We start from the raw sequence: 144,179 nt of genomic DNA, 5'->3' as shown, positions 1-144,179 counted from the left end.
CTTCAGCTAATGTAATTTTTATTCTGTTTTGAACTTAAACTGTCATTGTTTTGAACTTTCTATGTTATATTTTGAACCTTTTAATTTTGTAGTTGTTTGAAGGTGAATCATCCAACAATTTTGCAAGACCTAATTCTTCTCAGCCATCCTCATCAAAAGCTTCAAATACAACTAATGTTCAGCCTTCCTCTGGAAATATTTCAAGAGCTACTCATCCATCTTTTTCAAATGTAATTTTTTTTGTTGAATTTTTTTAATTTTTTCTTGAATTTTTGTTTTATTATTCTAAATTAACTTGAATTTTTTGTAGGTTTTTGGTCAACAAGGTTCAACTAATTCTTTTCAGCCATCCTCATCAAAAGCTTCAAATTCTTTCCCAACAACTAAGCCACCTTTAACAAATGTAATGTTTTTTTTCTGAACTTTTTGACATTATTTTTGAACTTTTGTTTTCAGTTTCTGAACTATTTTTAATTTCTTGTAGGTTTTTGGTCAACAAGGTTCAACTAATTCTTCTCAGCCATCCTCATCAAAAGCTTCAAATTCTTTCCCAACAACTAAGCCACCTTTATCAAATGTAATATTTTTTGCTGAACTTTTTCACATTATTTTTGAACTTTTGTTTTCAGATTCTGAACTATTTTTAATTTCCTGTAGGTTTTTGGTCATCAAGCTTCAACTAATTCTACTCAGCCATCCTCATCTAAAGCTTCAAATTCTTTTCCAACAACTAAGCCACCTTTATCAAATGTAATTTTTTTTGTTGAACTTTTCGAGATTATTTTTGAACTTTTGTTTTTAGATTCTGAACTATATTTTGAACTGACAAATGTTTTTTTTGAACTATTAACTTTAAGTTCTGAACTAACCTTATTTTTCTTTAGGTTCATGGTCATCATGTTTCAACTAATTTTCCTGCAACTGGTTCTCAGTCTTCTGCAAGAAATGTAACTTTTTTGTTCTGAACTTTCTTTCATTTAATTTGAACTTAAGGCATTATAATCTGAACTATATATTTTTTTTTAGGTTTCAAGTGGTTCTCAGGCTAAAAAAGGAAGGTATCTGAAGTGAATCATAACAAAAGTTTTCGATATGAAACTAGTAAATGGGCTTAAGTAAGTGTGAACATTTTTATTTTGTATTATTGTTTTTTTGTATAAATTTTTTTTTATTTATTATTGTTCTTTTAATTTTTGTGTTTTTAGTATTTTGATGCCGGTCGCAATGCAAGGAATGAAGGGTCTCATGCTTCTGGATCTTCGAATGTTTCAAGTTATGATGCAATGTTATCAATTTTTGACAAGACAAGTAATTCATAATTTTTCAATATATGTAATAATATTCAAATTCTTATATATTTTCAATATATTTGAAAATTTTTGCATGATAAAGTTTTTGTTATTATTTTTTAATCAAATTTTATATTGACAAACATGTTTTATAAAATGAACTACTAAGGATTAATTTTTGAACACAATGTTAATGTCAACATTTACTACAAATTTTACATATTTATGTCAATTTCAATCCAAATTAAAAATTCAAACAACATTTGTCTTCATCAAACATCAAATTCAAACAAATTACATAAAATCACTGTCTTTTGAAATGTCAATAAATCTAAATTTTAATTCTCCTCCATTCTTCTTCTTGCTGCCATTTTCACTCTGTATCCTTCTTTGTTATTTCTGAACAATATTGAACTCTAAGCTTCCTTATTTGATCAACCTGAACATTAAACCCGAAATTATATAGTTTTGAACAATATATGAAATTCTTTGAACATAACAAGAAAACATTTGAACAGTATTTTTGATACTCACATTATTTGCTTTCAAATCACAATTCCATTCTACCAAAGGCTCTGTTGTGTATGTTTCCATATGTTTCATCAAGTGAACACCACAATTTTTAGAATCCAAATTGCTTCTCCATTTCATCTTGATTAAATCAGTCTTGAAACTTAAGACTCTAGCAACATCGCTTCCTGTATAATCCTTTGTTCGCATAAAATATGCAAAAGCTTCTAGCTGTAAAACATAAAAATATACTTTTTGAACATCTCAACTGAATATACTGAACACAGTCTAAGAAGAAATTGAACAAAAAATAATTTAGTACTTTACCATTTTTTGGGGATTATCTTCATATTTGGTAGATGCTTTGATATTCATTGGAAGCTTCCTGTTATCAATCAAATCAACTGTGCTATTGTAAATGTTGATACATAGCAAGTAGAAGTGACCAAATGCAGCCACGGGAAAGAAGAATTCCCTATATTTTTTTGTGTTGGAGATACCACTGTTTGCCATTTCATAATTCAGTCTTTCAACAAACTTCTCATGTCTTACTTCTTTTGTGGTGTTCACACTTTCACCCTTGTTTGTGCAGACAATCATCTGCAATTAACCATTAAAATAATGAACAGTTATTATAAATATAATGAACACTTGTCAAAATATACTGAACAGTTTGTAGAAAAATATTAAATAAGGTTCATTTAAGAATATTGAATATATTTTTTCTTACGTATGGCATTGTGGAGAAGTAAATGCTATGTTTTTTGTCTTTGGTGTTCAGAATATGAGCCCAAGCATCGATAACTGCAGTGTCCACCTCTTCATCTGTTCCAAGTGTCCTCATTTCTTCCCTATTGACACTATTTTCTCCATCATGGTACAGTACTTCACTGCCAATACAAGAAAAAAAAAACAAATTAAGTTAAGCTTCAATTTATTATTTGAATTATATAAATAAATATTTGAACAAAGTAAATTAATTTTTGAACAACGAAATTATTTTAGAAAACTTACTCTTTAGGACCTTCACTGAATGCATAATCAGATAAAGTTGCTTGCATTGCACTAACATTTTTGAACAAATCCACATATTTAATCATGAATGGGGATTTTAGGCAAGCTGGCAATTTTGTAACTTCTCTTCGTGGTCTTTTGTTTGCATCCACAACCTGTTTTGTTTTTGGTCTATTGTAACAATATAAAAGTATTGTTAGTTTTTTTGAACTATACGTTTATATAACTGAACTGTATGTGAATTGCTAATGAACTTCTATTGAATATATATGCTCTTATACAGTTACCCCTTTGATTTTTCAGAAACTTGTTTTTCTTTTCCTGCTTCTTCTTTAGATCTGTAGATTTGAACATACAACAAAGACATATGAGCATCTAATACAATTATTTGAACACAGAAAAATAATATAGTAAATATATCATTCAATAATTCATAAATACATATGTATTTGTACTTGTTCTGATTTCATCCAAAATATTTATGCTGACTTTTTCAGCTTCTATCCTAGTTGTCCAAAAAATTACAGATTCGTTACATTACTTCCAAAATATTTACATATGTTTTTCTTTTTCTTTACTACCCTACTGCCCAAAAAATTACACTTAGATGTTCAGATAGAATTACATTACCCTTGATAGTGAAAGTCCTTTGAAAGTGGGTTCCTCAAAATATCATCAAGTGTTGCATCATTGGTTTCAAATATATTGGTAAAGTCAGTGGGATCATCAAATATGTCTTCAAAAGGCACATCTGTTGACTTTCCAGGTGCATCAGCTGCTGCCATTTCAAAAGGCACCTCCTTTGCCTTTCCCTTTCCACCAATATCAGGCACTTTTTTCTCATGACCTTTCTCTCCTCTGCCTATGGTAAGTGTTAGGTCAAGAGTACTTTTCCCAACAACAGTACTCTCTTCCCCTTGATCTGCACTTTCCATAGAAAAAGGAGCAGTTGGTGTTGGAGGAGTTTGAAGTTCCAAATTAAAAGCACTTTCCATGTTATAATCCTCCCCCATCTTCTCTTTTGCTCTTTCTCTTCTTTTCTCCTTTTCTGTTTTTTTCTCAGCTTCTCTTCTTTCTGTTTCTTTTTTCTCAGCTTCCTTCTTCTCCAAATACTCTCTTTCAATCTGATCAATAGCCTTCAAGAAAGCCTCAGTTCCAAAGAAAGCCTCATCTTCACTCAAATTGGAAGCATCACTCATTCTTTTCCCAATAAGACCTTCAACACTTTTGATTATCATGTTGTTAGGGAACAGATTTTTCCCTAGCTTCAGCTTCTCAGACATTTTTGAAACACAAGTTCCCAAAGTCTTGACAATCTCCATCAAATCATCCATAAATTCCTCCTGTTTTCAATATAAAATCATTCACTTAAGTTTACAGTATTTTGAACATGCATTATAAGTTGATGAACATCAGAAATATAAAGAATGAATATGTAACTGATCTGATTATCAAGTATTAAAGCGTCCTTTATTATTTGAACTTTATACTAAATCATTTGAACATTTATCATAACAATCTGAACAATTATAAATAAAATTTGAACAGAAAAGTAAATGGACTTAATTTAAAGTATTCTTTAATGATGTTATGACTGATTTTATAATTCATTATAAGCTGACGAAAGCATTTGAACATGTTTCATAACAATCTGAACTACTGGAAAAGAATTTTGAACAGAAAATAAAATGAACCTTGGTTGGCAAATTCTCATATGATTCAGCACTTTCTTGTTGTTGAACTTTTGGTTGTTGCTGTCCAGGTATTTGTATTCTTTCTAGCACACTTCCCAATCCAAATGTAGACTTTCCCTCTAATTTCATTCTCTCTTGAATCATATCTCTATTCCAAGTTGAAATTATTGGGTATGTCCTTGGTTGCTCAATACCTCTTTTTTGCACTCGATCACAATACAACAACTGTGCCATGACAAAAGCATACCAAAACATTATTTCCATTACGAATTTTTAAAAAAATGAAACCAAGATATGCATTAACATCTTGAACAAACATAATTAAAAACCTTGAATTTGTAACATATTAATATATTGCATTAAAATTTTGAACACTCATAAGAAAAAACCTTTAAACAAACACAGGAAAATAAGAAATTAAATTTTGAACAGTCATACAAAAACTTTTGAACATAAGAATAAAAGTTATAATTTAAATTCTTTAATAAGGCAAACACATTTTGATCATATGCGTTTTTTAATTTTGAACTAATAGGTATAACTTTTGAACATTATGCAATACAATATGAACAAAAAATTTTAAATAACAAAAGTCAGAAGCATACCAACAGGAAAGGCAGTGGTCCCTTGAAAAAACCCTTGGTGTTTTGTTTCCACTCAGGCACTGTGGAAATCAGACTTTGTAGAACATATTTGCACCAATTCAATTCCTTTATTTCATCACAATCTTGAATTGAGTGTAGGAATTTGTAGTGGCAGTGAAGGTTTTGGCTTGTTTTCATCATTGAGTTCACAGCAAGCACAAGGAAATCTATTTTGAACATTTCAGTTGCTTCCCCTGTGTTCTTCTCTTTTGACTCTATGTCTGTCGCGACATATTTCCTCCTGTGCAAAGCTTGCTGATCCCTCTTGTTCTTCTTTTCTTCCTCACTTTCATACTTCTCAAATATCCACTGTGTTCTAGGGCTTCCAGTTTTGCACCCCCACATTTCCCTCCACCTCATCAATGGTGTCACTAACTCCAAATCTTCATCTTCTTCTTCTGTCTTCTTTGGCTCTTTTTCTGTAACAACTTTGTTACCTCTAGGTACTCCATATACAATCTGAACATCTTGTTCAGTGATCTCCACTGTTTTGTTAAGTGGCAAGTAAAGAGTGCTGCTGTTTTCTTCAAAATGTTTTAACAGCCAAGCACAAAATACTGCATCATTTTGAGGCAAATTCACAGAAAGAAATGCCCCAAATCCCATATCCTCAACTGCTTGTTTTTGTAGTGGGGTTAAGTTACTTACAAACTTCATAAACTTAACATGACCCACTCTAACAGTTAGCTTATCATCTTCAACCTCCTCATCATCACTCAAGTTCACTACATTATCATCAATCAGCTCATCTTCATCAACTTTTCTCTTTCTCTTTTTCTCAATCTTCTCAACTTGTTTTCCTTTGTCCTTTTTTTGAACTTCTTCAGCCTTTTTCTGAACTTCTTTTCCCTTCTTCTGAACTCCCTTTTTAACAACCTTTCCTGAAGGTTGTCCTCCTTCCTTTCCACCAGTTTTTTCTCTGATTTGAACCCCCTTCTGTGTTTTTTGAACCCCCTTTCTAATGTTTTGAACTCTATTAAACTCTGATTCTGGAATAACCTCTGCTTCAACAGGACTTTTTGGCCCTTCTGGGGTACTTTGGCTGCGCAACACTCTTGTTGTTGTAGGTGTTGTAGGTGTTGTGTTCTTCCTTTTTTTTGTAGCTACGTGCTTCCTTCTCCTATTTAAATTATTTATATAAGTTAAAAAAATATTTACATTTATGTATTTAAATGAACATTACAATATAATAAAATGATCAAAAACATATTAATAATTTACCTAGGCTTTGGCTGACTATTATTGTCACCATTGCTTCCATCTGGTTCAGAATTTCCTGTAGGTTGGTCACTATTGGGCAGACCATTATTGTCACCATTGCTTTCTTCTGGTTCAGGATTTCCTATAGGTTGTTCAATATGTCCTGTAGGTTCTTCAGGAATTCCTGGTTCTTCAGTTGGGACCATAGAACTTGTTTGAGGTTGAACAGGATTTCCTTGTTCTTCATTTGGGACCACAGCACTTGTTTGAGGTTGAACATGATTTCCTTGTTCTTCATTTGGGACCACATCACCTGTTTGAGGTTGAACAGGATTTTCAGAATTTGGTTGAGGTTTTTCAGAAATTTCAGGTTGGAGTTCAGAAGTTCCTTTTTGTAGTTCAGAAATTGTTGATGAGGGTACAGAAGTTTCTGGTTGATTTTCTGATGGGATTTCAGTCATTTGTGGAGGTAAATCAGAAGATTTTTTTGGTTCTTGGTGTTCAGTGGGTTGGTATGGTAGTTCAGATGCTTTAGGATGTTGTTCAGATGCTTCAGGATGCTGTTCAGTGGGTTCTCCAGCATTTGGACTGTTAATAAAGTAAAATTACAACAAAATCAACATATTATATGAATATAAACTAAATTTTATATGAATATAAACCAAATTTACATATTATTTCTGATTAATATTTTGCTATAAACTAAATTTGTAGGTGTTCAGTTATTATTTTTAAGTAAATCAAACTAAATTTGTAGGTGTTCAGTTATTATTTTTTGTCATTCAAATGTATTTCATGGGTTGTTCAAAAAAATATCCAAAATTATCATAATTCATCAATATACAATCAAATATAGTTATAATATTGTGGTTTGTTCAGTGCTTTTTTTTTTTTATTGTTCAAAATTTTTTAAAGGGTTTTCATCTGAAAACTTAATAATTAATTATTATCTATAATTCCATTACAAAGTTAAATGAAATATGTTCAGTGGCTATTCATTGTTGTTCAAAAGATTTTTCTGGGTTGTTCAAAAATATATCAATACATAATTAAAATTGATAAACCTGCATGCATATATACAAACATAAATGCAAAATTCTGGGTTGTTCAGTGTTTGTTTTTTATTGTTCAAAATTTTTTTAAGGGTATTCATCTGAAAACTTAATAATTAATTATTATCTATAATTCCATTACAAAGTGAAATGAAATATGTTCAGTGGCTATTTATTGTTGTTCAAAAGATTTTTGTGGGTTGTTCAAAAATATATCAATACATAATTAAAATTGATAAACATGCATGCATATATACAAACATAAATGCAAAATTCTGGGTTTTTCAGTTGAGTATTTATAATTCTTCTTCAAAAAAATAACATATATTCACATTGAACAGGAATCATATGAATTAAAAGTTCAAAATATACCTGTTTGATGGACTTTCTGAAATTACTTTGTTTAATTCTTGCAAAATTTTGTGATCAACAATTGGACTTGCTTTTATATCTTCCAATTTCTTCGTTTTTGGTGTTTTCGTTTTGAACATCTTAATTAATGTCCTGTTCAACAAAATTTTGTACCAAATTATTTTTCAATTTCAAAAATTAGGGTTTAAATTGCTCGTTTTGTCAGTAATTAGAACAAAATATTACTTACATATTATCGTCTTCATCATCAGACGAACTTTGTTGCGATTTTCTACAAAAAGAAAAAAAAAAACAAAATTATATCTATTATTTAACATTTCAAAAAATTAAACAATAAAAACTTAACAAATTGATCAAAATCGAGTAAAAATCAAAGTTATTGGAGAGATGTTCACCTTTTTGAAGGTGTTTTCGGTGAATCTTCTTCGTTCGCCATGGAATTGCAGTAGTTTTTAGAGAGAGAAATTTAGAGTTGAGTGAGAAAAATGAAATGAGGAGAGAGAATTGCAAATGAATTTATTAGATGAAGCTTTATAATTTATGAGAAGAGAGAGAATGATTTAAAATGATTAAAAAAATAAAGTGGCGGTTATTTTTTAAAAAAAAAACTGAAAAACGGAACTCCGTTTTTTTTTCTGGGTTGGGCGTGTTTTTTGTTTGGGCTGTGTTTATTGGGCCGCGTGTGGGCTGGAGCATGTAGTTTACTGTGCACCATGGTGCATAGAATACCAATTGCTCCTTACATGGCTTGTCATATCCTCATGAGGCTCATTAATGGGCCTCTTACCTGTTTAACCCAATACCCCTATTGTGTGAACTCATAGGATCCATTCTATTGGACTTTGGACTATTTAACCAACCCAAATATCATTTGTCATATCTAGCACCAAACAATGACGACCCAAAAGAATGAACTTATTATCTTCATAATAGTGATCTTTGATATATCTAGTAATTGCACTTATCGAAAACATAATTCCTTCATTTCTTCATTTGGATTAGTAGAAATTAAAAATGCAATTGTCTTTTTCTTTATAAGCTTTACATTCACCATTTTTATCTAAAACTGAAGAAGAAGAAAAAAAAACTACTCAAATATGGTTTTAGAAAAACGCAAAAATTGAGATAATAAATCTGAAGTTGTAAATCAAGATGATATTGCAAATGGAAGAAATAGATTGCTTGAATCACTAAAGAAAATGGAAGAAAAAAGTACACATCAATGGAGAGGAGAGAGGAAAGATTTAGGAGAAAGAGTTTTTGAAAGTGGGGTATAATTTGATTTGGCAGGGGATGAGAGAAAAAGAAAGGAGAGAGAAAAGGAAATTGTTTCCATAAGCTAATGTTAATAAAAGATGAGTTACTCACACGTGAATCAGCCAAAACTCACACACCCACACTTGCTTAATATGGGCTGATTTACAACGAGTTTATTGTAAATCGGCTTTTTTTTTAAAAGTTTAATAGAGAAAGATAGATTTAAGGGATTCCTTTTCATGAATAAACCAAACAAATGGAAAGGTAAGATTAAAATGATTCCTTTTCTCTCACTTAAAACGCCCCCTTAGTGCACAAGAACCTGGAGATGTATATGACAAAATTTAAAAAAAAAATAGAAAAAAAGTTAGTTATTATATTCCCTCATCACTATAATTAAATGACAAAATAAAGTTAGATTTCATACGAGTAGCTAGCTCATTACTCTGCTATTGGAAGAGATAGTAGCTTCAACTATCTCCATTTTCCGCCACTTAAATGACAAAAAAAATGTTAGATCAAATTAAAAGAACCACTAATGGTATTTGCGTTTTTAATGTATAGAAATACTATTACCGTTAATGGTTCTTTGTTAAACTAGAAAACGAAGCTTCCCCCAATCCTACATGGACAATATGGTGGAAATTTTTTTTTATACCAACACAAATAGGGAATTAATTTATATTTAAGTAGTTTTAAGGAAATCGTTCTTTTAATCTCTTCCTTAAATTATGTGTTAAAGGGTTATAAGTCAAGTAAATAAAAACGGAGTTAGTACTACAATTATTATAGATCTAATCAAAGTTGGACTGGTCTAATAAACTGTCGCGTTTGTGCAATTTTTTTGGATCGGATTTTGAACCTGATTGAATTTTGAAACCAACCCGATTCTTAAAAAACCCACTGAATTTTGGACAACCCAAAATAGGCTTGATCTGATAATAGCGGGTTTGGGCACATTTTTTGCCTTTTTGGGCCACTATTGGACCTGGCCTGACACAAGCATTGGCCCAAAGCATTGCTTGTGAATTTGTGGTCACATCTATTACGAATATACGAGTAATGGAGTGAGTATATCGAGAGATAACATTAAACATCTTTAATGTACAATATAAAACTATAGAAATGGTAACACCCATATCATCACAAACATAAATGTCGGTTCTTCGAGTTTCTAAATGAGTTAAATACACCTTAACAATTACTCAACCCAATATAGATAATTGGACCCAAATATTGACTAAAACGTAAGTTCAGACGTTCAATTCCGGTATGGTAGCAATAACACACGGTTTAAAGTTTAAACTTAAAACTTGCAACAAATTTAAAAACGCCATATTCACAACCGTTGACGGTGACAATTATTTGTTTGAATCAAAATCAGAAGGGAAGTGCGGTGGGGTGAGGGTCGCATGGGCTGTGGGTCCCTCTACTGGATCTGCATCTGCCTTCTTTTCCCATGTTCATGTGATCCGGTTGGAACTAATTTATCAATAATTTTTATTTTAAAATTTAAAAATAAAATACAGTGGAGTACTACAATACTACATTCATTATCTGTATTTAATACGGAGTACTTTCTGTATTTTATTTTACTTACCATGTATAACAATTTGACTTTTGTAATGCGTTTTCTTAAGAATAATCATATTGTGTTACCGTTTATTTAAAAAAAAAATAAAATGACTTTAATAACACATTCTGATTAGCTCAATTATTCTGATATAGTAACCCTTATTACATGTATCTTAACACTAATCGAGTTTCCTATAATGACTGGCCACGCATATAAAATTTTAAGTTTATATGAGTATTTCTATATAGTCATTTTAGTGATTGATATATACGTTAAAATACGAGTTACACTATAGCAAGTAGGGCTGGCAAACAGGTCGGGTCGGGTTCAGGTTGACCTGTTTACGTAAACGGGTTGGGACCCTCCAACCTGAACCCGACCTGTTTACTTAAACAGGTCAGAAAATTCAACCTGAACCCGACCTGATTTTAAACGGGTTGACCTGAACCCGACCTGTTTTGACCTTTTTTTTTTTTTTTTTTTTAATTAAAAAACTTGTAATTTGTTTAACCTGTTACATAAACCTTTTAAAAAAAAAAGAATATTTAAGCTTAATCAACATTAAACAACATAAATTGCAAATTCAAAACAACCATATTGCCAATTTGCCATTGCCACTTCAAAATCAAAGCAAAAGCAAGATCTGCCATAAAGCAATTAAAGTTTAAGCTAGGAAAAACTCATAAATATGTCCAAAATACTTCATAAAAGTTTCAACATCAACTAATTTAGAAAAACAAACTAAAAATTAAGTCTGATAGCTGATGAACTTTGAGGTACTCTCTGGTGGAATTGGTGTATTGGCACTTGGCAGCTTCGACATTCACCTTCATTCAAAGAACATTATATAAATTACGAGATGCCAACATAAAATCACGACATTCCAAAGTTCCAACAGAAATTGACGAAAAAAACTCATAAACATGAATTGAAGAAAAAAAACGAACAAATAGCAATGAATTGTAGAAATACTGAAATAATAGAGCAACATAAACCCTAAGGCCTAAACAGATCAAAACATTAAGTAAAAAAGAACGAAATTTACAAGTAAATTACCTTGAGATTGTTGAGATGAAGATTTACAAGCTTCGATCCGCAACTTTGATGGAGAAATGTTGAAAACGGTGAAAATGAGAGTGGAGACTGGAGAGAGATGAGAGAGAGAATGAGTGAGAATGAGAAACAAAAAGCGGCGTGAGGTGAGTGAGAATGAGTTTTAGGTTTATTACTTTTACTCATTCATTTCAGTAGACTTACCTAGTTTATTAATTTGGGCTTGGCCCATATTTAAAATTTAGGCTTAAAGTTTAAGTTATGCGGGTTGGGTTCGGGTTGACCCGACCTGAAACCAACCCAATTACTTAAGCGGGTTTAGGCGGGTTGGTTGCGGGTTGGGATTTCCAACCTGAACCCGACCTGTTTAACTTCAGGTCGGGTTCGGGTTGACCCAATTATACAAACGGGTTGAAAATCTGATGTAAAACCCATTTATTTCAGGTTGGGTTCAGGTCGGGTTGTCGGGTTGGGTCAGCTTTTGCCAGCCCTAATAGCAAGCGTGAAAGTCAAACTGCAGTTGGTAGAGTATAACACATATTCCTCAATTTCAACCGTCAATTAAAGGTTTGTTTGACATTGTTTTTGTTTTCTGTTTTCTCAAAACAAAAACCAAAAACCAAAAGAAAGAAAGAAGAAAAAGGTGTTTTCACCTTTTTATTGTCAGTTTTTAAAATTATCATGATTTTAATAAATTTGTCTGTTTTTTGATTCATTATATGACATGGACCATATGATTTTGAAATATAAAAAAACCAAAAAACAGAAAACTACAACGATGTCAAACGAATCCTAAGTTTTTTGTTGAGATGATCCTTTAACATCAGCAAATTAAACGTAACGGGAAAGTATAATAATACGGAGTAATAATAAAATAAAAATAATAAAAGAGACTTCAACATCAAGACAACTTAGAAGAGAGGTGAAGGCAAATTGGTACTACGAGCAGTCCGTAATAAAAATACAGCTAGCAATTATATCAACTCACTCGTATTTTGAGTAGAAAGGAAGGAACACACCTACCTTCCCTTTTCCCCACTGCACTACCTTACTTCCCTTTCTTTTTATTTTCTTTCATCTATTTTACTTCAACTCCGTACTTTTTCTTTGCAATCCTCATTCTTTCTTTTCTCTCTCTTCTCTAAACTATACACTACTACTACTACTCTCTCATTACTTCAACTCCACAACTTCATAAGGTCAGTTATTTTAATTTCATTTTTTTTCAAATTCATATTTTTGAGTTTTCAGTTTAGAATTTTGTTATTTACATTTGTATACTGTCGGTGTGTTTAAATTGACACTCATTGTTTTCTATCTTCAATTTTCTCAAAATAAATGTCGAAAATTTCCAAATTTATTTCTCAAAATTGGGGTATTATCCAATTTCTAAGACCATTTTACATTACTTTTAATTTTAATTGCTTATATTAAAATGTTAATTATTCTCTTATTTTTGCAGGAATTTGATTCAATTAGTGACGTACTTCAGCTGCAATTTTGCTAGGAAGACAAAAAAAACTCATATAGGTTCGCTTAATTTTTCTTTTCATTTTAATTTTTGGAATAATAAAATGCTACGAGTAGTGATTAATTTTTTTGAAAAAAAAACTGTTGAATTTCTGAATTTTGAAAAAGAATTTTGAAAATAGGGGTTGGAATATTAGGAGACAGCGAAAAAGGAAATGTAGTCCGTAAAAGATGTTAACGCTCGGGATAAAATCAGGGGACCAGCTCGCTCTTAGCGTGCATTTTCTCTCCTTTGTCTCACATTATATGTACTCTTCTTTTAAATTGTCGGTTTTTATTTTTCGATAACCAATTGATTAAATTTACTTGAATTAGATACTCCCTCAGTCTTTAATTTGTTGTGTAGTTGTTTTTAAGACTGAAAATTCATTAATTTTGTTAATTAAGCAAAAAACACTGCATTTGAGTTTTGTATAATGGTTTCACTTTATTTTTAAGAATGTATTATCGAATAAATTAGCAAGCAATTAAGAACGAAGGAGTCACATGTGAGAGTATGTGACGGGTTTAGGAGTGAACATGTCTAGACGAGTAAACATGTCTTAACGGGGATTTTTTTTTGTCTTTGTTTTTCTCTGTCAATCTAATTTTATATATATATAAGATGAGTAAACAAATTTTAGCTAATAAATACAAAAAAAAAAAAAAAAATCAAACAAACCGTGCATCGCACGGGCTTCATCTAGTTTAAAAGTAAAAAGAAATAAAAAATCCAAAATACTAACGTGCGCCACTTAGTGGTGCCACGCTGGACGAAATGATTAATCTCATTGGCTACTTATACGTCACTAACGCCAATCTCATTGGTTCAGTAAACGCATTAGAATTTGCTTTATTTATGTTTTTTCGTAAACTTTAATTAAAAAAAAACTGCTATTAACATTATTAATGTCATTCAATTTTTGACATTTATTTTGAATTTTACAGAAGATAGCAAGAAAAAAAAAAACGAAGGAGAAAAAAAAAATAAAAAAAATAAAAAGGAAATGAGCGGAATTACAATGATGGAGGAGATAGACAGTGGAAATTTCTTCGACCAAATTGATGACCTTCTTGAGTTTCCAAACGACGACGTTGAGAAAGGTTTGGGAGATAATGGTGTTGCAATTAACCAGTACAATAATTTTCCACCGGTTTTTTGGTCGGACAATTCACCGGGTTTTTCCGCCTCCCACAGTAACACCGCGTCTGACCTCTCCGCTGAACTCTCTGTTCCTGTGAGTGTTTTTTCTCTCACAAATGTTTTATTTTTTTTAATTTTTCAGAAATTAACCTAATTTAATTATTATTATTTCGTTATACTCCGTAGTCCGTACTATTAAAAAAATATTGTACATGTCGAGAGTTTTCGTGGAATATTCATGGAGTTGTACTCTGTATTATTTTGGAATAATTTACTTTATAAAACTGTTTTTTAATTTTATGAGATATTACAATACATATGAAAATTATTTGTGCATTATATGTACTTTAACTTATTATTTACAAAATAATACGTAATTTATAAAATTTAACTTAAATTATTTTATCTACAAAATTACAAACATCATATCATCTAAATTACAAACATCATATCATCTAAATTACTCTGGTAAATGTAAATAAGGAACAAAAATATTTTTAATATATATTCTTTATGTAATTTTATATGAATTACTCGTACATTATTTTTATAAATATAAAAATTAATTATTTGATTTTAATTACAATTTATATAAAATTCGGAGTATAAATAAAGTGACAATGGTTAGAGTATTTAGTATAATCACGTGGTAGGAGGATATTTTGAAATATAATATTGTACATATCATGTGAGGGTGCTATTCCACCGACAGCATTATTTTCAATTTAGCTGTCATCTAGTGGTGTTTTGTTCTTGTTTACTACAGTATTTCACATCAAAGGGTTATGATGCCAGCTGGCAATTTGTATTTTTTTTATTCTTATTAAAATTTTAAATAATTATATTGTCAACTTTGCCACAACTTTGCCGCCACGAAATTACTGAAAGACGTGGGAATGTAACATGGTAACATGAACCCATTTATCACTTAAACTCATCATTGAATTAGTGAATAAAGAAAAAAGAAAGGTTGTGTTCGTGACAGTAGAAAATATATATATCGACAATTATTAAGTTAGTTGTGATCATGACTAGTTAATAGTAGTCCACAAGTAAGTGCATTAAGTAAAGGTTACTGCTTTCATGTTTGAATTTGACTATGTATATATAAATGGAGTGCAAAAATCACAATAAATTTATATTGTATTGTACTCAATATACCACTATTGTATGGGATATCTTTTGGTTCCCTTCTTACTTTCAAAAGATCGAAGGGAACACAAAATTGCTAATTGATCAATGGACAAGGAAAAGAAATGTTTTGTTTTTAAGAAAGATATGCCATTTGTACTGTTCTTACTAGTTTGATGGTGGTTTTTTTCACCAAGAAGTCCAAAACAACATTTAGATATGGAAGGATTAGTTGATAAAGGTTGTTCTCAAATGAGAATAACATAAATAGATTTATATAAGGCATTGGTAGGAAGTATTGGAACAAGGTTTGCTCCTAACTATTGCCATTTGGTACAAAGTCGTATGTATAGTATATCATTTCATCGATAGAGTAGATATTTGTTTTAAATTTTTAACATTTTTCTTATAGGGCTAACTAAGAAAATTATTGGGTTGTGAGGTTGTGTCGTGGGGGGCCTGGTCTCCACCAGCTCCCATGTGGATTCACCTTAGGAAATCCAGCTAATTGTCTAAAAGGTTACACAACCAATCTTTCAATTAAAGTTAACTCATTAGTTTCATCATTTTAACATAATTAATTAGATAACTAATTGATGTAGCACTTCAGAAACTTATTTGCTTGATTACTACTTTCAGAGTTCTATTTTGTATTTTGGTAAAGTTGTAATTCACTGTTTGATATCTACAATATTATTTAAGAAATCATTGGCTTTGCGTTTCTGCTGACTCACTTGTTTAAGTTTGTCATATGTTTTTTTGCTGATGCATCCTGGCCTCATGGGTTTAATTTGCAATTGCAGTTCTAGTCAATCTTTATAGTGTTATCTCTTATTGTAAAACTAATGGTTCCTTTACTTATGATGCAGTATGAGGACATTGTTCAGCTCGAGTGGCTGTCGAACTTTGTTGAAGATTCCTTTGCTGGTTCAGGCCTGACTGTCGAGAAAAGTCAGTCTTCTTCCTGTACTAAGGACTCCTCCCGTAATCAGTTCCAAACTTCCAGTCCAATCTCAGTCCTTGAGAGCAGCAGCACTTGCTCTAGAGGGAAAACACTCCCTGTCAGTCATGAAAAACGTGCTCGCAGCAAACGCCCTCGCCCTGCTACTTTCAACCCTCGTGCTCACCTCATTTCACCGACACCCTCCATTTCCAAAACACCTCGGCTATTGTTTGCCCCCAGTGCTTCGTTGTCCAAGTTAGAGAATTTTGCTGACTCTCGTCCCCTAAAGAAGAAGAAGAAGATCAAGATTCTACCTCCCTCAGGTAGAATAAGTCACAATCAAAATGATAATCCAAATGCCAACACCACATCACAGGCATTAAGGAAGTGCATGCATTGCGAGATTACAAAAACACCACAATGGAGAGCAGGCCCAAAGGGGCCAAAAACCCTTTGCAATGCATGTGGTGTCCGGTACAAGTCAGGTCGTCTCTACCCTGAGTATCGCCCTGCAGCAAGCCCAACTTTCGTCCCATCCTTGCACTCCAATTCTCACAAGAAAGTCCTTGAGATGAGGACCAAGACCCCTGATGAAAATCCTGCAAGAACTTCCCAGGAGCATGAGCTTATACCAAAAAGCGGTCTACCCCCAGCATATATCTAATCAAGGAGGTAGAGATCACAGCGTTATTTGCTTGCTGGAATGGTTGCGTTCTCCTGCCAGCGTCGCATTTGAGTGTCATTTGTTATTGTTTCTCAATTATTATTGCTACATATATCTTGGTTCATTGGTTTTTTTGTGCAGAGGGGGCGGTGTTATAAAAAATAGCAGCGATAGATGTTTAGGTGTAGCTAATTTTTAGCTTAAAATTAGTCGAGATTAAGATAAGGGGGGAAAGAGAAGCTGAGAGATCAGCAAATACAGAGTTTGTAGACCTAAGATGTTTAGATGTAGCTAATTTTTATTTAGTTTACAAGGTCATTAGGTAATACTTAGTATGAGTCCTGTTTTACTTTCCCATTGTATTGATCATCTTTTTTACTTTCAAATTCTTTTTACAGTTAGTTTGTCAGGCATGAAATTTCTGAAATGAAGTTCTTTTTACATATGAAGTTATTCTGATTAATTATTCTTTATTGCTGCATTCCTTCAAAGACAATTCACAACCTCTACCATTCTTACATTATATCGCCCTTCCAATGTGGAATGTCGCGGTAGCTAAGACATTTTAATTGTCTAATGCACGTCATTTTCGATCATTTGATAGGTGATTCACCAGGACTATTCTGTCATGATGACTGAGTAATGATTTTCATCCTCTTTAGAAGTTACATTCCTTTAGAGGCAATTCACAATCTACACTATTGATAATGAGCAAGCATAATCATGATTAAGAAGGGTGGCTTGATAGATGCTAATACTTCACCATATAATAAAATTAGGAGAATTGTATAAATCATAATGAAGGGAAAATGAAAATTTGTCAGTGTCAGATAACCGACGGTGTTGAAAAGTCTTTATCACTCAACAATTATCAGAATTAATAGCACTGTCGGTGATACATGGGATAGTTTTGACTCACTTTAAATAGTAGTTGTTGTTGTTGCTTTGTACCAGAAGAGATCATTCATCTTTCCAATGACCACAATTTGAGTACTATGGCCCATTTTTTTTTTTAATATGCCTTTTTTTGAAGGGCAACGAATGGTCTGAAGTGAAGGGGGGGGGGGGGGGGGGGTATATATGCTTAGCACTTAATTTCATGGGAGACTGTTGTTGCTGATCAATGGATGTATGTGGCCACGGGCGCATGGGAAACTATACATATCATGTCTCGTTTAATAAGCTTGAAACATAATGTGCATGACATTTGTCGGTTTGTTAGTAATGTCTTGATTTAACTTGAAATAGAGCGTGCATGACATTCGTCGGCTAGTTAAGGATGAATTATTGGGGTCAAGAAGTGATCGGAGGGGTGACATGACATGACAAGTTCAGGCGAATCCAAATGCGTGGATGGTAGCTAAGTTGTCACTAAGTTTTCCGTATTATTTAAATTTAGTTCACCTTAAATTATTTATTTTTGAAAAATATTGTACTACCTATGTTTTTTTATTACATGTAACAATGGGGTATTATTTGTAGTACAAAAAACTCCTTTGTTGCAAATACTGTGATAAGAATTGAAGGTAGTATCAAGATAATTTCTATAAGAGTAGATTCAATAATCAACTCCATATAACAAGTGAAAATCATTTATCTTAGTTTATTTGGGCTTGCTTGATTGAATGATTGCTCTACATAACATATTTGATATGGAGTACATTGTATAATAAGGGGCAACATAGTAAAATCATGCCAATACTTTTTTCAAAATAATACTTCCTCCGTTTCTATTTAGTTGACGCATTTGATTTAGGCACATATATTAAGGAGAGGAGAGAGAGTGAGAGAGAATGAAAAAGCAAGTGGGGTAGCTTGTAAATACAAAGTAAAAAATTTACCCAAAAAGGAAACGTGTCAACTAAAATAAACTTCCTAAAAAGGAATACGTGTCAAATAAAAAGAAACGGAGGTAGTAGTAATAATAAAAAAAAGGAAATTTTTAATTTTAACACAACAATAAAACTCAAACCAGCTGTAACCTTTGAAACCAAGTGCCTCCAAACAGTACCTACAGGCTACAACAATAGGTTGAATACCACCACCATTATTATTATTATTATTATTATTATTATTATTATTATTATTATTATTATTATTATTGTTGTTGTTAACAAAAACCTGCAGACAATGTCATACAACCTACAAAAAAGTTAGTGGGAAGCCGAGATACAATTTGGGCCCCACTCCCCAAGCTATAGCAAATCCTATCCTATTGAAGATATGAGCAGCATCACGTGCCCTAATGTCTTGAGTCTTCGAGAACTTCTCGATCCGCTATAGCAATGCAAACGCCTCCTTTTTCTAATTCCCCAAGTGAAGAGAAAGAGAAAAGAAGGAAGCCATATCCAATTGCCCAACAACTGGATTCGTACTTAACCCGCTTCCGATGAGTCGCATCAGCCACAACCCGTCCTAGAAAGTCAGATATCTCACACTGTGTCAAAGGAGAAGACCCTGTCAAGTCAACATAGACATCATGACCACGATCCTAGGAATAAAGTAACACATTTGCAGATTTGAGGGGCCCGTCGTTCCCTCCAGACAACCTAATGTCAACTTCCTTTCTAGTTGAAATCCCAGATCGATAACAAACGTCAACAAGAGTATCCCGAACAACATTATGCCGATTTGTTTAAAAAGAGTAAGAGCATCACCGAAGGCCGATCCCGGACCCACAATACCAGTATTGCGAATAAGCGTAGCCTGAAAACTGCAAATGCGATGCAAGGAAAGCATGGTGCCGAACATCACCCGCTGATTAAACACCCACACCACCGTAAGCAAAAGATAAGATGGCAAGTCTCCATTGCCAATCACCAAAACTAGGCCCCGAAGTAGTAACAATGCATTCCAAAGAAGTCCGAAGGGCCACATTAAAAGAAATTTGGGCCGCTTCAAAATGACGAGGATGAGAAGTGTGCATAGCAAAGTAGTGTTTTAAAACCCTAATACACGCACAAAGTAGTAACAACTCACATGGGGGATCATCAAGCTTAGCAACAAAATCCATTAGCACAATAGTCTTTGGCACTTGTGCAAAACAAACTCACCACAGAATGAGGAATCCGCACTGACAGGACCACCAAGCAACTTAACACCATGTACAGGCAAACAATATCTGGAGGAAAGACACCGACGAGATGGATACGTAGGTCCTATGTGGGCCAGAAAACTTCCGTTTTCTCAACGTCAATATGGAGGGCGAGACGAGGTCCCTCCACCAAAATCAACTTTATAACATTTTCTACCACCAAGGTGTCACCAATAATAGTATCGTCATCCAAATACCAAGCCAACAAACATAAGTCAAAAGAATCCCTGATTCGGCTCACAAATGGATGGAGAACCAAAGCAAAAAGCAAAGGGCCAAGAGGATCACCCTATTGTACTCCTTGACATGACCATAAGTTATGCTCCCCATAAAACAGCGTGGTTGGAGAAGAGTAACAAAATTCAACCCAATGCGAGAGAGCTGGACAACGGAGACAGACCTCACGCAATAAATAAAGTCATACGGTCAACCAAATTAAAGGCATTCTGGAAATTCACCAGCAAAATAGAGAGCCAACATCACCACCACGAGCCTCAACCAAATGGCAAGTATTTTTTTTAATAAATGATACCAAATGTTACTACAAAAATCTTGCTAAACGTATTACCATATTTAAGCTATTGCACTATGCAAGAAAAACATCCATTAACCAGTTTAAATTCCTTTTATAACCCTGAGAGAGAAGGTCTCCATAATGTTTTTAACATCATAGGTAGATCTCAATACAAAGTAATTGGAGCATCCAACCATACTAACAAGATAAAAACATGAAGGAAACTCCTCAAACCCCCCCCCCCGGCCCTCCAACCCAAAAAAGTGAAAAACACCCAACAAATCCACACAAAAATAATAAAGGGCAAGTAACATGCATACAATGTTTGGCGTAATTTTTTTATTTTAAAAAAAGAAAAAAAAAACCCGGCTCTCTTGTTTCATGAGATAAGATATTTTGGTTTGCCTCGTGTTGTAAGGCGGAAAATATTGGTTCTCCTTGTACCATCAGACAGACTTTATATATTGGTTCTCCTTGTACAGTGAGACAAAGTTTTAAAATTGGTTCTCCTTGGGTCGTGAGACAAGAGTTATAACAAAATACTGTTTTATTAGAGCTCAGTTATGCTCAAGAATAACCAATGTTTGCAAATTCTTGGTTGCATTTTAGTGCAGCCAAGCTAGCTGCAACAGCATTAAATGTGAACATATAGTACGTTAAAATGAACATACTTTTTTTTTTCTTCCTTATATCTTAATTCTCTTTCTTCTTCTTCCTTAGCTCTATTGTTTTTCTCTCTCTTCAGTTTTTTTCTTGATTTAAAATTTTCTCTCTCTTCTTTACCTCACTTTCCTTCAATCTTTAAAGTTTTCTTCTTCTTTATATAAATTTTTGAGTTAGTAATTCGTGTTTTGATGGGGATTCTCCTTTCTTTCTAAATCTATGAGTTTCAGATTCAATCATTTGGCTTTATCAATGAGGAAAGAAAAAAATGGAGGAGGGAGAAAGTTGAAGTCAAAGAAAACAATGAAGGTTAGATTTTATCAATTTGTAATTGTATTTTGTATGATTTCGTTGATCATGCATGATGATTTATTGTTTGATTATTTGAAATTATTATGAGTTTGTGATGAATATCAATTAAATTACTTAATTGTTAATGAATATCAATTGTATTGCTTAATTTTTAGTTATTCTCTCTCTCTCTCTCTCTCTCTCTCTCTCTCTCTCTCTCTTTTTCTTTTGATTTTTTTTTTCTTTTGATTTCTAATCATGTTACAAATCAATAATTATTTTCTCTATGATGAATCAAGATTAGATTTAAGGTGTATATTCAATTTTTTAGAGCTTCAATAATTACAACCGATCTTGAATATAATTTCTGTAAAAAAAAATGAACACGTAGGAATTTAAAAATGAACATCTTTTACAAAATGAGCATTTAGTACACGGAAAATGAATATTAAATACATAAAAAATGAACATATTTCAACAATTTATTTTATCTTTATTTTTCATTAATAATTATGTACAATGAATCTGAACCTTTATGAAAATCATGTTCATTTTAATATCCTAAATGTTCATAACTTTTTGTTACAAGTTCATTTTATAAGTGTTCATTTTTTAATACTAAATGTTCATTCTTATTAGGTTGAAAGTAAAATATAATACGGGCCTGTTCACATTTACTGAACTGAACTGAACTGATTGGAGCTGAACTGAACTGAACTAAGCTGAAATGGATATTTTATGAGAGAGGGAAATTAGAAGCTGAACTGAACTGATTGGAGCTGAACTGAACTGATTAGAGCTGAACTGAACTGAAATTAATTAAGTAAATGTGAACAGGTCCTACGTTGAAAGTTAAATTATCTGAACATTTATTGTTGAAAATCTGAACAATTTATTATGAATATATATGTTTCGTTATTCTTTATGAACATATATGTTATTGATTATGAACACATATGACATATAGAGTGATTATTATTTATATTTTTAAGTATTGTATTGATGATTATATATTATGAACATTCTAAATAATTATTATGAACATATTTTGTGATGATTATGAAAATACTGATTATTTGTTATATTTTAGTGAGTACAGAGTAATTGTATTTGTAGAAGACAAAGACTCTGAATTAGTGAAGAAACAATTAAGAAGTGATGAAAAAGTATATGATATGTACAATGAATTTACCTTAAGTTGGAGAATTCCCGATGTATATGATCCCAATTTTATGGTTGTATGATAAAGGTTCATTTCTATTCATTTCTTTTTTTTGACATGTTCACTTTTTATTACTGAATGTTCATTTTTTTACATGTTCATTTTTATCACTGAATATTCTTTTCTTTTTTTTTTTTTTTTTTTTATGCGTTCATTTTTCTAACTAAATATTCATTTTTAAGGTCATGGTCTAGCAAATTTATGATTATATGATAATCATATTCATTTTTAATAAATGATCATTTCCTTATAACATGTTCACTTTTTAGTATTAAAATGTTCATTTTTTTGTTTAAATATTCATTTTTTTCATGTTCATATTTTTTAACTAAGTGTTCATTTTTTTATTTGGCCCAAGACCAATTGACCAATGTCTGCTTAAGAATAATGGTTAAGCCATCCGAGTTCATTTAAGGCCCAAAAATAACATTTAAAAATTTTCAGCCATTCGAGTTCGTTTAAGGCCCGAAAATAGCGTTAAAACCTTTTTTGACTTTTAATTTTTGCTTTATTTTCGTATTAGGGCTTTTTAGAATATTTAAACGTGTAAGCCGTCATTAGTATTCAGTTTTGACATTTTAATTATATTCTTAAGAGTTTTACTCTTTTTTGTGGATTCCGGAGTTTTTACATATTTATGGCTTGTAAATCTGTTTGTTCATATTAGGAACTGCGCTTCTTTTCCACCATTAATTCCGACTGCGTCATTGTGTGTTTAGAGCGATCAAAGCCTCACGGTAAGCTTTTGATTTTAAGTCCCGGTCTTTTGTCCATGTCACCACTTTTAACACTCCTTTTTTTTAAAAAAAAAATATAGTGTGAACGGCTATATTGATTAAAAATATATTTTCTGTACAAAAAACATACTACCTCTGAGTTTTTTTTTAGTTGCAAGTTTACAACTTTGAGGTATTATTTGAGGAATATAAAATATTCCAAAGTTGCAACTAAAAAAAGTCGGAGGTAGTACATCTTTCCATGATGGTAAATTGGTAATGTGAATGTCACACTTATTAATAATGCCTTATTAATTTCCATGATTGTTACGTGCTTTTTTATGTTTGTAAAATCATAAATAGCTATATAAGTGGAGAATGAGATAGAAAGATGGAGAGAGAGAGAATAATGAGATAGAAAGATGAGGAGAGTACATCATATCATGAGATAGAGATAGATACGTTTTCTCATACTCGTGAAACCATATGAAAGTAGAATTCTGTAAACATGTAGAAGACGAGTGAGTATTCATTGAAAGTAGGAGCATTGCTTTGCATTCCAGGCCATGTACTCTTAGAATAACATATTAGCTTACCAACAAGGTTAGAATTCAACTCTGTCTACTGATAAGGCCCTTAAAGCTCATCTATAAAATAATCCAATAATAGCAATTTATGATTTTATGTTAACAAAAGCGTTTTTATTAAATAAATTTGCAGTGCAACTGTGCGCACAACTAGTACTTGGTATAGTCAATTGTATATCTTGTCTTCCTTATTTAGCCATGCAAATCTTGTAGATTTAATAAGGCAATATCAAATCATAAATATCATGGCTTATTATACAGCTTTGATATGAACATGATAATCGCCTAATGATTTGTCTTAAACTCCTAATATAGGCATGTACCTATGTACATAAACGTGGATAATGAATGAATGAATGAACAAAGGCAACCATTCAAACCATCTTACACAATTAATCAATTTTAAATCTCACCATGGTGTCATTACGATGTGTAGTAATGCTTATTTTCATGTTGCTAGTCGTTGTTAATATTTCAGGTAAACAGTTATATATTCCCTAACACTAATTGTAATAAGCTTTTCATTTAAATTTTCGAGGAAAAAGTAATTGCACATTTTTTCTGTAGTTACATTTAAACTTATTCATAGGACAGTAGGGGAATTATGGGTGTACACATTATCACATTGTTTGGATTGATAGAATTGGAGGGAAAGGAAGAGAAGAAAACAAGGGAATCATCCTCCCTTCTTTGGTTACCTTTGGTCTGGGAGGAGGGAAGGAAAGGAAAATGGAAGGATGATGCATTTTCTTCCTCTCTTTAATAAACCAAATTCTTCCAATATTGGAAAGATTTGGATGGAAAATATAACCTTACCTTCTCCCTCCCCCTTCCTTCTTCATCCCCCCTTTCCCTTTCTCCCCCACATTGTTATTCAAACAAACTGTAATACATACTTTTACCATCAGTAAAACCAAATGAACATACATAGATATTGAGATGGTTCACTGTTACATTGGTTGTTCAGCCATCATTTAATTAATAACAGCCGAACGCATTCGTTCAATGATAAATTATACTAATTTAGTGTTTATTCGTGTTTGAAACAGGTATTACAACAATGGCCGCTGTAGTTGGTTGTGTCGGGAGTTCTGGATGTAACAATTGTGCTAGTCTTTGTAATAAAGCTTTTCCCAGGGAGAGTAGGACACCCGTATGTAAGGGAGGTCCCGCTGGTCAAACTTGTTGTTGTCAGAAACCTTGAAAAAAAAAAAACTTTCATGTATAATAAATCAATAACATAATACTAAAACAGGCACGAGGAATGACATGTGTCATTTCCCAGTGCTGTTTTTTTTCCTTTCAAACTTCCCCTCCCAATATGATTCTAAATTTTATATATTATATTTACAAAAAGTATAAAATTTTATTTCATGTTCTTAATTCTTCCATACACATTTACCTAATATAATATTCTAACTCTTTTTTAATTACAACACGTGTCACAACCTGTACTGTTTTACCCTCCAAAACTCCCCTTCCATTTGATGAGTCTATTCAATATATATTTTTATTTCCCGTCCCATGGTCATATTTGTGCTTATTTGAGTTATGTGGAGCTATTTTTATTACTAATATACGTTTTCTAGTATTTTTGTAGAGTTAGTATTATGTCGTAGGAATTTGCAATTTATGATAATTCCCGAGCTTATCGAGCCACTACAAAGATATTGGAGTCGGATCGTATTTTATGACTGTATATTTAAAGCTCAAGACCGAGTTAAATAAATTTAGTTCGGTGAATAAGACCTTGATTGGTGAAGAAGTCCAAGTTTTACAGGCTAGTATTACGGACCAAGTAATGAGGCCATGAATCATAAAACAACAAAGATTAAGTTATAGGCCTAAGTGCAAAACAAAGCCCACAATCGGATCTGCTGGATGTAAAAGAGCGGGCATCCCAATGACCGATCATTACCCTTGATTCCGCTAATTTGATGTCGGTTGATGGGAATTATAAATACCCAATTAGTGGATTGTTACCGCCTTACCAGGGAGCTTAATAGTTTTGTTTAGTTTTTTTTTTTGAAAAAATAGTTTTGTTTAGTTTTAGTTTTATAATCAACTTTCTTGATTCTTGCGTAGAATAGTAGTAGGTAAAGATGGGCACGGGCCGTGCCGGCACGCGGGCGACACGGGCCCGGCACGATTCCGGCACGGCACGGCACGGCAGCCCACCTGTGGGCCGTGCCGTGAACAAAAATCAGGGAATCGGCACGGACACAGCACGAGGCATGGTGGGCGGCACGGTGACTAGCCCGTGGGTCGGCATGCCAGCACGGCCCGGCACGTTACTTTTATTTTTTTTATTACATTTATTTTTGTTTTTTGCTAAATTAATAAAATTATTTATATAAACTTAAACATAATTAGATAAATCATTTATATAACCTTAATTAAGATAAAGTTGTTCAAAACAAAATATATTAACATTAACAAATAAATTAATAACATTATTTATATAAAATTAAGTTGTACTAATATATATATATATATATATATATATATATATATATATATATATATATATATATATATATATATATATATATATATATATCATTTTTATTTACATTTATTATTAAAAAAATAAGTAAAAGTGGCACGGTTTGGCCCGCGGCCCGGCCCGCCAGGCACGTGGGCCGTGCCGTGCCGTGGGCTAGGGTGTGCCAAATTTAGGCACGGCACGGCCCACCGCGGAGTCGGCACGGCACGACACGCCCACCATCGCGGCACGGCCAAGCACGGCCCGCGGCGGCACGGTCCGTTGCCCATCTTTAGTAGTAGGAAATAGGGATGTCAACGGGACGGGACGGAGCGGATTTTGGCTTTTCCATCCCCATCCCCGCCTAATATTCTCATCCCCTTCTCCGCTTGTATATCCACCCCCACCTAATCCCCACCCACGACCGGCTTAATCCCCGCCTCCCAAATACAACAACACTACATAATTTAAATTGTAACAAAAAAAAATGTTTATATTTGTAGACACCTAAAAATATCTCCCAAAACCAAACCCGATGATGAACAACCTTTCACCGCCATTATTGGTCAGGTTGAGTATTTAATCTTTGGAGTGCTTTAATCCATATCCAATCCAATACATTTCATAAACCAACCCAATTCCTAGCCCATTTCACCAAACCATAACTTATTTTTCCTCTTTTCATGCCTTTAAACCCAAAATAATTCATTTCGTGTCCATTAAAATCATTCATTTCGTGTCCTTTTTATAAAACGTTTAGACTAGTTTATTTTGGTCCACAATATGGGTCCAATTATTAAATATTTGGATGGGGCTTGAAAAGATCTTTCCAACGATATATTATAAGCCCAAATCCGAGTTATAACGAATAATTTATGGCTAAAATAGTAAACTGAGTCCAAACCGAACCTAAGCCCACCTTACCTACGACCTAATGATCATGTGGAGGGTCCAAATTATTTAATGACATTCTTTTACCAATTATGATTAATTGGGAGCTTCTATAAGTTTCTAAAAAATCTTAATTATCCTTTTTTAAAAGATATGATTAAAGAGTTTAAAATTGAATAAAAGCTATGAGCGAATTGAAAGTCCTAATTCTATTCAAATTGAAAGACTTTTAAAGATAGTCAGATTTGATTTTAGTACCTCATAGTTTTATCTAATTTTTATATGGTTTGATAGCCCTTGAAATTATCTTTCCAATGATATATTATAATATTAATTCTGAGCTATAACGAAAAAGATATGAGCGAAATATGAAACTATATCCAAAACTGACACCGTCCCACTATTTCGGTCATATATTTTATTTTACAAAATATTTTAATCTGATTCTAATTGTATTAGAAATTACACTTCAAGATCTTTCCAACGATATCTTATTTATCTTATTCCAATTTATATATCAAAAGATATGATAAAAACAAAAGCCGCAAAAACTGTTGTCTATCGCAAGAGTTTTAATCCGATTCGAACTCGATCTTTTCTTGATTCTTCGACCCTCTTATTTCCCTATAAATAGAGGTCATATCACTCCTTTTTCAATCATCAACAAACTTGATCACCAAATCATTATCTCTTCCTCTCTTTTACACCAAAAATCATTCTCTTCCCTCTCTCTCTCATATTCTAAACCTTAAACCTATATTCTTAATCACATCATTCTTCCCTTAAGCACTCCAAGGAGTCCATATTTAACCCGAGGTTCCGTCCTTAAACTAAGGCGTGGAAGGTATAAATAACTGAGAGTTTGGACCAAATCAACTCTACTTTTATTTAATTTAATTTCAATTTGATTATATTTTTATTGAAGTTACGAACAATTTATTCATGATGTAGCAATTCAAGGAAACGCGGAATATGAGTAACTAATTAATTTAATTACTTATTTTATTTTATATTGCTAGTATCTTGATTATTATTATTATTTGATTTGACTAACACCTATTATTGTTGAATTGCTTCCAATATTAATGTATATTCTATTATATTATTTATGATCACCATATTGCATGTTAAAGGGAATATGTAATTGAATATAACGCCTAATAAGATAATTTGGACAACCGGTTTAGATTCCTTTGATCTTGTTATTTAATCAAGTGATCACCTATATTTTAGAATATATGTTGCATTAATATTTAACCAATTTAGCATAATAATATTTTGGAGTAAATTGAATATCTTTGTTTGCACGCCTTTGAGATCGCAGGAATTATTTTTCACAATAAGAATCGAGTAAAGGCCAATACGGGCGAATGTGACTCCATGACTCACTTCGTACCATCATCCCCGATCCTCCTTTCGTGGTTCCAAACCATATGGAGTTAGTAATCTCATGGATTATGAATGGGGTGTAACCTTCACGGGTCAATCGTTGTTGCCTATCGTTTCCCTTTTCGTGGTTGCCTTATAATGATCCGTGAACGGTTTACAAGTTCCTTAAAAACATGTTGGCGGCTCCCTACTTTCCTTATCCCTAATCGTTGTCCCTAATCGTATATGTCTATTCCCACTTCCTATGAGTGCCAAGCATATTCACACATGCTTAACGTAGGCGCACTTCAAATGACGCCTACAATTTGGCGACTCCACTAGGGAGGATTCTTGGTTATTTATCGATTTGAGTGATCGGTATTTAATTGAGATGAGTGGATGAGACTTGAAAGATTCTTGAATTGTATTCCTGCGATTTAATTGGCATTGTCACATATGCATATGCAATTTAGGTTACCTATTTTTCCACAATAGTACGTGTTCTACGTACGTGGCTAGCCCGGGGGATTTAAGCTCTATCAACCCAAAAACGCTCATGGCAATAAGGGTTCATCCGAGTTTCTAAATCCACCCAAACCATGAAGTCGAGTTCGATTTTATCACGAACTCGCGAAGCCGCCCGTTGGCATACACCCTCAAGGGAGGCTTCCTTGCTAACGCGTTCAAACTCTTAACCATGGTACCCTTTGACACCCAAATAAGCTTGACCATAGTGGAACATATATCTTGACTTTAGGTTGCAAAATTCATTGCATCATTCGTGACAATGTGCTTATGTGTGCATATTTTTTTTTTCTTTTTTTTTTCTTATCTAACCCTCCTTTTTTATTAGAGTCGAGTCATAATTGTTTTTTTTTTTTTTATAATTTTAAGTCAACTCGGATTTTTATTCCCGTATCCTGCAAAAGAGTCAACTTGTTTTGGTCATAACCGGAGTTCTAGAAAGAGTTACGTGTCGTACCACCTATGGATCTGTAGCCCCGAGTTTTATCTTTCATTTGGAGTTGGTTTCGCCCCAATCAAAGTCAGAGATCAAAATTTATAACCGATATACTACAGCTTGTCTAGTTTAGGTGTCTTTTTAGCGTCAACTTTCTTTTTTTTATTTCTTTTCGTGTCAAGCTGGTGTTAGCCAAGTCCTTTAATTTGTGTCAACTCATATAACATAGTATTATAGATTTTCATTTATTTATTTATTTATACCCATGAGTTCTAACTCTTCTAGAATTCCACTCGTCTTCCTAGTTCTTGTGATTATTGTGCTAACCTTTGTCTTTTGTTATGGTTGATCTTATTTACGACTACCGATTGTCAATGGACCATTTTCACCTAGTAAATAGCATAAACATTAAAATTTGACAAAATTAATCAAGTTAGTTTGTCTTTTAATCTTTCGTGCTATTTGGTCCTTTGTTTTTCACAACGTCGTCATGTCTAGCCATGTGATCATACCACGAGTCATAATAAACTCACCTAATCACAAATGTTGAGTCGTTGCACACACTTTGTCTTCGAGCAATGTACTATATTGTTTATGATCGTATACTAGGACCATGCATGCGTCGTTTTCCGTCATAATAGGAATGAGTGGAGTATTTCACATTGGTTTTGAAAATTCTTTCATACACTCTTCCTTTCCAATCAGATTTATTGAGTCAATGCATTAAGTGAGCTCATTTTGTTCCATAGTACTCGAGTTCAAGATTCACTAGGCAAGAGTTGGAAGAGTAAGGGGAACATCATTCCTTCCTTCTTTTCTTCCAATCAAAGCATCAGCAATAACAAATTTCTTGTCCCTCTTGGCGGTAACAAGTAATTCATAAGCATCCATGAAGACGACGCACAAGACAAGTTTCCATACAAGATTTCATGCTTTTTTTTCATCTTTTGTTCCGACCCTTTTCCCCTAATAAGTCTAGCATAGGTTCTCCTTATCCTTATGTCTCTATGCCATGTTCCATCAATAAGCATTTCTTACCTTTGCATTCGATCATGTCATTCGCAAAAAAAAAAAAAAAAAAAAAAAAAAAATCAATTGCCGAACTAAACACAAGGTACACCAATGATTTGAGGCACCTTTGCAACCCTGTCATTCTCCTTAAACCATTTTCAATCACATATCCATTTCTTCATCAACCACTTTGAGCCTCGTCTAACGTTTGGCCTCATTTATTCAACCCACATTCACCTAACCCTGGGATGGGACAATGCAATTTGTGTAACATACAGAAAGCAAGTTCAACAAAAAAAAAAAAAAAAAAAAAGTCTAAAGGTAAGTGTTCCAATGTCTTTGATATGAACACGTTTCGATTTGCGTCTCTCATCGAGTGTTTGGTACTGTGCCTGAGAAACATGAATGCTAAGTGAGTGATGGACCGCATGATCCGATATTGCCTACATTGATTCAAAATAAAAAAAAATAAAATAAAAAAAATTCAAAGCAAAAAAAAAAAAAAATGTGAAAAAAAAAAATTGCGAATTCAAAATTTTCAAATACACAATTACACATCTCGGAGGGTTTCTCTCGGGTCTTGAGCCTTTTACCGCTTTCTTCCTTAAACCGTCAGCTTAACTACATTACAACCCTTGAAAGACCTCTTTGAGGTGTACATACACTTGTGCAAAGTTTGGTTAGAGCTACGTTCGGCCTGATTCCTGACGGATACGTAGGCAACCTCCCATCGAGGTGCGACCACATTCATATTCATATCCATGCATGATCGAGTCAAAGAATATCCAATGCTTACCCCTACGCATTTAGAGCTAGACTTGGGGGCTTGAACCCACATCACTTAGCTAACCCAGCCTAACGAGAGTCATCATCTTTGACTCTTCTAACATCTATTTCCCTCACCAAAGCCTTTGCGGCCTCACCTTAGTATCACTTTCACACTTCTTTCACACATACATAGTGATATGTTCATTTTATATAGAGTTTTACCCCCGTCCCTTGGTCGTAATTAGTAGTGTTTTTGGCTCTTTCGAGCCACTTTTATTACTAATTGGTGTTTTCCGGTGTTTTCGTAGTTTTGCTTGAGTTTTGTTGGAAATTGCATGTTTGGAGCATTTTCCCGGATTTTCGAGGAGCGACTACAAGCATTGGAGAGCACGACCACTCAGGATAGCCCGAGACCGGTTGGAAGAAGCAAATCGGTGACTAAGGGCTCGGTTTTGGAGATACGAGGCATTTGGGCCAAGTTCAAAGGCCCAAGGAAGAAGCCTCGAGGCCCAAGAAGCTTCGCCCGGACCACCATCGGTCCGCCCGGCCGGGCGGGGCAAAGCACTACTCCAGCAGGCACTCGGCCCGGAGCACGCGCCCGGCCGGGCTCGAGAAGGAAGAGCAGCAGCAATTTAGGCGGGCCCGGTCGGGCGGCCTCTTGCCCGACCAGGCGCGTGTATTTGAGGAAGCTAATTAAGTTCCGATTAATTTTGTTTAGCGTAGACTTCCTTGCTTAGTATTAATGTATTTTTATTAGGCAAGTTTAGACACTTCTCTACACTTGATTATTTTCCTTCTCTCTCTACTTAGACTTTCTCTCTCTAGACTTTTATTTTCTCTTGTTCCAAAACTCCATTGTAATTCCGTCGATTCGGTACGATTTCTCTTTTATTAATCTCAGTATTTTTATTCCTTCAATTCCTTATGCTTTGTTTAATTACTTTGTTTTGTATAGCTTTAATCATGTCTGAGTAGTTCTTTTTCTAGTGTTTATGGGGATCTAATAAATAATATGAAGGGGTAATTTATGATTGTTAATTGTTAATGCTTAATTGATTTCCTATTGATTGTTTAAATGCTATGCAATTAGATTTGGCCAGATTTAATTGTATGAGTTTAGCAATATTAAATTGAGATTTGAGAGATGAGAATTGATGTTTAGGCTTAGTTTCAATAGGCGGATTAATTTATAAATGGTTAGGTCGAGATTCGAGAGATGAGATTTAATACCGGTAAATTAACTCTGTGATTGTAATACGTAGCGAAAGCCCTTTATGATCTGATTAATTAATGCATTGATGATTGATTATTATGTTTTACCCTGGAATATTGTTTATTAGTAAACCTATGCCCTAGGCTTTATTATTATTGATTTCTTCCCTATTTATTCTCCTTACTCATATTCTTCGTAGCATAGATTTTAATCATAAAAATATCGGTTACTTTGATAATTTAGATTATAACAATTAATTAGGAGTAGAAAGACTTGTTTCCCTGTGGATTCGACCCTACTTCCCTATCTGCATAAGCTAGTGGACTTAGGTAATTATTTTTTATTAGTTGATACGACTTTAGCCTGTCACATAGCCATATCATCTTTCCCTTACGAACCCTTTATCATGAAATCTTGTTCCCCTACCGTGCATGCTTCATCATCTTTCAAGACAACATTCAAACTTTGTATACTTGCTTAGCTTCCTGACCTGAGCAATATTCATTGTTTCACGCATCGCATGTTGTGCTTAGCTTCCTAACCTAAGCAAAAGTTTTCAATGATTTTTAATCAAAGAAAGCATATCGTGCTTAGCTCCTTGACCTAAGCAACGTTCATTATGCAATCATCACTTCATCTATATACGTGCTTAGCTTCTAGACCTAAGTGACGTTCAAGATCTCTTCTTTATACCACATATATGATGCTTAGCTCCATGACCTAAGTTAGATCATAATAATTTATTAGAAATAAAAGAACATTGTTTCCTTGAGGATTCGACCCTACTTCTCTATGTATTTTAGTTAGTGGTTTTAGGAATTACTTTTGATTAGGTGATACGACTTTAGCCTGTCACTCTTGCATTGATTACCACGACAATATATATATACACAATACAAAAATAAAACCTAACAAGTCTAAAACCCTAACAGGATGAACTTAACATAAATACTATATTAACATATTTAACCAACCAACTTCTAATACTCCCCCTCAAGTTGGAGCATGCAAATCAAGAATGCCCAACTTGTGTAAAAGAAAACCAAATTGTTGTCGTCCAAGAGCCTTCGTAAGAAAATCTGCCAACTGATGACCAGTCAAAACATATGAAGTAGAAATATTACCCTTTACCAACTCATCACGAACAAAATGACAATCTACCTCAATATGTTTCGTACGTTCATGAAACACCAAATTCTTGGCTATATGCAGGGTCGATTGACTATCACAAAACAACTCATAGGTTTTGATTGATAACACCAAGAACAAAAAACAACTGCTTCATCCATTTCAACTCACGAGTAGGGAAAGCCATAGACCGGTATTCGGCTTAAGCCGAGGATGTGGATACGATAGGCTGTTTCTTAGTCTTCCAAGAAACAGAGGAACGACCTAAGAAAACAAAATAACCTGATAAGGAACGCCGAGTCAATGGACACGCCGCCCAATCACTATCACAAAACAGCGTCAAGTGTAAATCCTCCATAGGTAGTAACAAGATGCCTTGTTCCGGACTACCCTTAAGGTAGCGAAAGACATGAATGGCCGCATCCCAATGAGAAACATGCAGTTCACTCAAAAGCTATGCCAAAACATGCACTGAATAGCTCAACTCTGGTCGAGTGACCGACAAATATACCTATTGTCCAACTAACCGACAACACTGTTCCGGTTGAGCGAACGGCTCACCAGAAGCATGGGCAAGACGATGATTCTGCTCCATCTGAGTGTCAATGGGTTTGCAACCCAACATACCTACTTCAGTCAAAATATCCAAAGCATACTTTCGTTGAATCAGAAAGATACCCTCCGAGCTCCGAGCAACCTCAATACCTAAGAAATACTTAAGCAGACCTAAATCTTTCATATAGAAGAATTTGCACAAACAGGCCTTAAACCGAATAATCAAGTCTTCGACATAGACAAGTACATGTAAAGAAACACTACCCTGTACGTAGCTGAATAGATAGTAATCAGCATATGAGTTTTTAAACCCAAAACCTCGCAGAGTACTAGACAACTTTGAGAACCACTGTCTCGAGGCTTGTTTCAAGCCATATAAAGACTTCTGCAACTTGCAAACTTTATCAGGTATTGGAGTACCGTACCTTGGAGAAAACTGCACATACACCTCTTCATCCAAATCACCATGAATAAATGCATTACGAACATCCATCTGATGTAACTCCCCATTCAAAGAAACAACAATAGCTAATAAAAGGCGTATTGTACCCATCTTTGCAATAGGAGCAAACGTCTCAGTATAATCAACACCTTCAACCTATCAGTTTCCATAAACAACCAAACGAGCCTTGAGACGTTCTACCTTTTATTTATCGGTATACTTGATTTTGTACACTCAACCATTACCAATCGCCGTCTTGCCATGATGAAGATCCTCAATGGTCCATGTGCCATTACGCTTTAGAGCGTCAATCTCATCTTGCATCGCCTTACGCCATCCAACGTCTTTTAAGCGCCTCTTTGAATGAAGACGGTTCCTTTTTCTTAGTGATCGTTGCCAAAAAAACACATGTATCTCATAGAAAAACGATTATATTCAACATGACAAGCTATAGGGAAAGATTTACCTGAGGAATGTGATTGAGGAGAGTCGATAATTAATGTCGAGGGGTCTATATTTTCAGTGATGATTGTATGAGTAACATAATTCCGATGCCACAAAGGAGGCTGTTTTTCACGATGACCACGACCCAAATTATCCAACGAACTCCCCCTCAAATATTCCGATGAAATCACAATATTCTCACCGACTATTTCTTGCTTTGGAACATTACTAGACCAAACTCGAGAGCTTCTCGTATGAGGCACACAACTCGAGTCTTGAACACAATCCAAGTCATTAGGCGAAGAAGAAGAAGAAAAAATTGGCGAAGAAGAAGAGGGGGGCAGCAGCCTCCACGGCCTGCCCGTGGCTGGAGGGCTCCTGCCGCAGCCTACCCGCGGCCTGCTGCTGCGGGGCTGCTATTTTTTCAGGCTGCTCCGCGGCCAGGTTGCGGCTGGGGGCTGGATGCCGCAGCCTGCCTACGGGCAGGTCTGCCGGGGGGAGCCAAGTTGAGCAGGCTACTCCACAGCCTGGTTGCGGCTGGGCAACTGCTCCCACAACCCGGTTGCGGGGTGGGATGTTTCGGACGCTTCTCCCCCTCCTTGTACACCGATTTGCGTCCTTAAAAATTCATCATCATCATCCGACACAGGGGGATATGCAAAGTATCGTTCCCGCAAAATTCTCCGCTGATCCGGAAGTGACTCAAGATATGGGAATTTATCCTCAAAGAACTGAGCCGACTAACAAAAAATTCTTTCGTCTCTAAATCACAAAGACGCTAACCCTTCTTTCCGTGAGGATAACCAACAAAAATACATTTTCGGGAATAAGAATTAAATTTATTTTTAATCCGGGGATAATTCGCAGCATAAGCAAAGCAACCAAAGACTCGCAAACTATCATATGAAGGTGATTGACCAAATAAACATTCATGCGGGGTTTTACCTTTCAAAACTAGAGTTGGTGTGCGATTAATGAGATGCACCGCAGTCATAACACACTCATCCCAAAAAAAACTTGGGCAACTTCGCCTAAAATTGAAGAGCTCGTGCCACATTTAAAATGTGAAGATGTTTACGCTCAACTCTACCATTCGGTTGAGCCGTGTCAACACATGACGTTTGATGCAAAATGCCCTTCTTTGCAAAGAACGACACCCGAACTTAGAAACTCTTGACCAGTATCACTACGAACCACCTTCACTTTCCAGCCAAATTGAGTCTTAGTCATAGTACAGAACTCATAAAACAAATGAGAAGCCTGATATTTACCAACCATCAATAGCACGAGAAAAATCATCAACAATGGTTAGGAAATAACGAGCATCACAACTAGAAACAATCTTATTTGGACCCCAAATATCACAATGAATTAAATTAAAAATATCAGATGCTTTATTCATACTTAACGAAAATGAGTTTCGGGGTTTCTTCCCCATAAAATAAATGTCACCCATAAAACAAATGTTACAATCAAAAGAACAACCAGAGTTACTACTTTGAGTACTACTACTACTAGAAACCCCCGGAAGAGAGCTCACAACTTGTATTGATGGATGCCCGAGACGCTTATGCCATTACAAACTTGCATATGAAACAACTACTTTGTTCGTCTGCAGATTCCCAGCACGAACTGGACAAAAATTATAGACCCCATTGTATTGTACCCCCGCTCCAATCAGGTTCCTCAAACTGCGATCTTGAATAATGCATATCTTGTCAGTGAACATAATAAAATATTATTGTTTTATTAACAATTGAGACACAGATAACAAGTTGCATTTAAGAGCAGGTACATATAAAACATTATCAAGAGTTAAATTATTAGACAAAATAACTCTTCCTTCCTTTGTAGCCGTCGTGCCCTTTCCATTGGCAAACCAACAGGCGAAAAGATGTCATGTAAATCAGTGAAAAGTTCAATATTTCCAGAAATATGATTTGAAGCTCCAGTGTCAATGAGACAATCAATGGAATTATACGTACCAAGTTTATTACCATCTAATGAAGAACTATACTTGGCACCCTTCACAGCAACATGAGTTCCTTCCATTAGCATTAGAAATTGTAGGAACACTCCCACAATCAGAATCAGAATCCGGCTCATTATTGCTACGAGAGCCACTAATAGCATAAGCAAATTCACCCTTGCCTCTACCAGACGACTGACCACCCCGACCTCTACAATCCCCTCCCGGAAGGCCATAAAGCTCATAACAATAGTTCTTATCATGACCGAACTTCTTACAATAAATACACTTCTTCCGTTCGGAAGTTCGATCGGAAGCCGTACATGTTGCATTAAAACCAACAGTCGCAGAAGAGGAAGAGGCCTCATGTGCCTCAGACACAGATTGCTTATGCTCATCAGCAACAACTTTAGCATAAGCAACATTCACAGTAGGCAAAGGATCACTCATCACCAAAGTAGACACAACAGAACCAATGCAAACTTCTTAGGATCTAAACCAAGACAAAACTGATGCAACAACTCATTCTCATGCAACTTAGCATATTCTTTCGCAGCGGAACAAGTACAAGCAGGCAATTTGACATAACTAGACAACAAACTACAATTTATTCAATTCACCATAATAAACTGCAACAAAACGGCCTCTTTGCTTACAATCAGCAATATCATGTTTCAATTCAAAAATACGAGGACAGTTACCAAGAGAGTAACGATCACGCAAATCATCCCATAAAGTTTTAGCATCATCAGGAATAATAACAGTAGAATGAATACTAACATCAAGAGTATTATTAATCCAAGCAACAATAATAGAATTAATAATACCCCACTGACGATAATCCACATACTTATAATCGGGCTTGACAATAGAACCATCCACAAACCTGAGCTTGCTCTTGTACCGAAGATTGTTGCGAATTGACCTCGACCACTCTTCAGAGTTGTCAATGGTAAGCAAAACAAGACAAATCACCAATTGAGAACCCTCACTTAGGGGTGTCTATTCGGTTTTCGGTTTGGATTTAGCCCAAATCCAATCTGATCCGAAATAAATTTCGGTTTTTAATTTTTAAATCCAATCCGATCCGAATTATTTACCTAATCCAATCCGAATTATAATTCGGTTATTTGGATCCGATCCGAAAATCCAAATTAAATATGTTGCTAGTTTTTTTTTGTTTCTAATGCGATTATAAAAATAAAATTGCAATAATAAAATTTCAATTCTTGAAAGTATAGTAGTACATGATTTATACAAGTATTGAAAACATAGGTTTACATGATTAATATTATTATAATCATAAACATAGTTTAACATGATTAATATTAACAATATTTTTTCGTAAAATAACGCTTTCATAATTCGGTTATTTCAGTTTTTTGGATCCGAACAAGGTTAATCCGATCCGATCCAAAAACCGAATTTTCAAAAAAAATTTAATCTGACCCAATCCGATTTAAGGTATGGATTCGATCCAAATTGATAATTTGGTTTAGATTGGATTGGATTGGATTTCGGTTTTTATCTGAATAATGGACACCCCTACCCTAACTAGGCTGAAGATAATAATCAGTGAATGGCTCGTACTTTGGAGAAGAAGTGTTATCGTCGCCAGCCATCGCACCAAATCACGAGCACACAACCACAAACACCACACACGTCCCGCAACAACAAGGCACACACAATATACGCACCAACCAAATCTAACTCGCAACTCACCAGAATTAATTTGCAGCACTAGACTAAGCACCGCACAACCCTACAACAATCGCAACACGCACACATGAACTGCACCACACCACACTCCAAGACCACCACACGTACAACAACCTCACGAACCAAACACACACAGCGCAACACACACTCTTAGCGCGCACCACACCGCAGCAAACACCACACCTCGCAGCACTGCAATCGCACAACACCACGCGACACTGAGCACCACACAGATGCATCACCCACAACCCGAGCAACCAAAAAATAAAACGAGAATTAGGGCTCAATAAACCCTAACTTCGGAAAAAAAATCAAAAACAAGAAATTAATTTTCATTGTGAAAGAATATCAGAAAATTATAAATAATTGAAGCCGTAATCTCACACAATGTGGAAATTAATGTATTTGGATGAACAAACCAAGATCGAAAAAAATTCTCTAGAAATTAGAGAGATTGTGATACAATATTAAACTCAAGAAATATTGGAGAAAACGGCAGCTTAGCTCTTGCATTGATTACCACGACAATATATATACACAATACAAAAAAGGAAACCTAACAAACCTAAAACTCCTAACAAGATAAACTTAATATAAATACAATATTAACATATTTAACCAACCGACTTCTAATAAAAGATACTACTCCGTATTAATATCATTTGTGCCTTTATATATTCATGTATGTTATTTATAATATTTCTAACTATTAATATCTTTTTTGTTAACTAACAACAAAACCATTGGTCCATTTTCTAGTGAATATACATAATAAGGAATTAGATTAAAGTATACTCACTCTGTCCCTAATTATTTGCCCCAAATCATATCACTTTATTAAGACTTTGGTCAAAAAATAGTACACATGGGTTGACACAAATATCACTGAGAAAAAAAATAGAAAGAGTGCAAGTGGAAAAAATATGCCAAAAATAGTATGGGGCAATTTTTTGGTGACACCTAAAAAAGGCAAGTGGTGTAAACAATTGGAGACAGCGGGATGAGAGTAGCAAATAGCCAGAGTACGCGCACTCACTAAGTTCAATAAAAGTAATACTAAGTAAAAATAAAAATAGAGAAGCTCGAAGGACTACACCGAGCTGTACGATGACAAATGCAATCTAATATTGAATTACTTTTGAGAGATAGCAAAGAGATATGTACTAAACATACAAATGCAATCTCATACTCCATTGTTTTTCCTTTATAGAATTACTTTGCAAATACTGTAGTTTTAATTTTATAAATTAGAGTTGAACATCACCTAGTGCACTAATCTACAAATGTTGAAACAATATTAGCATCATAAGGTAACTTTGGCAAAGCTCAGAGCCTTCTTTATTGCTATAGAGGCTGAATGAATCGTCGTCTTCTCAAACATCCTAGCTAGGATTATCTTAGCTAAACCTTCAGGCATTCAATCTTACTAGTATCAAGCTGTCATACTGCAAGGAGTGAAAGAATTAGCAAGGCTAAGCAGCATGGTAACAGTAGCTACAACTTTCAAGCATAATATCTTCTTTCTCTAACCCATTGGAGATGAATATCTATCACCCAAATCTTAGAATATATCATAATGTATCTAAGAATCTACAATCTTATCTTATGAATCTGCCAATATCATTGAACGAAAGCAAGCTTGCAATAGATTCTAAGTTTAATCACATTCTAGAAGCAGTGTATACTGCTCTACATTTAGACCGTCTTTATCTCTTCCACTAATGGATCAAACTTAGCCCTTTGTGAGTGTACCTTGATCATGACAAGGTCTCATAACACAGGAATAAGTGGGTTGGTCACTATTGCAGCTACTCTAAGTGACATCTTTAGTCCAATCTTCAAGTATACTAAAGTGCATATGATGAACAGAAGATATACAAAAAATAAAAAATGGATCTGTAGAATGAGGTCTTTTAATGAGTCGAGCCTCTGCTTTCTAATAAGAAGCTTGTCGTGAACTTGTGAGGCTTTATTTCTGAGCAAAAATGTTGCTTTGAATGGTGGAAGTTTGATACATTATAAATGTATCCTAATCTTTTTTTACTGACAGACATCAGAGGTATGTACAAGACATTATTTCCCAAATCCATTCAAGTGTGATAGCCGAAAACCAATTGACATGGATAAGAATGATACACCTTTTAAGCAGGAAGCAGGGAGCCTAACTTATAATGCTTTTATGTACTAGTTGGCACGACGTCTATATATATCAGGTATAAAGCTTGATATCAACTTTCTCTCCATCACTTGTTACAAAGTAGCTTATATACTCTCTTAAGGTAAGATGTAAGAATACTTTCTATAAGAAGCACAAAAGTTGAGGGAATTTTTTTAGCACAATGAGCAGAGATTTTAGGGGTGAATGTAGGTTAGGGAAATCATCAGTGTTCCAAAATTATCAGTTCTCTCATTTGTTTCGACCTCTAGAGAGATAAGAAGCTATATCAAAACAAGCTATGTACAGGTTGCATGCATGCTAAATGACTATATTACTTGGGTTATATCATAATACTAATCAAGAAATTCATATGAAAATATGAAAGATGCTTACCAGATCTTGCTTCTTCTTTAGTCGGTTGTAAGAAGTACCTACCACATCGCCTGGTTACATTGCTGCACATGTCTACCTGCAACGAACATTCATAACTTAAAAACTTTAAGCTGTTAGCAAAGAAATTTCCTGCAGGAGATACAGTCATTAGCCAAAAACTTAATGAAGAACCATCAAATATGTATCAGCAAACAGATGGGGATAATACCCACATCCATTGTGGATAATGAAATAAGTTTAAAGAAAGAAATTTGGAGAAATTGAAGCTAAAATCAATCAAACAAATTTATAGATAAAATGATGGAATCACTCGTTCAATCAATTATGTACTAATCTAAACCTAAAAACACTATAGGGCTGCACTCGCATTGAGCTAACAAGTGCAACCTATGAATTAGTCCTAGGAATATCATCTTTCGACTCGAAACCTTGATTCTCAGGGTGGCCAGGAGAAGAATCATCATCCAGCCAATTTTCAATTCCTGTACCTCCTGCCTGAAGAGAGCCTAAATCAAAGACATCTGAAAACTCGCCTGGACAAGAAGTTCCTACATCCGGAATATCATAACTGGCAACGTTGCCCCAAAATGCAGGACTAGAGCTTGAAACATCTGTGCTGAGATCAAACCCCATACTCCAGACCTCCTCCTGCTTGATATTACCAATTGCAGGAGAGGAGAATTCAGGAAACGTTTTCTGTCGGACCAATTCCTCAGGAAATGAAACAAAGTAGTCACTTGCAGCTTCTGATTGAGGAGCAGCCACCTGTTTTCCTCTTGAAAAGGGATCTCCTAACTCAGCACTCGAAAGGCCAGCTCCAACTGAGCTAGGGATATCCATAATATCCTGTGCTGTTGCAGATTCATCCAAAGGAACAGCTTCACTTTGAAAAGGCACACTCAGTGCTCCACTACTTGGCATCCCCATCAAATCTTGCAAGAGATAATCTTGGGCACTTGTCATTGGAATATCAGAAGACGGAAACTCCCTCAATTCTTCAAACTCGGGTTTATATTTGACAATTTGTCCCTCCAGAGATGTACCAGAACTACCTGCTTCTTGATGTGCTTGCTTCAGAAAATTCCTTCTTGTTCTTGGAGAAACAATAGACCTTTGCTCTTTCATTTGCTTCAAACGGTCTACAAATACCGGGTTTTGAAGCACTTTAGCTAAGAATGAAACCATTTGTTTTTGTCTCTGCTCTGAAGCCTGAATCTTATCTTTCACCCTTTCTACATGCTCTGCAGTTCCGCGCTGCTGTTCCTGCAGCTCAACAACCTCTTGCATTAATGCACTCTTCTCTTTCTTTAGTTTCTCAATCTCACTTCCAATTCCAGACTCAGAAGATGATGACCCTCCATAGGAAGTAAGCTGCTGAGATTGAGTGGATTTTCGCCTGTGTATATTCTTCAACAAATGTCTGCTTCCACGCAAAAACCCCACATTCGCAAACTCCCACTTATCAGGATCAACCTTACGAAAACCCTGAAGTAACCAAAAATGTCCACAATTAATACTAAATCATGAGAGGTATTACAACTAGTCCAAATACAAACATCTATTCATGACAAGGTACAGGAATTTCAGTCATACACTGCATCAGTACACTCGACAGTTCAGTCATACACTGCATCAGTACTAGGGGTGAGCGTAGCAGGGTACCCTGTAAAAATATCGGTACCCGGAACCGGAACCTGTTGCAACAGGTTCCTAAAAATAGGAACCGGAACCGGAACCTGTTGCAACAGGTTCCTAAGAATTGGGAACCGGAACCGGAACCTGCAGGTTCCGGTTCCTAAACAGGGTACCCTATTTTTCAAAGTAAGGTTAATAGTTACTTGATAATTGTGACAATTCTATATTTTTAAAAATGGATGTTCACAATAATTAAAGCTTACAACTTTAGTAAACTGCTTCAAATATAACAAACCAACACTAATTATCTAGAATATTCAATACCATATAGGTTTCGGTTTCATGTATCTTATAGGGAACATGTACTAACAGGGTACCCTACAGGTTCTAGGTCCAAAATTTTATTACCCGGAACCGGAACCTGTTGCAACAGGTTCCTAATTTTATTACCCGGAACCGGAACCTGTTCAACAGGTTCCGGGTTTGGAACCTGCGGTTCCGAACAGGTTCCGGTTCCAGATCAGGGTACCCTAAATTTTTGCTCACCCCTAATCAGTACACTGAAACACTCGAAATTTCAGCCATACAATGCATTTCACTCAAAATTTCAGTCATACAATTACTTAATACAACAGGAATACAATAGAACTTCGAATGAAAGAAACAAGTAGAGCAGAACCTGATTCAGTGATTAGCAACAGCAGGCTGACATTCACAATAACCTGACATTCTAATATATCCTGAAATCCTACAGTTATAACATAGAACCCAAGCAACAAGTGTAACACTAACAACATAAAACATACTATATCATTATGCATAAAGCTGAATTAAAGTAATGTAGCAGTAATAACAACTAAAATTTTATTAAAGCCCGGATTCTACCTTGTAATATGGTGAAACTCCAAACTCGAGCAAACAATCAAACCAGTAAATTCATTGTTATATCTGGAAATGCGAAGAACACCACGATCAAGATTCAAGTATGTATGATCCATTTCCAATCATCGCAGAAGCATTTCCTCTTCATTACACATATAGTGATATAGACCAACAAAATATACAACCAAGAACACAATCCACTACAAAAAACATTTATACATTTATCTCAAAATATGTACAACTCTACAACAACCAACCCCACAACATTGCAGCAAAATCAATCCCTTTTACAACCAAAATTACAACTTTTTGAAACTTGATACAAAGTGATGATACATAAAAATTGAACATAACTAAAATAATTAAAAAAGCAGTAGAATAAATAGAAAATATAGGGGGAAATACCCACATAAGTATTGAGCTGACGAACAAAACTGGAAAAGTTATTGTGCTTGAAATTCCGAGGAAGAACAAGTCTAGCAAAATCCACAGGATCCCAAATCACAAAGCTTTCGCCTCGCGAACCCCAAGATATAATCATGTCCAAATTGGGATCTTCAACAAGATCATAAGTCTTGGATAAAAATGGTGGAATTGGAGTACCCTGTAAACACTCTAATGGCTGAGGTTTCTGCTCAATTTCCGACTCCGAAACAAAAACAGGAATCGAAGGAAGAGTAGGAGGAGGTGGAGAAGAAAAACCCTGAAAATTCATATTGATGACATTAGATGATGTCATGGAATCAAACCCAGTTGAGTAAAATGGTTCAGAAAAAACAGAGGACGGGTCGAAAGACGAAGTCGAAGTCGACCCAGATGAAATTGGAGCAGAAGAAGAAATGGGTATTTCTGGGAAAAACATTTTATCATCAGAATCCATGAATTAAGGAGTTGGAAAATGAAAATTATAAAAAAGAAAAAAACAGAGTAAAGAAAATAAATGGAGGAGAGTGAATTTATAGGTAAACATGGAGACTTGCCGACTAAGTAAAAGAGGGGAAAATATCTGAGCAAAGTAAGGCGGTGTGTATGTATGAAGGGGCCACCGCCCTTAAAATTTAGTGGGAATGTTCCTGGAAATGAATGAATGGGATACTGTACTCTGTTTTCTGGGTTTACTGGGAATTTTATTTTTTTCTGGGTTTTAGATGAAGGAAAGGAAAGGTGGGAGATGAAATTGGGACCCAATTTTTTATTTTTTATTTTTATTTTTTGGCAAATTGGCAAATTGGGTGAAAAAGAGTAGATATTTTTTGTGGGGTCAATGTTTAAGGAGAAAAGGGTGAGATGGAGGAGCCAATGGTGGAGTTACACGAGTGATGATGTTGGGAGATTTGCCAATGATGTTCATCTATTGAACGAGTGAGTGTTACTTTGATGTTTTATAAAAAAAAATAAAATAAAATTTGATGGGTTGAAAGGAGGACAAAAGAAAAAACACGGCTCGTCTTAAACCGACATACTACTAGTATCACTGTATCAGTGAAACAGTGTTCACTGTACAGTGTTATGTTACCTAACAATGGAGTAGTCGTTAAAGTAAAAGAATTATCTAGATTTCAAATTTTCAAGTAATCGGACATGTTAATTGGTTCGTTAAGGCCTAGCCGCCTGGATGCCTGGTTTAGATCGGATAAGGTTTTATTATACTCCATATAAATTGATATTTACATTAAAAAAATTTCTCTCCTTTCTCCACCTTCCTCCCTTCAAAACCCTATCCTCCATTATTGAATTTGAGAGGATTCCATCGGTTAATTGGTGAAAAGTCGAAAATCCTTATTTTTTTTTAAAGTATTGTAGGTTTAAAATAATGTTTCCTCCTTTTGGGAGAAACTTTTCCCCCTCGAAATAAAAAGTTTCCGATTTCCTTCGAAAAACAAGAGTTTTTCGACTTCCTTCGAAATGCAAGTATCTTCTCTTTTCGGGGAAAAAATTTCTTAGTTTTGAATCCATGATATTGGATCTAATTGATTGTCGTGAAATTATTTTATTGGTGAAAATGTTATCAAATTTTCAAATACAAACAGATGAATCAGAAGGATGACATCCTTACGGAGTCATGGCTATAAAAGGATCGTTAGATTTGAAAATTTTATTTGATTTAATATTTTATGTATTTGTTAACGTCGAAGAGGGTATATTTGTTATTTTAGCTAATAAGATGGGTCAAAATTGTAAAATTGTCTAGAATATCATTGTATTCAAGCAAAATCAGAACACCAACAATGGAGGAACGAAAATCAGAACCGCATCAATGGAGGATCGAAGAGCTTCAAATGGTGAAATGGAACTCAAAAATCGGCTTCAATGGAGGAAATTAACACTCATACCCTTTGGGTTAACCATTCCCTTAATTTCTTTGTTTTTTTAGGGTTTTCGTTTAATTTGGCGGCAAAACTGCCGGAATTATAACGGTAAACTTTGGTGGTTTACGAAATGAAGCAAGATAATCGGGAAGGAGTAAAAAGCGATGAAAATGGAGCATAGTGTCTGTTGAAGAAGAGGACCCAACCCAGAAAAATCCTTACCCTATAAAAGCACCAACACTCAAAAAAATGGGTTTCCTTATGAACAGTGTGCTGTCCAATTTGCCCCTATATTTGTACTACCATTTCCTTATCTACAGTGCTGTGACTGATTTGCCCTCGAAAAAATGCATGTGCAAGCACCTGCCAACTCACTGGCCACGTGTAGGGGTGGGTATAACGTGTCTGGGTGTGTATGACAAGGTGGGTGATTAAAGGTTTCATCTTTGCTTGATTCTGGACAGTTACCGTTGCTAATCATTGATTCAATTTGAGCTTTGCTTGATTTTTGGACACTTACCGTTGCTAATCAATGATTCAGTTCGAGCTTACTTGCGATTTGCATGAATCTAAGGCTCAATTAGAGCTTTAGTTTGATTTCTGGACACTTACCGTTGTTGATCAGTGATTCAATTAGAACTTGCTTGCGATTTGCATGAATTGTAAGGTTAATTCCTCGATTTTATTTATTTGTTTGCTTAGCTGATTACTTTTTGCCTATGGTTATTTCTTCGTTTAACTATTGATTAATGTACTTTTGTGGGATTTACAGCAGTTCAGCTATTGTGAAAATGGATTTGGGAGGACTTAATTGTTTGATCCTTTTTATGGTGAGCTTCTTAGTTATCCATTGATCTATTGCTTTGCATGATGTGTGAGAGGGTTTAAGAGAGATTAGGCTATTGTTTGGTTTGCTCAAGTGTTGGGAAGTACGGTTAATGTTTTAGTTTTGAGAGGATTTGTTTGATCCTTTTTATGGTGAGCTTCTTAGTTATCCATTGATCTATTGCTTTGCATGATGTGTGAGAGGGTTTAAGAGAGATTAGGCTATTGTTTGGTTTGCTCAAGTGTTGGGAAGTACGGTTAATGTTTTAGTTTTGAGAGGATTAATTTGCTGTTTGGCTTTTCAAATCAAAATTAAATCATTTTTATTTGTGGTTGCAGCTGTTGTTCAAGTGTTGGGAGGTGGGATTAAGGTATGTAAAAAAAATACCTTGCTATTTTTTGAAAAAAGCAAATTGTTCATTTTTCCTTATTGTGAACTACATTATTTTGTATATTTAGTTTGGGGTGTCATGATTACTTTATTTGATTTTTGCTTAGGCCTTTCACACAATTTTTGCTTTTACAGCTGTTTCTTTTATGCTGGCTGCAGCTCAGGCTTTTACCCAGTGGTTTTAAGATGGTGAACTTTATTAGCCATCGGTCTAACAGTTTCATACCAATGGGTAAATGCTTTCCTCTTCTAAGCCAATACTGATACAAGGCTCATCTAATTACCTGCTATGTATGACTTAGTTTGTTTGCATTTGTTTGTCTTCTACTGCTTTGTGTTAGCATAAATTAAGGATAGAAGCCAGTTCATCTGGTCTCCCTCATCTTCATTTTGCAGCAAACACAAAAAAAAAAAAAAAAAAAAAAAAAAAAAAAAAAAAACCCTACACACACCATAGCATATTCCCATGGAGGAGGTTACATTAGAGGTAATCATGGAATTGGATAGAGGCTTCTTTGCTGTAGTAATGACATTACATCTCTGGAAAACTAATCTTTGATATCACTGACCATGAACACAGAACATATATGAACTTGCTTGAAGGATTTCTTCAGAATCATGACATTTTTAGTCACTGACCATGAACACAAAACATATATGAACTTGCTTGAAGGATTTCTTCAGAATCATGACATTTTTAAACTTGACAAATTGATTACATTGTTTGGATTTACTTGGCATGGTTAAATTGGTAGCCATTATTAAAATTAATTGGCTTCTGTGCACACAATATTTCACCAGCTTGGTTGCTTAACAAACTTCGTGTGATTTATTGAACAGCAGTTAGTTTAAGTATAGTCTATATATTAGTGATGAAGTAAAGATTTAGTGCATTTGTGTTGGTAAAGGATGGCTAATTAGCCTGGCATTTTTGTGTGTGGGCTGTCTTTTTTATTCTTCTTTCGTTTAAAGTAAGTGTGGAATCTGGAATTTGTAACATGGGCTACCTTAGGCTATGGTTTACATGTTTTTATTGTTGATGATAAATCATGCAATTGTGATTGTAAAAGGGATCAGTTTTTTGGTGAAGATATTGGATATTAATTTTGCTTTTTGCTATTTCTGTTGCAGAGTTATGAGCTTGCAATGGGTGGAGGTGCAGGTTCTCCTGTAAGTACTCCATTATTTACAGTTATGTTGATTTGCTTTGTTTTTTTTGGAAAGGGAGTTTGGAGAATTGTATTGCATTGCTGTTTTTGTTCAAGTGTTGGTTTGGATGGTTTTAGTTAGTATGTGATGACTTTGTTGTGTTATCTATATCATGTGTTACATGCTTTGGTGGGTTTGTTTGTTTTTGTTTTTGTTGCCTTATCAAAGGGCCAGCTATATTGATTTGCTGTTTTGTGTATTATGTGTGGCTTGGCTTGGTAAGTTGCTTGTATTAGTTAGTATGTGGAGAGTCCTTTGTTGTTTTAAATGGGGTATGTTTTGCATGCTTTAGTAACCATCTGTGTTGTTCTTTTGTGATATAATCGCATTAGCTATTTAGATGGTTTTGTTGTGTGTGCTTGATTTATATTAGCCTCTGTCTGTGTCTTCCATTTTGTGATGTAACCAGCCTTGTTCAGGGTAATGTGTTACATGCTTTGGTAATCAGCTTTGTTGTTCTTCTGTGATGTAATTGCAAGAACTATTTAGCTTGTTTTTATGTTTACCATGCATTTAGCCTTGCCTCTGTCTGTGTCTTCCAACAACACATGTTTCACTACCTTATACCTGTAGCTCAAGTGATAAGATGTCCCTGCACCAGTGTTAGCTGCAACAACATGTTTCTTATGTTATGGTATGCACACAGGTGGGTGGTCCTGCCACTCGAAAAGTGTCTATTTCTTTTTCCTGCCTGCTCCAGCAAGTTGTGGAGTATCTGAAAATTCCTCAGCCAGCTTACTACTTGGTTGATGCAAGGAAGAATGCTGTGAAGCTTGTCGTGGAGACTGACCCAGGCTTGGGTTTCTATGTTTACGAGGGTGGCCCAGCTAAAACATTAGGAGAATCGCGTGAAATAGCTGCTGAAAAAGGCGTTCGTTCACTTCGGATGGAGTACAGCATTCAGGTTGAGGATTTGACTTCTAAGAAAATTAAGAAGCTCCAACGCTGTGAATTTCTCTACCAGATGAAACGCATTGAGCTCGAGTCAATGGAAAGGGGGGCAGGGAAGGTGCCAGTCAAGTGGCCAGATGTGCCAAACCACAAGCGTTGCAAGAAATATGTGTGCATTGATTACATGGATGTTCTGCGCACTCTAACTGTGGAGACTAAAGCACGTGTTTCGGCTGTGAACACTTTCAAGCTAGGACCAGAAAAGTTTATTTCATGGCTTACGATTTATGCTCCTACAATTGCTACTGGAATGGAGTGTGTTTTTAGTGCTGCTCGTGCTGACTACAAGGCTACCAAACAAGAGGCTGCTAGGAGGGCTGTAGATTTCCTGCGCACTGCATTCAATCTTGACATAGTTGATTTGAACTATGGCAATGGGGTTTATGCTGGTATTAAGTGTTCCTTGGCTAGGGAAAGTTACTTAGCGGCTAAAGAACGTGTATTGGGGATTCAAGGTGCTCTGCACTTAGCTCCTTTTTTAGGTGAAGATGGCTGCATAACACCTAAGTCTGCTGTGCACAGGATTCCAACACCTGCTCTTCCTCCACCTCCACCTCGCAAGCCAAAAGCTAGGCCATCTTTTGGGGGCCGCTTCACTCATGAGCCATTTGCAGTGCCTCCTGAGTTGGACACCTTGTTTAAGCGGAGGAAGTTTGATTAGGCATCAGACTGAAGCTACATAAGACCTTGTTTTGCTGGCTTACATGTTTTGTTTGTGTGTTCCTGTAGGGCCTTAGATATGGCATATTAGCTTAGTGTGCTTCTTGTATTCCAGCTTATTTTGTACTGCTTTATGTGTTAGTTTTATTGGCAAGACATGGTGGATGTTTCCCCAAAATTTAATGTACTTCAGCCTTTTGAGCTTTGATTAATGAAGTCTAATTTTCTTGCCGTTGATCGTATTTTATGAAAATTCTTATTCTATTGTTAAGTATGCACAGCATGGTTAAGCATTAGATTTTTGCAATTTGATCAGAGTTCAAATTTCCCTTTATAGGTTATATAGCTGCAGATGCATTGTAACACTGTTCCATTTTTCGAAAGCCTCTGCAACGCCTATTTGCAACTTCTTGCTGTCACTAGCTCAGTTTATATTCTCACTATGCGTACATCCGAGTTCCTTTGCATGTTTCATTTGTCTTTCATGCTATTAGAAGCAGCTTATAGATTATCTATTACTATTAGGCTGCAATCATTGTGTTTTGTTTTTTTAAAATAAGTATGTTTTCTTGGTATCCAGATCGTGCTTTGGTTAAAAAAAAACCCTTACAAAAAACTCGGGTTAGCAAACGTTTACAGATGATACAAGCTATGTCTCAGACCCCTGCTCCTATGAGGTGTTAGCTTGTTTTCCTTATCGCATGCTAAATAGATATTTTTGTTGCTCTGAATTTTTAGGTCTTTGCTTGTTTTTAGCAAGATTTTCCGATTGTTCAATGTAGGGAGTTGGATGAAACAAGTTCTGCCACACATCAGTAGCAAGAGGCTGGACAGATTGAGCCTGAAGTTGCTTATGTAGGGCATTCTACCAACATAGTGGCTGGAAATTCAGCTGCCCAGTTTAACAGTAAGCAAAGTTGTTTATGTTTGCTATTTGCAATATTTGGCAGAATTAACTGAGTGAGGTTAGAGACTGAGCTAGGTAAAACAACTACGCAGGCTGCCTGTGTTTAGATAGCATTAAGGTAAGGTTCATTGTAGCTAAGATTATTTAGCTCTGCATTTGAATAGCAAATTTTTCGTTTACAGGCCCACAGCTTTTGGCTGCTGATTCAACTGTAGCTAACATAGCACAGGCTGTGAGGACAGATATTAGCAGCGCTCCCTCAGACCGGTTCATGTTGTATAGGCAACTTCCTGAGAATTCAAGGTCTAGCAAATGTAAGCGAGCACTAGCAGCTACGGAACAAGAACCTGTGTCAGTGAGGTGCTGTACTTTTGCTTACCACAAGAACACATGACTTGCTATATTTATGTGTTTCTACTGATGTTGGTGTTATGCTGTTTTTTGTTTGCTATACAGAGAAATAGGTGAAACAAGTGCCCAGGGCAGCAAAAAAACCCAGGGAACAAAACAAACACATGCAAAAAACAACAGTAAGGCTTCCTTAAATCAAACTTTGTTTTTTAAAGCTTCTTTGCCCATTTGAAAGCAGGTTAAAGGCCAGGTATATTTGTTACTAAAATAGTCAGCTCATTGCATAGAGAAAACTTACTCAGTTATATGAGACAGATTAAGTGAATATTATATGATGCCTAATTACATTAGACCAACTTAACCACTAAATGTTTAGTGTTTCTGTAACTTAACATGTCATTTTCATATCACAGAGAAAAATACTGCAGCTTCTCAAAAAAAAGGAGTCAAGCAAGCCACGGTTAAAAAGCCCAGTACGTTTTCCTATGCATATTTTTACTGAGTTATTTGCTTATTTTCTGCAATGTACTATGCTGATGGATTGGCTTGACATGCTTGGTTGAATATCAGAACCTCCAGCAGCTGTTGTTGGCTTGAAATTGCCTGCAGCACCTTTGAAACTGAAATCCCCTTCCATTTGCCCACATTGCAGTGCAAAAAAATTTGAACATGAATCACTTCATTTCTGCTGTGGAAATGGATCTGTTAAACTAGCCACTAATGAATACCCCCCTGCACTGTATAGACTTTTAACATCTGATGAGGAAGATGCATCACACTTCAGACAATACATTCGATTATATAACAACTTATTTGCATTTAGCTCATTAGGTGGTAGATATGATGGCAGCATACACAAAGGAATATATGTTTTTAAATTGCATCGACAAATTTATCATAACTTGCCTGATTTAATCCCTGATGAACTAGGCCCTAGATATTTACAGCTCTATTTTTATGATGGCCAATTTGAGTCAGCTGCTAGAGTAGATTGCTTTAAACAAGTAAGACAAGATATTATAGACATACTTATGGAAGTATCTGCTCAAAATCCTTACGCTCGCTTTTTCAGATCATTAAAAGACCTTGACATTCAAGAAGATACACAAATTACTATCAATAAAAACACCGTTTTAGACCAGCGGGTTTATAATGCACCCACAACAGATGAAGTGGCTGCGATTTGGCCTGAAAACAGTTCATCAAGCGAGTCCAATGGCCCATACATCACAGTCAGAGGAAAGTCAACAAATTCTCATCGCATATACCATAATTATGGATGTTATGATCCCTTGCAGTATCCACTCCTATTCCCGCTTGGTGATTGTGGCTGGGGTCAGGGTCTTGCCAAAGACAGCGGTTTAGGAGAGCAGCAAACAGACCCCATTACATCTTCAGCAGTGCATACAGAGGAAGATGCCCTTGCACAGGAAGCCAACCGTGAGTTTCATCTGCCTGAAGTTTTATTGCAGAGTGTCTTTTTCATTTTATGTTGCTGTTCACACACATCATGCTTCTTTAAATGCAGGTTTAGCGGATGCAGGTGGTGCTTCAACTCGGCATATTTCTGCCCGTGAGTACTATGCTTACAAATTGCAATGCCGCCCAAACAATATGCTCCTGCGTGCAGGCCGATGTTTGCAGCAATATATAGTTGACATGTATGTGAAGATTGAGAATACACGCTTAGACTACTTTCGCCACAATCAGCAAACAATCAGAGCTGATTTGTATCAGGGGATTTTGGATTCCATTGAAAGTGGTGAAACAAATCCCATAAATGTCGGACGGCGAGTTATTCTGCCCCCAACCTTTATTGGTGGTCCACGAGACATGAAGCGGCGATACCTGAATGCCATGGCTTTGGTTCAACGCTTTGGCAAGCCTGATTTGTTTCTCACCATCACTTGTAACGCAAACTGGCCAGAGATCAAAGCAGAACTAGCTCCTGAAGAAGCAACTCAGAACCGTCCAGAACTTGTTGCCCGTATATTTCGATCAAAATTAATCTGTTTAAAAAAACAAATCATGAAGAAAGAAATTTTCGGGAAAGTGGCTGCTATGATATATGTCATTGAATTTCAAAAAAGAGGTCTTCCACATGCACATTTCCTTATTATCCTGAAACCTGATTACAAATTGAAAACACCTTCTGATTTTGATCGATTTGTATCTGCTGAGCTACCACCCCACAGCTCCCCAGATCTTCGGAAAATATTAGTGCGCCATATGATGCATGGCCCCTGTGGAGAAGCAAACCCTAAATGTGCATGTATGGTTGCGAAAGATGATAACTCTGCCTCATGCAAATATGGCTACCCAAAACAATTCTTAGAAGAAACAACAAACCATAATGATGGATATCCAGTGTACAAGAGACAGGATACAGGAGAAAGTGTACGAATTCGAGGTTCAAACCTTGATAATCGCTGGGTTATTCCATACAACCCATACCTTTCCGCGTTGTTTGACTGTCACCTCAATGTAGAAGTTTGCTCATCTATTCAGGCTGTTAAGTACTTATACAAATATGTTTACAAAGGGCATGACAGAGTATCTTTTAATGTTGTTGGTGAAGAAACTCAAGCCGTAGATGAAATTCAACGATTTCAGTCTGGACGATGGGTTTCGCCATGTGAGGCAGCTTGGAGGATTTTTGGCTTTGACTTATTTGAGATGCACCCCCCTGTACAGCACCTTGCAGTGCATTTGGAAAACATGCAAACAGTTCAGTTAAGAAGTCATGAGCAGCTTGATTCTGTGGTGTTGAATGAACGAAGATCGAGAACTCAACTAACAGAATTCTTCAAAGCAAATGCAGCCTCACCTCGAGGTACAGGATATCTCTATAGTGAATTCATTGAACATTACAGGTGGGATGCCACTGCAAAGGCATGGTTTCACAGACAAAACAAGAAACTGGTCATAGGTCGGCTGGCATGTGTTACACCTGCAGAAGGAGAGCGTTTCTTTTTGCGGCTGCTTCTTGGCAATATACGCAGCCCTAAATCGTTTTCTGACCTCCGGACTGTGAATGGAGTGCTATGTGCCACTTTCCATGAAGCAGCTATTAAAAGAGGGCTCTTTGAAGAAGACAATGTTGTTTATTCTTGTTTGTCTGAAGCTGCAGAAATTCATATGCCAGGAGCCTTACGTCGGCTATTTGCAGCTGTGTTGGTCTTCTGCGCTCCGAGCAACCCACGTACACTATGGCAGCACTTCTATAATGATTTATCTGATGACTTTAGGTATACCTTTCCACAGAATGAAAAGCAAGTTTTGCTGCTGACAGTACAGTCAGTTGAGAAACACTTAGAGTCAATGGGCAAGTCATTGGCTCATTTTCAGCTTGAACATCTACAAGAAGAAATGCCAGAAGAACTACAGAGGACAAAGGATATTATTGATGCTTTGGATGCACCTATTCCTCAAGAATCAATTGATTGTAGAGATCAGCTAAATTCAGCTCAACAAATTGCCTTTGACAAAATTATTTCTCATGTTCAAGTAGAAAAGCCTGGTTGTTTCTTTGTTGATGGCCCTGGAGGGACTGGAAAGACCTTTCTGTACAATGCTCTGTATGCAGAAGTGCGCTTGGCAGGGAAAATTGTGCTTCCGACGGCAACATCAGGAATAGCTGCAGCAAATATACCTTCTGGCAGGACAGCACACTCACGATTTAAAATTCCACTTGATTCAGAAACATCGCTCGCTTGTGATGTTCCTAAACAAGGCAGCTTAGCTGCTTTGATTAAAGAGACAGCATTGATTATCTGGGATGAAGCTTCAATGGCAAGAAAAGAGAACATTGAATCTGTTGAGCTCCTGCTCCGCGATCTCTGTGATCCAGATCAGCCATTTGGTGGAAAAGTTGTAGTCTTTGGTGGAGATTTCAGGCAGGTTTTACCAGTTGTTCCTCACAAGACTCAAAGAGAAGCTATTGTAACAAGCCTGGTTACTTCACATATTTGGCCCTGGTTACAAAAGCTACATCTGACTGAAAACATTAGAGCCAAAGCAGATCCCCCATATGCATCTTTTTTGCTGGGTTTGGGAAATGGCGAGCTTCAGGCAACTGAGAATGCTTTTGTGAAGGTTCCTCCTCACATTGTCAATTATTATCAAAAAACCGAGGAACCTATTGATCATCTAGCTGCTGCTGCTTTCCCTGAATTGCAACATCCTGCCTTTACACCAAATATTTTCACAGAAAGGGCAATCCTAACCCCATTAAATGATGCAGTAGACTCAATCAACAATTTCCTGATTGACAAGTTCCCAGGAGAAGCAGTTGTTTATAAAAGTTTTGATAGCATTCTAGATGATAATTGTGCTATCTACCCAACAGAGTTCTTGAACCAGCTTGCCCCAGGTGGTATGACACCACACGAGTTGGTCCTAAAAGTTAACAGTCCAGTAATCTTGCTGAGGAATATTGATCCGGCTGATGGCCTGTGCAATGGCACACGTCTCATATGCAAGTATTTCAGAAGAAATGTTATTGTTTGTTTAATAGCAATTGGTCATCGTAAAGGAGAGCTTGTATTCATCCATCGTGTCAACCTCCGGCCTCCATCATCAGCAAAATATCCGATTCAGTTTGAGCGTATACAATTTCCTCTGAAGCTCAGTTTTGCAATGACTATCAACAAATCTCAAGGGCAAACACTAAGCCAAGTTATGATTTATCTCCCACAGCCATGTTTCTCACATGGTCAATTGTATGTTGCATTGTCAAGGGCTAAGAAATCGGAGAAAGTGATTGTGATCACACCCCAGCCTGCTGAAATTCACAACACACCAGTTCTGAAAAACATCGTGGCTTATGATGTCTTGCGACTATCTGGCATAACATGATATAATATGATGCAGGTATTCTAGGATTGCTTCTATACTTATTCATAAAAACAAACAGCTTTTTCTTTTTACTAATTTAATTTTGCTATCCTATTATGCAGGTTTGATGTTGTAGATCTTTGGAGTATCATTTTGGTATATAAAGCTTTTTTTTGTAATATTTATTTTACAATCATTATTGATATATAAATATGCAATATTGAAATGCCTTGCAGTGTGTTAGAAACACTATTGTTCTGTTAGTTTACATGCTTCTATTCAAATTGCAGCAGCACTATTGGACAGGGTTACTTCACATGTACATTTCTGTTTTCTGTTGCAATTATTGTTTCACAAACATGCTTTGACTAAGCAAAAAAATGATATTCAATGCACATCTATTGTATAATGCCCATTAGGTGCAAAAAAAAACATACTACCAAGAATTAAAAAATAATTTGGATATAGGTGTTACTAAACTAGATGTTGAACTGATGTAGTAAATAATGAGCTAAAATTTTCTATGAAATTACAAATACTAGGGAAAAAAACAGCAGGATCAAATACTGTCTTATTTCAATTTTTTTTACAGTAGGCCTAGGATAGCTACTACAATCTCATTTGTTGAAAAACCCTTTTTTTTCCCCTTATTACATTGTTATATATAGTGCCCCTTCATTCTATCACCCTCAAGACAGTAAAGAAACATACTTTCAACTTAACAGAATAACCTTATTAACTGCTGGGCAATACATTGATTCAAGTCATGAATACTTTTAGTGCAGCCCTTTCTTAGTCTTTCAAACAGGTCACACTCAAGCTTTAAAAAAAGGCTTTTTCCCTAGATAACTATAATTATAACAACACTTCTTTTTCTGCTGCACCCATCAAGCATCACAATAACAACAGATAATACTTAAATCCTAGGTTTATATGTGGCCCACAATGATGATTTCCAAAAAGAAACTTCTCCTATTTTAAATTCACATAACATCTTTTTTTTTATAGCTAAATTAGATCAGTGACTGATTACTCTATTATCTACTTGCACATGTAACCTTAGTTTATTTCACTACAAACAACCTATTAACCACTAGACACAACTATGTTTCAGTGCCTATGCTTTTATTACTTATAATATCACTTTAGATTTTACTTGTATAATTATTACTCTGCAGATTTCCTTGGGAGAGATTACTCACTACATCTTTTTATTCGATGGACAATAAGCTGTATCAGGACATTCTAATAACCACTAAATTATAAAGGCCATTCAGCTTTAACTTGTCAATAAGCTATTTACTATTTAAGATTCTTATACTTCAAGAGAGCATTTACTCTCCTTCTATTCTCTGCTGCTTTGCTCTGCTGTTCCCGTGTACCACCAAATTCTGCCTGCCATTCCAGTTGAAGAAGGTAAGCACTTTAATGATGCTTTGCTGAACTTAACATCTACCTGTGCATTAACTTCTTTTCTTCTCATTTATTTACTTGCATGCAATTAAACTATCTGAATTGCTTTTCATGTGGCCTTCTGTTAATCTGAATTACATATGCACACATGTTTTAATTAGCTATTTATTTGTGCTTGCTTTGCATTCAGACAACCTATGTAGCTATTCTACATGCAGTTCTTTACATAGAAAAATCTCATCCTTTAAAATTTACTATCATCTTGCCAGTAGTTAAGCCACATGTACACACTTATTTTGTATTATGCCTTATATTGTTTCCTATATAGAAAATTCTTATCTTTTTAAGTTTATTATCATCTTACCAGTTACTAGGCCACATGTACAGCAGTTATTTTGACTTATGCCCTTATATTTGTTACCCATGAGTTGAAAGGACCATGTTCAGTATAATATATGACAAAAAACCATGTCTTTAAAAAAGTTGGTACATGGATATAAAATTATAAAGGGACTTTGGTAGAATCTGTGGTTGGCCTACTGTTATTGACTATATTAGTAAGAAATACATCTAAAATTTTTAAAAAACCTTACTCTTGACTAAGGGCTGCTGAGAAAGTTGTTTAAAGAAATAACATCAGCTAATTATATGACAAGTTGTATATTATGATATAAATCAGCTCAAACTACCTATACTATGAACAAAAAGTAACCATATTAAAGAAATTCAAGCTTTCATTTAAACCACACAAGGCTACTTAGAACATTCCACAACCATACACTGAGCACAACTTACTAATTAACAACATAGTACACATAACTAGAAGAAAAATATTGTTTATTACTAGAGCAACAACATAAGCCTCTGACTACTTAGAAACACAACTAGATTTAGACTGCAAATGCCTTGCAGTGACTTCATATACCCTTTAAAAACAACCACCATAGGAAGCATCACTTTCAGGAGAATATGAAGGGCTGGAGTGGTGATGGAGGTCTTCCAACTTAAGCATAGGCTGGGGATTGTAGTTACTGGTCCCCTCTTTTGGTGTCTGGTTTTTTGGGCTAGGTTGCTTATCTTCAGGCTCAAAACAGAGAGCAGATACCACAGCCTCTAAATCTTCCACCTTTTTCTCTAAGGCAGTGAGGCGCGCCTCCATTACTTCATAGTTAGTCTGTTTAGGAAGCTCATATCCACTGCTAGGATTCACCTTATCTTTACCCTTGCTTGCCATTACTCTCACCTTAAACTGAAAAAAAAGACTAGAGAAATGTGAATGTGGAATACATAAATGGTTTGTGAAAATATTGAAGCCTGACCATCCTTTTATATATGCCTGGGTAACACTCCTTTGTCTAAGGGATATAACCATGCAATAATTATACTTCTTTAAAAGTCATACAAAACTTGCTATGTGATTAGCATTGTATAGCACTGAACTTAATTTGTAATTACAAGTCACTTCATTGAAGATTCCTTTTTATATTTTATTATATTGAATTATAAATGCATGTACACCATATAATACTATAGTTATGCATAGACTCATGCCAAGGTTGCTTATAATATCATAAAATAATAATATTATGCTTTTCTGTTTATATAATATTATAATATTATACAGGTCAGTTACATGCATAGACTTATGCCAAATTTGTTGTAATCAAGTTTAAGCACAAATGACTAAACTAATTGTCTTTGTATACTATAGATGAAACCCGACTACACGCCTTTGAACAAGCTGTCGTCTGTAAGCAAAGCATACAAAGTACGTGTGACAGTGAAAGAAAAGTCTCCTATCCGAACTCCTCCAAACAAGAAAAAATTTCAGAAGCTGGTTTTTGAAGATGAAGAGGTGCAGCCTTACCACTCTTAATCATTTCATAGTTATTAAATGCTTACAAATCCTATACATGACTTTTACATTTACATGATACAGGGTAACAACATGAAAGCTACTTTGTTCGGAGCTAAATGCGACCACTTTCAGAAAGTCTTTGAACACAAGAAGAAGTATGAGATAGCTAATGCTCCAGTGCGAACAATCAACCCGAAATTTAGTTCATTCCCAGGAGAATGTGAACTTACTTTCGGCGGAATGACTAAAATTCAACCTATTGATCGAACAGAGGGACCTGTTTTACCTGAATACATCTCCATAGCTGATGTACCAAAGACAAGTGGACCATCAGACCGGTTTGGTATCATCTAAACCTTATCTAATCTACACATAATAATTAAAAACACATCTGCCTCTTGACAATAATGTGCCTATCCATCACTTAATTGACAGATTTGCTTGGAGTAGTAGTCCACATGGAAGACCCCCGACAAGTGGAATACAAGTCAGGTAGAGTAGCTGATGTACGTGATATCAGCATAGTCGATGAAAGGTTGCTACTACCCTTTTAAGGCTCCCAAATGCTGCCTGCATTATTATCAAAACCTGCATTCACTGACTTACATTTTGTTTTGCAGCACTAGTTCTCGCCCAATGATCATCTCTGCATGGGGACAATTGGCCCTTTCTGACTGTGAGAAGCTCAAAGACTGGGCAACCACTTTCTTAGTTGTTAGCTTAACTTCACTGAAGCCTGCTACCCACAGAGGTATAATTTGCTCACCCTTGATCATTGTTTACATCATGTGAAAATCAAGTATCCTTATGCAACTTTTCACAGGTTTCTCATTGCAATCAAGCATGTCCACAACAATTGACCCAGCCCCCAGTGGTGAAAAAGCTGACGTTTTACGAGCTTGGTAATCCAACAACTTTTAGTAGCTAAAGACCATTTACACCAATACACATTCACACTTTATTGTACCTAATTCAAGCTTAGTCTAAACTCCTATGCTTAATCAGCTATGTCTTCCTTTGTGTATATTGCTAGGGCTCATGCACATCCAGACATAATTAGTGATTACATGTCAAGGCAACTCAAATTCATGACTATTGGTGCTGAACCGGTTCCAACCACACTTGACAACATCAATGGCAAAACTGTGAGTGCACACACACACAAATCCTTTTACTAGCTATCTGGTTTTGTATACTAACACAGCTTCATTCAGGTTGACAATACTGTCCGGGAAGAAATATACACACTAACAGTCACAATTCCAGATGCACAGCTAGACAATATTATTGCTTATATTGGCTGCGATAATTGTGGAAAGCGTTGTGGTGTTGCTGCAAATGTGGCCTTCTTTTGCCCACATTGCCCTGACAAAAAATGCACCTCCATTGAGAGGTTCGTTCTGCATTCTTATGTTGCACAGCCAACTAAACAAGTCGTAATGTCACTTACCATGATTTCATACCACAAATGCAGGGTCAACTTTAGCTTTGATGCTGAAGATGACACTGGAACATGTCGCCTCACTGCCTTTGGCAAAGTATGCGAGCAGATATTCAAGCTCACAACACTTGAAATTTTTGAAAGAAAGATAAAGGTTCTCACCCACACTTATCATAACCCTACATAAAATTATGCCATGCAGCTAGCTATCCTGGGTATAACAACACTGGTTTTTGATTTCAGGATGACTGGAAAGATTTTGATCGTGTTGCTGCAGCTCTGAATTCCACACCAATGCACATAATCCTCCACCCATCCCAAGCACTGAACAGGGCAGGGGTGCTGCGGTGGGTGGTCCAATCAGTTTCTCATTCTTCTTGAACACTTGTTCTGCCAATCTGCAGCTTCAAATCAGAACACATCATCCACGATAGCTCTGGCTTATCATTTTGGATGTGTTCTTATTTGAGGCATCCTTGATTATCCTTGCTCATATTTGCTACTCAAGAAATTTAACAAGCATTGTCTCTTTAACTCTGAAGTTATATCTTCTTTTGATAATGTTGGTCACATAGAGCAGCTTAAATCTGCTTAGAATTAGGCTTACAAACAATGCCTTTTTTGCTTGCTCAATCCATTGAATGGATTAAACAATTGCCTGTAGTTCAAACTTAATGCCTCTTTCATGGAACACTTTGTTCTTTAGATTATTGCAGGAATGCAATATCTACTTATGGTTCAGCCTTGCTTATTGTGTGAATTTTGCTGGTTTCTTTATCACAAAAATGATTATTATGATTATTATTTAAATTGCTTTATTTGTGCATATATTAGACACCTATGCTCAATTAGTCAGCCATTTAGATTATTAAGTCACTAAATGCATCAATATCCTGTCTATGACTGTCACTAAATGCATATTAGGAACAAGGTAACAACAACTGCTTCCAGAATCTATGTATCTCATACCCTGTAAACAAAATCACTACAATCTGAAAATACAGTAGCCAACAATTCAAAGCAATACATTTATTTAATATTAAGCAACATGCATCATCACAAAATATCCTTCCACCATTCATGATTACTACTTATTTACAGAAAAAAAAAAAAAGAAAAAAAAAAGGCATGTCAGTTGCCTACAATTGCTTAATACATCAGTCAATAAAACCTCTAATAGAGCAATCAGATCTTAGCAAAGTTGGTCACGGTTTGTTGATTACCAGCTTCTTGCCCCTCATTCTGCACCCCAACCCCAGCATTCCCTTCCTCTGTATTCTCTTCTTCACCTCCACCTTGATTCACCTCCTCCATCTCTGCATCACCACCAGCAAGTCTTCCTCCAACCCCACCAACATCCCTTTCATTACCACCTCCAACATTCCCACCCACACCGCTGGCCCTGTCTTCTTCAACATCAGCAGGTTCTACATACCCAACATAACGCCCAATTCCTCCCATCCTTGCATAGAACCTTCTACGCCCTTCACTTAACCTCCAAAAAAACCCAGACATTCGTTGAACACGAACCCTCTGAACCTCATCAGACAGAATTCTTGCTTCTTCAAGCTTACTTCTATACGCTGCCCTTAAACTTGCCAATTCTTCTCTCTTGACCCTTTCCTGTTCTGCAATTGCCTCCATTTCTGCGTACAGCACATCAAGGTGCGCTTCAGCGTCCCGCAACTCCATCCCGTCTGCCATTGTTGCTTAGACAAAGTTTGATAATAAAAAGTATGCGTTTTTTTAGATTGCAATTGTAACTGAAATTGTAATAGATAGAAAATTAATTTGCTAATCCCCTACACCCAGTGATTGAGATTTCAGAGAGAAAGAAGAATAAAAAAGAACGGGGAGATGAAAAAACTGATGCAAAAACCAAATGAGTTTAAAACCAATATTTTTAAAAAAACATATCACAAAAAATACCATTTACTTTTAAAAATAGCTTTAAGAATTTCCTCAAAAAAAAAAAAAAATATAGTACCTTTAAGAAAAAAGGTGCATGCCCTTTTGATTTCCAATTTTTATCATAATTTTACAATACCTTTTAGAGAAGCATATTATTATATATTCAACATTTTCACACTAATAACTAATAATTATCAATTCTTGTCAAAAAAACTAATAATTATCAATAAATAATATTGTTTAGTTTTTTTAAAAAACAATTTTAAAAAACCAATTCCAATAATGCTTATATTTAAGTTCAATGTACTTTGCAATGTTGATTAACTTAAATTTTGCCCACAAAATGAAAACTGATAAATCTCTTAAATTGTAGTTAACAAAAAAAACAAAAAACCTATTTACCTTTTACTTCTTACTCAACCAAATTAAAACCCATGTTTTTTTAAAACATACTTCTTAACCAAACAAAACAAAAACAACCCAACTTATCGACTTACCGCAATCATATTGTAAGTCAATGAAAAGCCCAAATTACAGCTATAACCCAATTTGTATGAAATATGTTACAAAACTACAAATTTTTACAAATAATAAAACACGCGGTAGAATGGTTGACTGATTACAAACAACTTTACAAAGCTAATTAGGACAATTTGCCTATCAAGATGACAACCCTATCAAGATTCACTTTTTAAAAAACTTGTTTTCTTCCCATAGTGAAAATGAACACACTTTACGACTTCTTATGTTCTTTTTCACCCAACGCGTTGTGACTTTTGCATTATTTATCCCTCCTCCTTTGACAATCTTTGAAAATAATATTTTAGACAAAATATATCCATGTACGCCTTTTTAAAAATATCTCACTAAGCAATTTCGAAGTATGTTACTTTTACAAGTTTAACTTATAAAGAATTTTAGCTTAAATGTAAGTTTTTAATAAACAATTATTATGGATTAAATGAATAATAGCGAAAAATTACATCGTATTTTAACATCATTTGTTTTACAATAAAAGGTTTTACCAATGTTTACTTACACTGACCGTTACTAAGACCGAGCCATTTGTCAAATAAAAAAGCACTTTTACAGTTTTTGGTGAGACGGGTCTTAAATTTGATAAAATTACACAATTATTTTACCTTTAGAACTTTCCTATATTCCTAAATCACACATGACATAGTAAAAATGAACGCACTTTACGACTTCTTATGTTCTTTTTCACTTAACGCGTTGTGACTTTCGCATTATTCATTCCACCTCCTTTGACAATCTTTTAAAATAATATTTTTGACAAAATACATCCATGTACACTTTTTAAGAAATATCTCATTAGGAGAGTGAGGGATAGCTCAAGTGGTTAGAGCTTCCCTCCCGATTCCAAGAGATCTTAGGATCGATTCTCACCCCCGCCCTTGTGGCTCTCTAAACACCCAAAAAAAAAAAATATCTCATTAGCCAATTTTGTAGTATGTTACTTTTACAAGTTTTAATTTATAGAGAATTTTAGCTTAACTATAGGTTTTAAAACAAGCACTTATTATGGATTAAATGAATATTAGTAAAAAATTACATCATATTTTAACAACGTCTGTTTTACGATAAAAGGTTTTACCGATGTTTATTTACACTCACCGTTACTAATTTCTAACCATTTGTCAAATAAAAATGCAATTTTTCAATTTATGTTAGACGGTTGTTAAAATTAATAGCTCAGCATACTTATACAATTCAAATCCCGATTTACACGTGTTAATAAATGTTGTGCGTATAAGGAAATTTATAAAACGACTATTTTCAACTTTAAGATAGTTTTAGAGCAAGTACACTAAAGTTGTACTATGTAAATCTATATTCTTTTACATGTTGGAATAATTGTAGAAACTGCTATTTGATTGGTCAATTGAAACGTTTGGGCTGCGTGGTCCATATATTTTGCTCTGCTTCTCTTGTCTGCTTACATCTTCTTCTCCTCTTCCCTTTTTCTGCAACAACCCTCTTTCTATATCTCTGCAACAATGGCCAGCACTGACAGCACAGCTACTTCTGGGAAGGTCTTTGCACCGCCGATATGGAGACCTAATGAGTCAAGATCAAAAACAGAGAATGTGGCAAGCTTTCGTGCATATGTGTCGGAGATGACGGAGAAGATGAACAGCCATCTACAATTTCTACAACAAGGAATTCCAAAAGTAGGGCAAAACAATAACGAAAAAGGTGAATCAAGCAAGAAAAGGAAAAGAGAAATTGAGAAAAATGGTTGTGGAGATTGGCCTGTCATAATTGTTGAATCAAAAAGTAATGACATTGAAAGGCATCCAAATGAGGGAGGTGAAGCACAAGGGCATGAGGAGGATGCTCAAGAGAAAAAAGGCACCGAAGAAGATGGAAGGGTAAAAAAAAGCGAGTCAGAAGAGGAAGCTGAAGATACTGAGGAAGAAGAGAAGACCGAGGAAAGTGAGACTGGTACAAATTCTGCAAGTGATGTGAATTCTGAGTCTGAAACTCATAGTGAAGAAAATGCTGCTATAGAATCTGATGATCCCTTGGAGTCAGAGAGCAACCAATATGATACTGATGATGATGATGATACTGGAGCAGATTATGGGAATTATCAGCAAGCAGATCAAGAAACAAGTGAAGACTCTTCAGTGTTTGCTATGAAAATTCCTGATTAAAAATTGTCTCAGAGAATTAGACACCATTGTTGTTTTTTGTTTGTTAATGGTGTGGTGTTTTTTGGACAAATTTTAGAAGTGGTAGCAGATTTAAACTTTGTTAGGAGCTTTTTATGTGGGTGATAGTTTATGATTGTTCTATCAATGGTTAGTGTTTGTAAATATGCTAAGTATGTATCTAGGATCCTGACAAATGTGTAAGCAAAATTATCTAATCAATATGAAAGCATGGTATATTTGCAAAATTTCAGAGTGCCATAATAGAATATAATATACAAATCGTAGATGGAATACACAATCAAGAGTTACCAGTCAATGGAATTCAGCAGTGTAATGCAAAGTCAATGGAGAAAGCATACTTGATCATATCTAACCAAACTATCAACAAGTAGAAAGGCATATTTGATCCCATTAGGAAACACACAAACTTTATTACCTTGAAATTGAAAATACTCTATTACCTTGGAACTGAAAATGGAATATATTTTTAGGGACATCATAACATAGTGATAGAGAACTCTCTATTGGGAAGTAGGTGGTTATGTACTTAAGCATATAATCTTCCTATTTATACATACCGTGTCATGCAGCTCAGAATTTTCTCCTCTCAAAACTGGATCTTGCAGAAAGTCATTGATAAGCTTCTCAGTTCAATTCCCCAAGGGTAATTTAAAGGCACGTCTTCTGATCCAAACCTTTCAATCCCTACATTCAATTTTCCATCTCCTGCAGGATCTTGGTTATTCATGTCTGATATCTTCTTTCCAATTTGTACAATGCTTCCCATAGAATCTCAAGCTGAGCCTTGAATGGCAGTCATACTGCTTTGCAACAGATGCAGGGAGTAGACCTTGCCCAATTGATAAACCAGGAGCTACTTCATATTTCATCATCATTTTGCTCACTACCTGACTGTGCTTCTTACCAACAAGATCTCAGTAGCTTGATGTGTTTAGGCAACCCTTGTGAAGCTGAAATATGCCTAAAGGAAGAATTTACTATTCTGGTGCATAAATGCTCTCTTTCCGACTAGACTGGCTTAGTGTTAGGCCATGATTGTTTTCATGAAAACCTAATGTAGTCCAAGAACTCATGCACAGTTCTTCCTGCTACATTTTCCCTCTTTGATAGTTTGATTCTTGGATGTCTTTGGTCTATTAATCTCAATACTTAAAACATGCAGCTATGAACCCATGTCCTGTTTTCTCGGCTCAGAGTATTTTCTCCATGCCTATGCTCCAATTTATGCACTTTCAGCCAAAGTTGTCAGAAGTTTGGTTGCCCTGAAAAACTTTAATCTCTTCAAAAATTTAATTTCACTGCATATCACTTGTTGCTATTTCAACTGATTTACAGAATATCAATATACATTGATATAATACTTAGCTTGTAGTCTTGTATACTAACAACTAGAACCAGTAGAAGCCAATGCAGCAACTGAAGATATACATTGTTCTGAATTTCTCTTTCGTGCTTCCTGCATTGGAAAAACGCTTAAACCTTTACTATACGTTCCCTATTATTAAAAAAAATTGATTACTATATCCAACTATCACTGAGAATTTTGTCTTTAGACCGCACTTGTATTCATTTGATACGATGCCATTCTTGAAAAGACAATTTTGTCTGCTGTGATTTTGTCTCTCAATATTGCAATGTACATTTGAGAATATAGATATTTGTTTCCTGAACAGTGACATCTCATATAATATGCTGCCTCGACTGCCTGCTGATACATTAGTCCAGCTGAGGATAGTCTCAAAAGGATGGCAGCACTTCATCACAAATCCTGATTTCATGCAGTTGCAGATGAAGATAGAAGAACCACTTTCGATTTCAGCATACTTCTTCCAGGAAAAATATATGTGCTATGATATCGATATTGAAAAGCTCAGTTACATTCCAATTACAGCCAAGAAATGGGAAATTTATCAGCATATCCTAGAGTTGTTACCTGGAAAAATTACTATTTTGGGATCAGCTAGAAGGAATAGAGGTGCAGCATATCCTGTCAAGCATTGGAGTTCCTTAATTGCTCTGATTATTAGATAGCATACAAGAAGTATTTTTTGATCACATGCCTAATAGAATAAGTATCACAGTTCCATTATAAAGACATCAAAATACAATTTCCATTATAAAAAAACAATACAGCCAAGCTGCTACCTAATTGCGACATATACTACCCAACTAGACCATTCAATACAGCACATACACTTCAAAACAAGCCTCCATTTCATGAACCTAGACAGCTTAGTTATTACAGCCAACTTCTAACAGAAACTACTAATACTGCAACATATTAGCACAGTGTGCTTGCTTAGTCTCCTCCATCAAAAGCTCTACCTATCTCATTAGCCCTGGCTACCACCAATGCCCCTTGACAGCTTCACCTTCTTCATCTTTCTCAGCTAACATATCATCTTGGCTATCATTAGTTACAATAACATTTTCAGCACCTTCGATTCTGTGCATTTGTGCTCTGCTTAATTGCACAACAGGCAGACAATTATTGTCAGAGCTTGTGCTGCTCTTCATGAGCCTCTTCCCTGTGCCAGAATTCCTCATCTCCGAAATCTCATTTGATAATTTATTCAGCTTTCTTTTTAGCTTGCCTATTCTTTTCTCGGCATGAACTCGAACAGCCCGTGCATCAGATAGTTTGCCCTTTAGCTTAGCTTCCCTAAGCTGTAAGCCAACAAGCCTAGCTTGGACATCGCGGTCTTCAGCAACTAGACAATCACTGCCATTTCTCCTCATGTTCAATGTAAGCTAATGCCAGCTTATGAAGTTTAATAGTTATGGCAGCAAAGCAAATACACTAACAATTGAAAAATAAACAAGACTAAGAAACCTATAATTTATAAAAAAAGGAATGACAAGGGATAAAAACCTCCTCACTTATATAATGAATAGACTTTTCCTTATTCAGGTTCAAGACTCACTCCTTTGCTCACATGCAAACTAAAACAACAATGATGCAATATAAAATCTAGCATGCAATTAATCATCAACAATGCAAAAAACAGGGAATAATACCATTGCCAAAAGGATATTATTATGCCACTATAATTTAATCTTGATTCATGCAACATTTCACTATTTATAGTAATATTACCTTTTTATTCAAAGAATGAGCTCAAAACTTATTAAATACATCAGATTTCTGTTGCACAAAAGTTTTGCTGGAGTTTGTCCTAAAAACATAACTAAGTAACCTAATACTGCCACAAAGGTGGTGTACTTTTATTCTTAAAAGATTGATTAGTTTTTTATCTGTGAGTCTTCCTCTAAGGGTGGAACTGTTATATTTTACATCATTGTCCAATTGAAGTGCATTCTTAGACCTGGAATAATATAAAGCATAAGACACATAAATCTAGAATTCTAAGATAACAATGATGATTGTTTCACTGAAATCAGGATACTTTAAGAATTTTTTATTTAGATAAGCCCAATATTTGCCTTGTGTTCATTAAACACTATTGTGAGCAAGCAAATTAATATAAGGTAATGCAAATTAAGGATGACCCTTGCTCATAAAATAGTATTACTCCCCTCTACATTCTAATGTCAACATGAATATTAAACACCTGAACCCACACCTAACTCAAGCAACCCACAAAAACATCCCACACATATGCAACTAAATCTTTCAAATCATGCCTGCAAAGATCAAACTCTTATCTATTCACAAATATTCTAAGTGTTGCAATATTGCATATATGACACACACCCAAAATACTGACATACATGGTTTGTACTTAGAAGCCTAAATACAGAGTATACATGGTTCAAAGATCTGCCTCTAAAAAACCAACACCAAAACCAACTCAATGGAGATTAGGGAAGCCATTAAAAACTAATCAAAATAAACAGAAATATATACATCCAATCACAAGAAAAATCAGAACAGAAAGAGTTCGAGCACAAACAATCAGCTCCTTACTGCACACAGACAAACAATTTGAGCACAAACAATTAAAGGAATTCAGGCAAGTGCAAAGAACCATCAAAGTTACACATGTAAAACTGCCCAACTGATTCTGATCATTTTATTAATAAACCACAAACAATCATTGCTTCATTGTGTATATACTTAGATTTAACTATTCTCACTGAATTCAAAACTAAAAAGAGAAACACAAGCAACCATATACTTGCCTGTATCATAAACTACCACCTCTAATAAATAACCTCATAACAATCACTACATTTAGCATGAATCGTTCAATCTCACACACAATGTTAACAATAAAAAAATAATAAAAATGCCATGAATATCTCAAAAGGTAATGCTAACAAAAACCATTGCCTTCATTGATTGATAAATTAAGCTTAATACATCCTTATAATCTAGATAGACAATGTACTTCTAATTAAAGATGATGTTTTTCTAATACATAATATTTAAAAGATACCCCTAACCCAACCCCCCCCCCCCCTAAAAAAAAAAAACTTCAATCTTAATCAGAATCAAACCAATAAGCTTCATCATCATTTTCAGACATCTCATTGTCCTCCTCCAAAGAATTGTCCTGCTCCTCGGCATTTTTTTCATCGTCTTCTTGCTCCTCCTCTAGCTGCCTTTCCTGCTGCTGCTGTAGTCCCTGCTCTGCTGCACCAGCACCCTCAGCATGAACAGCCGGTTCTTCTTCTCCTGCTTCAGCGAACGCACCAAGTGTTACATCAATTACATACTTCACTATGCCTTCATCCTCACTTATATCCATATCATCCTTCCCTCCTTCAACCCTAACACCAAAAGCCGACTTACCACCACTGAATTCCCCCCTGTATTTAGAAGGCTCGCCTTGAACCCCTACATATCTTATCATCCTCACTGGCTCTTCATCCTCATCGTCATCACTATCTACCTTAATTGGAAATTCATAATTGCTTCCAAGTTTGAATTCGTTACCCTTGCTCCCGGGTTTCAACTCCTTACCCTTGCTCTTTTTGTGTGCAACTTCAGCACACTTGGCTAACTGGGCATCGCAATCTTTCATTTCCTCCGTCAATTCATCCAACTTCTTTGTAGCCTCACTGCGAACTTCTGCAATTGCCACAAATTGCCCACGCAAATTGGCTTTCCGCTTCTCTAAAAAGTTACGGTACTGATCGTTAAAGATAGTAGCATCATCTTCATTGCCAGCCATAGTGTTGGTTAATTTTCAACTGAAATAAGCAAAAAAAATTCGACAGGGAAACAAAATAGTATCTAACCTTTAAAAGAACAAAACAAAGAAGATGAAAGAGAAAAGGAAAGAGTTTTGGAAAGCGTGAAAATGTGTGATGAATGATGATCAGTTCTCCTTTTTATTATACTGCAAATCGTTACTTATAAAACTCACGTCTTTTCGTTTCTCGATCATATCATGCAAAAAAATTGGACTGTCACAACAACGTACCTATCCGACCAAATACTTTGTTAAAGGCATACCTATAAATTTATCACAAAAAAATATATGTTTATAATATATAGTTTATATAACTAAAAAAATGGAAAAAAAAAATGATAACACCAAATTGACTAGAATTAGATAACAACAAATTTGGCATAGGTCTCGTAGCTTTCCGTATTTTAGTCTACACCTGATTCAAAAACTGAAATTGACTAAAATAACAATGATTTAATACCTACGAGACTAAAATACAGAAATTGCCTAAAATAACAATGATTTAAAACAACAATACAGATTTTTAATCTAAACTCAACACATATTCGAAAAACTAACACGTAAAAGCCCCAAATTATCTCATTATATACAAGAAAAACATGCGACGCTTCACACTAGCATCGCGCGCGTAGCGCGCGCGGGTCCGCCTAGTAGTATAAAAATTATAAAATATTCATAAAATTCCTTCTATTTACATATTTGCAACAACAAAAGAAAGCTTTTATTTGATTCAATTGCTATGTTTCTAACTTTTTTAGAACTAATCAATCTCTTTGCATATATTGTAGGACTTATCAATGAACCAATCCCGTATTCATAAACGGAAAAAGAAAAGGCAGCAGCTGCATAGACAGAAAACTTGCAGAATCGGAGGAATTTGTAACTTCACTAACTTGTAAGCTTAAGTTGAGCTTTTGTAGCACCAATCTAATCAACGATAAATTGCTGCTGTAACTTACATCCGCTTTGGATGTATCTTCTATGTGCTGACAAAGTTAATTGCCCAATGTCCATTACAATGAAACTGATCGCAACTAGAAAAACAATAGAATATAATGTTCTTTGCTATCAGAGATTATAAGTCTAGCTGAATTGATACACTCGATAGCCTCGGCCATCACGAGCAATCAAATCTTATTAGACATTTTGGGATGCTCAACCTTCCTTCGTTAGAAATTTTATACTGATTGAGAAATGATTTACATAAGCACTCCCACTCTACTTTTATCATCAATGAAAGAATAAGCGAGAGTGCTATTACAAATTTAAAGTGCCAAAATCAAGAGAAAAAATAGTGTTTTTTTTCTATCTAGTTCCTACGTCAAATTATGCACAATTCACTCAGATGCTAATTTCCAGAAACCTTGTCCGCATCGGTGCTTAAAATTACATACAAAATCATCATAATGATACGATTAGAATAGGCGGACAACTGTACTGGAAGACTATTCATTTTGATCATCTAGTATAGTAGTATGAGTAATGTATATTTGTCAAAAAAATCAATTCTCAACTGGCAAGGTAACAGAGATGTACAGCATTTGACCTGCATCAACAGAGACAGGATTCAGAACCTACAAGAACGAAGGTCTTCATCCTCGGATTACAAAAATATTATTGAGAAAAAAAAAAAATAGAAATTACGGTGTTAAGAACAAGAAGTTGGGGTATCAGAATTAGAGTATCAGATCATTGTTATCACACCAAAAAAAAAAAACAAAAAAAAAAAAAAAATTCAGAAAAGCCACCTTTTAAAGTACAGTTTTGGTCAGAAATGACCTTGTAAATTTTTTTCTGTAAAAAAAGACTTGATTTATAATTTTTTAGCTAAAGACCACCTTTATAGCCAAATTGTGGGCTTTGATTCACATTTCCAACATTGACTTCATTTTAACACTCTCTCTCTCTCTCTCTCTCTCTTTGCCCTACTCGCACCACCACCTCCTCTTCCTTCACCAGCACCGCTACTTCCCTTCCTCCTCTGTCACGCCACCATCACCCCCCCCCCCCCAATTTCTCCCTATCATGCCCCTCCCCCTTTCTCTATCTATATTCCTCTTTAATAAGTAGATAGTGTGTTTTTGGAGGGTTTAGGGTTTGTCCTTGAGATAATAAGGGCAATTTTGGGGTAAATGGGCCGTTTTCGGTAGTGGGTGAGTGGTTTTGTGGTATATGGTGTTTATTTCATTGGTGGAAAAGTGGCTATGTTTGACTAGGTAGATTTGTTGTGGAAATGGAGTGGTTTTAAGGAGGTTGATGTGGGTTTTGGTAGCGGGTCGGTGGATTTGATGGTGGAGAAGTGGTTTCAAGGAGGTTGATTAGGGTGCGTTTTGGTGGGGCGGCGTTGGTGGTCGAGTGGTAGTGTGTCGGAAATGGGTGATTTTAGTAGTCATGGCGTCAATACCGGAATCCGACATAAGGTGCTACTTCACCAAAAAAAAGAAACTCTCTTTTTACCCAAAAAAAAAAAATTAATAAAGGTGGTTTCTAACCTAAACACCATACCATTTTAAAAGGTGGATTCTGACAAATATTCCTTAAAAAAAAAAGAGAGAGAGAGCTCATATAGGTCATATGCATGTGACACTAGAAAGACCGAACTCCAAGATGAGCAAATGAAAACTAGAAAAGCAGGAAAGACAATGACAATTCTTCGCCAATCAAGAGCCAAAGAATTGTCCCCCTCAGTAGCTAAAGAAGTATTCAGTTCTACAAAAACTCAAAGATCCATCTAGAGTGCCCTGTGGTGACCTCACACGACATGCAATAACACCCAGAAGAGGTATCCTACTCTGAAATGCAATAACACCCAGAAGAGGTATCCAACAGAGTCTATCCATGGTACTGACTAGTTTCATACAATCTCAAATGTAAGCCCATGTTCTAAAACTACAGAGCCACAATTTGGAGCCACAATTTGGAGCACCTAGTGATTCTAAGACAGGGAATCCAAGATCTGTCTATTAGCTCACAGATTACAGATAACCAGCCAACAGCATGGCCAAGAACAAGAAACAGCACAGTTCATTCAATAAAATGATTTCCACTTTCATTCAAGATTGATATGAACATGGTAACATATTCTGAAAGCATTTATCATATCGACTTCTTCCATAAATTATTTGTTTTTAAATTAGCTGCCACTTTAGTCAGTCCCCACAACAATTATAATCAGATATCAATTTAATTAATTGATCAGTCCACACATAGATATGTACTTGTGTTAAAATATTTCATTTGTCCTAGGTTATAAATCTCAACTTCAGCTGAAATCATCCTTGCAATATATTTTAAATGCCAAAATGATATGACAATCAGAGAGGGTAGGAGGCAAGACCCAGATGGGCGCACCTGGGATTATTGGATGGACAGATACCCTTTTCCAAACGTCTCGCCAGGAAAATAATCTTGCAAATACGAATGAGGAGAGCAAACCAGCAAACTCCATCTGCCAAATGATTTACGTAATGATGTGTGCATCTCCACGAACTGATTGAGGTGCAGGAGGTTTAAGAAGTGTCCTCAAGGAATCCATGATATTGGCAAAAGATGGACGCTTCCAAGGCTCACTACAGAAAACCAAAAAATCAGATAAGCAAAACAACATAGTAAGCCCTGACAGCATGGTAAAAACAAAAAAATAGAGGATTTTTACGCACTTTGCCCAACAAGCCTCAATAATAGCAGCTATTTGAGGATTTACATCACGAGGAATATCAAGTCTCTTGCCCTTAAAACCAACAGCTGCAACAACCTACAGAAGAATAAACCACAAACTTGTCACAAAAAGAATGTGCATTAAGGAAATAAGATCCATAAAAAAAATATAAAGCACAAATTTTACCCAAAAAAAGATAGGAACGTGCATGTAGGGAATAAGAGCATATAGACACAAAGATGCAGTAACTAGTCATATCTCATAAGAAAGTATCTAGTGTGAACAAGTAAGCCTTTAAACTGATGCTCCATTTATGCCAAACACATGTCACTATTGTTAATTCAGACTATAGAGATTGTAAATTTTTCAAAATATTAAAACTCAATCCTCAGTTCCCACTGACAGCTAGCAAAAGATACTTAAAAAACCCAAAGTGCCGTTCTTTGTCGAAACAGATTAAGTACAATTTGTACCTATTTACAAAGCATAGGGACGGTAATTATTAACAATGCCCCTCACTTCCATGAGTTTCTTTGTCTCCCCTTTTTCTCTCTTTATCTGACCCATTTATGCAATTTGGGCCATCAGCATCCTGAATTTTCCAGTAAAAAGACCCAAAGTGCCGTTCTTTGTCGAAACAGGGTGAGTACAATTTGCACCTATTTACAAAGCATAGGGACGGTAATTATTAACAATGCTCTCCCTCACTCCCATGAGTTTTATTGTCTCCCCTTTTTCTCTCTTTATCTGACCCAATTAGCTATTTGGGCCATCAGCACCCCGAATTTTCCAGTTAAAAATCCCAAAGTGCCGTTCTTTGTCGAAACAGGGTAAGTACAATTTGTACCTATTTACAAAGCATATGGACGGTAATTATTAACAATGCTCTCCCTCACTCCCTCCGAGTTTCTTAGTCTCCCCTTTTTCTCTCTATATCTGACCCATATGGTATTTGGGCCATCAGTAATTCAGCCACCCCCCCCCCCCCCCCCACCAACCCTATCTCAGACCCCATACCTAGAAGGAGCTTGGGTTTTAAACATTGAAAATTTCTTGAACCAAACAGCAGCTGTGGTTTTGAATCTAATAGAAAACCTACTACCTGAAAAAGAGAACCAAATGTCCCCTCAATTATCCCCAATAATATCTTCATACCAGATTTATCATTGAAGGAGCAACAACATAGCTTATGTAGCATTTCCCATACAACTTTGGAAACTCGAAAAAAAAAGATCAGTAAAAAAAATACAAAATTTATATCAAGAAGAGAAACAAGAGAAAAAATATATAAATAGGGGGGTGAGGGGGGGATCACCTGCGCAGGATTTAAGCTGCTCCACGGTTGTTGCAATGTTGCAAGTTCCCACAATATTATACCAAAGCTGTAGACATCTGACTTCTCATTTGACGGCTCGTCACGGAGAACTTCAGGTGCCATCCACTCAGGCTGTTCAATACAATTATTCAGTTTACAACAAATTCATTCCATAACTTCACCGACACAGAACAGGCAAAGAAATTAACATTGGTCCCATGCCATTTATCACAAGAGCTTACCGTTCCTGCAGCTGATTTTGATGACAAAAAAGTATTTGCTTTTAGACGCGAAAGGCCAAAATCACAGACCTGAACAAGTAAATGTAATCGTAAGAGAAAAATTAGAGCCGATGTGCTTAGTGAGAGACAATAAAGCTATAAACAGAGCATATGAAGAATTATGAAAAAAGGACAGAAGACAAGACACATATGCAAAGTCAACTGCAAAGAACATAATGTAACCCATAAAATATATAGTGTGCTAAATAAATAGCAAAAAGCTACAAATAGATAACTAGGAGCAATTGACAGAACTAGACTACGTGTAAAGGGGTAAACAAAACATTTGTGTACGAATGACCCATAGTAAAAAAAGATTAGGACTTTTAATCACTGACCACCTCTGTAAGAACTTCTAGTCACAAGACTACCCCATAGTGCGGAATTTACATAGAACCATTAAAAACAAAATGACATTTAGAGTTAGAACAGTCCTTAAATACACAATGATGTTCAGAGTTCAATGTAATTGTTTCAATTGCCAAGGAATTAGGTTATCATTAAAAGTTTGAAAACCCATTCCCCTACTTATTAGTTATTACCATCCCCTCACGCGACCATGCCCTTGTGCAAGACAAGTTATATAAGCACAATAGCAGTAAGCATTGAAAAAGGGGGAAATGCTAAATTAATTGATGCGTAAACATTAAGGTTTTAAGTCTAGATCCAGCATTTTGCAAAAGCAATAAATGGTGTTTAATTGTACAAAAGTTAGCACTACAACACAACTCTATTCTTCAGTCCGCAGTTCTGCACACAGGGATGCCCCAAGGGAGGTGGGTGGGGGTGCACAACAACTTTACCTTTATTTGCTACATTAACTGTACAAAAGTTAGCACTATAATACAACTCTATTCTTCAGTCTTCACACAGAAGGATAGGCTCCTAGGGAGGGGATGGGGGTGTATAGCAACTTTACCTTTACAGTGTATTTCTTATCCACCAAAAGATTAGGAGACTTTAGATCCCGATGAACAATAGGTGGATTACGCTTATGAAGATAATTCATTCCCTTTGCCTGCAGAGCAGAAAGTTATTTAGTTGAAGAGCCAACAATTAGTGACAAGACGAGCAATTTTGGATATTAAAAAGAGCATTTTTGTGCCAACAAACATGTCATAAAGCCAGAGAATCATGCATGATAGTTTTTCTTCTTTTTTTTTTTTCCCTCTTATTTTACCCAAAAAAAAAAAAAAAAAAAAAAAATGATATGAGGGGAAGCAAAGGAGATTAAGCATGCATACCACATCATAAGCCATACTCAAACGCCGCCTCTCATCCAACACTTCTCTGCCACCCGATTTATGTAAAAGCCTGTATAAACTTCCTCTGCAATCAAAGTGCCATATACAAATAGTTCAATAAACAAAAAAAAAGAGAGAGGGGGGGGGGGGGTGGGAGAGGGGGTGCGGAAATAAAAGGAGATAAAGAAAAACACGGGAAAGATGTTAAAAGAACGTGGTATAAAAGTTTCAAGGACGCAAACCTGCATAAATATTCTGTCACTATGGCCAAATTAGGTGGCTCAGTAACTGCCCCCATAAAGAGAACTATATTTGGATGCCGTAATCGTTTCATTATTGCCACCTAATTAACAATATTTCAATTAAAATTAAAATAGATCAGAAAACTCAAGAAATCACACATATTCCAGCAATTACGTAGACCAACAGCTACATCATGCTTAATCTCACCTCCCTCAAGAATTCATTACATCGCTCTGGATGGAAATCTGACTCCATGAGAATTTTTACTGCAACCTCCTACACAATGAATCACAAGACCATTATTAGTTCTGCATCTAGAGCATATATATGAAACTAAAATTACATCAAATGCACATAATACAGCAACTTGGAGAGGGACAATAGAACTAGCCGAAGATTTTTAAAAAATTGTAGTTAACAAAGACAGTCTTCCTGACAAGGGAAAAGGATAGGAGAAAAAGGTTACAGTATGGGATTGTGAATAGATGTTAGAAAACGTAAGCTCATTGACACCCTTCTCCCAGTAGAAGTGAGATTGACAAACAACACCACCACCACCCCACCCCCCGGGCCCTTTTTTCTCCCCACAATTCCATCCCATGGTGGTTGGGGGTGTGTAATAATATATGATAGGATATGTAAAGATTTTATTTATGTTATGTATGATTTTACCCTCTACAATTTCCTGCTTATCCCACACGCCTTTAAGAGCTTTGTGTTAATTCGCAAGTTTATATGTGATAGAATGTTTAAGTACAGTTTGAACCTTTTGTTTATCTGTAATGGATCTACAAAAGTGGAGGAGTAGCCATGATTCATGAAGTACAATAGTTCAAGGACTTTCATCTTGTCACCAAGACCCAAACTTCGGATCTCTTTCCATTAATACTCAACTTTAGCATCAACGCTTGGAACATCCAGGATAGCATAATCTTTAGCTTTCTTAGAGAAAAAGACTAGCTCGGTAGCTCTCATTTGTGCTCACAGCATCCTCACAAGTCACAAAATAGACCTTGCATTTAGACACTCATACATGTCTTATCATTCTAGTATGCTCAGGTTCCAACTGACATTTGATATACATTTGATCAGCATAACATACATTTCGCTGATATATATATATATATATATATATATATATATATATATATATATATGTATATATATATATATATATTCACCTTGATCCGATTGTCCTGTTCTTATAAATATGTTCATAAGTTAAAGTACGTCCAATAAGGTGGCTAGTAAAATAGATTTGACACAATGAAAGCACAATCTGACTGTTTTACATCAATGGCACTCTTCTTCAGATGCTAAGTTGATCAGAGAATCATGGCAAGATGTAAACACAGATATACCCAACTTAGACACAACAAATTTAACTGTTGATTCACTAGACAATGTAAGAGAATTAATAATGGCAATGTCTTTTTTTTATAAAAAAAAAAATTACAAAAAGACACACTTCAGAAGTAACACACACTATCTTCATAAAAATTAAAGGTAAAACACCTGGTTTTTCAGTAAATGATAAGCCAAATTCTAAGCTTCCATTACAAGCAGACAAAAAAGTTGTTTGCAGTTCACTACCCTAACAACCATCCCTCTCCTCTAGCCCTTATCCTCTTACGGCCATACCCTTCTTCCCAGATAATGGTATCAAAGAGACATTAGCTCTTAGTTAACAAAACGAAGTCTGTATAAGATCAAAAGAGCTTCCTCTATATAAAATTCCAAAAGCTATGATTTAGTTGTAGGGAGGTTACATTAACTTTTGTTCAAGTCAAAAAGGTCACCTTAATATGCTATTTAGTCCACTCATAAAGAGCAGTGAGCATTATCCATGGCTGAGCTAGGAATACCAATTGAATGTTATTTGAAGACAAGACTAGAATGCTGCTTAGACTGCAGGAAAGATTTTGTAGATGATATCACTGATTCCCCTAGTATATTCGTTATATATACAATCTCCAGCCACTGCTTTAATTATCACCTTACGTCTTTATTTTTCCTCTATAAAACCTTTGAATTTTAATCTTGCTTCTTGCCTTTATATTAGAACAAAGGAAATGTCTCTACAACAATATCTAACAAATACAGAATCAAAAATTAACTTCCACCAATTGTGAATGCCAGACCATTTGAGATCTAACAAAAACGACAGGAAGATATTTCAAATATTCACCATGGAACACCATGTCATAACAAATATCAGAAAGCTAAACTCACCGATCCATTCCATTCAGCGCGATGGACAGTTCCAAACGAACCTGGAGATGCAAGTAGGTAGATCAATAACCGATATCACAAAGACCAGAGAACAAAATGCACTCACTATTAGAGACAAATATATGTGATTAGAGGTATAAAAAACCAATCTAATAATTTCCACAAGATACATAAAGGCTAAAGCAAGAAAGTTAAATGATAGAGATACCTGCTCCAATCCTATCCCTTACGACAAGGTCGCCCCATGAGATGACCAAATCATCCATGTCTAGAGCAGCTTCACTTCTACTTGAAACTAGCTGACTAGCCTCAAACCGAAAATCATTTGATGAATTTCTCGTTGAATCAGTGAATGGCTGGGTCACTCGTTGTCTAGTAGGAGGAACAAATCTTGATGGAAGGAACTCTCTGTTGGCGTTAGGTACTCTTCCAATATTTTGTGGAGGACTACTAGATTCAGAAGACTGGGATTCTCTATCATGACCAGCAAACTGAGAATGTACTTGGTCATTTGGTAAAGGATTATTTGCATCAGGAAGCTTCCTAGCAAGTTGCTTAAGATACATTGGATCTCCTGCATCTTGTTCATTTACAACTGTACCTGCGAAGAAATTCAACATGTAAGATGCATGCTAATATTACTAACAAGATACAAGTTTTGATTGATTTGAGGCGTGAGAAGAAGACCAATATGCTAGAATATGATGCCAATAACAATCCTGTAACCACTATATCAGTTTATCATGCAGCAAAGGACATTATAAACAGCTAGAAAAAGCAGGATAGGGGGCAACCCTTCTCTTTTATTGTTTTGAAGGTTGATAAAACAAGAACAACAATTGAAGACTTAATTCCATTGATGGGATAGGCTACATGAACCAATAATTTATCGCTAACCATGATACTCCCCTTCCTTTCCCTTCTGTCCAATGTTATATCACTTAAATGTTCATGCAAACCCAACTTATTTATGTCCTGCTTTCCTCCTTCCATCCAATTCATCTTTGGTCTTCCCTGCCTCTTCCAACCTTGATCCACACCCTTTACTTCCCTTACTGGTGCGAATTTCGATCTCCACCTTACATGTCTAAACCAATGCTATTGATTCTCCCTTATTTAATCCTCAATGTCTGCAACCCACCTTTCCTCCCCATATCATCAGCCACATATCCATCTCAACATACCTATCTCTGCTGCTCCTATCTTTCTAATTGATGCTTCCTGAATGCCCAACATTCTGACCCATTTAACAACATTGGTCTGATAGTTGTCCAATTAAATTTTCCTTTTAACATCACATGTATGCTACAGTCACACAATAACCCAATTGTTGCTCTTCATTTGAGCCATCCGGACTTGATCCTGTGGATTAAGCCTTAATCATTTTTTCCGGCAAAATCTATCCAAGGTATTTAAACACTTACTATCGTTACTATACCCCCACTTGACTTCCTCATAGAGCTAAAATTGAATTAATCTATTCTCTTCTGCAATTAGAACTTGAATTTTACCACTTCTAAACCACCACCCTCAATCTCGTTATTGTAATTTCTTCAATTTTACAACTAGAAGAAATTAACTCATAGTATTATGATCATTCATCAGGACCTTACAAATATCAAGAGAACAGGATCAATTTTATCCAATAACAAGCTTAGAGTGAACATGGGAGAGCTACACATATGAGATATGAAATATAGGGAAATAAAATCTAGGTTGCATCCTTAAATCAAAACTTATTACCTTTTCCCAACAAGAAAGCAAAAAAATGTAATAACTCACTAGAAACTTTAGAAAACTCTTGATTGTATAAGGCTATGACAACAACAATAACGATAAATAACACCAATAGTATTAAAGGATCAGTCACCACCAACCAGTTAGGATATCGACACGTGCTAGTAGTAGGATCAGGGGTTACACAATGTTCTTCATTAAGAAAATAACACCATCATTTGAGTACAAAGTTGATGCAAGTTTTTTTATGATTCAAAAAGCACACATAACCATTTACAAGTAAAGTATAAGTTATCTTTTAGTTTAGATCAAGAAAAACTTAATAAATCAGGTTCCTTTGTCATATGGTTTTAACTTTTAAACTGTTTAGACAGTAAAGACAATGAACAATAACTCATTAACTTTATTGAGTATCACATGAGACAAAGAGAGATCACCTGTCGAAGGCTTGTCAAATACAAGATTCAGAGATTGACAATCTGAAAAATACTGTTTGGCCAGTGACCTGAAATCAATGGCAGGTTCAACTGTTCTAAATCGTGGAAAGCGCAATGGTGAAGAAATCGATATGGAAGATGGACCATTAAGCAAGGAATCAGGCTCACATAAGCAACCTGGCTTCCCAACCAAATCAACCAAATATTCCCTGAAACAAATAAAAGAATGGCATTATCATGCAGATACAAGGTGAGTCAGGAGCTTGGGAGCTTGGGATTTCCAGTATTAACATAAGCTAGCCAACAAGACTTCATCTTTCCATCAAGACCACATCTCTATTTTTTTTAATATAAAAAAAAATTAAAATAAAAAACACAAAAAAAAAAAAAAAAAAGGGTAAAATCATATGCATATGCAGCACAATTTACTAGTCCTATGCAGTTTTTTTTTTGTTTTTTTTTTTTTTTTTTGGGTAAGATGGCAGTTTCCAACAGGGGTGGAGCCACAAGTTTGCCTGTTGGGCACATCCCCTACCATTCCCAAAAAAAATCTTAGCTTTACTCTAAAAAATTAATAGATAAATTCTGTGTGCACAGTTACAAGACAGCTACACAGTCTGACACTCATCACGGATGACAGCTTTACCCTAGTAGCACTAGCCCCAAAAATGAAAAGAAACTAACCTCTTTAGCAGGGAGTAGGCTTTGAAATAGACAAAAAATGACCATTTAAGCCGTTACCAGATCAAAATAATAAGCTTCACCAATAGTTTGGATAGATGCTTGATAAAGAAATTTTAAAATACTTCCATTAACATCCTTGTACTGACAATACAAACAACATCCCAATACCTCTCTCACCCTAGATAGATTTAATTGGATAAGATTTACAAAACCTCCCTACCCCAGTGACTAATAGCAGAAAGGGTTATATCCAACTTACCCTTAATCCATACAAAACGACCATCGACGTTTTCATAATAAATATGAGCAATTAAGAGTATAATAAGCCATATAATCTAGTCCAAAATCTCCACAATCTTACAAAATGTGAATTTGTGACTAGTAGAAATATATTTAGTTACCATTATGATAAACTCAAAAATTATTATGAGCATACCTGTCAAGTCCAAACCGTACTAGGCAAGAGGTAGCATCATTTCTATTGCAATATTTACAGCCCTTGGCGATTCGGCATGGCAAATCAATTGAATCAGCAAGGACCTGAAAGCAAGGATGATAAAACATGTTCACATGCCCTTCGGTAGCAAAAGAAACATAAAGTAAATATATCATTTAACAGAGAATTATAATTTTGAAAAAAAATTAAAATACAGACTTTTACATCACACAAGAGAGGTCAGCAATGTGCAGCAAGTAGCATGTTACATTAATCATACACAGGGCATGATAGTAAAAGATTTCACATCATACATTATATAGAGGTCACCAATTGTGCATAAACTTACAGCGATCAACTGACCATACACATTAAAGGAGGTCCACATCATACACTAAATACAGGTCAGCAATAGTGCAGCAACTCAGCAAGTAGCAAGTTACAGTGACCAAAAGAACCAGAACTCAACTCCATACGTCATAAGATGTCGACCAAGAGAATATGTACTTGAACAAAGAATTTAACCAACTTGCAGATAAACAACACAAATCTTTCAGACCCAAGAATGTACAACTCATAGGGGGGAAGCAGTTAAGAAGCTTGTGTGATTCATTCAAAAAGCCCAGCCTCGGTATTGAGAGATAAACTCACATGAAGATACACTTAAACTTAAGTTGGCAGGTAAACTGACTCATGACTGCAGGCTATTCCCTGTACCCACTGTGCCTAGGGGACACAGCAAAAAAGTCACCACATGATTAAGACAAAAATGATGAAAAAGGTAGTAACATGCTCACAGCTGTCCCGGGCAACTTTCTATAATCTACATCAAACAGTAAAAGTAACAATGTTTATTTAACAGCAATTGACATACTTTAAATAGCAAAGCACGATGTTTGCATAGGCCAATAGATAAGCTACCAACAGGAAGCACAACAGACCCCAGACAATCCTTGAGACCATTACTGAACTCCTCCCAGATGGGAACCAATTCCTCCTCTCTGGTTGAAGCTGCTCCCCTAATGTAAGATCAAAATATGTCAGAACGAGTGGGCTTCCATATTTTTGGACATATGACGCAAAGAAATGCAATAACAACTCACCCCATGCGGCTGCACACCAACTTTGCCATCTGATCAACAACTTCATCAGAGGTCATGCAATTACAGGATATATCAAGAGCCCGGTTCAGCAAATCCTTCAATGTGGTATCACTGCGCCGATCAATCAAAACTACCTCAAGTGAAGATTCATTTACAGAAGTTACGGACTTAAGTGATTCAATAGAAGGAATGCGACCATTCTCTTGTAAATCAGCACACACCGTCCAAACATAAGGATCCATCCCATGTATAAGATAAAATCCATCAGGAATTTGATCAGAGTACGAGAGGCAGCCATTTACCTGATAACAAATCACATCTGGTGAGTACTCACACAAATTTACAAATCCTTATTGCAGTAATTAGTAACAATGATTTTAACAAAAGTACAAAATTTCCAATTTAATGAGTTAAAAAGAATATCTGATTTTGTGATAACAGAAATTTCAAAAGCTATGACAAGCATAATATACAAAGTGTCGTTTTGTCATTGAAACTTCTCACAAAAAATTTTAAGTAGAGAATGAATAGGTGGACAATGGACATAAAGCTCTTGTCAAAAAAAAAAAAAAAAAAAAAAAAAAAAAAAAAAAGAGAGAGAGAAATACATAAAGCTCAACAAGCGATAAACATACAAAAATGAGTCCATATATATTTGCAGTGACAATCTTAACTAATACTAACAGACAGCTGCAAATGCAAACTATAATGCTTTACAGGCTACAATGGCCTTTTTATTTTCAGAAGGTGCAGTAGCACCACCTTAAGTCAACCGATGGGTCACCAAGTACCACATAATATTCCAGTGGTTTTACTCATGAAAAATGAAAACCAATTGCTATTACAGTAGAGATTTGCATGCAACCAATGATGGCATGTCTCATTAATTATCGACATTCCCAAGTAACAAACTCAAATAAACAGCTATTCTGAAATCAATCAAAGAAGCTGCCTACTACACAACAAAATTAAATGTCATTATCTAGCACCTTCATTTTCACCCATATTACACAAAACCAACACATGACTTGAATAGGCAGCAGCCGCTCTTCAGCCAAATGAAAGCCCAAAAGGCTAGAAAGCACATGGACTATCTGTCATGTCCTTTCTTATTGGGTAACAAGAATACAGATTTAAAAGATCTATCATGTGGGGTTAAATCATGAGAGTATCGTCCAAAATCCAAAGAAAGGCTTCCTCAACTCCTCAAGAAATGAGGAAAGCCTATTTTATCTATGAGATACATTCAGTAAACATATACAAGGGCAAAATGGAAAAACACAAATTTATATTCTATATGTTGTACTAACTCCGTTTCTATATTATCTTAATACTTTCCATTTTGGTCTGTTTCTAAAAGTTCTCTAACACTTCCACTTTATTCCATATTTGCCAAACCCTTTTTACTACACTATTTCTCTTACCCCACAATTATTCACTATTTACTCACTCTATGCATTTGACTCACCCGTTATCTTACATATTCTCTCTTACTTTAACCATCTTTTACTTACACCCACACTCACCAAATTTCTTAAAATATGTCCACATAGTAAATGTTAAGATCAAATAGAAACAAAGTTAGTATATAATACGATAAATATTGTTTATGGTAATATGCATATTGTATATGATATAATAAGCATTGTTTAAGTCAATAAGCACATTGTACAATACTGATACATGCATTGAGATCCATGTCAAACTAATGGCAATGACATTTTTCACTTACATATGTTGATCAAACAGATAAATTAGGAATTTCCCTCTTATATGTAGTTTACATTAATTTATTTGGTGTGAAAAGCTAAAATCGAATGCTTGTATCTTTCTATTAATTACCTTTGACACAAAATGGTACAAGTTGAAACCTTTATATTAATAAGACATTTACATGCCTTATTAAGACCTAAAATGAAGGCTTAATAGCCAAAGGAGATACCAGAGAAGAAATAAACCATATTGACAACCACAACTTATTAAAGTCCTAGACTCCTAGTTCATTTAGTTTGGATAATATGAAAGAAAGAAGAAAATTATGTTTCAATAGAGAATAAGCCGCCCATATAAGACTCAAAGAGCCAAGTTTCTTAAGGAGTGCGTTCACCGAATGTAAATTAGTCGTGTTTATCAACAGCATAGAGGAAGCATATGACGATAATATGGAGTACTAGAGTTTTAGAAGGCCGCCAAACAACCTCTAAGAACAGTTGAAAAGGGAGAAGAAAAGAAAGAATAGGAAGTGGGGTAAGTAGGAGGAAAGGGATAATAAAATGTTAAGGGAAGTTTGACTATCATGGAAATCATGCACTTATTTAGATTCAGCCAAATAAGGTAAATGATACACTTAATTAAAACACGAGAGTTACTATGATTGTTTTTCTCTCCACCTTTAAGATAATTATTTCTTGATTGTGCGTTTTCCTAGGTATTTAAGGGTGCAAGGCACAAAAGTCCTTGAAGCTAAGATGCAAGGCGAGAGGCAAAGGCACAAACCTTAGAGTCACACTTTATTTATTTAAAAGATATACTTCATATATATTAATTTCTTTTTAAAAAGTTGAAAAAAAGAACTCTATGAAAGGGTTATGTGACCAATAGCTAGGGTCTGTAATAATAAACCTAAGAGGGGGCAATATGGGTAATCTAGCATTATTAGGTTAATAATCTTTTGTTTAGTATAAATACAGAGGAGGGGAAGGAAAGGGTAAGCAGAATTTGGAATGAATATTTTAGGAGAGTTGTATCCTAAGTCACTATTAGGAAAATTCCCAATCTAAAGTTGTTACTCCCTTCATCCTTTATTTTTTTGCCCCATAAAGGTGAAGTTACTTTTTTAAATTTCTGGGGTTAATGTAGTGGTTGTGAGAGTAAAGGTGTGGTCCCTACAACCAAAGTTAGTATGTAGCAAACTTGAAGGGACGGACTAAAAGGAAAATGGGGCAAATATTAGGGGATTGAAGGAGTAGTTTGTAAAAAGCTCTAACCTTTTTAATCAAAGAATCAATCTCTTTCTCTTTAAATTTATGTTATTTTGCGTAACCTAGTACTACTTTCAGTCTATTACAAATGGAATCAGAGTGGTTGTGGTGTGCTCGGACATCACCTAAAACAGCCACCTTCCGATTATCAAAAAAAAAAAATGAAAGATTTTGAGGAGTCAATTTAAAGGGTTTACAAAGAGTTTAGGTCACAACTCTCCTATTGGAGACTTAAGGTCAAAACTCTTCTAAAACATTCATCCAAATTCTGTCTACCCTTTCCTTTTCCCTTTCTCTATCTAAACTAAAACTAAAGACTAATAACCTGATAATATTACACTACCATATTATAATATTACACTACCATATTGCCCCTCCTTAGATTAGTTTATTAAAGGCCTAAAGGGTTCTTCAAATAAATAGGGGATATAGGATTGCTCTCTCCTCTGAATTAAAGTAAACATGATCATCACAAAGTCACGTGGTAAAAAATTATCCCACATTAGTTATTGACGCCTTACAACATAAGGCACAAAGACACAAGAAGTAGCCTAGAAAAAAAGGGTAAATGGAGAGGCATGCACATTTTGTAGGTCTTTAAGCCTCATAGAGCTAAGGTGCCAGCTTTCTCACCTGTGCCTTGCCCTTAGGCACGCCTAAGGCACACTTTTTAAAACTAAATTGTTTTCTATCTTACTTGAAATCTAAGTACATTTGTTGTTTGGAGTAAATTTACCAAATTACGCTTCCTAATGCCAATTTATACATTAATGATATAGTATCATGTTTTATTGAGTACAAAATGTGTTCTAGAAATGATTTTATAGAATTTTGGCCCTTTAGGAAGCCAATGGCGTTTTGCCCTTGCACTTGGATCCTTTGTGCCACGATTGCGCCTCATGCCTTAAACTAAGGCGTTTGGGAGTTTAGAAGTGCAATCACTTTACTATCTTCCTTTGTTTTTGAGCTTATCAACTTCTTCCCCAATTTCATCTTCAAATATGGAGTATCCAATTCATAACATAAAAATGACCATAAACAACTTTATCTTACACACCTTAAAAAAAAAAAGGACCCACTTTCTACTAATTCTACTATTTTCTTGATATTCATTGCTTATGCTACTCATATATAGGTATTCATGTCTGACACGGGATCCAATTGTCCAAATATTTTGTAAAAATTTTCCATGACTTTGAACTAAAATAAAGTGTCTAAGTGTCCCACCCACATCCAAGGATCCAACATGGGGTACTTAGAGCTGAAATGAAGAGTGCAAGTAACATTGTTCATTGCTATAAGTTCACTGAAGGGAAGGATTATAGGAGATGATGAAATAAGAGCCTCCTTGTATGTGAAACCCTAAACCTTAACTCACATTGCACTCAATATCCAAAATTTACATGAGTCCGCTAAGGAAGCCACAAAGAATATAAGTTGGAAAATAATTTCTAGAAAGTAACATGTACCAAACACATCGAGAAAGATAATAGCTTTCAAAGACCAATAGAGTCAAATCAGCATATTGGGATTCCACTTATTATAGGGTCTACCCAGAAGAAGCGTGATAATGGAGCTTAACTACATAATTTGGTTAAAATTCCGCAGTTGTCTATCCGTGTCGCCTTATTAATTCTCTGTCAAAACTAAAACCGGTGAAAATAATACAAGACCTAAGAGGAACACAATCACCCACCCAATGCCGCATTTTATGAACTCAAGAACACGAAGTGTAAACTCGTAAAGCAATTAGTTGTGTCACCTAAGTTACCAATTCTCACCCAACCAACACAAATCACAACAATGACTCCAAATTAGCCGCATTTTTAGTTACAAGCTTACAAACAATGTAAATAATAATCAACAATACAACCAAATGGAGGAAAATAAAACAATTACCCAAAATCGATGTGAAATGGACTCGGCGGATTCGGAGGAAGACAACCGAGACGAAGATTCATCCGGCATCGGATCCAAGAAATTAGGATCATCAGCACACGCAGCTTCCGAAGAAAGTCTCAAAGCCAAAGCCAATTGCAACTGATAACTCTCCTCCGTCTGCTGCGCCCAGCTCTTCGACGACGACGACTCTCCGCCACAACCACCGCCGCCGCCACCGTCAATCGCCGCCCTCTTCCTCGACCCTCTCTCCTCCTGCAAGTAGCTTAAACCATCGAGATCGCTCGCCGGTAACGAGATCGATGGCACGTAATGATCCGACAAACTCTCCCCAAAACTACTCCCACTGCTCTGCCTCTGCAACCCGATCGACGCCGGAAACACGTTTCTCTCTCCTCCGACGCCGGAATACTTAGACGCCGCCGTCGCCGGCGGTGGCGGCGTTGAATGATCGTCTACTTGACTTAGAAGGGTGTAATTTGATCTTCTACCAGGCATTTCCATGGAAAATTCAATCAACAAGCTTCAAATAATTTCAATAAATCAATCAATTCAGCTGAATTTAAACCCTAGAAAAATTGAGCAAATGAAACCCTAGAAAACCGCCATTTTTGTCAAAATCTCATTGATTTTTCCCCTGAATTTTTGTCTTTCTCTCTCTAAGTTTAGTTGCTTACTTTCTCTGTCTAAATAACAGTGTTATCATAAGCATAGCAGCCTTCTTTTTCTTTCCTATTGTCGGGAAAGAGGAGAGAGAAGATTCGGTGGCGTAATCGTAAATTCGTAGTAATTCCCAAAATGAAAATAATGAAATTAATTTTTTAATTATTCTTAAAATAAAATTGTTATTTTAATTTTTACCTTTGATGATGGTGGGGACCATATTTTATCGGTTGTGCGCCGCAAATCAGTCTCCATTCTCTGCATTTGAAAGTTGAAACCAAATTTTAGATTTTTTTATTTTTAAAAAATAAATAAATAAAATAATTTTGAGAAGAGCTTTCTCAATTTAAAAGGACCTTGACCAAATACAAATTCTCTCTCCCCCTTTCCTTGCATGTTAGGGATGATTTTTAATTTAATGCAAAGTTTTTCTTATTTTTTCAAGGAAAATTTCACTAATAATCCAACCTTTCACTCGTTCTTCCAAAATAATCCAACCTTTCGATTAATCTTGAATAATCCTAAGTTTACCTATTATTCTCTCCTAGCAACCCTAGCAGGTCACCTTACCCATTATGACCGGTTACCATCCACGTGGCACTTCTTAATTAGCCAATTTTTTTTTAATTAAAAAAATATAAAAAATAATTGAAATTAAAAAAAAAAACAAAACAAAAATTCTTTCTCCTTTCCCCTTGCTGCCCATTTCTCTCTCCTCTCCCTTCCTCCATTATCACCACCTAAACCACTCACCACCACTTACAATCACCTCAACCACCTAAACAATTTAAGCCACTCACCACCACCTACAACCACCACGGACTACGGTACAACCACCTCAACACCACCAACATCACCACTCAACACAACATCCATCAACTACCAAGTACCAACCCACAATTCAACCGCAAACGACGCCCACAACATCAACGACCACCCACAACATCAACAATGTACGTCCATAACCAATTCAGCCCCAAATTAAATTGAAAAATAGAGAGAAGAGAAGGACAATGGTGCGGGTTGGGGTTTCGCGCAATCGATTTCTGGGTAGGTTGGGTTGGGGTTTCGGGTTTCGGGTGGGACAGGGTTTAATGGTTTTGGGTTGGGGTTTCGGGTTTTGGGTGGGAAAGAATTCGGGTTTAGTGGAGGAAAGGTTTTGGGTCTGGGTTTGGTTGTGGTGGGGTAAGTGGTGGCGGAGGTTGTGATGGAGGCGGGGAAAGGGAGTGGTGTGTCACTGGTGGCCGGTGGTGGGAGCGGCGGCAAACCAGGGGGGTCAGAGAGTGGCTGGGGGGAGGTTGTTGGGTGGTGGTGGTGTTTAAAGGATGGTGGGTATCCATCCTCCATTGATGTCACTATGTCAGGTCTTGGAACTAAGGAGGAAGAAGGAGGATAGAATAGGAGGAAAAAAAAAGGGAAAATTTTTTTTTTAAAAAATCTAATTTAGACTTATTCAGCCGGTTGCAGGTAAAACAGGTTTGCTAGGAGAGAATAATAGGTAAACTTAGGATTATTCAGGGTTAATCTAAAGGTTGGATTATTTTGGGAGAACCATCAAAAGGTTGGATTATTCTTGTAAAATTTTCCTTTTTTCAACTTTTTTTTTTCTTTTTCAGGTATGCTTTTGAACTAGTAGTACTAATTTATTTACTAGTGGGGGCAATTTCTTTGATGTTATCTTAAGGTGACTTCGTCTATGAGTACAACTATGCAGCGGTTTAAATTAAAAGTAGTTGTATCTGAATTGTCACTTTCGGTGGAATGAGGACTACAATCCATCGGATTTTTCCCATTGTAAACAAGATAGAAACTTTAACGATTAAATTTTTCTTAGACAAGACATTATTCGAAATTGTTGTTTGGGTAAAAATACTCAGCCAAGTTGACCAATCAGAGGCTATCAAGTGGCCCAACCAACCGATACGTTGCATGCAGCTTAGCCATCAGAGGCCAATAACAAATTAACACGTGTCATTTGAAAGATACCCTGAATGATAAAAAGCTCAATGGCTCACGAAAAGTTATATAACCACGTGAAACGGCACACCCTGAGAGACGGGTCACTCACGAGTAGAGCAACCAATTATGGTGTACCTTTTTAGTTCGTAAAACTCTTGTATCATGCTCTCCATAACAATACATGTGTAACCAATAACCCTAATCATTTATTGATGGGACAAGTTACATTCATTGCATAATTTAAGGTGTAGTCCAAAGAGCTCTCACCTTTTCTCTCGAAAATTTACTTCTCACGTTACTAAATTGAATGCTAGAGGCGAATATTCTGATACCAAAATATTCTTTATTTTGTAGGTGATTCTCATGCGCATTGCTGCATTTTAAGATCGTAGTATCCCAAAAGGCACAAACAACAACAACAACAAACAAAAAAAAAAGCTGAGACGTACTTAGATTTTACAATTTTTTTAGAAATTTTTTTTTTTTTAAAATATAAATTTTGGTCGGTCTTCCATGTATAGGATACCTTTTTATCATAATAATAATAAAATAATATCACCGTTATCATGTTAAGTGTGACACATGTCGCTATTTGATTGATTAGGCTTTATCATTTTAATTTTTTACAATTTCAACTAAGCCATTAGCCCTTGATTAACTCTTTTTAACCCATTGTAAATCCATGGAACACAAATCATCTTGATTTGCATACTGAGAAATTGCTTGATATAATGCTTTGTGGTTAGTTTAATCCTTAAGAGTCAATTTGAGGTCAAAATTCGCAAAGAGTTATTAGAAAAACCTCAATTTGTGTGCCTTGATTCATGTGAGGGAAAATTGATCGGTTAAGGTTTCAGAGGATCAATCTATTCTTTAAGGATTAAAATTTAAGGTTAATTTAACATTTTTTTAAAAAAAAAATAAACAAACTTCTAATAATTTGCATGTGTGCCTCGACCGGTGTGATATGGATTAACATTGGTTAAATAATAGGATCAATAGATTAGTTAAAATTAAATTATAAGAAACATGGATAAAAAAAGTCAGACAATCAAATAGCTAGCTATATGTGCCACATTTAACCCGTCAAACAAGTTACAATGGTTATAACCTATTTAGAGCGTATACACCCCAAGAGTGGTGTTATTTTTAGATAATCAAAGGTCGTCTTATATGAAAAACCAACTAAATATATTATTATGACATTTTTCACATTATTATGTATGGTGATCTTATTGTTTCAATATTATGATCACCTTCGATTGTTAAATAAGACCAGTATTTGAATATTACGTTTAACAAGATAATTCTGGAAAACCTGTTACGATCCCTTTTAATATTGATGTTTAACAACATAATCACAATAGTTAATTATTTTGTTATGCATATGCATTAGCATCAACAAACGTAACAATAATTAGTTTGGAAATCGAACAATTAGATGCAATTCTATTTAATTACAAATAATCGCATGTCATAAAAGAACCTAGTAAAGGCGGTGAAATTAGTCTTATGGCCTAATTTCGTACCTTTATTCCTATCATAGATGATTCAAGACCATGTATATGAGTCAACGATCTCTAGAATTATTAAAGGGGTGTAGCCTCGAGAATTATTAAAGTGAAAGAGCAGTGTCCTTCAAACAAGTATATTATTCTAATAGATGGTTCTAATTAATTACAGAGTTAATTATTCGATCAGTGAAGTCAAGTGATTGAAATGCCTACCTAGATGCCGCTTTAATCTTAATTAGTAAGAATAATATAATTAGTCTCACACCCTAAGCACGAAATCAAACCGTAAGACGAATTCGAGCCGAAAAGCCCATATACATCTATAAATGAAATTTGGATCAATACATTGGTATTTGGGCTAAAAGCGTCAAATTCAAATCCAGCTAAGTGTTAAACGTCAAACTGGTTCGAAGGATTAATAGACGAAAGAATAATGTCAAGCAAAACGACGAGCCTTGCACACCACAAACGTGGGCGCAAGGCCTAGTTGTGGCTAGGAAGGCCAAGGCCAATGTCGCTCCCACATCGAAAGTTGAAGAGAACAAAGATATCCTTATATGGTGGTTGATACCTCTAATCTACCTAGTAGCGGCCTTTTGGGTACCAAAGCAAATCCGTGCAGAATAGGGCCTAGAAAGGTATATATCTACTAGCTGGTTCATGTTGACCTGATAGTGTTACAGCGGAAGGGGAGGGGTAGGGTTTCGAGGCTGGGGAAGGGGACGGGGTATGGTTTCGAGGCTGGGGAGTGGGAAGGATGGGGGTTGTTTAATTTTCAAGGTTGGGGTGAGGTGCGATTTTGGGGGTGATGGTAGCCAAGTGGGGGCGATTCCAAGTGTGAGATGGGGGGCTGAGACTTGGGAGGGAGACCAATTTTAGGGGAGGGGGCTTCCGAAGGTGGTAAGGCGAAGAGGGATTGTTAGAGGTTAGGGGTGCGAATATCATCTAAATCCAATGGATATTCATCCATCCGATCCAAATATACGGATGAAATCCTAACCCAAACTTAAGCGGGTGACATATTAATCTAATCATGGATGAGTCAGGTGACACATCAGGTCGCTTCGGGTGATGATACATCCAACCCATCACCCGACCCATCCATCCACCCGTTAAATAAGTATCTTTTTTTATATAATATAATATCCATTTACAAGGTTTAGGAAGTAACATGTTGTGGTTCTAAAATTTCACCATGTACGGTGTAGGTGTTGCGTAAAATTTCACCTCAGCCCAAGCTTTGTGAGATCTACCTCTCGGAACTAAAAGGTAGACTATTTACTGTAGGCGTTAGCTCACGAGTCGATAGGCGCGCCGAACCTTCAGGAACAGGCACTTCTTGAATGGAAGCAAATACGGTAGTTAGTGAGCTTACTAGCTTACCGGACAGTTAGGGTGTCCGTCCACCCCCTGTATAAAGAGCGACGAGACGATGTCGCACCCATGTAGTCATGTGCCCCCAGACACGTGTACTCATCCTGTGGACAAAACTGCTGAGAGAGTTGCTGACTTTCTTCTCTCTCACTTGATTTGGATATATGCCTCCAGTCCTGAAACATGTATTTCTATCTTGTGGATATCCGGCTCGAATACCAGACCCCTTTTCGATTCGAATATCGAAAACACCTTTTCATTCTTTTTACTTTGTTAAAGTTAGGCTAAAGTTTCAATGACATATCGAGGGACTTTAGACCAACGATGACACGATTGAGAAGAAATCATCCCCTTTTATTCTTTTTTAAAACCGATCTCTTCTCATGACTTGACATCACCCAGAATACCTTTACTTGTAAAAGTGTTCTACAATTGCAAAGGATCAATCTAGATTCTTTAGCGCGTTAAGACTGGAGAAAAATTTTTCTAGCCTTAATAGCTACTTGTTTCAAACACTTAGCGAACCAAGGATTGTTTCGACAACCTTAAACATTACTGAAAGATTCTCTATCCTTAGAGAACTTCGCAGAATGAGTCTCGGATTTATTTCCTTGACTACTTTGATCATCGTCTATTCTAAACTCGATCAAAGTGGGGTCTAACTGTAGACACCTACTTTTTGGCCTCTTGTCCCGTAAAGGAAATGCGATGATGTTACAAAAACCTGTTCTTCATGCTAGATCAAAGTTGAAGTGTTTATAGACTATGAAAAGCATTATGAAGTAGGTTAAAACCCATATTTGAGACCAAGTTATCTTAGAGCCTTGTCCGATTAATAATTAATCCTAAAACATGTTCATACATGTTTAAACTTGATTAATAACGGACCCAAATGCGTCAAATGCAATAATTGGATCCAATGGAACCTACATTGTTGGTAACCGAGCCAAATAGATAAACCAACCATAAAATTCCCGTGCAAGGCTTATAAAGATGGATAGCCCTTTCAAAGAGATTTCCAACGGTATATTATAAAGCCCAATTTCGAGACAAAACGAAGAAGTTATGATCAAAACACTAAACCGGACCCAAAACCGACACCCTTGCACTCCAACAGCCATAACTTTTGATCCATAACATCTTTTGACCTAATTCTAACGGCATTGGAAAGTAGACTTCCAGAGATTTCCAATGACATCTCACACGCCTAAATCCGACTTTGCAATCAAAAGTTATGGAAGTTTTAAAAACGCATTTTCGTATAAGGCAAATCGCAAACCAGCGCAACTCAATAAGTTGCGCGCGCCTGGCGCAAGTGACTCATTGAGATGCACACAGCACTCGAGCGCGACTCTATGAGTTGCGCGCGCCACCTGACGGCGCGGCTCTAAAACCCTAAACCGAAATTCCTACGCCTATAAAAAGGGGTCTTCGCACAGCTCTAAACACACAGAAAAATCAGCAATAAAAACCCTAAAATTCTGAAATCCCTAATCTCTCAAACCCTCTTACTATCATACTACTTTTCTTCTCTCTTCCCAAATACTTTCCAACCCTAATTGAATCCATTGAAGTCCTTGGAGGTACAAAGAAGAAAGAAGGTCCATAAACATCTAAGACGGAGATCTAAGCATTCATAGAAGAACGGTTAGTTTCCTGAGCACTTAGATAAATCACTTTTCTTTTATTGTTTAAATAATTTTAATTGATTAATTAGTGTTGTTTGATCACTTTAAACAAACTTTTAATTAATTAATTCACATAGTGCTTTTTCGTTAATTAAGACTAGAATTTGATAATTAATTGTTGTTTTATCACTTAAGACAAGGCGAATATTGTTTATTTTATTGTTCTTTTAACGAGATTGATTAAATAAGAATAACGACTTTTGTAATGTAATTCCTATATGATTAATGCATGTAAATAAAATCAACTAACTTAATTTTAGGTATCACGTTGCATATATTGTTTGGTGATGAAATTGTGCAAAAAGAAGAGCTAGTAGAGGCCGCACTAGGGCTAGGATCGCGATTCCCCTCTAAAGGGAACTTCATCTTGGTACCCTCGCTCCCGAACTCATTTCTGGTTTATGTAGACCAATTTGGGCATGGGTAAACTTATGATTCATGTTAAATATCCCTTGAATTCTACTTGGGAGAAAGGCATGAACGAGGTTTATGGGTTTTCCTAAAACTCATTGGCGACTCCTACCTGTTCCTTGCAAAAAAGCGTGTATGATAGAATCATTTCTAATTCAAGGTCCCCCAAACAGTCAGAAATTCAAATCCTAATACACCCTAACAAGTGTAAAGTCCTAGGCTTTAAAGAGCCATGAGCATCTAAGGAGAAGGATCCCCTACGACGGGAACACCCTCTTTACACTATAAAATAGGGGTGACACTTAGGCAATGTAGCTGCATAAAGAGGAACCCAAAATAAGATATATAGGAATCAAGTTGAAAGTTGCTAATAGTGTAGCGACAACGGGGTGTGGCAAGAAAACTAAAAGGCCCTAGTTTGAATCTAGATGTCTTGATTATTAAATTGTACTCCGTAATAAAATTTTTTATTAAGAAAATATCATTTAAAAAACAAAGAGAAAAGTGAATTAAAAATCTTAGGGGTGTGGCATCATTGTGGTTTTCTGTTTTTTAGTTTTTGGTTTTTAAAAATCATATGATATATGTCATATAATGAATTAAAAATTAGTCAAACTTATTAAAATCATGATACTTTTGAAAACTGACAACAAAAAAGTGGAAAAACCTTCTTCTTGTTTCCTGTTTTTGGTTTTTTTTTTAAAAAAAAGAAAACTAAAAATAAAAATTGACGCCAAACGAGCCTTTATTAACTCGTTAAAAACCAAATAAAGTTTTAACTCGATAAAAATATCTCAAAATTTTTATTGAAAAAGATGCTGTCGAACATACCCTAGAACTTTCTCGAGTCATCAATACTCAAATAAAGAGACAAAACTCACCTCAATTTACCGTCCTCTCCGCATCCAAAATTTCACAAATCCATGGCGGGCTTTAAAAAGTTGGAGGGAACTTGAAAATAAAAAAAAGAGCGGCAAAACTCATTAAAACCTCAAAATCGCTCTTTTCTTCCCTTTACTTCTCTTTCTCTCTCCTCCGCTCATCTCTCTAATGGCGGCGTCTTCGAGTCGTCTTCTTCCCTATCTACCAGAACACGACCAGGTAAGTCGATTTTCGGTTTCCGATGTTTCGATTTTCGTTTTAGATTGATTCCTCCATTAATTTTATAATCGCTCTCTTAGCAAATTGAAGTTGTTTGATTTTTGTTTGAGAAATTACACTTTGATGCTTGGATTTTTCATTTTATTTTATTTTATTTGTTAATTTTGGAGGTTTATATTGAATCTGAAGCAATTTAATTGATCTGTTTAACTTGATTTTTGAAATTTCTAGAAATATGGTTGGAAAGACGGTGAAGTTTACTATTAATGAAGGTTCATCTAGAATCTAATGCAACTAATTGATCTGGTCGATTTGATTTTCAGATTTTCAGTCTGTTTGTTTTTATTTTATTATTTTTAATTCATAGGTTTATTTATTTCAATGTGTGGGAAAGACAGCGATTAAATCTGTAACATTCTAGGTTTTGTGCTTAAGCTTGCTTTAGAATTCGTCAAAAAGACAGCGACTAAATCTGTTAATAGTTAACCATTGTTGAAGGTTCAAATAAAATTCGAAGCGATTAAATTATTTCTTCAACTTGAATTTGAAGCTTTCTAGGGTTTTTATTTAGTCAGCGGCGGCAACTGAAGTCACTGAACCAGTTGAGCAAAATGGAGGAACTCCAAATTTTTTTTTTTTTTTTTTAAATTAATTAATTTACATTTAACTTTTTTTTTTTTTTTTTTTTTTTTTTTTTTTTTTTTGGCAAAGGTGGTGGAGATGGTGGATTGCAATTTGCTAGGGAAGTGTATAAGCGGTTACACATATAGTAACATAAACTAGCTTTTGGACCCGTTCTACGCACGGGTTATGCTTAAGTTATAAATTTATTTGAAACCTTACAAATTATCTTGTCACCAAAAAAAAAAAAACCCTTTACAAATTATTTGAATGAATTATTTTATCGTCTTTTGACATATTATAATATTGTATGAAATAGTGGTAATAGACTAATAGTTGTAGAAAAAATGGCTTAAAATCGTAAAATCATATCTCTATCGCATGATATATTAATCAACAATTTGTATAAAAAACTACTTTATAAATACCAAACACTTATTATAATTTTACAATTTTTACATCAAATGTGAAGGCATGATATTCTTCTTTAGTCTTTACCAATATATGTCTCTTATATTGCGCTTAATATCTTCAAAATTAAAGCCCCATGACACGCAAACAATGTCATCCCATGGAATTTCCATAGTATTCTTGCCACCTCAATATTTCCCTTTTCAATCATCATCCTCATTGTTGTAGAAATTTCACATAGAATTTTGAGAGATGTTTCTCTAATTTTTTAGTTTTTGAAACTTAATGAGTGTGAAAAAATCTTTATTGAAAATTTGTATTTATATAAGAAGAGGGGGAAGATAAGGGGTCAAATTAAAGAAATGAATTATGAATGTGAATAAATTGAATTGATAGATGGAATAATGAGAAGAGGAGAAGGTTTAGGAAATTTAATTTGTTATTGAATTAAAATAAAGATTACAAAATATTAAAGTTATTGAGAAATAAAGGGGGAGATGAAGAGAGAATTTCTTTGAAAACATAAGGAGGGAGAATGAATAAAGAAAGGTGAAAAAGAATGATGACATGTGTCAATTTTGGTTTGTGTTTTTAAATACTAAGTATAGATGCAATATGAGTAATTGACGCTATTCAATGCTAAGCCCTAACTTTAAATTTGCCTTGGAAAGTATCAAGGCTGTACTGTTGTTTTTAGTAAGACTAAGCTAATTGTTTGTTCGATTCTATGCTCTTTTTTGTTACTTGTGTGTTGCTGCAAATCTTTAGAATCTTTGCTCGCGAAGATCCCTCGGTTCCTGTGCAGCAACTCGATCATACATGATTTAAACTCGGGCTATGTTGTGTTGCGTTGCTTTGGTAGTGAGAACTCACTAAGCCACCCTTTCATTTTCTTGCAGATTTGGGGCTTGTTGAATGATGAATCTTCCCGGAATGTGTGGCAAATTTTGAACCAATTTAGAAGCCAGTCAAAGGTAGAATGCATTTTCTTTATTTGCTTTCTGAATAATACATCTAATGGAAACATAAAACCCATATAGTTATTATGGAGCCTTTGATTATGGTTCTAATTATCATGTTTACAACAGAGAGGGGGCAAAAGTTGAATCAAAAGCATTGATTTTTTGCAAAAACCATCCTACACAGATTGTTACACTCAGTGTACCTAGAATAAGGCTTATCTTGGTTTATAAATCAGGCTTTGATGTTTTTAACCTTGTTAGTAAATAAGTATTGTTGGGCAGATGTTTCTTTTGTCAATGTAAAACCTGTTATGTTCTTGTCCAAGTGTGTAACATGACTATATTGTGAACATTTCTCATGTCATCTGTCCAAAATGAAGAGTCCGATTTACAAAGTAAATTTGTTTTCAATTGTGATATGTGAAATATGCTTCCTACTGGCTTCCACGGTTAGCCCCAAACTTTCTTTTTTACGAACCGTTGCTCATTGCTTATTTATTACCATTATTAGTTGGTTTTTAACTAAGATTTTCAGCAAAAAGCCAATTTGAAACTTTAACCTCAAAGTCAGACCAGGGCATACAAGTTAGTTTGTATGCATCCGTGTACCACTGCATTTTGATGTATTGTGTAATGACAATTGCATTGAGCTTATGATTTTGTTGGATGCGTTGAAGTTTTTAACTGTGCTAGATGATATTAACTCCTAGTCCTTGTTGCAGCTCGTCAGATATTCATCCTTTCAGAAGATAGGGAAAGCACTTCAAGTTGTCTTCAACTCAACATACAAATTTCGGGATTTGCTGGTTAGATACTTTCTCACTCAGATTTAACAATTTTGTGTTTCACCTAGAGTACACATTATAAGCCATAGCCCATGAAAATGATTTGTTTTTTCAAGAGCTTTGTTGCTTTCATCTGCTATCTATAACCGATGCACAATTGGACATAATTTATCAGCTAAATCTTTACCAACTAGTTATTCTATACACTATTAACTATGTCTTGACAACACTGCATAACATTGTCGGATGCTGAAATTTCACTGAGAACATCTTTCTTATCTCAATGTGTCTGTTATGAAGTACTGTATTCACATATGTTGATCTCAATTCTGTGCTATATTCTCCTGCTGCAGAAAACTTGCTCAATTCGAGCATGAATTTAAATTGCCTACAATCTATGTAAATGATGTACAAGGTCATTATCTTGATACATTTCCTAATTCCAGATGATGCTATTCTCTCTATAACCTCACTGACATTTTTGTGACATCAATTGTCAGTACATGGTCACCTACTCATCATATGTCTTACCTTTTGCCCCTCTAGTCATCCTACTGGCTGGAAAATGCAATCTGGCCATGAGTGGACGAGGTGCCCTTCTTTCTTGATCAAATCCCCTCACACAAACAAATCCTGCATTGGCATTAAAATTAAGCATGAACATATAATTTTGATATAGTGGTTGGTGGTGTGCATAGAGTTTTACACACTTAAAATCATATTTATGCATTTCCCCCTAGAATTCAAATTACTTTCATTATTTTTAATTTTTACCAATCACTATCAAAATTTGCAATAAGCTATTTTCTATCAATTTTTACTATTTTGTTACTTATTACTATTTTCCAGCAAAAGGTTATATGAAATATGAAAATATAGCTGAATCAGGAAATCTTTGAGCTATATGTTGATCAGGCATCAACAGGGTTTGAAAACTTTAAAATTTTAGTATGATGCAAAATGAGGTTCACAGGGCTAAAAATCTGTTTGAAAACCAATATGATAACTAGATTTGTGCAAGAATCCAGGTTTGCAATCCATGTCAACAATTTAAGCAGCTTCTACTTTTTGAGATTATTCATGATGGAAAGTAGCAATAAGGTATATCTGGTCTGTGCATTACTGATTTCTATTAAATCTAACACAAGGTCAGGCTCATATTAAATTGGAAAAACGAGTTTAAGCATGTTGTCGTCACCAAGATCCTTAGTGGGGGTCTGGGAACTGGAATAGAGAGAGAAGCAGTCTTAACAGTGAAAGTGTCAAATAGGGTATTTAACTGCTTCATAAACTGAAACTTGCATCTAGTCTTCATGGTTCCTGATACGTGGTTGCATTATAGAGGCCTTGCTCTGTGTCACAACTCATTGCCTCAAAAGGGTAATCTGACCCCCACCCCATTTAGAGGCAGACTTAGGTCCTTTAATCTCACCCCTTGGTTCCCATTAACTGCCTCATTCTATGCAGGGGTGGGCAGATTATTTGGTGTCTAAAAAAACAACAGGTTTTTAAAACCTTTCATTCCCTCCCCACCATATTAATGATGATGACATGGCACAAAGAAGGTAGTATTGAAGTTTGAACGTGATAGCATTTTCTTTCTAATAACGGTAGTTGCAAATTGTTGAGGATGATGGCTGGAGTATGCTCTTGTCAACAACAAATAAGAGATGAGCTTAGAGCTAACATTATTCCCATGCCTCTTTTTCACTGCCTAGTACAAATTAATGATTGTGCAAGCACAGGACTGGTTTTAGAAAGGAAGTTGTAAGGTGTTGGTGCATATAAAGGAAGATAGATAGGAGCTTAGAAAGTAGCTGACCAGGTGAAGAGGAAAAAATTCTCAGTGCTCTTTAGTAAATTAAGGGGCGGGATGGACAAAGGAACATTGTCTCTTGTGTACTCAGTGTCGGCTGTTCATCTTTAAGAGATTTATACTTGAGAAAATGGGTTTATTGTATTGAAGATTGTGTATTGCTCTTACTCGTATAGAGCAGCCAAGCAGGGGAATACACATCTGTTAGAAGGTGTGGTAGGAGGTGAAGGCCGCTAACGTTGTTAGTTTTTCCAAACTTCTTAAAGAGTCAAACTAAATTTTACTATAATTTGAACTATAGTTGTGTGGGTTTTTTTTATAAAAAAATTCTTATTGTGAGAGCTGAGAGGTGATTATATTTATGTCAAAATATAATTCTCTTCATTTATACTTCTAGCTGTGTGGTGAAATGGAAAGATCTACATTAGAGGGAAATATATGTGATTATATTGCTTGAGGATTCATTGCCATAGTTGCATACCTCTCCAAAAGCAATGTTGAATGTCTTCAGTGGTCAGACCTGGGCGAAAAGTTTAGAAATTAGAATGAAGAATACCCACACATGCGAAATCAAAAACAATTTTTCTTTCAATACCTCTAAATATGGTTGGAATTGATGTTCCAAAATAAACAGTACGTCTTGGAAGGTTCCATAACAACTTCCTGGGGACTGGAATTGGATTAAGACTGGATTCATGGTCAGCAAATACCTGCATACGATTTGAATAAGCTAAGTATGGGAGAATGAGCAGCAAAAGATTAAATGTTCTGACGAACCCAATTGACTGAACATACCTCATTCACTTGGAAATATGTTCCATTCAGTGGGAAGCTGCCTCTCATTGCAGTTCTGCATGGTATCTGAATAATGGATTGTGGCAAGATTTAGTACTCTACATGACATGATGTCAAATGAAGGTATACAAAATATCTGATCTCTTACCAGAAGTGTACCCCGTACAGTCTGGGAGTTTGCTTCCCGCTGACTGTTGCAATAAGAACATGTCTCCTCATTGCACAATATGCTGGGATCTTCAGAGTGACATTTTCTTTCAGGAGGTTCAATAGAGCTTGCAGTCTCACCTATTTTGGGCATCAATTAGTATCTCAGAAGTAAGTTAATGAGATGAAAACTGGAACAGGACTAGCCTCTTTGGCTATCCTCAGTAGAATAACGTGAAAATATTAGTACACTAATTGCACTTACCTGGAGTCCATATTGCAAGTAGGTATGAACATGGATCATCGGGCTCTCTTTTGTCCAACTGTAATTGTGCAGCTATCATGAGATAGTAACCAAGGTAAAAAGTGTACACAGATAATGCAATATATAAATAGCTTACCTTTTCCAAGAGAGGATGTGTGTCCGGAAGTTCATAGCTGCAAATGTCATTCAGAAGACAGTTAGTGGAACTAAATCTATTACATAGAAAACAGTCATTTCTTGAGAAAGGACTTGACTTTAAATGGGATTTTCTTGAGTAAATACTGTCAGTTGAAAGCATTCCTATACATGTTAGTTTAGCTAGAAGTTTGCATGAAGAATAGCTGTGTGTGGTTTTTGTTTACTTCATAAACATATACACCAGCTAAAACAGGTGTGAAAACTAAAATTTTCATACTATATCCAACTTGCCTTAATTATTGACGTAGACTTGGAAAATTTTCTTTTATGTTGCAGTAAAATCCAAATATTTATGATTTAAAAGGAGCAAGTACTAGAGCAAAACTCTGCAGGGTAGAGTTGTTAACTTACACATGATGCTCTGTTCTCAGTCGGCTTATATTCTTGAGCTTTGGTGTTGGAATTGAAGCAGCTTCAGGTGTTAACGCCACCAAAGCATTTGAATTTCCATCCATGTAATTTTGTAGAGTTCGAGAGAATTCTTTCATATTGAGCTTAATTGTAGGTATTTCATCAGGATCCTCGTAGTCTTCAATATCACATAATGTCTGTTCCTGCTCTGGTTCTGGTTCTGGTGATGCTGGAACTTCAACTATCGGCTCACAGCTCCTAATTTCAGATTGCCTCTCTAGTTGATTGATTGTCTGTGGTGAGGGTAGTGCTAGTGGGGAAGATGAAACTGCACTTGGATGAGCACCATTATTGCAGTTGCTTTGTGAATAAGAGGGGGGCAAAGGCAAAAAGTTGGTGCTAGCTTGAGGATTCGGATGTGCTGAACTGCCCCCACTTGAAGGCATAATGCTTCTTTCTTCTGGCCCTGGAAGGGCAAATCTAGCACTGCAGCCAACAACAAATATTTACCCAATTATTGGTTACAACAAGGTACTTAGAGCATTATGTATAATATGGAAACTTGTTTGGCAATATTAATTTGCAGTGCAAGCAAATAGATTCTCTATAATCTATCCAGATCTATTCAACTGTTTCACGATCCGGTACCTTGGAAATTTGAGTTTATTTAATATATACTTGTATAAATGTAAGGTGCCAAACAAGATTTGAGTCAGTAGTTGTATACGTGTGTGTGTGTGATCACTTTTACTTAAATTTAAGGTAAAATATAGGTTTGAATCTGTAATCGTCTATGCTTCACCCTAGCTTAATGCTTGTGTAATTATTTTTATATAGACTTTTTAAAATATCTCAAATTTTCTTCTCATTTCTTTTATGGTGTTGGTAGGGTTTGCAGATAAAATTGTCCAGTGGCAATCTGCTCTGTTCCAAGTTCATAAAGAGGTTTTCCAAGGAAGCTGACAGCTGTTACAACCATCTGCTTGATGCCTTTTGTTCAATACCTTGTAAGGTAAATTGATTAGATCAGATGGAATACTAACCTTGCAAATGCACTGGCAAAATGTCTGCACTCTCCTCTCAAGGGACAGGCATTGCAATTAGGCTGCCTTTTGGTGCAAAATACCTGCGTGTATTATAAATTATAATATAATCCTGTTATGATCTATTAACGAAAACAAAGGCCAAGAAGCTTTTTTGATGTCAAGGTACCTTTCCAAAAGTGATCAAGTGATAATGCAATTCATACCTGAATCACATATAATGACATTTACCAATGGTTACATTTTAATCATTAAATTAATGGACACAATAATCAAATTAAAGAGAAAAATAACATCAAAATAATATTGTTCTTACAAAGTCTTTTGGTCAAGCTTGCAAAGCCGTGGCCACAAGTACTTTTGAATGGACTCTAAGATAGGGTACCTGAGGTAGCAAATGCTGTTAGTCATCTTCTGAAAAGTGTCATTAACACTGCAGTAAACATTGACTTTGTACTTACATTTCTAAAAGATGCAATTGAAGTGACTCTGGTAGAGGTTGAAGCGGAACCCATCCTAGCCGTACAGCTATCCGTCCAACGTTGGTGTCAACCTGAATTAATATAGCTTCTAGTCAGTATGAAATAATTCTCTCTAAAATTATTTTTGAATGAAATTGATGTAGACTTACGGGGAAAGCAAGATGGTGCAGTGTCAAAAGTCGCACACATTCCACACTCTTCAATCCCAACCCTCTAAAGCTCAATAGGTATTCTCTGAATCATTAACAAGAAATTGGGCATTATGCGGTTAGTGGTTATTTCATGGCTGTTTAAGTAGAATGTAAAATTACAATAGTGTATGGAATTCATGTATTAAATAGCATTAGTTGTTACATAAAAAAGCTTGAGGCATAAAATTAGCTGTTATTATGGAGGAATTTCATCAATTGATATTTTGATTCACTATCTTACTTTGCTTTGTCTGGGGGAATATCTCTCAGCCATTCCATGTCGGTACTACCATGATCCTTGACCAGCCTGTCCAATAGAGCCTGTATAATTATTTGGGATTAGCAATGATGCAAGCAATTTATGATTTTATGGGATTGAACTTAGACAAAACTTGTACAAGTCAAATATTTGATTAATAAGATCTCACCTTTATCCGTTCTGCAAGCATGTTGTTCATGCCCCTCTCCTTAATGGTTTCAGCAATTTCATTCACATCAGCATGTCTTACTGCTTCCCAGTCTAGTGAGTCCCTTGTGTTTGCTGGTCTTTCTTTTTTTATACCATTAGGCTCTGCTTGTTTCCGCAAACTGTCCCAGTCAAATGCATCAGCCTTTACTTTTCCTGCCTTTCCTTTCCCAGATTTGCTAGCATTTGCATTTGTTATCTCTGAAATTCCACCTGATGCATATGTCTGTACTGATATTTTCTCAACTACTTTTTTATCATTGTTCGCCCTTTTCAATTCTGCGGTACTTTCAGTAATGTCAGCATTTACTTGATTTTTCAAGTTTGCACCTTTCCAATTTGAACTTGTTTGAACATTTGCAGATGAAACATTATCTGATGGTTCCTTCGCCAACTGATTTTGTGACTGCATAACCATGTTATCACCCTCAAGAACATAAAATGAGCGTATATTTTCTGGAAAAGATCTTGGAATGCTATCTGAAATTTTCTCCTGTGCAAGTTGTTGCACCGCTGATTCCGTAGTCAGATTGCTTTGTTCTGTTGGCGAGCTGTTCTCATCTTTTCTTGATGTATCGGGAGATCTGCTCTCTACATCTGGTAATTGAAAATTCAGATTCAACTGGTCGTTAGAGCAGATTCCTTGTGCTTCTGCAGAACCTTTTGTTACATGATTGATGCACTCTAGTGGATCTTGTTGGGTTTGACTGTAAGATTCATTAAGGAAGGGACTCTCTGCCATCTTTAGCAGACTCAGAAATGGGGTGGAACAATCAAAATAATTGGACTGGGAGCTAGATATTAGAGGCTGTGTATTTATAAAGTTCTCTGAGAAGATGCTCATGGTTCCAGCAGTCTGCAGATTTGGAGAGTTGATGGAGTTCTGGGATGACACTACTGAGTGTTGTGATGAAGTTGCATCATCTTTTGCTCTATCATCTCCTAAGGCACTTGCTGTCTCTGTCTCTGTAGTCTGGCTATTTGCATTATCGACTGTTGAGTTATTGGGGGTTTTTTGACTGCTTTCACTGGAGTATTCCTTAGGGCTAACTGAACCAGGAGCTCTTCCAGTCAGTTCTTTGCTATTGACAACTTCCTTCTCTTCACTATGGTCAATTTCATGGATTATCCCTGAATTTCCACTCAAAATCTGCTGATCTATTGTCTTCTCGTTCCAAGTAATGCTTTCCTCTGGTTCAATTATACAAACATCTGGTTCAACAATCAAAGCAGTTGTTGACTCCTCTGAAAGGGTACTTTCACTTCCTTCTGACTTGAGGGGAAAATGAGCAGCCATTGCCATGAAAGCAGAACTGCAATCAAACAAGATTTAAGATACTTCTCATTCAGGGCATGATTAAACTAGGGTAAAGAAATCAAGGGATAACAATTAAATTTAATAGGGAAGATGAGTGGAAGTGGTGTTTGACAAGGGAGGAGGAAGGGATAGGGGGAAGATGGGTAATACCTCCCCCTCAGTGTAATATTAATCCCCCAAAAAGGGGTATTAACTATTGGATCCCTCTTTAATCAACCACAATTTCCACCCATTTACCTGCTCTGTTATTTCTCTATTTAACCTTTTAATTCTTTACCCCAAACCACGCATTTTCTTAGTGGAATATAATGGTCTCTCTATTTCAGCATGATCTTACCTAGAGAGATGGTCTGATACATTCTGAGTAAGAAAGACTCCAATAACAGAGTCCAGAACAGATCCTTTCCAAGGAGTGAAGCGTCTATCTCCTGTATAAAGCAAACATATTTGTTAGTGACCAACTTCATTATTCTGGCTGAAGGTAAATTCTGGTTTACTATAATTGCAGCTTTTTTGAAAGTTCCAAGCTTTGAAACCTGTGTTATGCAATCAATCATTATTGATGTCTGTTAAATAGCATGTCTAAATTGAAAATTGATTAACGGATATGCTTAATCTCTACTCACACTAAACAAAATGAATTTATAGCGCCTCATAGGCTCATAGCTGATGTAGTTGCAATACATATTAGTATATGAATGTTTTTACATCTTTTTGCTAAATAATTAATACCTTATATTAACTCTTGAGTCAGTGGTCTTATGATATCTAGAATTGAGCATTTTAACTCTACTATATGTTTACTTTTATTCTGCCAAGTTGCATTGTCTGGTAAAAAAGTTAGTATCAAGGTTTATATTGTATTAGACTTTGGACTCGGAGATATTTACACTTCTAAAGGGGAAAGGAAAAAGGGTGTTCCAAAAGGACCTTAATTAAAGGTTGCTCCTGCTACTCAGCCATTTCAATTTAAAGGCTTATAGTATTAGTTTGGGATTTACAATCTTGCAATGCCAGCCCTTTAGGAATGTACTTGAGCTTCTCTCTTTGTGATTCATACTTTCTTTTCTTTAGAAAGAATCATATTGGTATCTATAATAATGAAAAATAAAGAATAGATAGATTAAAAGAATTTTAAGTCATACCTTGAACAAGACGCATGCGTGCTATGAATGAGTCCACACGCCCATGGAAGACACTTCGTTCATTTTCCCACCATTTTGCTTTATCCTCATCAGTTCCATCAACACCTTTATTGTCAATGTTCTCGAGAAGAAGTCTCCACACTTTAGTGGTCTCATCATCAAGGTCAACTTTAGCTCGTTGATGCCTCTTCCTAACAGGATCAAAGGGACCATCAAATGGCACCATAGTCCCATCTCTCCCATAAACAACTAGCGCATTTCTCGCATTTTTGGCCTGCTTCTTTGCCCGGTATGGGACCAGTGCATTCCGTTCTAAAATTGGTGTGCTGTAGCCTTCTCTGTTGATATCCAGCAGCTTCATTCCTTCAGTTATTTCTTCGATGGAGCTGGAGCTGGTTCTTGCCCATGGTAGTGCTGGAATAGAACCTGCAGCAAGTGCAAAAATGAGTTATATTCCATTTTGGAGGATGCAAAATGCCAGATTATCTAATATTTACCTGTTGCTTTTCTGGCAGATTGATTAGCATCATACAAGACGAGGTCCCATTGCTTGTTTGATTTCCTAGATGCCCTCTTTGATCTTGGGTTTGATGTGCTTGCAGCTTCTAGGGCCTCTGTGTAACCATGTTCTGAAGCATCAATTTTCTTTTTGCGAGGACCTTTGGGTCCTGGTTTGGGAGGCAAGACAGATGAAAGTCCCATCAGTGGGGCCAAATCACGAACACGAGTATTGCCTTTTGATCTCTTTTTCTTCAACCTTCCCATGTCAGCCCAAGTATTCAATAGCTGCATCTTGTTCTCAACACTTCCCATAAGTAACCCGGCATGATTGTGAGCCATTGCATTAACTCTATAAGAAGCAGGGTTGCAGTAGTACTTTGATGCAGTGGGATCAACTCTTGGATGACTATGAGTGCCTGCTTCCTGGTTGATATCTCCAGATGGAGTAGCAGTACATGGAATGCTTGATATGTGTGGCCTTTGTACCTTCTCAGTTCTCTTTTTCTTGCAAATTTCGGGAAAGAGAAACGTGTGAAGTTCTCCAATTATAGCATTTCCAGAAATTGTGCGGTTTTGCTGCCAGAAGGCACAGTGAGTGGCAGCATCCACACTTCCAGTGGCAACATCTGTCATGCAGGGATTTCTCCTCTTTGATCCTCTTGTATTTTTCTGTTCGTTGGAACTTCCACAAGGGCTTGAATTGGGGCTTTGTGCAAGACGAGCATCATTTCTGGATGAAACCTCAGCGTTGTTCCCTAACAAATTGTGACGAGCCTCATCTTTTCCCCCTGAGAGGATAATAAGGTCAGGCTGTGCACTATTTTGGCAGTCTTTTGTGGGAAGTGAGAAGTGATTATTGAGTTCCTGAGTGTGGGTATAGTTAAGGTCATAAACATTGCACACCCTTGATGTTTCCATCATCAATTCTTCTCCCTGTCTTAGAGTATCTGCAGTGTCACCCTTGTTTGGCTGTGGCTCCGAATACAGATATCCATTTGACATATGAGGAAAGTTACTTTCTGCTGCTTGTCCATTCAAGTCAAAGTTCAAGGATTTTCTGCAGGACTTGGTGACAAGTCCGGATGGTTTCGAATCTCCTTCTTCAGTTTCTCCTGTCGGTGTTGACTCTCCTGCTTCAGTTGCTCCTGCTGGAGTTTGCTCTCCTGCTTCAGCTTCTCTTTCTAGAAGAGTTGACGAAGGTGTGTTCATCTTGTTCTTCCGCACATACTTTCTTTTAACTTGTGCATTCTCCTTGGGATCAGTGGGCTTTGGAGTTTTGGGTTTTGGAGTCTGTCTAGGCTTCTTTTCGCTTACAACCTTCGGTGTGTACTTTCTTCGTCGAGTTTTCTTCATTGGTGTCTTGTTCAGGTCAATAACTTGGTCGCCTCCCTTGTCAGGGTTGTGATTCTCTTCTGTCATGGAGACTTTACCAGGTGATGATTCTTCTGTATTGGGAACAGTGACTTCTTTATGAACAGTCTGAAGGTTGATCATTGCAGCAGCAGCAACTTGTTCAACTTGCTCCGGCAACCGGTTCTGCTCATTTGGTCTTTGAAAAGTGCCAAAAGGTGAGTTCCCTGGAGCCACATTATTGTCAATTCTCCACCGAGAGTCTGGAGTTGCAGGAGCAAAATTGGAATAATTTCCATTTGCCTGCTTTGTGGTTTGAGACGAGTTGGCATCATAAACACTCTGGTACTGCTGAGGAGAAGCACCTACAACACACCATTGCATAGTATCAGATCAGTAATATCCAACAGAAGGGTATTTTGAATATATAAATAAGATTAAATATGCAAGCATAGAATCCGTTCACCGTATTCCCTTTTTCAGTTTTTCTTTTCTAGAAATATAAACAATAATTTGCCAATTCAGATGGCCAAACACCACAGAAAAACCATTATCTACCCGTTAACAACAAAGCCTTAGTTCCAAAATGATTTGGAGTTGGCCCATCTTATGCGTCAAAAAATAGATAATTTCTAAAACGAAGGATTAGTGCAATCCAACTTAATAACACTAATTTTTTAATGTCTAATTTGTGTGTGGGTAAATCTAGCAATCTCTAAACCCCCAAGCCCACTAGATTAGCCTTTTTATTTTTATTATTATTTTTTTCCCGTTTATATCCCAAAACACCATTCATCACTATTTTTTCCCAGGTTTTCCACCACTTTATAGAGGTCTGCATGTATGGTAAGGATATTGTGAGATACAGAACAAAATGGTATAAAGAACAACCTCATTTCACATAATAATTTGACAATCAAAGCTTTTGAAAAACAAAAGAAAACTTACAATTTTGCATTTCTCCTCCGAAAATCGGGTTGTACACTGGGTTGCCATATAAATTGGTATTATTTCCTGCAGGTGGCTGATTATAATCCCAACCTTGTTGATAAACTGCTGCATTCCCCATTCCCAGTCCCAGACCAGAAGCATCATTCCTGGCTAACAGACTTGTATATGACATATTCTCAAACTGATCCATAGCTGCTGCGGCCGCAGCGGAGGAGCCGCCATCTCCGACCCCATTTTGTCTCCATTGCATTGATGATTCCCAAGAACTAAAGTAAGGATAACTACCGTTATTACTACTCTGAGCAGCCGCCATGGCTGCAGCCGCTACTGTCGGGTTTGTAGAAGGATAAGCCACCTTTGTTCTCCTACCTTGGCTATTCCAAGTAGGCAGATAATCCTCTAAACCCCTTCTCTGAATTTCTCCTACATTATTATTACTCTGTAAATTATTGATTGATCTACCACTACCATCATCCCAAAGGTGTTGTTGATGGTTGTTATTGCTACTGCTACTGGGAATACTGCTACTGCCATTATTAATTTCTTGAGAAGAAATTGAATAAGATAAAAGAGTTTGAGCATGATTATTTTGTTGAGAATATCTTGACAAATATTTCTCAACTTCACCATTTTCATAGATCGGTCCAAGATGAGGCTTCAATGGGGTTAATGGAATCCATGACCCTTCTATACCAAAATCTGTTACAGTTGGAATTGATTTTCCTTTGTAATTTTCCATCATTCAACTCTTTGGGAAAATCACCCAAATTCTAAAATTAAAAAAAAAAAAAAAAAAAAAAAAAAAACACTTATTTTTATTTTTTATAAAATAAAAAATAAATAAAATTGTGTTTGTTAGATGGGTTGTTGGAGAGAATTGACCAAAATTATTTCTTCCCCAAAACTATGCTCTCCTGCAAAATCTCCTTCAGGTTGAACCCATTTTTCCTTTATAACCTGCAAATTCGGGGAAATTTGTTTAGACAAGAAAGCAATTAAATCAATGAATTTGGAATAAAAAAAAATACCCTGAATTTGTTCACAGAAATGGTAAAAAAAAACACCCAGAAATCTTTTTAATTAATTAATTTACAGCTGAAACATTTTAATTAGCCCAGATTCACAGAATCAAAAAATTTTGGGCTAATTAAGTAGCAGATCTTTCAGATCAGAGCATTCCAACCCAGCTGAAGAACGATATAATTTTTTTTAATTTATTAATAATTAATTAAAAACCAAAGAAACAATTTTTATTCTGTTTTTATTGCTGCAAAAATCAGCCCCTCCAAAAAAAAAAAAAAAAAAAAAAACTGTTCATTCTTCAGCTGATACAACTGTGATTTACAGTTCAGTCTGCAAATTTCCACAACACCCAAAAAATGAACATTAAAAATTTCAGGAAAAAAAAAACCAACAATCAGAAAAATAAAAATAAAAAAGTATAAAAATTGGTAAACAAGATGAAATCAGGGTAACTGGTTACCGGAAAAGTGGGTCAATGCCGGAGATCTGCCACCCTTTGAGCGGTCGAGAAAGATAAAATGGAGTGAAACAACAGTTTGTGCATTCAGAGAAGAGAGAGAAAATGAAGAAGAAAAAAATAAATATGTGAGAAAAGAAGAAAGAATGGGTTGGGTGTGGTGGTTTTTCTTTATTTATTTCATTTCATGTAATTATTTTATGTAAATTATGTGAAATAAAATGGTAATGTAGGAAATTGTTTGTTGTTTGTATTTGTAGGGTAGAACTTTTCTCTCTTTTTTCCCACCTCACTCTGAAACTGATAATAACACCTTTTCCCGGTAAACCAATAATATAATTTTCCATGTGCTACTACTTCTCCATCCCCTTCATATCATATTCGCACGTGATATTTGATTTTGATGGTCAAAACATACTCCGTATCAACATTATTTATTACTGGCGATTTTATTATCTTTTATTTCTATTTATGTTTGATTATTTCATGTTATGCGTGATTTATTACTATCTCTTTATTATTATTACATATACATGAGAGTATCAATTTATTTATTGTCGAAAAATTATCATTTGCTACATTAATTATCTAGAAATCAATTAAAATATATATTTTTATTTTTTTTATTTTTTAACGGAAAGAGATGGGATATTATCCAACATAATATATGTGTAAGAGGTAATGTTGATTCTTTTTATATTTCACCTATTTCATTTACCATGATTGTCGATGCATAAATTTAACCATCAATATATTTTATTAGTGAATATTAAACAAATAAATGAATATTATGATAGCATTTATTAAGGTGATCTTTAATATCTTTCAAAAAAAAAAAAAAAAGGTGATATTTAATAAAAAAAAATCTCATAATAATGTTTTCTCTTACGTACAAATCACAAGTGATGATCAAACAATGATGTGTTAGTGTTGTTTCAAACAACAAAAAAAAGGGTTTTTCTAAGCTATACCCCTAAGGTATTCGAGTTTCTAAGGTGTACCCATGCTTTTTCAAGTTTCTAAGCCGTGCCCTTCAACTCCTTATCAATACTAAAATGTACCCTTATTAGTTGTTTAAAAATTATTTGAGAGTGTGATTTTATGGCTTCAGTTTTCGTTATTAGGGTTGCGGTGGCTAAGATTTCTTTCTCCTACCGTTTCCTTACCTTTTATCATCTTTCTATTAAATTTATAGTTAACTTTAGGTGACGTGGAAGTCCCAAGGAGGGTACCATTTATTAATGGTAGTGAGTTGAGGGGCACAACTTAGAAATTTGAAAAAGCATGGGTACACCTTAGAAACTCGAATACCTTAGGGGTATAGCTTAGAAAAACCCAAAAAAATAATAATGTGTTAGTGTAAAAAATCATATTGAATCAAATAAACAAGAACAGAGGAAATATAATTCCATGTTTACGAGAGCAATAAATAAGATCAAAGTTAAATAATAAAAAAAAGTAGAAGTGTCATATATATACACACATACACATTTGATGAGACTTTTTATATTTGCATATGGGACCCACATTACTAAAAGTGATTTCTTACTTGCTTTTGTATTATTGTATACATTTGAAGTATCTTCTTTGCAGGGCATTTTCTATAAAGATTTACTTCATCTCCCTATTAAATGTTATAAAATAATAGTCAATCATTACATTTACAAGATAATGTAACGTGGGGCTAATAAAGTCAAATAAGACAATCTTTTTCGAAAAAAGATAGTAAGTACAACAAAATATCAGTAACAAGTCAATTATAATATTCTTTGAAAACTAGTATATGATCGTGCTAATACAAAAGAATTTTATAGTATTTAAAAGCAAAAAAAGGTGGGACATGTGATGGACCATGCTTTCCATGCCATTAATCTGAGACAACCATTATATAAAACTACATGTGATAGATTAAATGAGACATAAACTAACAAAAAGTAAAAAAAATCATGCACCTTCTATTAGTTAGATCATCAAACAAAATGAACAACAATAATTTTAATTATTGCTAAATAACAACGAAGTAAAAATAATAAATATCGTAGCGTAAAAAACGCACATTAATTAGATTTTTTAAAGAGTAAAAATAAGATAAATTGATTTCTTGAAAATTATTTCAGATAAACAAACCATCTTAGCAACTGAAAAAGTGGTGCACCTTTATATATATACGAGTAGTTATGAAGGGTATTAACATTTACACATGACAAATATCGATGTAGTGAGAATAACATAAACACAAAGTTTATTAGATGCAAAAGGGGTATAATTACGATAAATCCGATTTAATGACAACCATCTATATGAATCGATCAAAAGCTATGTGATGCTTCTTAACGAGATGGAACTAAATAGCAACAGAATAGGTATACTCCTTATCATGGACCCTTTATAGGGTCATGAGAGGGATCAACAACGTTCATATTTACTGTCAAATATTAAAGACCTGGATGTCCGGCATAGCCTAAAAACGCATAAAAAATCTTTAGAAAGAATCGAAAGGTATAACGATCAAATGCTTGTCGTCTATATTTATCGAATTTTTTGTGATCTAATACATTTAGAAATAATTAAAATATAGTACTTGAAAATACGCGCACTAGTTTAACCGTCACGAGGGGGATTAATTATGTCTACACTTTAAGTTAATGATTACACAAGGCATTAATATGTTTAACTTAGAACTGGTAAACTAACAAATTATAAAATCTAATAGAAATTGTTTATATAAAACACAATTTTTGTGATATATAAAACGAAAAAAAAATCAATAATTCCACCATTCTAAATGAATTGAATTTATTTATCATGTTTATTAATCCATAAAGTAGCCTATATTTTTTTTTTATTTTGCAATAAGTAAAAAATTAAAAAAAAAATGTATATTTTAAAATAGGTGCACTCCTTTTCATGGTCCATTTGTTAGGTCACGAGAGGGATCAACAACGTTCATGCTTACTGTCACTCCTTTTCATAAACCCTTTGTTAGGTCACGAGAGGGATCAACAACATGTATTCTGTAGGCCTAAATATCCGGGCCTGAAAAAGAGTAAAAAAAAAATCTTAAAAATGGTCAAAAGATATAATGATCTTATGGTTATTGTTTCTAACTATGAATTGAAATCCTCATGATACATTTACTATGACAAAACTTAATATCACCTGAAAATGTGTGCCCCTGTTAAACAGTCAAGAGGAGAAATATTTATGATTATACTTAAATGACATCAACCATAAATATTTTTTATAAGAGCTCAAAGGGGAAAAATGAAAAAAAAATAAAGCTAATAGAAAGTGTTCATATGAAACACAATTCTTGTGATACACAAATATTAAATTTAAATTTTTTTTTAATACATCCCCTGTTCTAAATCAGTTGACATGCACTATCATAAATTCAACTGTAAACATCTGAAAGCATTAACCAAAAATAATAAAAATGCAATATTTCAAATAGGTTCACCCCCCTTTTGATGGAACTTTAATAAGATCGCGAGAGGGATCAACAACTTTCATACTTAATGTCAGATAGAAAAAGCCTAGATTTTCGGTAAGGCCCAAAAAAGATCTTACAAAAAGTTTCGAAAGATATTTTAATCTTATGGTTGTTGAATCTAAATCATCGTGATTTATTTAATGTGACATAGATTAATAGCATCTGATTAGAACACAAAAAATTGATGACAAAAGGGGTAAAGTACAAGAAAAATGTAAATCTAATAGGAACTATTTGTATGAAATACAAGTTTTAACAAAAACAGCTTAATACTTACTCTATTCCAAATTAATTCAAAATAAAAATATCTCTTATTTGCAGTATGTAAAAATTTATAGAAATTTGATATCATGAAAATACACATTAAGGAATTTTAATAAAAATGTTCAAGAGCCGATATGACTATTTTTTTTCTTATCGATGAATCATAAAAGCTTTTCAATGTAAAGTTTGTGGATAATGTTAGAGGACCAACTCAACCAAAGTTTAAACTGATGGTTGAAGACTAGAAATATGTTTTATACTTTATCACCCCCCTTCAACCGAGATCCCGTTAGGCTTGAAGTGTGGATGTAGCATGGGTCCTCCTCATACCCAGCGCTTAATATTCCACTTGAAAGTAAGGGAGAATGGATGAGATTTGAATCCGTGACCTTTGTGTCACGTTGGGTATGATAAGAATATGTTTTATACACTATCAAATAGTGTCAAAAGTCAAAATGAGTCAACTAATTTGGAGTGGAAGAAGTACTCCATAGTAGCAAAAAAAAAAAAGTGCATCTTTCACAAAGTCATGTGAAGGATAAAGTTCGGTTATATTAAATGCCAAAAATTGAGATGATCTCAAAAAGGGAACCGAAAATTTAAAATTGATTTAGTGGAAACTGCTTTATACTAAACAAAATCATTGTGATATACTATCTCCACTCTTTTACTAAGAACGTTACAAAAGTTGCACAATTCATATTATCTCGTTTGAGTACCACCTTCGTTGATTCATATGTTGGGCAAAAAATAATCATGTGGAATCTTATTAGATTAATCTCGATTTACATATTCACAATATCAAATTTCTATTTTTTTTTTCTTATCAATAAAAAGAAATATAAAGAGTTGAAATTATGCATTGCAAGCGTTAAAGTCAAAATGTTGTGAGTTGGGTAAAAAGAAAAAGGAAGTATATGATGATGAGATACAAATTGATAAGAGTATAAACAACACTAATGTTTGATCGATTGGTTAAATTAGAAACAGAATAGAAGAAGATGCAATCGAGCTAATGATTGTTATTGTATAAAAATTAGAACCCTTATCAAGTAAAGAACATACGTCCATAGGGTCACGAGGAGGGTCAATAATGTTTAAATGTCAAAAATTATAGAAATGAAGATTAACATAACAACATATATGTTCAATTAGACATCAAAGAGAGAAAAAGAAGATAAAATCAATCTATGGAAACTATTTTTATACATAATATAAGTTCATGATATACTATATATTTAATCAGACGCGGCTGAAAAAGTGTACACCTTATAAAGGAGCACAAGCTAGATCACATTTGTACATAATGTCAATGGATCGAGTGAATATATCATAACTCGCAAATATTCTAAACTAGATTCGAAAAGGGATGAAAAGAAGAATAATTACTCTAATTGCAATCATTTAATAAAAGTGAGAATTCTCGTGATATATTTAATGATATGAAAATTTATAGCAAATGAAAACATTTGCAAATTTGATCTTTAAAGGTCATAGAAAGATCAACAATGTTTAATTTATTTTATGCTACAATCGATGGAGTGGAGATAACACATACATACATACAAAAATTTTAATTTTATCACAAATGCAAGGGGTAAAAAATATGTTTAAAGATGCATGCAAATTATGCCAAGAAATTGCAACTAACTCTTTCTGTAACACTAACCAAAAACTGGGTATTAATATGTATATCACAAAATCCAAGGTTCACCAACAACTTCACTTCATTTTAAGGCTTTAATCACGTGTTCGGTCTTGAAAAAACTTCACCTCATTGACACGTGTTTCTCACCGGTTTATGTCAATGTGCATGCATGAGCTTACAATATGCATTTATTTACCAAATTTGTCATTCTTGAAAAATTATTACTTCGTCGTACCTTTAATTTCAGGTATTTTCATTAAGTTAAGAATTATTTTTTAGAAGGGCCGGGGATGAGTCTTTTTACATTATTTGTTACTAAAAGAGTAATAACCTTATTTGGTTATGCTTTTTTTGGGTGTTTAGAGAGCCACAAGGGCCAGTAACGAGAATTGATCTTAGAATAACCTAGAACCGGAAGGGGACCTTATTTGGTTACATTAAAAATTAGTAATTTTGATAGTTCAAATATGGTCATCTTATAGCACAATCTCTCAGTGATTTGTTTACCATTTCCTTGGTTTTGCATACATACTCATTCCTTACTATAAAATGAGGGTGACATTTGGTCCATAACCCAACATAAAATCCTTTGTACCATACCCATATACATACATATCTCAGAAATGTTTGTCTGATCCAATGTATTTATATCTTACGGAATTAGATTTAATTTGGACTAAGTTAACACTTAGCTAGTAGGATTTAGTTCTCTGCCTAATGATTTTGAGCCTATACCATATCCGACCTACATACCAACTTGTTTTAATAAATGAAAAATACTACAAGTAGTAACACTTTTACAATTTTTCCCTATTATGTTTTTTGTACATAAAATTTTGAAAAACCTTATAAAACTATAATCTTAACAGAATTTTTGGCATGATTTGTATCATCATTTGCCCTTTTATTTGTATGTCATGTAATTTTGGTCAAGGGCTAAAACTTTATTCCCTTAGTTTAACTTTATCATCCATGAAAGTCATGTACTTTCACTACTGTCACTTTAATTTAAAAAGTGTTAAGTTAATTGTATGTGATAATACTTTTAGTTAGCTCCTTTTTCTAAAGAAAAAATAGAAACTTATAATCCCACTTTTGGGTTTTCTACTGAAAGCAATCCCACCTTTGACCCCCCAATTGCTCAAAATGAGCCTTTTAACCTACCATCTGTAACAGGTTTTTTTTTTAAAAAAATTTAATTTTTTACATTTTCATTTTAATTTTTTTTCATTCTCTCATCTCCACCTTAGCATACGACCATAACCACCACCACCCTTCCATAAGCACCACCACATCACCACCTTAACTCCACCCACCACCTTCAATCTCTCTCCTAACCTTGACCACCCCACCACAGCCTTGTCCACAGGTAACCACAACCCCGCAAACCTGAAACCAGACCACTCGCATACAACCACAAAACCCCCGGCCCTAACACCAACCACACTGAAACACCAACCACCCCAAAACCCGCCCCCTTTTTCTTCTTTAATTCGAATTGGCTGGTTGCTCCAATCCAACTTGGGCTTTGATCCTTTGCTTGGCTGCTTCAAACACCGTCATCAATCTTCATAATTGAATCACCATCGTTCATTGTCATCAAAAATCAACATCGTCCAATCACCACCATTTGGTCGAACGATGGGTATGTTCGGCCGATTTTTGAGACAGGTTCTTTGGGTGATTTTATTTTATTTTATATATATATATTTTTTTTGAAGAATGGGTGAAATTGAATTTTCTTGATTCAAACAAATCCTCAATTCGCCCAAACCTCATCAATTTCTTGCTTTGCTATATTTTTTGCCTATTGTTGGGCGGCAATGGTGGTTTTGTGATAAGGGTAAGGGAGTGATTGGTGTTGTTGATTGGTGTGGCTGGTGGCTACATTGTTGTTGCGGGCTGGTTAGGTGGTTGGCGTGGGATGATCGGTGTTATGGTGGAGAGTGGTGGCAATGTGGAGGTCGTTGAAGATTCCGAGTTCCAGTGTTAGGTGATTGTGGGGATGCGACTTTGCGTGAGCTGATCGGAGTTGTGGTGGCTGTTGAAGCTAATTGGTGGCTGGTGGAGTAGGGGTTGTGTGTTTGGTGGTCCAACAAGGGGGAAGTGGGAAAGGTTTTATTTTATTTTTTTAATTATCCTTTTTTAAGAAAAAATATTTAAAAATAAAGAAAAACCAATAAGAAGGTGACACATGTCAAGTCTCCTTCTTAAACAGGTTACTAATTTGCCAAAACGGTGAAGGGCTCATTTTGAGCAGATGAGGGTCAAAGGTGGGATTGTCTTGAGCCCCAAAGGTGGGATTATTAGTTTCCAATTTTCCTTTTCTAAATAGATTGCTTAAAAACACATGCATCCTTCCACTTCGCAAACGTTAAGTCCACAAGAATGACACACGAATGTAATTGGCACGATATTAACTTTTGTGAGAGGAATGACTAGATAATTCTCAAGTTGCTCTTGATTTGACAAAAAAGAACTAAGTGAGAAAGGAAGCTTTTGTAAGAGGTTTTTTTAACATTTCTCAATATTACATTGAGTGGGTTTTATCTATCTCCCTGATGAGGGAGGGGATAGATAGTCTGTATTTGTTTTATAGGATCAAAAGACAGGATAACTGAGATCTTTAGTTCTGCGTGCGATAGTTGATGAAACAACTAGAAGGTAATGGCCAACCACATCAGTAATACCCAAGTTCTTCTGGCACATATTATCTTTACTCATGCGTATTTTGGAGAACTTTTTTAGCGATTAACCAATTCAAGCACACTCAATATTGGTGTATCTTTGCATATGAGTTATCTAAAAGAAATAAAGATGCATCTTATTAGTATGGACAGTATATTAGATCATTTTAAAGCAAACCTAGGAATATTACACACTCTCAGGATCACAATAGGCTCAATATGTTTGGAAACTGCCTAACTATTTGACCAAAGCTGGTGATATAGCCTAATCCTCCTCTATTAGGCAACAAAGCTATGTTCTTTAATCAACAAAATCAATGATGTATTGGAATTGCTCTTATACCAATTTTAATATCCCAACCCTCAATTAGGGAGTTGCATATTGTCACAAAATACGCATCAAGGACCAAAAATTGTCACTGTAGACCAGCACATGTTATTTTAGCGCATTTTATCCTCTACTTATATAGTGTACATATCCTTAGACTAGTCTTAGCCAAGCACATTTTAACTACGCGGTATCATAGGAACTCTATGACAATTCTAATTATGTGGATTTAAGATCCCATGTTAGTTGCCTAGTGATAGAGGATTCTAGGCTAAGATTATTCCTAGACAAACACATTTAATTGTGGAGTATTATAGCAACCTTAAAATTTATGATAATGCTGATCCAATGGATTTATGATCCCAAGTTAATTGCCTAATGGGAGAGGATAGGTATAGGCTTTAACCGAATACATGATTAGTTTAATTCCATTAATTAAGGGGCTATACCACCAACTTTGGCCAAATATGTGGGTAGTTTCTTAGTACAACAAGGTCATTGTTGCCTTAGCGGGGGTCTCAGGTGTGTGATATTACACATGATTGCTTTAAAGGGATTTAATGTACTGCTTATACCAATAAAATACATCTTTATTTTAATGAGCACATACATATTCAAACTTACTCCACATTCAAACGCGATTAGTTAAGTGTAGTCTAGCTTGAGAGTCTTGAGATTGGTGATTGTATTGTAAGTGTCGTATAAATCGACCTACCTTAGCATGTGTAAATGTGCTTGAAAATTAGGGAGATTTGAAAGTGACATTAAATTGAATGGTATAAGGCACAAAGTATGGAGTCACCAACAATTTTTTAAGGAATTTGTAAACCATTCATGAATTTTAACGAAGGGCCAACACAACTACAATTTTTTAATCCATGAAGGTGATGCTCAATCACAATCCATAATATCACTAATTCCATGTGGTAGCAAAACGACGAGGAAGGTTTGAGGATGATGGTAAGAAATTAAATCAAGAAGCCAATTCCGCCGAATTGGCTCTACTCGGTTCCTGTTGAGACATGTATTAATTTGCCCCAAACTGGATTATATACTAAGCCGGTTAAATATTAATGTTCGGATCGATAATTGCTAGATATTTTGATCACTTGATTATACAATAAGATTGATGAGTTTCTAACCAGTTGTACATAATTATCTTATTAGTTGTGATTTTCAAATATCGGTCTTGATTAGCAAATGGTATCGCTGATCATGCAATTAAAGCAATAAAAACATCTATAACAAATAAATAGCGTGAATAATTAAAATAATCCTAACATGATTAGTAACAATCAAAGCAATAAAAATAGCTATAAAAAAACAAAAAAACAAATTGCGAGAAATAAGAACTCACTTCGAACACGCAACTTTGAATACCATATCACCAATTAATTGTTAATAAACTATAAAATTAAATAGAAATATAATAAATTAAAGAATTACAAAAATTGATCTCGCCCTTGGGATTTTACCTTCATGTCTTTGTCAAAGGTAGAACTTTCAGATCTTGTTTTGGATTTTGGATAACTTAAACAGGGGATTGAAAACAAAGTTCAGAGGTTTAAATTATCTCCTTTGGGTTTTGAATGATGATTTATGATCAAAATTTTGTTGTTCCCAAGATAAGAAAGTTGTTCAGTATTTATAGGCAGAGAAACAGGAAACGATATAATCAGGAGATGGTCGCGACACGCCCAAATTAGCATGTTAGATCATGCTATAAACTAGGCGCTCCACAATGGCACTGAGGCCCTGTTCTTTTGAGCTTCTGGGCATAGCAGAGGAGCAGAGCAGATTAAATTTCAGCAGAGCAAAGCAGAGCAGATTTTAGGATAGCAAAGCAGAGCAGAGCAGAGCCGAGTCGAGCAGAGCAGTTTTCAACATTATTATTAATACTATTATTAATGTTATTATTATTAATGTTGTTGTTGTTGTTGTTGTTATTATTATTATTATTATTATTATTATTATTATTATTATTACTACTACTACTATTATAAAAATATCAAAAAACCTACAAAGTCAATCAATTTACAAGAAATTAGTGGGGAGCCGAGATACAATCTGGGCCCCCGCCCCTCTAGCTATAACGATCCCGATCCTGTTGAAGATGTGAGCAGTTGCACGAGCACCAATATCCTGAGTCTTAGCGAACGCCTGAACCCGTTTCAGCACAAGACACTGCATGATCCCATAAATATCCCCATCAAAAACCCTTGAGCAAGCAGAACATGGTGTTGAAATGGAGAACAAAGGAACACCCAACCTGTAGCAAAGAACACTACGGTAAGTCTTACCATTCATAATTTGACCCAAACCCGATATTGGAACCGCTCGCAACCAGGCCGAAGAGTGATCCCCCTATTGGGACTTCCATAAGGCAACCTGACGTGCAGATAAGGAGAAAGTGGAATCCGCAGATGCAGTGACCTTCGTGAAATATATATCTGCCAATTTTTTCATGAGTCTGGGGGCAGCGATCTCACTAGGGTTACTCATAAGGTCAGTCTCCACAGTCCTGTTAAAAAGACTAAGAGCACCATCGAAGGTCGGTCCCAGACCAACAATACCATAATTGCTAAGAGGCGTAGCCTGAAGACCAGAAGACTGTAGACGCGACGCAAGGAAAGCATAGTGTCGAACATCACCCGCCGAATAGACACCCAAACCACCATAAGCAAAAGGTAAGGTGGCAAGTCTCCATTGCCAATCACCGAAACCAGGCCCCGAAGTAGTTACAATGCGCTCCAAAGAAGCCCGAAGGGCCACATCAAAAGAAATTTGTGCCGTTTCAAAAAGACGAGGAGTACAAGTGAGCATAGCAAGTACAGTTTCGAAACCCTAGTACACGCACGAAGAAGCAAAAACTGGCATTGGGGATCATCGAGCTTAGCAACCGCATCCATTAGCACAATGGTCTTCGACATTCTCTGCGTAACAAGCTCACCACAAATTGAGGAATCAACACTGACAGGACCACCCAGCAACTTAACGCCATGGACAGGACGACCAATATCTGGAGGAAAAACATCCACGAGATGGCTAAGAGGGTCCTCCGAGGGCCAGAAAACTTCCGTTTTCTCAACGTTGACATGGAGTCCGAGATAAGGTCCCTCCGCCAAAATCAACTCCAAAATCTTTACTACCACTAAGGTGTCACCAATAATAGTGTTGTCATCTAAATACCAAGCCTGCAAACATAAATCAAAAGAATCCCTGATTTGGCACACCAACGGATGAAGAACCAAAGCAAAAAGCAAAGGGCCTAGAGGATCACCCTGCTGCACCCCCTGACATGACCATAAGGTATGCTCCCCTAAAACAGCCTAGTTGGAGTAGAGTAACAGAATTCAAACCATCGCGAGAGAGCTGGACAACGAAGATGAACCTCACGCAACATAGAAAGGCCAACTTCACTACCACGAGCCTCAACCAAACGATTAACAGCATGAAGAATAGCCTCACCACCCGCCGGTACCCCGACACCAAACTGCAGACCTCCTAGATAGCTTCCCAGACGCGGACCAATTAAAGCAGCCCCAACCTTTGAAACCAAACGCCTCCAAACGGTACCCACCGCAATAGGCCGAATACCACCACCAGGCTTAACAAGAGGCGTAAGAGAAGCACTAGCAATATATTCTCCCAACTCAGCAGGATATTTCCCAGCGAGAAAAAGATTAACCACCTGCGTAATAGAGGCCACCAACTCATCTGAAATAGCAACTGCAGCACCACTCAATTATTATTATTATTATTATTATTATTATTATTATTATTATTATTATTATTATTATTATTATTATTATTATTATTATTATTATTATTATTATTATTATTATTATTATTATTATTATTATTATTATTATTATTATTATTATTAAGTGCATATACGATTTAGGTGAGTGAAAACATAAATATATGTGTACCATATTTAACATTTGTTAATAGTAGAAAGATAAAAGACAACGGTTTACTTAGATTTATTTCACACAAATTTTAAAATAAAATAATTTAATGAGTAATAATGATTTTACTTATAAAACTGTCTTAATAATATATTTTTAACCCTAAAAATAATATACAAATTACTACTTGAACACAACCTCTTTTTTTTTTAATGCTTAAAATGTATGGAAAGATTTGAAAAATAATTCAACTCAATGAACTAACAATCAATACCCATATAAAATGTTTCTACACATTGTGATTCTAATATCAAATGTTTATAGAAGAAATTGTTATTAATTGTTATTATTATTATTATTATTTATTATTTGAAAAAATTGTTATAATTATTAAACATTATTACTTAATAATATTATTAAATATTAATTCTTAAATATTGAATTATTAAATATTATTATTATCGATAATTATTATTAATTATTATTTTGATTAATAAATATTAATTGTTATTATTAATAATAATTATTATTATGATTAATAAATATTAATTATTATTGTTGTTATTATTAATTATTATTTGAAAATAGAGCAGAGCTTAGCAGATTTCTTTTGAGTAGAGCATATTTGATTTGAGCTCAGCAGAGTAGAGCAGAGTAAAGCAGCTCTAAAGAACGGGGCCTGAGTGTGACAAACTTAGAGCGTGTCACACTTATTAAACGGATGGATTTTCAGTTTTCTTTTTTTTTTGGGCTAAAATCTAGGCGTTTAGGGTAAAAAAAAAAGGGTTAAAAAGACAGATTTTGATAGAGTTAGAACACCAAATTAGTACGAAATGCTTAGGAACTGAGCTTGACACATTATTGTGGGGTGTTCATGCTTAGGAACATGGGGTTGTGTTACGCTCAGTTTAGCGAGCCCAGTCTAGCGTGTTGTGCTAGTATGCCAGTTTTGCAATTTTTAATTTAATCATAACTTTTGATCTTGAACTCGGAATAAGATAAATAATATATCGTTGGAAAACTCTAGACTTCTACTTTCTAACCCAATTAGAATCATCAACCAATAAACTTATACTAATTTAAGGGCTTGTTCACATTTACTTAATTTCAGTTCAGTTCAGCTCAGGCCCAATCAGTTCAGTTTAGTTCAGCTCTAATCAGTTTAGTTTACTTCAGTTCAGCTCCTAATTTCCTTCTCTCAGAAAATATTCATTTCAGCTCAATTTAGTTCAGTTCAGCTTAGCTTCAATCAGTTCAGTTCATCTCAGTTCAATAAATCTGAATTGGCCTAAAAAGTGAATCTCAAGTGACACATGTGATCATTTGGAAAAATTGCTCGGAAAAATCCGACCTTTGCACCATCCGCCCAAAATAATCCCACCTTTCGATTATTTTTTTATTAATCCGACCTTTATACCCATTCCGCGTTCAATGGTCCCAAATGACTTGAAACCGGCTAAACAGGTTACCATTTGTGACTTGGGATTATTTGCACACGTGTTTTCACATGATTGGTCTAAAATAATAATTAAAAAAATTTTAAACAAAAAAAATTGAAATTTAAAAAAATAATAATAATAATAATAATAATAATAATAATAATAATAATAATAATAATAATAATAATAATAATAATAATAATAATAATAATAATAATAATAATAATAATAATAATAATAATAATAATAATAATAATAATAATAATAATAATAATAATAATAATAATAATAATAATAATAATAATAATAATAATAATAATAATAATAATAATAATAATAATAATAATAATAATAATAATAATAATAATAATAATAATAATAATAATAATAATAATAATAATAATAATAATAATAATAATAATAATAATAATAATAATAATAATAATAATAATAATAATAATAATAATAATAATAATAATAATAATAATAATAATAATAATAATAATAATAATAATAATAATAATAATAATAATAATAATAATAATAATAATAATAATAATAATAATAATAATAATAATAATAATAATAATAATAATAATAATAATAATAATAATAATAATAATAATAATAATAATAATAATAATAATAATAATAATAATAATAATAATAATAATAATAATAATAATAATAATAATAATAATAATAATAATAATAATAATAATAATAATAATAATAATAATAATAATAATAATAATAATAATAATAATAATAATAATAATAATAATAATAATAATAATAATAATAATAATAATAATAATAATAATAATAATAATAATAATAATAATAATAATAATAATAATAATAATAATAATAATAATAATAATAATAATAATAATAATAATAATAATAATAATAATAATAATAATAATAATAATAATAATAATAATAATAATAATAATAATAATAATAATAATAATAATAATAATAATAATAATAATAATAATAATAATAATAATAATAATAATAATAATAATAATAATAATAATAATAATAATAATAATAATAATAATAATAATAATAATAATAATAATAATAATAATAATAATAATAATAATAATAATAATAATAATAATAATAATAATAATAATAATAATAATAATAATAATAATAATAATAATAATAATAATAATAATAATAATAATAATAATAATAATAATAATAATAATAATAATAATAATAATAATAATAATAATAATAATAATAATAATAATAATAATAATAATAATAATAATAATAATAATAATAATAATAATAATAATAATAATAATAATAATAATAATAATAATAATAATAATAATAATAATAATAATAATAATAATAATAATAATAATAATAATAATAATAATAATAATAATAATAATAATAATAATAATAATAATAATAATAATAATAATAATAATAATAATAATAATAATAATAAAACCAACGACCTCCCCTACCCACCACCACCGAAACTAACTCCCCTACCCAGCCGCCGAAACCACCTCCTGTACCCAGCCCACCAACCGAAATCACTTCCTCTACCCAAGCCCCCAACCGGCCAACCGAAGTTATTAAACGAAACATCAATGAGATTCAACGGCGAGTTCTCACCGAGCTTCCGAGGCAACTCACCGGTGAATCGGTTGTTATAGATCTTGAACTCGTACAAGTTCGGCGAGTCCGCTATACTCTCAGGAACCACCGCATGAAACTGGTTCTGGTACAAGTTGAGAGAAGCGAATGGGAGCTGAGCTAACTCGTCGGGAATCGTCCCTGTTAGATTGTTCATCGCTGCGTCAAATCGTATAGAGATTTCATGTTCTTCCACCCAAGAGGCAGGGGAGGGAGGGGGTGGTCGGAAACGGGGAGGGAGAGGGAGAGGGTGGTCGGAATTGGGGAGGGGAAGGGAGATTGTGGCCGGAATTGGGTAGGGGGACGGTGGGGCTGCCGGAATCTGGGTTTCAAGTTTTGTAAAAAAATTATTTTTTTCTGTTTATTTTATTTTATTTATTTTTATTTTTATTTTTAATTTTTGATCAATCATAGGCTGACACGTGTTTAGTAACTTGTAATAACAAGTTAGGTGACCGGTTAGGACCATTTAAAGTGAAATGGATATAAAGGTCGGATTATTAAAAAATAATTGAAAGGTGGGATTATTTTGGGCGGATGAGGCAAAGGTCGGATTGTTCCAGGTTATTTTTCCCATGTCATTTTGTGGTAAAATGATCAATTGTAGCCGACCCAACAGTTCTTTCTGCCTAACTTTACTTTCCGAAATTTTCTTTTTATTAGAGTTGTTACTAAATCTTACCATAACTTAAATTATCATTTCATTAACTACTAATAACAATAAATTTTCTTATTATATTACAACAATATTTAAAGTTGGAAAAATATTATTCAATAAATCATTAATTTATATAATTTCTACTAATCAACGACGAATAAGGAAAATGTATAAACTAAAATCAATTTTTTTAAAAAAAATGTTATACATAATAATTTCTTGTAAAATTAATGTTAGTACTAGGAGAGGTATATTTATGTGTCAATTAGTTTCATTAAAGTTTAATTATAATAACCTTTGAATTAATAAGTTAAATAAAAATCTTACTACTATATGTGAATGCACGGGATCTATACTAGTATCTTTTATATAGTTTAAGTATGGCATAATTAATGCAACGGAGTAGGTTATGGGACCGATATAGTATTCTACTTATATCTCTTTCATTTAAATTCGAAATTGGGCTTATGATATTTCATTGGAAATATTATTTCAAGGGTTATCCATCCATATAAGTTTTATTTACAAATTCCAACACTCAAAAATAATATATATAATTAAAGATACTATTGCTAAAAGTTAATCATTGAAGTCGTTCTAAAGTCAAGGAAGTAATCTAAAATCGAAAAAATAGTGTGTAATATGCTTATATATTAAGTGTAATACTTATAAATCAAATTTAGCGCGAAAACGTGTATGTTTATGTAATTGTAGTTTCTTTCAATCACAATCAATCAATGGTAGAAGTTTGAAGATATTAGGTTGTTGTCAACTTTACATCAATTTTGGGTTTAGAAATTCTCCTCAACTTATTTTAATTTATTTCTAACAATCTAGTTTCAATTAAGATAATTTTACACATTATAGGCTCTATATATTTAAGTTTAGTTTGATCAAATTAATTAAAATAACTTCGAATAAAACAAGTTTCAAGAAATATAGCAATTTAAAGTAGGAAACCATAAGTTCAAATTATTCAAATCAAGTTAAAGGGAACACATATTCTAAAATCTAAACATTGCAAAGTTGTAACTTGCTTAAAAGACAATTTTTCCTGTTATTTCAGTTCATAAATAAGTTATTATTTTATTGATCGTATAAAGGTCTTTTCTTCCCATGAAAATATATATTTAGATTTCCTACGCACCTCGAGGAACCTGGGTAATTAACTTCCTCCATATATATATTGGAAAGTTTAAGTACAATTTCATGATTTTGCCAATAATAAAAACTTCAGATTACTTTCGCCTGCTCCCTTTTTTGTATGAATTTTGATATTAGCCAAATATAGGAAATTTTGACATTTACTACCACTAAAAACACCATGTATTACATTTGCTACCTGTTTATTTTTTATTTTATTTTTTACTTTACTACCACTTGCCTTACACTGTTACTATTTCCGTTAGTGGGTCCCAACCACCGTTCAGCCACCTTCCAGCCACCCCTCCCCATCAGCCAACCCTCCCCCCCGCCTTTCCCCCACCTACGCAGCCCCCACCAGTAGCCCAGCACCTGACCACCTGACTCGCACCGGTTTTCTCATCAACCACCACCGCAATAACCACTTGCGACCACCAAACAACCCCACTTCTCTGCAGCCGCATCCCAGCCCCAAAAATAATAGCAGTGGCAATTCAGCACCAAAACCACCACGCAATCAACAGCGCCGGCCAAATTCTCACGCCACAACACTCAATCACCAACCGCCAAACCGACACCCTACAATGTCGCTTAACCATCTGCGACCACCAGTCGAACCCACGAAACAGCAGCTCGCAAGAAGCTTCAATTTTGCCCTGTTGCAATTTAGCTTGATTCGATTTGGATTTTGTGTGTTTGGGTTCTGGGTTTCATAGATAAAGGGGTGGCCTGAGTTTCGGGGCTGGGAGGTGAGAGGCGTCAAGGAATTGGTGTGGTCGGAAATTGGAAAACAGAATGGGGGAGGAAGAGGAGGTTTTGGGCTAGTGGTTTAAGGTTAGAGATGCTGATTTTGGGTGGGGGAAGGGGAGGAAGTGGGGTCGTCGGCGCCGGCCGAAGCTTTGGGCGCTGGCAGGGGGAGGGGTGGCTGACGGGAGGGGCTAGCTATTGAGGGTGGCTGTTTTTTTTTTTTATAAAAAAATTAATTATTATTATTTTTTTAAATAAATTCAACGGAACCCTAACGGATTCCGTTAAGTGGTAGTTATTTTTAACAAACTCTGATGGTGGTTGTAAAGTAAAAAAAATAAAAAAAAATTGCACCGATAGTAAATGTGAAACATGGAGTTTTTAGTGGTAACAAATGTCAAAATTTCTCCAAATATACTCTAAAGTTTTGTGACAGTCTCCATTTCTCAATATAATTTCTATTTTGGATATTCATTGTTTTAGAAATTGACATCAATATTGACCCTTATCAATTTTGTTATAGGTCGTCATCAACTTTCTTGATAGATAATGACCTTTGTTAATTATTTCGATTCAATGTTTATAGAAATAAATATAAATTTCAGTAATTTCCGAAAGTATAAAATTTCACATTTATCGAGCAACTAACTGGATCTTCAATTACCTTGAAGTTTAACTATAATTATATTGATCTTCATTTAGTGTCATTTTATTATAATTTATACTTATATTGATCTTGGTGATGCAATTAGATTCCTCCACTAAAAACAAACAAAAAAAATACTCCTAAATGTCCTACTACTCTACAAGAATAAATAAAAAAATTTGCAATGAAGAACCATTCAACACGCATCCAAATCTCAAAAATCATTTGTTACAAGTACTATTATTTAGAGGTTATTAATATTTATTTATTAATTATTTGATCAAAATAACTTTCTACTATTCCGTTGGATTGACGCCTTGACCGTACTAAATTGTCGGTCACCTCACGTGAATCACTGCCTCGTTAATCGACGACGAATCTTATCTGCTTTCTACTTTGGCGGTATTCCTTCTTTTAATTTGCTAAAACCACTGCCTGTCATATAACCTCCTATCTTACAGCCTTCTTTTTCATTTACGTGTCTCATTATTGTGGCTTTCATTACAAATATTCATCTCCACATCTTAAATCTCACCGTAGCTTGCTGTAACTCTAGCATCTCTCCCTCTTTATTTTAGAGCATTTTATTTGAAGTTAGGTGAGATGATAATGTCACCTTCACTGTTTATGGAATAAAGTTATTGACAAATGTCAAAATTTTGATTTTTATAAGAGTAAAGTGTACGTGGGAATTGGGAATGCACCGAAGTAATGTCTGGGGTTGATATTACGATTGACATCTGATAAAATTGAAACGATACAGAAAAGATTTTGCGGCTAAAGGTATTTGTTTTCTGTTGACTGTTGTTACGGTTTGAGTTACCGTACCAATCATTTATATGTACTCCCTCTGTTTCTCATTCGTCGACATCATGACAAGTTAGTTAGAGTTTGACTTTATTGTCTTACTTTGCTAACTTTGATCATTAATATATTACGGAGTATTATTATATTAGTATTGTAATATTCTACTAAAAGTAAAGGTGAAAAATGTTATTTGTTGTATGAGCTCTAATAGTTTCATTTTATTTTACACGTTTTTTTATTTCTATAACTATACAAAGTGTAGGCTATCTTTGTCTTATGTGAGTATCTCATTATATTTTACACTTTTTTTTTTTATATATCCTCTAAATAATTTATCCTATATTTCGTATTCACAAATTTTTATATTTGGCTGGCCACACCGTGTGTCCGAGGTTACTTATTCAGCGGTTACTCGATCGGTCAAGGGTTATACGCTAATCGACTAAGTAACCCCAGAGTATATAAGTAATCTTTGACTGAATGAGTAACCCTTAAATAAGTAATCCCGGCCACACGGCCTGGCCAGCCACACAAAAAAAACACAACTTATCATTATTTTTGGCAACGAAATTATTAGCGTTATTCCAACAATTGAGATTATTTTTCTGAATACTTCAGTCACATCAATATTTTTCTATTTTTCCTCGATATATGATTATTTATTATTGTGTAATTTCAAAAGCCTATCATAATTTTTTTTTCCTTTTTATTTTACCAGATCCTTGTATGCAATGACTTACTGAATCACATACATTATCCATTTTGAATTAGGGCTTGTTCACATTTACTGAACTAAGTTGAACTGAACTGATTGGAACTGAACTGAACTGATTGGAGCTGAACTGAACTGAACTGAACTAAACTAAACTGAAATGAATACTTTATGAGAGAGGGAAATTAAGAGCTGAACTGAACTGAACTGATTAGAGCTGAACTGAACTGAACTAAATTGATTGGAGCTGAACAGAACTGAACTGAGATTAAGTAAATATGAACAGGCCCTTAGTTGCAATACTTTGACTTTGAAATAAATATTATTGAAATACTTAGTAAATGGCCGTTTTGAATTAGTCTCCGTGTCTACTTTCACAACATCAAAATTTTATATTTTTGCTAAATTGTTTATTGGATCTTGCCAAATAACGCCTCCGGGATGTTAGATAAGTATTTAAAGTATTACCTAAAGTGATATTAATTTAGCAATGCACGAAAAAAGAACGCGTCAATCGGTGTAATTAATGTTCATTTAAATGTAATCTTTTTATTTTAAATTATCTTATCCAACGCCCCAGGTGGCCAGGTCGTTCGTTAACTTTTACCTTATTTAAAAACACATTGATAAACGTGAAAATTAGTATCCCCTCCGTCCCTTAAAACAATGCCTCTTTCTCTTTATTATGTGAGGAATAAATGCTCAAAAGAGGCATTGTATCAAGGGACGGGGGGAGTATTATAAAATTAAGGAAAATGCTATACATAGCCCTTAGGGCTACATATAAGCATTAAATTTACACTTGAAAATCGTAAAAAGTTAAGAAATCATCAAAATATAAATACTAATTACACTGTTTACGCGTGTTTTTGTCATGAATTCCTAAATTTATATTATTTCCAAGAATGTATTTAATGCTTATATATAGCCCTACATATAGCATTACCCTAAAATTAATTTAAAACAATAAAATTCAAAACTTTTATCATTATTAAACAATGGTAGTACTTTGTTTTGCAATTAATGTTCTTAACTCAGCAAAACTTGCTGTAAGCATCTCATCAAGCGGTGAGAGTGTTCTAATTTACTTGGTATGATGAAAGTTAGGTAGAACAAGAGTGTAGCCGTGTAGGACTATTATATATTGTCAATTTCAGTGGCACAATATTCTTACAATAGATTAATTTTAAAAATTAAATAATAAAGTGATAGACAAATGGCATGATTTTAAAATATTGTTTTCTTTTGAGTTAGAGCTTTGAATAGTGGACTTGGGAAACTGAAAAAGTTAGAATTGCATCATCCAATTATGCCACTCATATTACAAACAAATTGGAATAAAATTGGAACGATACAGAAAAGAAAATAAAATACGGCTATTAGTGCCTTTTGTTGACGGTTGTTCTCGTTTGGATTGGATTTACCGTACCAATCATTTAGTATAGTACTCCCTCTATTTCATTATTGGTTAATATTCGTTGACAAAGTGACAACTGACATGATTGTTACTCATTAGAGTTTGGACTCTTATGGTGCCAACTGCTTGTTTGTTAACTTTGATCATTAATATATTTATTATCGTAATATAATATTATATATTATTAGAGAACATATCTTATACTTCGTTGTACTTTTTATGATTGTTTTAAAAGATTTGATACACATATTTACAAAGTGTACTTTATTTTAAGAATTTAAGTATACTTTAATTTAAGAATCTCATATATCAAGGTACAGATACTTTGCAATTAAGCGTGTTTGGTTAAGAGTAGTGTAAGGATGAGAGTGTGTATAAGTGAATAAATACTTGTATTGGCTTGTGGGAATAATTTTTTATACTAGATGCATATCTGGTGACGATTATTGGCTTGACCCTAATTAAAATCAAGTACATATATATATATATATATATTATTTATAATTTTAATTATTTTTTAAGTAAATCGAGTCACTAAGGGAAAATGGTGAGAAGAAATATGATCCCAGATATTTGGTATTACCCCTCAAGACTTTAACAACTCAACTAAGTTGTCGTCATCCATCCTATTTATATGTATTATGCCATAATTTATATATATTGTTCTCATCGTCATATTTGAGCTTATGCGTTTTTAGATTTCAATTAGTAATGACACGAGATGAGCTAAATATTAGCTTCTTCGAGCTAGGCAAGAAAAGATACATGAGCTCAACTCGAGCCTAGCTCAGTTGTGCATTATTATTAGTATTTGTTTCAGGTTCTTTTGTTGTTTGAGCTTAGGTAACAAGTAGCTATTTAATTTGAGCTCGAGCTTGAATTGAGGTACAATAATATTAACAGGCTTTTTTAAAACAAGCCTTAGTAAATAAGCAAGATAGAATTTAAACATACTTCGTACTTTATAATTAATTAATAAACATGCTATTACTATTATTAAATAATTAATATAAAAATAACTAATTATGTGATATTTATTGTAAATTTCTTAGAAATATATATAAAAAAAATTATTAGATATATTTGATTTTGAAAATTGAAGCTTAATTTTTTTTAAATGAGGTTATTGTAAACACAAATAATGAGCATATAAATGAGCATGAAACGAGCTATTCCCCAGTCTAAGTAAGTCGAGTACCAAGTTGTTCAAGTTAAGTTCCTTTGTTGATTGAGGTTGAAATTATTGATCATTTGTTTAATTTATAAGCGAAAGCGAAAGACCTTCAATCGATCTTGATCACGAGTTCTTTATGAGTGCATTGATTCATTGTAATCCTTAATCAAATTCAATTACTTTTCACATATTTAGAGCATGTTCTGTTTAGCTTAATTTCAATTCAATTCAGCTTCGATCAGTTCAGCTCCAATCAGTTCAATTTAGTTCCTATCAGTTCAGTTTAGTTCAATCCCTAATTTCCTTATCTCATAAACAGTTCACTTCAGCTCTATTCAGTTCAATTTAATTCAGTTAGTTCAGCCCCAATCAGTTCATTAGTTTCTTCGTTAAGTTGTTTTCAGTAAATCAGAACAGACCCTTAGTTTGAACATGAGACCAGAACATGTCAAACGTGTCATTAAGTCAAATTTGTTTTATCAATATTACTATCTACATAATCTCTCATATGGAATTGACATTAGTTCCTCAATTTCATCTCTAAAACATTATTACTGTGAAACAAATTAGTAATTAGGTGATGAATATCATGCCCATTCATAGATTCATGGTCACTCTTTTGCAACAATGGTTGAGCTCTCTCCAATCATACAAAATTGTGTATTAGGATGATCCTCCATTATTAAGGCATAGTCTACATTCAATTTTCTTGTCAATTGAAATATAGAACCATTCATTTGTATTGAATTGAAGATTCAACCACATTTTTCCATCAACTAAAATTGTTTTGACTCTATGAGACGTGTAAGCATATCATCTTATATTCTTATCCATCTTTGAGACCATAATATTAGCTTCAATTTAGTGGCATAGCTAGTGCTCATGGAATAAATAAAGTTCTCTAAAACCATATTTTAAAATTAAAAATGTTTGTTTAAAGGCTAAAAGTAGTGGACGTAAAGAAGCTTGGAAGTGGAAATGCACCGTCCACCCATGGGCCATGGACCATGCCTTTGAGCTTTGATATTACAAACAATCCATAAGATTGGAACAACACCAAAATTAAATTAGTATAAAATTCAAAAAAAAAAAAGAAAGAATTAAAAGTAATAATAATAGAAATAAAGTTGAAAATAACTATATTAACGGCTAAAGCTACTTTTCCTTTATGGTAGTTATTTCTGTTCGGATTAAAGCATTAATAATATAGTATGTGATACTCTCTTTGTTCATGATGTGTTAATACTTAATTTGACAAGATAATTAAACTTTGACTTGTATAGTTGATTGTTTGTTAACTTTGACCATCAATTTATACGTATCTTTTTTCGTATATCATATTACTCGTAGGCCTTAAGTTAAAAGGTACTTAATTGGTGCTTTTTATGTCTAACATATGTATATGAAGTACGAAACACTTATTAAATTGTGTACTTAGGATAGCTTACAAAATCTAGCCGCTCTACTATCTCTTTTTCTTGTGTTTTATGTTATTTAAATTGGTTGATCTAAAGACATGAAAGAAGTATTGATGCGTAATAAGTTGGATTATTCGTAGTTGTTAATTTTAGAAGTTTGCCTACAAGTCTTTACTTCTCACTTGGGAAGGTTTTTCTTGTTTTAGGCTTAGGACATATTTTGTTAGTTGTCGTGAGTTTTATCTTTTAGGTTGTTACCTAAAGATAGAGTTCTTTTTAAGAGTTTTTTACTAGAATAGAATTATAATTAAGGGCTTGTTTGGCATCATTTTTGGTTTTCAGTTTCCTGTTTTTTTTTAAAACTAAAAACTAAAAACAGGAAACAAGAAAAAGGTGTTTTTACTTTTTTGTTGTCAATTTTCAAAATTATCATGATTTTAATAAGTCTAAATATTTTTTGATCTATTATGTAACATATGTAATATACTTTTAAAAAACAAAAAACCAAAAAACAGAAAACCACAACGATGCCAAACGGACCCTAAGCTAGCAAATCTTTTTAGATTTTATTAGCTTATTTATAGTCGACGTTAGTGTTTAGTTTATTCAATGGAGATTAAAAATATTTTGACTTATTAAAAATTATTGTTAGTCGAGAAGACGATCAATTTTGCTGAGAAAGCAAATCCTAGTTGAATATTAAATCGAGAAAGATTAATAATCTTCATATCTTCCGTTACTTATAAATCAAACACTTAGCCACCAAAATTAATAGTTTAAGCCAAATTTACAATACTCATGCAAGAAACATAGAGCATTATCTTTGTTATCTAAACTATTTGCCTTTCTTGCTTAAAGAAAGGCATCAAGTATATATAAAGAGGGTGCTTAGGTTTATTTTCATGATAAATGAATTTTGTGTATCTAACAACACTATCATAAATTATTTTAGTTGAAAATATAATCATGCAACACATACATTTTTCGTTTTGTTTGGGCTATCCAGCTGACGGTAGTAACTTTGTATGTAGACACTGTAATTACATACCATCCTCTTCTTCTACTTCCTTGGTGTTAACTCCATTGAAGGAGCTCGAGCTTTCCTCCACCTCCACCTTCATATTCTTTATCCTTGATGACCCACTACACCCTTTGATCTATTGAACATGTCCACCACCATTTTCGACGGCTTTGCTACCGAATTAAACAAATACCCTAAGGAAAAAGGGTGAAATTAAGGGTAAAGTCTCCAAAAGAGTAAGGGTGATGTTTACTTCCACTGAAGCTTCCCCTAAGCTTGAATTACTTCATCGAAGCTTTTGGAATTTCCATTGAAGCTCTATGTTGAATAATAAACTTCCCAGACAACACAAATAAGTGATGTCTTAGGCCACATTGAGAAAAAAAGAGAGAGTTAAATACTTTATAAGGCTAATAAGCTACTACTCCTAATTGCTATATGGTTTTGGGATAGGATCTCCTTTTATCTTGTGAAGTAGACTCTCTCTCTCTCTCTCTCTCTCTTAGTAATTATCATGGTATTAGAGCCAGAGCCACAGTATGGACCTTTAATGGCTTGAGTACGTAGTAAGTACGTTAAGTCAAATTGAGTGGGTCCATGTAAGGGGGAGTAAAAAAAAATACACACTAGCCCCCAGGAAACATCACATGAGGCGAAATTTAAAAGATCTTACATGTGAGAGGGAGTGTTAAAGTATAAACTTCCCAAACATCACATGTAAGTGTCCCACATAGAGAAAACAACAGAGAGTTAAAAACTAATCTTTACAAGGCTAATGGGCTAGTCCTCCGATCCTATTGTCAATTTGCCATATGGTTTTTGAATGGAACCTCCTTTGGTCTTGTGAAATGGACTTTCTCTTAGTTGGGGTGCAGCCTGTATTTAACACTCTCGAATTCAAGTTCCTCCATTAACGACTATTCTCGAGCTTGACGGTGTTCAATTTTGTTATATAAACTTACCCATACTTAAAAATGCAAGTTAGCAATTATACTCTAAGATACGCTTGAAGTTTATCATGAAAATAAACTTGTATTTTCTTGCATAGAAATTTAAAATAATCTTAGCCTCTTAAGAAGCCTTTAATCCATACATTTTTTATTTTTGCAATATAAATTAGTTGACCCACTTAATTAATATTCATGAATTATGACTTTAGATTTAGGCCCTGTTCTTTTGAGTTTCTGAGCAGAGCAGATATTAGCAGAGCAGGATAAATGTCGGTAGATTATATTAATACTTAGTAGAGTAGGATTCAACAGAACAGAGCAGATTTAGCAGAGTACATTAGCTAAAAAAAAATGCCTTAACCTATTTTTCTCTTTTATTTTAAGGATATTGCTAACGAACGCCCCCGGAGCGTTGGATAAACACTTAAAATATTAACGAACGCCCTCGGAGCGTTGGATAAACATTTAAAATATTACCTAAAGTGGTATTAATTTGGAAAAAACATGACCAAATCACGCGTCAATCGGTGTAATTAATGTTAATTTTAATTTAATCTTTCTACTTTTAGCTAGTTTATCTAATGTTCTCCGGACATTTATTAGCTTTTGCCTTATTTTAAATCTTGTACTCCCTCCGTTTCTTATTTCTTGCAACATTTGCCATTTTGGGGTGGTTCACATTTCTTGCAACAAACTCATATTTTTCCTTATTTGGAAACTTTTTGCTGTCAAAATGACCAATTTACCCTTACTAAAAAATTGTTAAACATAATGCTATACATAATTACAACCCATTATAATCCTAATCTAAATTACTTATCTATGAAATTAGACCCAAAAATCAGACCCATTATCTTTCTCTCTCCTCCTCCATCTCTCATTTCATCTTCTTCATGCATCTCTCATCTCTCATAATCAAATCACTAGTTTGGTGGATTTTCTTCAACTCTGATTGTTAGTGGCTTTGGTGGGTCATTAGTGGTGTCGGGTTTGGTGGTTCATCGGGTTTGGTGGTTCACCTTTCGTAGTGAATTTGGTGGTTTGGCGGGATTAATCACATTTTTGCCTTTTGGTGGGTCGTCGGTGGTTTGTGCTGGGTGGGTTCGGTGGTTTCGTTGGTGGTTTTGGTGGTGTCGGTGGTTTTGTTGGGTGGGTTTGTTGGTTGTGGTTGTGGTGGTATTGGTGGATTCGGTGGTACTAGATCTAGTGGTCTGTGGTGTCGGTGGGTCTAGATATGGTGGTGTCGTTGGTTTCGCAGGGGTGGAGGGTTGGTTTTGATGGTTTCATGGGTTTGGTGGCACGGGTCTGGGTGGTAGACTGGTGGTTTGGGTGATGGTTGTGGGTGGTGTGCGTTCATCGGTGGTGGTGCTTGACTTTGGTTGCTTAATTGCTTTTTTTAGTTGGATAAATTATTCACCCTCTCTCCTCCTTAATTACATCATTTACATATCCTTATTTTTTATTAAGTATGCTTAAAAAATTTTGACTTGGAAACCGCGCTACCCCCATTTGTTGCAAGAAATAAGAAACGGAGGGAGGAAATAATATTGCGTACTTTGTTGTTTTGATGCAAAATATTGCGGACTTTGTGGTATTAATAAGTTTGGCATTATCACTTCATTTGGCTAATTCAAAGTTCAAAAAAATTTGAGAGAGTGCACTTTGGCCAATGGAGCACTTGACATTCGTGTCAGCCGCCTCATTACTCAACAGTAATGTGAACTGAGAAGATTCCAGTGTTTTATTTACCCATTTATTTTTTATTGAGGGGTGGGTCTGACTTTTGGCGGCCAAGTGGAAGACAAGTCACATTATTGTTCAAAATGTTCACAATATGACAGTAGTACGTCCGACATCCGATAAAATTGGAACGATACAGGAAAAATATTATCATGACGCTGACTAGCAGCCGTCACAATCAGCTAAATTTAGAATTTACGCTTTTCAGAGTTGATACTCCTTTCGTCTCATTATTTTCAGGAGTTTATTAATGATTATTTTATACTCCTTTTGTTTCAGAATAATATTATCTATTCGTCTTTTTTATACTTACGTGTCAACCCCACTTTACGTATTGGTCTCCTCTTGATCTTTTAACATAGAGTCTTTTTCCTTTATTATTTTTCCAATGTACAACAAAAGCAAAGTCACGATTGACTATATAAAAATTAAGATACTTCATTCATTTTTTTTTTTTGTTTTCATTTTACTTATTTTATTTTAAAGTTGACATGTTTTGTTTTATAATATACTTATTCTGAAACAATGGTAATTATGAATCAATGTTTTTATTCACATTATTTAGTACACATCATTCATTAATATCAACATGTTTTGTTTTTATTCAACTTGAAGAAACATATTTCATAGTTATAAAGTAGTCATGTGAGATCTTATTAAGGGCCGCTTTGTTCACATCACTAAATTGAGCTGAACTAAACTGATTGGAGCTTAACCGAATTGAATTGAGCTGAAATGAATATTTTATGAGAGAGAGAAATTAAGAGCTAAACTGAACTGATTGGAGCTAAACTGAACTGAACTGAAATTAAGTAAATGTGAACAGGCCCTAAATCGTCTTAATATATTAGTATTAAAATATTAAATTTTATAATTTTTACTAGTAATTAGTGAAGTTAATCATTATTGAGCTTGTACATTGACAAATTTAACAAAAAGGATTTTTTTTCATGGGATGGAAGGAGGAAATACTCCCTTAGTCTTTTTTTTAAAGAGATTTTACAAAAAGAAAAATTAGTGGGTTGACTTGAAGTTGATCCCAGCTAGACCTGTTAATTCGAGTCAACAGGTTGGTTTGGGGTCAAATTTTGGGTCATTTGATTCCAGTAGTTTGAATTATTACAATTAAAATACAATAAGTGGTTCAATTCTGACTGATTTCGGTTCATTTGGGTCGGGTCGGGTTAGAAATTGACAAGTCTAAATTCCCAGCCCATTTGTGTATTTCCTGTGTGTAAAATTTTATACTATGACACACTATATCTCTCTCTCGCGCTCATACTGTCTTGCTAATCTACATAAGTTATATGCTGAATTTTTATCCATCCATGCATGGCCGTCTAAGAGGGTGTGCAAAGAGACCCTCTGCACAGGGCCTCACATTATGGAGGGCCCCTAAATTTCTTTCTTTTTTTTTTTTTTTTTTTTTTTTTTTTAAGTTTTTTGATCCCAAGCACTAATATTTCTCACATCTAATCATACTCTATTGCATTCTCTATAAAAACCTTTATAGTTTTATTATTACAAATTTATAGCTTTTTATCTTCTAATATCTCATTAATGTGGTAACCTTTTTAGATATCCAAAGTTTCAGCTAATAAAATTCGTTAATTTTACATTTTAGTTGGTTTATACAACAACCCGAGTTAGATTAAACATGTGTATATATGAAAACATTATCATGTTGGATCTTATTATATTCATATTGATATGAAATTTTAATATATCAACATTGTATAATTTTTACTTCGTACTAATGCACAATATAAGAAATTAATAGTCAAATAAAGTAATAATTACAAACCGTGTAAAACGCAAGTGGGTAACACTTAGCAAAATAGGGGTAGTACAAGTATATAATTTAGTCAAAGAGATCATATATGTGGTCTCGGAGGTTTGAATAGTCAAGCTTGGATCCTTTTGCTAAAAATTTATCGTAACGATAAAATTTAACAGCATATTTGATAGAGCCAACATTTTGTGGTAGCACAGGGCCTCTAAAGTACTTAAGACGGCCCTGCATCCATGCACGTTACTCATGGTACAAATTTGTTTACATAATTTATATACAGAATTTTAATAGTGGTCATGTGTATTTCAATTGAGATGTTCTTTATATGATCTAACGATGTTCTTTATAAAAAACAAAATAAAATACTTTATATTTGTTTGTATTGTACAATTAATTATTAATTTAACACTATGTCATGTACCTTCCATATATCCATTTATTATATCATATAATGATTTATTAAATCTTTTAATTTATGGAAAAATTTTGTATACATCCGGTTTTCAATAATTTACTGTACATCGGGTACACTTTTGTCAGATTTAGTGTCACTTTTGTCAAATTTAGTGTCACTTTTGTCAAATTTATCAATGAAGCATAAATAACTCTTATATATGTCAGGGTAACTTTTGTGCGTTTTAGTGTAACTTTTGCACATTTTATTGTCACTTTATAACGGATGTTCAGTAATTTACTGAACATCCGTTTTATTTAAAAGTTTGTGTTAATTTATTTGATAAGCTATTTTAAATACTAATGGTTATGTTATTTGATTGTAGTAAAAAAAAATGTTATTTGATTGTAATAAACGTAATGTACTTTTATTGTCAAATAATGTTCATTACTTATTATGAAATGTTCTTTAGATTTTGTCTTTGGATCATGTTTGGTAACTATAAATTAAATAATAATGTTCATTACACAATATTATTATGTTCTTTATTAATATTACAGGCTTTTCTTTAGATCTTAAACCATCAATCTTTAATAGAGGAGATTCGAAAAGAATATTGTCATCAATCTTTCATGATTTTGAAATCAAAAAAATAATACACAATTAGATGATAATTAATATACCAAAAAATATAGAATTAATAAATGATATTCAAAATTAATGGTCAAAATCAAAGAACATAAGAGATAAATTCAAAGAACGTAGACCATAAAAAAAGAGCATGAACATAGAATAAC

The 144,179-nt window shown here is 34.7% G+C and overlaps 7 protein-coding genes and 1 long non-coding RNA gene across 8 annotated transcripts; 4 read left to right on the top strand and 4 right to left on the bottom strand.

The window, feature by feature from the left end:
- Positions 1 to 3,222: 3,222 nt before the first annotated feature.
- Positions 3,223 to 4,669, bottom strand: LOC145618706 (uncharacterized). Its single transcript, XM_081673486.1, has 2 exons — positions 4,508 to 4,669; positions 3,223 to 4,156 (listed from the first exon to the last, which is right to left on the bottom strand). Exons 1-2 carry the CDS (start codon positions 4,649 to 4,651, stop codon positions 3,440 to 3,442), a joined length of 861 nt encoding a protein of 286 aa, XP_081529612.1. The 5' UTR covers positions 4,652 to 4,669; the 3' UTR covers positions 3,223 to 3,439.
- Positions 4,670 to 12,656: 7,987 nt separating this feature from the next.
- LOC145617485 (GATA transcription factor 8-like) lies at positions 12,657 to 17,515 on the top strand. Its single transcript, XM_081672188.1, has 4 exons — positions 12,657 to 12,860; positions 13,124 to 13,191; positions 14,119 to 14,408; positions 16,315 to 17,515. Exons 3-4 carry the CDS (start codon positions 14,178 to 14,180, stop codon positions 17,050 to 17,052), a joined length of 969 nt encoding a protein of 322 aa, XP_081528314.1. The 5' UTR covers positions 12,657 to 12,860; positions 13,124 to 13,191; positions 14,119 to 14,177; the 3' UTR covers positions 17,053 to 17,515.
- A 24,395-nt stretch (positions 17,516 to 41,910) lies between these two features.
- LOC145617743 (heat stress transcription factor A-3-like) lies at positions 41,911 to 45,308 on the bottom strand. The gene is made up of 2 exons (XM_081672494.1): positions 44,571 to 45,308; positions 41,911 to 43,129 (listed from the first exon to the last, which is right to left on the bottom strand). The coding sequence occupies exons 1-2, from the start codon at positions 45,039 to 45,041 to the stop codon at positions 42,032 to 42,034; spliced, it is 1,569 nt and encodes a 522-aa protein (XP_081528620.1). The 5' UTR covers positions 45,042 to 45,308; the 3' UTR covers positions 41,911 to 42,031.
- Positions 45,309 to 50,663: 5,355 nt separating this feature from the next.
- On the top strand, positions 50,664 to 56,621 carry LOC145617041 (uncharacterized). The gene is made up of 7 exons (XM_081671743.1): positions 50,664 to 50,690; positions 51,326 to 51,413; positions 51,596 to 51,773; positions 51,870 to 51,943; positions 52,178 to 52,237; positions 52,335 to 53,204; positions 53,293 to 56,621. Exons 1-7 carry the CDS (start codon positions 50,664 to 50,666, stop codon positions 56,619 to 56,621), a joined length of 4,626 nt encoding a protein of 1,541 aa, XP_081527869.1.
- Positions 56,622 to 59,724: 3,103 nt separating this feature from the next.
- LOC145617040 (replication protein A 70 kDa DNA-binding subunit B-like) lies at positions 59,725 to 61,693 on the top strand. Its single transcript, XM_081671741.1, has 9 exons — positions 59,725 to 59,868; positions 59,953 to 60,214; positions 60,307 to 60,406; positions 60,492 to 60,622; positions 60,695 to 60,773; positions 60,905 to 61,016; positions 61,086 to 61,264; positions 61,346 to 61,466; positions 61,556 to 61,693. Exons 1-9 carry the CDS (start codon positions 59,725 to 59,727, stop codon positions 61,691 to 61,693), a joined length of 1,266 nt encoding a protein of 421 aa, XP_081527867.1.
- Positions 61,694 to 72,068: 10,375 nt separating this feature from the next.
- Positions 72,069 to 90,083, bottom strand: LOC145616525 (serine/threonine-protein kinase CTR1-like). Its single transcript, XM_081671263.1, has 16 exons — positions 89,332 to 90,083; positions 84,452 to 84,753; positions 84,223 to 84,367; positions 83,349 to 83,452; positions 82,229 to 82,437; positions 80,263 to 80,655; positions 80,055 to 80,095; positions 78,030 to 78,098; positions 77,822 to 77,922; positions 77,580 to 77,664; positions 77,255 to 77,353; positions 76,297 to 76,365; positions 76,055 to 76,186; positions 74,741 to 74,835; positions 74,433 to 74,650; positions 72,069 to 72,627 (listed from the first exon to the last, which is right to left on the bottom strand). The coding sequence occupies exons 1-15, from the start codon at positions 89,833 to 89,835 to the stop codon at positions 74,542 to 74,544; spliced, it is 2,457 nt and encodes an 818-aa protein (XP_081527389.1). The 5' UTR covers positions 89,836 to 90,083; the 3' UTR covers positions 72,069 to 72,627; positions 74,433 to 74,541.
- Positions 90,084 to 97,812: 7,729 nt separating this feature from the next.
- LOC145617285 (uncharacterized) lies at positions 97,813 to 100,861 on the top strand. Its single transcript, XR_014107695.1, has 3 exons — positions 97,813 to 98,041; positions 99,973 to 100,047; positions 100,758 to 100,861. It is a non-coding gene; the product is annotated as an uncharacterized LOC145617285 (long non-coding RNA).
- A 206-nt stretch (positions 100,862 to 101,067) lies between these two features.
- On the bottom strand, positions 101,068 to 113,633 carry LOC145617284 (DNA glycosylase/AP lyase ROS1-like). The gene is made up of 20 exons (XM_081671979.1): positions 113,323 to 113,633; positions 111,837 to 112,796; positions 109,535 to 111,253; positions 109,038 to 109,463; positions 108,230 to 108,320; positions 106,537 to 107,887; positions 106,350 to 106,429; positions 106,067 to 106,151; positions 105,897 to 105,988; positions 105,752 to 105,820; positions 105,605 to 105,641; positions 105,436 to 105,518; positions 104,393 to 104,878; positions 103,980 to 104,016; positions 103,844 to 103,901; positions 103,580 to 103,719; positions 103,432 to 103,497; positions 103,232 to 103,346; positions 103,118 to 103,156; positions 101,068 to 101,453 (listed from the first exon to the last, which is right to left on the bottom strand). The coding sequence occupies exons 2-20, from the start codon at positions 112,579 to 112,581 to the stop codon at positions 101,332 to 101,334; spliced, it is 5,841 nt and encodes a 1,946-aa protein (XP_081528105.1). The 5' UTR covers positions 112,582 to 112,796; positions 113,323 to 113,633; the 3' UTR covers positions 101,068 to 101,331.
- Between the last annotated feature and the right edge of the window lie 30,546 nt (positions 113,634 to 144,179).

Source organism: Chenopodium album, chromosome 26 (assembly GCF_948465745.1).
Source record: "Chenopodium album chromosome 26, dcCheAlbu1.1, whole genome shotgun sequence".
In the NCBI taxonomy this organism is placed as follows: Eukaryota; Viridiplantae; Streptophyta; class Magnoliopsida; order Caryophyllales; family Amaranthaceae; genus Chenopodium; species Chenopodium album.
The sequence above is the reverse complement of the archived record's forward strand: the minus strand, read 5'-3'. Positions and strand labels throughout refer to the sequence as shown.

Coding starts and splice junctions, on each gene's coding strand:
- LOC145618706 (XM_081673486.1), bottom strand. CDS start 4,651: ATGATTCAAGAGAGAATGAAATTAGAGGGAAAGTCTACATTTGGATTG. Junction 4,157..4,507: donor ATGAGAATTTGCCAACCAAG/GTTCATTTTATT, acceptor TATTGAAAACAG/GAGGAATTTATGGATGATTT.
- LOC145617485 (XM_081672188.1), top strand. CDS start 14,178: ATGAGCGGAATTACAATGATGGAGGAGATAGACAGTGGAAATTTCTTC. Junction 14,409..16,314: donor CCGCTGAACTCTCTGTTCCT/GTGAGTGTTTTT, acceptor CTTATGATGCAG/TATGAGGACATTGTTCAGCT.
- LOC145617743 (XM_081672494.1), bottom strand. CDS start 45,041: ATGGATTCTGATGATAAAATGTTTTTCCCAGAAATACCCATTTCTTCT. Junction 43,130..44,570: donor TTCGTCAGCTCAATACTTAT/GTGGGTATTTCC, acceptor TGGTTACTTCAG/GGTTTTCGTAAGGTTGATCC.
- LOC145617041 (XM_081671743.1), top strand. CDS start 50,664: ATGGTGGATGTTTCCCCAAAATTTAAT. Junction 51,414..51,595: donor TTCAGCTGCCCAGTTTAACA/GTAAGCAAAGTT, acceptor TTTCGTTTACAG/GCCCACAGCTTTTGGCTGCT. Junction 52,238..52,334: donor AGCCACGGTTAAAAAGCCCA/GTACGTTTTCCT, acceptor GTTGAATATCAG/AACCTCCAGCAGCTGTTGTT.
- LOC145617040 (XM_081671741.1), top strand. CDS start 59,725: ATGAAACCCGACTACACGCCTTTGAACAAGCTGTCGTCTGTAAGCAAA. Junction 60,623..60,694: donor GAAGCCTGCTACCCACAGAG/GTATAATTTGCT, acceptor AACTTTTCACAG/GTTTCTCATTGCAATCAAGC. Junction 60,774..60,904: donor GCTGACGTTTTACGAGCTTG/GTAATCCAACAA, acceptor GTATATTGCTAG/GGCTCATGCACATCCAGACA.
- LOC145616525 (XM_081671263.1), bottom strand. CDS start 89,835: ATGGAAATGCCTGGTAGAAGATCAAATTACACCCTTCTAAGTCAAGTA. Junction 80,656..82,228: donor ATTTGACAAGCCTTCGACAG/GTGATCTCTCTT, acceptor ATTTCTTCGCAG/GTACAGTTGTAAATGAACAA. Junction 77,354..77,579: donor TGAGTATGGCTTATGATGTG/GTATGCATGCTT, acceptor TCTGCTCTGCAG/GCAAAGGGAATGAATTATCT.
- LOC145617284 (XM_081671979.1), bottom strand. CDS start 112,581: ATGATGGAAAATTACAAAGGAAAATCAATTCCAACTGTAACAGATTTT. Junction 106,430..106,536: donor TGCTTGCAGAACGGATAAAG/GTGAGATCTTAT, acceptor ATAATTATACAG/GCTCTATTGGACAGGCTGGT. Junction 106,152..106,349: donor ATTCCCCCAGACAAAGCAAA/GTAAGATAGTGA, acceptor TTAATGATTCAG/AGAATACCTATTGAGCTTTA.